Here is a 144,179-nt window from a genome sequence, read left to right as displayed (position 1 = left end):
AGAGAATGCAGCAAGACCCGCCCACAGGATAGTGAACACATCTCGACAGACTTCGTTGTTGGTTCTTCCTGGATTGGGTGTGGAAAAAGTAAGTAGCGCTGTTGGTTTTTATGTCGGCCGTTAGATTGAAATATGATTGCGGATTGTCCGGAAATCTGCATACTCGACGCGCTGATTCATGTAAAAGAAGAATTGTTGTCTTCGGACATTTTGTGGTCATCATGTATGTTTTGGTCAGGCTGTGTGCAATGATACTTCTTTAAACGATACGCGACATGTACATCAGACGCGCCTTTATTTAAAGTGTGCGAATCTGTAGTGATATACTTGATACCATCGGCACTCAAAAGACGGTGGATAATGGGTCGTCAATCTTTTCAAAAGTGCGACCATTGGCCAGTGGCCACGAAGCTACAATGCTACACTGGCCTGACGTCAGTCCTTGTTTGCTAAACAAAAACAACTGTTCTGGTGCAGAGAGAGCGCGGTCACCCCGCCCGGCTAGATGTGGTCCTGCTGACCATACTGCTAGTTTCGTCGTGCTAGCAGGAAGCATTTGCGATGCTGGCTTGGTTTTAGGCACGGGCGAAGCGGGCAGCTGCCCCGGGGCGGCATTACATGGGGGGCGGCACGAAAAAATCATCCCCCCCCCCGTCCCCGTCCCCTCATATGATGAGTGGAAGTAGGCGTGGAGGACTGAATGGCATTGAGCAGGCTGTCAAATTCTCCCCCAATGCAAATGTTAATTCAGGTCTGGTATGCAGCTGAAGAAACATATAAGCCTTTCCGAATTTACCAGGTTGTCTCTTGTAATAGATCTGAATGGATTGTAAAACAACAACAGCATTAATTAGTATTATCGTATTATTTAAGGAAACCTCGAGATGGAGGCAGTTGACTATTCTGAAATCTGCCCAGAAACGTAGATGGAAATACTCTATTGGGCTACTGATGATGACGTCCTTAAGTGGCCTCATAAAATACCAGGGAGTGTTTCCCCTACTCTTGAAAACCGGCTATCGTCTGACAATGATTCACCACTGTGGACAATGGGCAATATATCTCGAGCATTCCGGAGACTTCCAGTAGAACTAAGTCAAAATAAGAATTAGACAACGGCCCCCTTTACAAATAGTATTAGCCTATGTTTACATATATACACCAGTTGGCACTTAACCGTTTTCTCCCCACCAGAAGAGAACAGAATATGAGCTATCCAGGATACCCACCACAGGCCGGGGGCTACCCACCACAGGCCGGGGGCTACCCACCGCAACCAGGAGCCTACCCTCCCCAAGCAGGCGGCTACCCTCCCCAAGCAGGGGGCTACCCTCCGCAGGCAGGGGGCTACCCTCCGCAAGCGGGCGGCTATCCCCCACAGGCAGGCGGCTACCCCCAGCCGGCTGGAGGATCGTACCCTCCTCAAGCGGGCGGCTATCCCCCACAGGCAGGCGGCTTCCCTCCCCAGGCCGGCGGCTACCCCGCACAGGGCGGTGGCTACCCTGCCCAGGCTGGAGGTTTCCCAGGGCAGGCCGGTGGCTACCAACCCCAGGCTGGGGCAGGAGGTTACCCTTCCATGCCCCCAGCAGGTGAGGCGTGGTGTTTAATAAAAGATTTCCTGAAATGTATTTGTGTATTTGATTCTCATCGTGTTGGCTTTGTAGTAATGGCCATTATGGGTGAACATAGTCTTTATGTACTGTATGTTCGTTGACTTTGATGGTGGCCATTTGTTTGAGAAGTGTCACTGATGTCCCTTTTCTAGGTGGAGGTTGGGGTGGCGCACCCGCCGGCTACGGAATGGTATGCAACCTTATGCTCCTTCTCACACCCAGTTCTCCCACCCTTTCTCTCACCCTACACACCTGTTGCCAAGTATAGCCCACTGACGTATGGAAGCGAAAGAGGCTCTGTCATTCTGTCCTCGGGATGTAGCGAGTAGAGTTGGAGAGTTCTGTCTTGTTGGAGTTCTGTTTTATTCATTGATTCTAGGTTTATGTCTTGACACGTTTTTATCTTGTGTTGTTAGGTATTTGGACCGCTTGCTGCATTATGAATTACCCCTTTTGGGTCAGTCTCACAAATCAGACTGTAGATCAATTTCTAAAGTCTGATGGCAGACAAGCTCAAATCAGGGTCAATTTTCATTCAGTTCATATTTGTTTTGACCAATAAGGTTGCTGGATGTGGGGAACTTGTGTGATTAGGGAACACAAACTCAGCGGTAGTAAACTAAAAAAGCTTCTGTTAAGGTTTCAAATCGCTGTGTAGAATGGCCACTGTGGTAATACTCCTTCTGAAAGCTCCACTTGCACAAGGTAGTTTGTCTTTGGTCGAAAAAAAATGTTGTATAAAAAACAGGAAGGCGGTTCAACTTAGCCACTTCCAGCTTCTGGTTTCCTGTCTAGGCCCTGTGCCATCTCCACCCAGAAGCTCTGCTACAAATGCAAAATCAGAATTAATACATTCACATTCAACTACATCTCATTTCACAAGCACCTGCAAAAACATCCTGAATGTACCAATTTGCACTACAAAAAAAACTGGACAACTCTACTGTGCAATACCGTTTACCTAAGCTGCTAGTCTTATTATTTGTTATTTGTATATTTTATCTTTATTTGTTATATATTTTTTACCTTTCTTATATATTTAAAATTTGTTTTTGTGAATCATACCGTCTGGACGGCATTTCAATTTCATTGCACTATGTGCAATGACAATAAAGAGATTCTGATTCAGATTCTGCCTCAGGGTTAGGGTTAGTGTGTTGGGATAATAAAGCTCTCTCTGCTCTGCTCTACTCTACTTCTAGCCAGCCGGGGGCCAGCAGGGATACCCGCAGGGTCCTGCCCCGGGCCAGCCCATGCCAAATTACCCCGGTGCCCCCGGTGGAGGCAACCCCCCCATGCCTGGGTACGGCTCGGCCCCTCCTTCCGGCCCCGTGCCCATTGCTGTAAGTATCCCCATGCTTTATCAATGGGCTGTCATGGATATTATAATAGAAATGATATAATAATAATTTTCAAAGACTGAATTGAAACTCAATATATTTATTTTTTCTACCACACAATATTTGCAAAAAAACAACAACAACTAAACTTTCCCTTACAGTCTTCAATGGTTATTACAGTGATCGTATTGCGTGCGATGTTCCCCTCCTCTTGTGTTGAATGTGTGTCTCATTGCGGTGTTTTGTCTGGAGCAGAAGGGGTTCCGGGGTTCCATTAAAGACTTCCCCGGCGCCGACCCCTTGAGGGACGTCGAAGTCCTTCGCAAAGCCATGAAGGGATTTGGTCAGTTGATGGCAATTCAGTCTTTTATGTTGACTTTGCACTCGAAGCAATACATATTGAAGCAGTTTTGTTTTTTTTTCAACCTTTGTAACCTTTCATTTATATTTAACCAGGAAAGTCATTAAGAAAGGGTTCTTATTTACAATGGTGCCCTGGCAAGTAGCAGAACCTGCTTGTGAGAAAAGGGGCTGAATAATGGGTGCTATAAATGGTGAATACCAAAGCACAGAAAAGGAAGTGTGTTTGCAATCACAGACATGTAAACACAAGTATAAACATAGTAGAAAATGTAATCATATTAAGGCAGGTTAAACGGGAAGGGATGTAAAAAAAAAAAAGATACTCTATTCGTTGGAATCATTTACAACACACCATTCTTGGTAAATGAACAAATGATTTGTCGGAACAAGTGATTACTCCGCTATGTATTAATGTCCTCATTTCAACATTTGAAACAGGCACAGACGAGTCAGCCATTATTGAACTCCTGGGCCATCGCTCCGTGAGGCAGAGAGTTCCCCTGGTGGCCGCCTACAAAACAACCTACGGAAAGGTAGGTTCTCACCAACACACACTTGAGACACAGCGCCCCTTTTTACTTGTGACAAAATCCATATCTATGGTGACTTTGAACCCACTGTTTTGGTGTTGTGCCTCTCCCTGTAGGATTTACTCCGTGACCTGAAGTCTGAGCTCACTGGAAACTTTGAGAACCTGGTGTTAGCCACGCTGATGAAACCCTCGGCCTTCGATGCGGCTGAACTCAGAGAAGCCATTAAGGTTGGAACATTTGACTTTAACATCTTCACCAAACCACACCATGTGACTCATAATAACACAGGGATAAGGAAAATTTAGATCAATGAGAAGCTTTCTCCATGAATAGTGGTAGGTTCAGGAAAGAGCGGAGGGAACACAGAGGGATGGGTTTCCGTCGGCTCAAGTGTAGGCGTGTCCTACTTTGGTCATTTGCCTTCACTTTCCATACAGGGCGCAGGCACGGATGAAGCTTGCCTCATTGAGATCCTGTCCTCCCGCACCAATGCAGAGATTTTGGAAATCAACCAGGTTTACAAAGCCGGTGAGTTTTATTTCTGGGTTTCTATTCAGATTTGAATGGCTTCGAGATTATCGTTTTCGTCATTTGCACTAGAGGTGAAATAGTGTCAGGTGACAGTTTCAGCTGATTTACTCTGATTATACAAATATGATCAACCTTTTAATGAGGGGGCCAATGTGTGGCGCGCAGCGCCACACATTGGCCTATCTATGGGAAACACTGAGATATATCCTAAGAAGAGCCAACATTTCTTTACTTCATATACATTCATTGGAGCTTTTTCTATGGAATGTGATATTGATGCAAGACATGAAAAATAACAATGACCTCGTTTCCACGAACAGCCTTGTGGTTTATGAATGGTATTGTTTATCATGCCTACAGTTTTTTGGTTGAAAAGGGACGATGATCATAGTAATTAACAGCTATGGATTTGCTATAAACCTGTTGGTTCGTAAATCGAGACTCGCATCGCGTTGGGTTGAAGACACAAGCCTGGCGTTTCGTGACCCTATGGGAAATGAGCCGGTTTGATTGCGTTGTGCCCATGCTACGCTTTTTTTCTTGCAGAGTACGGCAAGCCTCTGGAGGACGCCATCAGCAACGATACCTCAGGGCACTTCCGCAGGCTGCTGGTCTCTCTCTGTCAGGTAGCTGCTCGCACTGCACTCTTCCACAGGGCTCTCCTGAAGCACAATTAACGCGCGCTAGAGCCTCGCAGACAATAATATTGATGTGATCAGCTTGAAAGTAACACGCTCATCGTATGCTAAAGATACCGCTGAGCAAATAGTCGTGACGTTAAATTTCCTCTTATTTGTGTTTGAAGACAAGTAAGAAGGAGAAAGGTTAAATATGTTTTTAATGTAGGAATTCAGGTAAACAATGTATATTGTTTGATTCTTTATACTCCTTTGCACGAATGCAACTCTGTCATTGTTTTAGTGTGTAATGTGATTTTTATTTCCTTCTCTCTTTCAGGGAAATCGCGACGAGAGGGAAAATGTGGATGTTGCTCTGGCTAAACAGGATGCTCAGGTAAACGTCCGGCAAACATCAGGACAACAACAGCCATGTTTGGATGATTCAGTTACCACAGTGTGTTACGATGACTTTTAGTTTTAAATGTATATTTGTGTTTGCGTGCGTCTTGCAGAAACTGCATGCGGCCGGAGAGAATAAAGTGGGAACTGATGAGTCTCAGTTCAACGCTATCCTGTGTGCCCGCAGCATTCCTCACCTCAGAACAGGTGTGTGTGTGTGTGTGTGTGTGTGTGTGTGTGTGTGTGTGTGTGTGTGTGTGTGTGTGTGTGTGTGTGTGTGTGTGTGTGTGTGTGTGTGTGTGTGTGTGTGTGTGTGTGTGTGTGTGTGTGTGTGTGTTTTCACGCTTTCGTGTCACATAGTGTCAAAACTCTCCTCCCTCATAAACTTTATTTAGTTACCGTTTTCACATAGTTGCAAAGGAAAGGCTGTACAGTCTAGTCTTTAGTAGATTGCGTGGTTGACTCTCTGGGTTCGAGCCTCAATGTCCACTGTCTATCTGTAGGCTGAGTAAGATACTAAGCCCCTAGCTGCTCCTAACCATTTATATACGTACATACAACCATACTTTAACAAAACAACTCGGCTAGTAGCATCTGCTAAAATGACTAGATGAGCTTGTGCTCAAACTTGTAGTAAATAGTTTCTGAGTTGTGAAGAAGTCACGGTTCATTCGCCCTTTCATGCTGTGGTCTGTGGATGCCTTTGGGCAGCAGCGTGTTGGATTCAGATTAGTAACTGCTGCCTTGTTTTCCTGGCAGTGTTCCACGAGTACCAGCAGATGTGTGGCCGAGACATTGTGAAGAGCATCTGCAGAGAAATGTCCGGGAACGTGGAGTCAGGCATGGTGGCTGTTGGTAAGTGGTTGTTGTTTTTCATTCTCAGCCGTACACAGTCTTTCACAGACTTTGTGTCTTTGTGCAAGTTACGAACAACATTAGATAAATTGGATTATTATGCTTACTTAATACTCTGCACAAGTCATTGTATTTATTTATTGTACAGATAACAATCACAGTTTGAAATTCATACAGTGTAAACAAAATAGAGGATACCACCTAAATGTATTGGTTATCAGGAGATTGTATAGGTGAAATATAGCAGAGGGTCCAGTATGTAGAATATAGTGGCATATAGCATAGTATGAAGAGTTAAATGCCTCAGTCTAAGGAAACAAATCCACGACAATTCTTAATTCCAAGGGATTGCCAATTTGAAAATTTGAAAACTTAATATATTCCATTTCTGCCCATTCCGTTCCGCTACATGCCACTAAATTCTAAACACTGCACCTTTTTAATCAAAATAGTTTTGATCACTAATAAACTGTTTCTTTAATTGTCCAGTGAAATGCATCCGGAACACCCCAGCCTACTTCGCAGAGAGGCTTCATAAGGCCATGAAGGTAAAGCCGTCGTTCATTCCCTTTTTGTGTCTCAAATGTGTGTATTTACGACCAAACCAAACCTGTTGGTTTGTTTGTTATGGTGTCCGAACTTTTTTTTTTTCTTCTCTTGTTTTGTGTGTACACGGACTAGACTGGAAAACGACCTTATGAAAGTTCTTCCACGTGAAATTTGTTTTAAAACTGTTTTTGGATTGTAGTATGACCCCAGTTACAGACGACCTATGCCTTTTGAATGTCGTTTTGAAGCTCATCTTTGAATATCACCTTTTGAAAACCTGGTCCACAACAATAACATGTCTGAACTACAGGGAGCCGGCACCAAGGACCGAACCCTCATCCGCATCATGGTGTCCCGCTCAGACAAGGATATGCTGGACATCAGACAGGAGTACTTGAAGAACTACCAGAAATCCCTGTATACTGACATCTCTGTAAGTCAAAAGTGCATTAACTTGACTTTTATTAATGTGTAATTAACGGTGCTGTAGGTAGGAATTCATTATTTGAGTGTAATGCGTTACAAATGACATAGCCATCTGTCAGCTAATAAGGAGTGAAATCCGCTGTGTGAAGGGATTTTTCGAGTTGACTCTGCTTGCCTCTGTATAAGCCAATTTGGATTTTAGACCACTCTGTGTCAATCACAGGTTCGGGAAATGCAACACTTTTCAATGGCAAAGAAACTTAGGGCTGCTCTGACAACAATTGTCTGACAATTCCCAAACCTACAGCACCTTTCATATTTATTTATGAATGAATGTTGTCAACATTGGTTGTTGTGAAATTGTGTTTTCTATCTCTCTCTCTCTCTCTCTCTCTCTCTCTCTCTCTCTCTCTCTCTCTCTCTCTCTCTCTCTCTCTCTCTCTCTCTCTCTCTCTCTCTCTCTCTCTCTCTCTCTCTCTCTCTCTCTCTCTCTCTCTCTCTCTCTCTCTCTCTCTCAGGGTGATACCTCTGGGGATTACCAGAAGCTACTGCTGAAGTTGTGCGGCGGAAGTGACTAGAAAGGAAAGGCACTTTGCTAATACTAGTGACACTGTAGATGTCCACAGAGTGTCATGGGAAATCATAATTCATACTGATTCCCAATTGCATGCAGCCAATTTATTGTGTCATTAAAACACCACTTTTTATATAGCTGCTTCTTTTATGTTTTTATTTTTCTGAGTGCATTTCCATGTAGAGTAGAGAAATGTTCATTTACATATTACTAGATGTCATACTAACATTTCATTTTGACGTTATGTCTGATTTGTTTCCAGTCTTTTTTTTTGAGCTAACTTGATGTGGGTCATCAATCACAGTATCCACCTAAAAGTAACCAATTGTATGGTTTATCATTTTTATTTTCTGTTTATTTTAATTACTTTAGAACCATTGTATTTAAAAAATGAATTGACACTATGGTATGGTGAACATGAAACATGTATTTTAGTGGTGCGTCCTTTTCTAAAATCCACTATAGAAAATGAAGTAAAAGTCAGCAATCATAATTGTTTTTCAATCATGGTAATCAGGGAAATACTGAAAACAAATCTTGCACTTAAAAAATAACCTGCTTTATCTATAAATCAGACCTCTATGCAAATCAACCCTAACCTGTATAACATTTAATTTTAATGAATGCTTACAATTTTTCTTTCTATTTTCATTATATCAATTTCATGAAGCTATTTACACATGTGGCCTTGCTGTAAAGCTGAACCCGAAGCTTTTTAGAATGGTTTTTAAACCATTCATAGCTGCTTGTAACAGAAAATGTATTATATATTCGTAACATGTTGTCTATCAATCAGTCTATGGGTGTATTCGAATACACCCAAGTGTCATCGTGCCATTGTAATAATTGTTTTAGTCCTGTGATTGCAACGTTGTTTTTTTGACATAGTTGCTGTCTATGTTGTATCGCCAGCAGAGGGCTCTTGGTTCCCATGAGCTAACATGTATTTCACTGTGTAGCCTACTTGTCTGTTAACTACCAGCCACATTTTTGTTTTGTCATTTCAATTAATATACTTACAATATGTTGCCACATTTTTGTTTTGTCATTTTCAATTAATATACTTACAATATGTTGCCAACTATATTTTAGAATCGCCTTACAAATGTTTAGATTATACATAGTTTAATTTTAAATACCATTTTAAAATTATATCTCCCCCGGGGCCATATATACACACGTATTCCAAAGCCACATTTTGCATAAATGAATAAATAAAGACATTATGACACATAAAGACTTTCCGTGTGCACTGGTGGATTGTGTGAGTCTGCATTAAAAAAAAAATCGGCACGATGAATCCATTTCTGGCGAACGAACCAACAATGGGCTATTTGCATTTCAAAGCCGCTTCTCGCTCCGCCACCTTAGCTATATATTATGCATGGTATCATGCTCGGCCTAGAGTAGCTTCAGAGCTCCTCCGGTGCTAACAAAAGGTAGCGAGTGTGAGTTCTCTCTATATCTATATTTCTGTCTCTGCGTCTGGCTCACTAATCCTCCAAGTGGAAAATTTTCAGGTTTCAATAGTAGTTCAGTAGCATGAGCAGTGAAATGAAATGGCGTGCACACAATAGTTATTTCCCCACAACTCCTAGGCTATAAATTGTTTTCCAAAGTAGGAGACACTGGTAACACCCAAAACTCTTTTTTGAGGGTCTTTTGAGGCATTTGGCCCCCAGAGGTGGTGTGGGTTATTTGGTTTGGCTGATCTGGCTGGCAGCACCGTCAGTCACTTGGCTGTTCTGAGTTTCATGTGATATCCATTGTTAGCACTCTGGGTCTCTGATGTATGGACATAGAATGTAGAAGCACAAACACGACCCATGGCTCAAGAACAAAGCAGAATGAATATTTGATGTCTGTGGTTTGTATTTACCCTGCGGTAGCTGCATCTGCTTCCTGTGATACCTTGTGGGGAAATGTGACCATATGGAGAAAAGCACTTTTGATGGGATGATTATAAACACAGGAACTAAGAAACAAAAAAAAAAGATTGGCCTCCGCCCATATTTTGTTAATTGGCTTTTGGGAAATGTCTGTTTGACTCTTGAGACAAAGAGAGGGGGGCTCAGTGTTTGCAGTTGATCATCATAGCCGTCTGTGATGTGTACACAGGAGCAATGCTAATCAATAATATCCCTGTGCGTCATCAGCTGCTCAGATGAGCAGTCAAGGTCACACTGTAATAAGCAGTAGACCTCGCACTCCTGCAATTCTCCTCATCTTATCACGCTTGCTCTCTCTCTCTCTCTCCCCCCTCTTCTCTCATACAATTCTCTTCGTAGTCTCTCTATCTTGCACTCCCTCTCTCTCCCCTCTTCTCCTACAATTCTCTTCATCTCCTGCTCCTCCTCTCCCCATTCCTCTTCTCCCGCTCCTCCTTTCCCTCCATCCTTTTTCTGCCTCTCCTCCTCTCATGCTATCTCCTTCCTCTTCTCTCCTATCTCACTTTTCTCTCCTCACTCCCCTCTCCCATCTCCCCTCCTTTCCCTCCTTCCTTCTCTCCTCCCCCTTTCACCCCCTGTCCTTTCAATCAGGAACAAGTTGGATTCATGCCTCTATGACGTTTTTGTAACCCATCACAAATGTCATTTTAGATGACATTGTGGGGGTTGGTTGTGACCCATCTATCATTTAAACGCAATGATATGCTGAATATGGAAGAAAACACGATGGTTCAACTTCTAGTGTGTTGAATATGGTTTGATTAAATCAAAAACAGACAAAACAAGAGTACATTTCGAAGAAAAATAAAGATACTATTGCTGTTATTAAATGGATATTTCCTCTTATCTATTTACAGTAAACCCAGATTTGACATATAACTTGTCACAACAGACATTGACTTATATATTGTGTCAATAAAGCTGTGCTGTGGTATGTGTGTCTAAGGCGACATTTGGTTGACCAAAGGAACTAATCCTGCTTTAAACTTCATGAGCGCATGCAAATTACAAAACCACGGATTAGATGGAGCAGATATAACAGGATTCTTGGAGCAGATAGTACCACTATCCTAGTCTTCTTACCTCAGCATAGCAATGCATGCACGTGTCCATGGGTATGCTTATGCTGGCATATTCATACATTTGCCTTGTAAAGCTGTCAGAATCTGAGCTTTGCATAATTTCCAACATTCCTGTTATTCTCATGCACAGAGCCACTTATAGACTTTCTGAGTTGAAATACAGTTGAGTTATATCATCAGTTATATTAGAAGGCTGTTCAAAAGTGAGCAATGTATGGACACACTCACTCAATAGCATTTATAGTAGATTCATATTAATAACATCTTAATAACTGGTTTAAGGCCACCTTGCTTTTATTTTGCATCTCAAATCTCTCTTTGCACATTGTTTTAAAAAGTAGCTCTACAAATATTGTTTTTAATTATTATGAATAAAGCTGTTTGACATATCTAAATGGTTCTACATCTCCTGGGTCTATTAAACCCTACCTAGAGGCTAGTCATGTAATGTTTTCTGCTATGGGCCAACCCAGCCAGTTTCGTGTGTGAATCCCATAGTCAGCAGACGTAACGTCATCTTCCTTTGGGATCTGATGGATTAATATATAGAACAGAAGAAAAGCTTACAGTGCAACACTCAGACGTGGAAGAGCTGTGTTAATTTGTTCTTACCGGGTTCATCCGCTACAAGCATTTCCATGTTTAGAAATAATGAAAAATGTATTATTCTAAAGCAATTTATTCAAAAGAAAATGCATTCATTCGAATATCTCGTTAATCCGTTTGAAATATCCTAACCTAAATATAGTCGTAGTCTATGAATTAATAACAACCAATGCATTATTACACGCAAAAAGTAGTCTTACATAATATTGATTTACTAACCTTAAGTTTTAGTAGATAAACCAGGTGCGTTACGATCATCGACCCGCCCCCATTTACCTTACATGGCCATTGCACGCTGATCGGATTGGTCGAAATCTACAGCTGCTGAAATACTATTGGTTGAGAGCTACAGCTGCTAAAATAGTGAGCCATGGCGGAGTTTGTAGGCACACAGAAAAGACTACCAAATAGTTGGTACAGTTTGCAACATGTAGGAAAAACTTAATTCAAAAGGAAGGTCGTTTTCTTTGGGGGAAATGTAAAGAGGACCGCTTTAACGCTGAGCGTCTACGCCAGGAGGACAAACAGTAGGACTAAACAAGCTCACGGAAAATGTATTGCCATTTCTTAGTTCAGCCAGCGTTTGGCAACAAATATGGCTACTTGTGTCTGCTGCACTTCGCGTTGAAAACCATCCCAGCAAGGCTTTACAGCTCGTTCTCACGGACTACCAGCACTCCCGAGTGAACTTTATGCTCGGGAAGAATTTTATCCCGCATTTGTTTCTCAGCGACCAGCTGCTGACGCGAGAGAAGCGGGCTGAAATGGAGTCCAAACACAAGGAGTTGTTGGAGAAATGTTACCAGAACTTAATGGAGTCAATAACCGATGCAGACGCCGTGGTGGATGTTTTGGCACATTCTGGTACTCTCAGCCAATCGGAACGCTACGAATTGGAGCACAACTGTACCTCAAACTCGGAGAAGGTAGACCTTCTCTTGAAGATGCTGATAAGTAAAGAGAGAGACCATTTCCGAGATCTGTGCACGGCTCTGGAGAAGACCCACCCTCACCTGAGTTCTGTCCTCTTTAATGGAACTGGACCTGTCGATCACAGTTCTGGTGAGCAGTCCTTTTGTTATTGATTTAATTGCATGACATATATCATATGCATGACATATTGTATAGCAATTCAATCGGCAACTAATTGCTGCTAAACCAGTTCTATTTTTTGAATTGATTCAGTTTCATTTTTCATCCAACATGCTTTCATTCTCCTCTGATCTTGCCCCATCTTTCCCAACATTGACAATGTGACAACTTGATAAAGAGCTGCACTCCCTTAAGTGTGTGTGTGTGTGTGTGTGTGTGTGTGTGTGTGTGTGTGTGTGTGTGTGTGTGTGTGTGTGTGTGTGTGTGTGTGTGTGTGTGTGTGTGTGTGTGTGTGTGTGTGTGAGAAAGAGAGATCATGTGACTTATTGCCAATTTGCACTCTCCTGTGTTTTCTCCTTTTCACTTGGAGCACAGGCGTGTGTTTTGTGTTAAACATATTTAGGCTAATGGATTAAACGGGGAACTCAATGTGGTGTACGTTTGCTTCGCTTTTAGCTGAACGATGGGGGTGCTACAAATAACCACATTTGTAAACTACAATTTAGGTTGGCACAGTATTACTGTATTGTTTACTAACAGTATGACTAGTCTTTTCAAACGGTTCAGGGCAAAACAAAAGAGAAAAGAACGTTTCGGAGTACTCTGTGTGAAGAGTCTGTCTGAGGGTCTGTTTTCACCGTCATTCTTTTTTCCCAAGCCGGAGTAAGGCAGCGGGGTCAGAGTACATTGTGGCATAACTTTTTGATACCGTTTTTTTTACAAAAGGTTCAAGATAACCTTGAAGAAGACTGAGGAAATGCTGTGTGTGTGTGTGTGTGTGTGTGTGTGTGTGTGTGTGTGTGTGTGTGTGTGTGTGTGTGTGTGTGTGTGTGTGTGTGTGTGTGTGTGTGTGTGTGTGTCAGCCTCCTGGGGGGGGGGGAGATTCTATTTTGGGTTGTTTACTCCACCCCACATTGGCTGTAATTTGGGGGTACTGTTTCTTCTCTGTTCATGAAAGTGGCTCTTCCCATTCCCATACAGTACTTTTGGATGGGTTTGATAACCCTCCCTCTCTTTGTCTTCCCTGCCACGACTCAGAGGTTTGCTTGGCTTCTTGCTTATCCGTGCTCCTCCAATGACACATCCTCATTTCATATTTTTATGACATTCTATCACAATGTCAATAATTGGGCCCCACACAATATAGCCTGTGTGAAGCTGGGTACATTTGCCTAAATACTCCAGCTGTACAATGTGTATACCTCCATTTGATGCGGGCAATACAGTTGAATTGTACAGTTGAACATACACTGAATTGTCCACATAAGGTGGTAGATTACCTTTTGATTCACATGGTATATCCATAAACACATAAGCACTTATACGTATTAACACCAAGAGACCAAACATTATGAAGCAGCAATATGGTGCACTAACTCGTGTAGCGCTAAACAACTACTACACTTACACTCACTTCTTTTGCATTTCAAAAGCCAGATTTACATGGCTAGCTTGTGTTGGCGTCAGCCTCGCCTCAATGCCAAGCAGTCACATCATCATCATCATCCACGCGCTGACAGTGTCCAGCTGTTTTTCCCTGCCTCTTCTTGGATCAGTTATCAATATCTGGCCTTTTTTGTAACATTATCATAAACCATAAAAACTGAAGCATGAATGTTGGTCAATATTTAACTTCATGAACCTAGTTAGTTTCAACCTCACTAAAAGCGGGTTATGAATTGGCAGGATTGTTTTCCCCTCTTTCCACTGAAACGGAAAGCAATGTGAATATATGTATATCTAGGTATGTTCTTCTGTAAGTGCACTGTATGATCTGAGCATGCTTCATATCTGAGCAGGCTTTTATCGCGTTGACGTGATGAGGCACAGTCTACTTGGCGCAGGCCACCGTGGCTTGTGATGCTTCCTCCAGGGCTGAGCTGGTGTTACAACAGGGCATGCACACCAGCGCCGCCGCCGGACCCGACAGACTGGTTCCTCCACTGCTCCCTCTTGGCATTGTAACGAGGGCCTTGTCTTCAAGACAACAGTAGCTTGTTTTGGCCCTTGTGCCTCCACAGCCCTCTGCCTCTGTGTGTCATAAGCAGCTCCTCCCCAGGTGACACCAACCTGGTTCTGTGAAAAGGGGCTAGAGTTGACAGTTGGTAAACTTTCAACTTTCACACGACGGGAGAGCAACACAGCGCTCTTTCTCAGATGTTTGGGTGTTTTGGAATGAGACATCATGGTCTGGGTCGCACATGCACGTATACACACACGCACACAGACACATCCACGTGCACACAGACGCGCACGTGCACAAGGTAAAAAGGTAACAGACACAGCGGAGGCTGATTCATGTCATGTTGAATAACTCGTGTTTGACAGGGGAGAGCCAGTTGAAGACATCAGTCTTCAACCGGATGCCTTTTCGTATGTATTGAAAAATGGATGCCTTTTCGTATGTATTGACCGTAGCCCACAAGCTTGTAAGCTTTTTGTTTATTTTGGAGCGCTGTCGCATACTTCCGAGCAATGGCGAGCTGAGGAGAATACACCAGAAGGGTGTGGGGGTCATGCCTCACTTGTAGTCAGGTCATGCCTGCTTCATGCGCTGCAGATACGCGACTACACCTTTCTGATAACAAAAAACAAAAGCAAGCCCCGTCCTAGATTTTCTTTTCTGAATGAGGGTGGGAGAGAGAGTTGTCGAAGAAATCATCGAATCATCTTTAAACAATCTTACTTTCAGATTAAAATGGACTCCGGCGCTATTACCTCCACACAGCAGTGGCCACCAGTCCTCAGCAGAGTTTGCTTTGGCCGGCCTCAAAGGAAGGCCTAATCAGTCACCTCTGTCTGCGCAGTGACTTTTTAATGTTGGCTTTGGAATTTCCCTTTACCAACTGCCCTTTGCAAGTGAGCACTTTATTTTTTGGGGTGTGATTCATTGCTACAACACTACATGCAGTAAGGTCTTGTACGTCCTACTAATTCAACTCATTAGCAGCCGGTACTTGGTGACCCGGTTGGTTCCACTACAGCCGCAGGCTTGTCTCTTATTTATTATGAGGAGGAGCTGCCAAAGCAGTGTCACTGAGCAGGTGTGACGTCAGCCGCTTGAGGCTCCGCTGTGCTGCTGTTTCTGGCTGCGAGCGAGACAAGAAAAAAAACAACAGTTTCCCCGGCCAAGGCCTGTCTTTCTCTTTCCTCTTGAACGGGTCTCGGAGACCGTCTGCAAAACAAGCTTATCATTTCCGAAGGCGAGAGGAGGTATGTCTGTCACACCGGTTAATTGCCTAGGTTAGAAAAATAGGAAATGCCCTGTTGTCATAGTGTTGCGCCAAAACTCAGGTCTACAAGTCTGGAGTCTGCAGCGTTGCACAGCCTGCTGACTGGCGCTAAAGCGATCAGCAAGCCCCCCCCTACCCCCCCCCCCCCCCTCCCCCATAGTGACATGGGTGAGCTGAGTGTGTGAGAGGGAGAGGGAGAGAGTCGGCCCACCACAGCTCAGCCCCAGGTCCCATGACTTCCAGGAAAGTAGGGAGAGCGGGCCACACCGTGGCGAACCTCTCGGCCCATTGTGACACACGGCGTCTCTCTGCTCAAACAAGACCCATGGGAAACTTAAGCCCGGGCCAGAACAAAGAGTGCTTGATCCATGGGATGCCACGGTTCCTGAGGCACATCACTCTCTCTCTCTCTCTCTCCCCCTCTTTTTTTCTTTTTTCTTTTTTTCCTTCTTTCAGCCCCGCGACGATGGGAAAGGAGTGGAGGGGCAAGCCATTTTAGCTGGGTTCCCTCCAGTTTTAATCAAACACACAGTCGCCCCCTTTTTTTTTTTTTTTTTTGTAGCTTGCTGGAACGCCGCCAGCATGGGATTGATTTAGGAGTGTTGAGATGCTGGTAAATGGGATCGTTTGTCATGGTGCTGTTTTTTTTTTTTGGTAGGTGGCGCGTCAGGACTTATATCAAGGGTGGGAGTTTGTGATTTAACCGGGCGGATCAGCTGGTGTGTGTGTGTGTGTGTGTGTGTGTGTGTGTGTGTGTGTGTGTGTGTGTGTGTGTGTGTGTGTGTGTGTGTGTGTGTGTGTGTGTGTGTGTGTGTGTGTGTGTGTGTGTGTGTGTGTGTGTGGAGCAGCAGCGAAGGTCTTTCGGATGGAAACTGGCGTCTTGTTTAAACTCTTCATCCCGTATTCATACAAGCCTGGGTCCACACCATAAATGAGTTTAAGCGTGGACGCCCTCCCTTTTATTATTTGATCTCATGAAATTCATAGCAACATTTGATGGACCGGAACAAATAAAAAGCACCCCAGAAACGGTTGTTTTCCCCTCCAGATTGTGATACTTGGCACGGTGAGCAGCGATACATGCTTTCCTCATCACTCATATTTTTTGTTATTTCCCCCCCCCCCCCCCCCCGTTTTCGTTTTATCCTTGCTGTAATTCCTGAAAAGTTAATCGTGTATTAGGCGACAAAAGAAAAAGAGGGGGCTTCCAGAAGGGTGGTGGTTGTGGTGTGGAAGCAGGGTGGGGGGGGGGGTGGTGGGACTGTGTGGCGTTGTCAGCGGAGATGAAAAGAAGCACCTCTCGGGCTGCACTGACTCTTCTGGGGGCCCCGGCCCGGCTACGTTTACGCCGCCCTGCCTGCTGATAATTAGCCACACACTGCAGCCAGGGCCCATGGGGCTGTCATCCCTGGGTCGCTGAGGGGGAGGGAGGGAGGGATGGAGGGATGGAGGGGAAAGTCCCACCTTTTATTATTCCCCTGGACCGGCCCTCTTTGACTGCCGGGCTAAATCCTCCCCTGGCGTAACCCTAGCCACTCGCTGCTGCCTTGATGTGCCACTACAATGCCAGAGGTACTCATTGCTCTGTAATTCAGGAGTCGCTTGTTTTGCCGACTTGGTAACTGACTTTGATGTTTTTGTGTTCTCCCCTCTCCCCCATTCCCCCGTCAAAATCCCCCTTCTCCAGGCTCCACCTACAGTGTCTTGTCCACAATGCCGTCGGACTCGGAGAGCAGTAGCTCCCTTAGCAGCCTGGGTAAGTGTCCCTGTCACGGAAACCACCGGTCGCTGTTTATAAGTTAATAAAGTATGTTTATAAGTTAATAAAGCAAGCTCCGTCCACGACGGACATTCCCGTTCGCTCTTATGAAAAGTTATGCTGACGATGCTTTTGCAATGATTAAACTGATTTCTCGCGGAGTGATGATGAAACTTGCGGTAAAATACACTCCCTTTTTGTTTGTTTATCAAAAGTTTCCAGGGCATGCGTCAGGCAATTCTGCATGTCTTTGCAGAAAACATTACGACAGCGTTAAAGAAAAACCAGACACGGTTGCACTACACATAGTGTTTCTAACCAAAGCTAATTTGTGACCGCTATGCACGTACTGACATGTAACTCCTACAAAGCCAAGCCCGGGACAGTCTTGTCTTTTACATGCGATGAGATCCTAAGACAGAAGAAGAGACGCCTCCATGTGATTTAAGCCTTGAGTGAGTAGTGAGGAGGCCGTGCCCCTCCCCACCACCACCCCTTCACCCCCCCCCACCCCCCGAACCCCCCTTGCGCCAGTGACGTGCTGACACCCGCAGGTACGCCCACCGCAGCCTCCTCGCCGCCGCCCAGCCACACGGAGATCCACGGCGGCCACACGCGGGAGAACATGGAGACGGTGCTGTTCCAGCTGAAGCAGGTGACCCGGGATCGGGACGACCTGCGCAAGAGGCTGGCCCTCTCCTCGCCTGGGACCACCTTCGACGACTGCAGGTACCGTACCGGAACTCACCTGTTTGGTTTTTTTTTTTTTTGTTTTTTTTTTTTGCTTGTTTATCTTGGAACTGCCTTGAAAGAAAGAAAAGGAACGGGTCTGGAAAAGTTTTGTGGGAACGCACCGTGACCCCGATTCTACCCGAAATGGGTCGAGGCACTCCTGCTCACTGACGTTTTTAAGAGCAGCTCAAAGAGAAAAGCCTAAGTGGTCGGAGGAAGTGTTCCCCGAGTGTGTTCCACTCTAAAACAAGGAGGGGGGGGTTAAACAGGTTTTCAAAGGTCAATTCTAATGGCTCCCCTCTTCGCCTTTCCCCCTCTCCCAGCTCAGCATGCTTTTAACGCCACTACGCTTCCATCACTCTCCCCTTGTGGCCTCTTGAAATCTTCCATTGTTTTGTTATTCTTAAAAAACACATTGCCCTTGTTTTGTACCCCTCCCACCGTCCCCGGGTCCAGACCCCACTCCAGGTCGGGCCAGGACTACGAGCGACTCAAGATGCAGTGCATGAAGGCCATGGCGGACCTGCAGTCGCTTCAGAACCAGCACAGCTCCACCCTCAAGAGATGCGAGGAGGCCGTGAAGAAGGCAGATTTCTACCAGTGAGTAGAAGAAGGAGATTCTTATTGCCCATTGCACACAAGTACCAACAGCCACCACCACCAGCACTAGGAGCGGTGGGCAGCGGCCAGATCATTTATGGGGGATAAAAGGCTACCGCAGATGCCGCTGCCTTAGCCTTCTGAATTCTTTAGTGCCACACACTGTTGTTTTCGTGTCTGTTGTTGTTGTTGTTGTTGTTGTTGTTGTTGTTGTTGCATCTCACTTGTGTTCAACGGCAGCCCATGGGAGTTTAACCTGATTTCCCAATACTGCCGTGGGAGGAGAAGCCTTTGTGTAGGTCCATCGGTTCATTTTAGTCAAGGGTATTCAAAACAAAAATGTGTTAGTGCTACAATAATTGTTTGTGTTTTGTTTCATCACCAACCAAAACCGATAAAGCAGCCCTTGGCACTGACCTAAGTACAGTCCCAGCTGTCCCTCAAAGCAACACACACGGCACACATTAACAAAATGAGTCTCAGCCTCTTCTGTTAATTTGCACTGCGTCACAGCGTTACTCGTCCTGATGTTTGATACATAGAGCTAGTTTTTCTGTGTAGCTTCTCGAAGAAATCCAAGTCACTGGCCCTGACACTCAAAGAAATGTATACGGAGCTCCGGCTCGACGTGGGTAAATCCGGTTTATTCTTATATTTACATTCTTAGGTTTATTCATTAAGCTGGCATATGAACCGCTGACCAATTCTTGTAAATCAAGTTTGTTCATCATGGGCCTGTTCTTCTCACAGTAGAGTTTCCGCTGTTGGTTCTCACCTGTCAATCAAGTCCTTATTGTAGGCGGGCCGTGACAGTAATCAACGCCAGGTCCCAGCTTTTTCCGTAGTACACGGCAAGGATTAAGAAACAAACAGACAGACACGCACTTGCCCCCCTTGTAAGTCACTGCTCCTGTCCAATCCTGAAGGTGTGGCAGGGGGCTTTGGACGTGATGGCGTGCTCCATAATCATCATTATCTCGCCGACAGCAGGCACGCCACACCACACCCCACGGCATCTGTGCTACTAATGCCGCTGACCTTTGCAGACCTGCGTCGACCTGGTATCGATGCTACTATCACTCAAGAGCAGGCTTTAGCGCGGTTTAGCCACGGCCTCTGCACTCTGCTCCCTCCAGAGGAGCCCACCAAACAGCTGGCCGCCACGCAGACACACAGATGCACAGACGCGAGAGGATTATTACAATGGTTTAAGCCTCTCGCCCCGTCGGTACGTCTCAGGAATTAGAAAAAAGTGTTTATTCGCCGTTTGCCGCCACATCTCTCTCTCTCACTCTCACTCTCACACCCACACTCTCTCTCTCTCTCTACCCTGGTATGCTGTTGGCGCCTTCCCATTCACGTCGAACCACCGTTCTCGGGGAGCTGTGTTAGGTACCCGAATCATGTGCAGCGCCCGTGGGTTGGATCATATTCCGGATCATGCATTTAAACAAACACACTACTCTCTCTCTGCCATCCTCTCGCCCGTCCTCTCGCAGTCATGTGACACCGTTTGTTGGTTGGTGGTTGGTGGTCGCTGTGGGCGATCTGTGACGCCGCCATGCTAACTAATTCTGGATACAACCTACAGGATGAAGTTCCTAGCTTTCCATCTATACAATGCCGTCATCGCTGTTGAAACGTATGGACTTTCCATGCTGCTATCCCTTGGTGAACCAAAATCATGTTGTCCCCCATAAAAAAATATAGCCATGGAAGTATGTCATGCTCTGGACCATGTTAATGATGGAACATTTTATATTTACATAAGTTATAAATCCAATAAATTTGCATTTGATTGTTGATCAGCTTGGTCCCAAGTAACGATACTCAGGACCTATATTGTTTTAAAGAGGTCAAAGTATACCTGACGGGAACTTGGACGCGGAGGGAGGAGATAAATACAGACACAGATACTTTCCCCAGTTTGCCGCATACCCTGTGAATGAAAGTGACCGGCCCATGAACATAAAGTCCCACAAGAGGACTATATCGCGAGCGTACACTGTTTTGGCAAACCCCTCCCAGCATGATTAATAGTCCATACTGACAGAATGCGGCATCCCCATGCAGAATGAAGGCCTTTTTTTTATGCTGAATGAATGTTTTTTTTTTTCATTATGTGCCTCAGCGATGCGGTGCTCGGTTAAACTAGCCACTTGTTGACACCAGGTACGATTATATAACTACATATTCTGGCACCATAAGCCTTCTCACTCAGAGCAGTGCGTACAACATGCATTTCTGCTTCTGTTCAACTCTGCCAGTGTTGGAGCGTTGGAGCGTTGCCCACCCCCACCCCCCTCCCTTTACCCCTGCTTCAGTCGGGTGTCGGCCCCCCTCTGGCTAACTCTTTTGCCTCCCCCCCCCCCCCCCCCCCAAGCACGCTGCATGGACGGCAGGCGAGCGAGCAGGCCCAGCTGAAGGAGGAGACGGAGGCACTGCGGCTGGACAACATGCAGCTGCTGCGGGAGCACAGCCACAGCCAGCAGGCCTGCGAGGAGCTGCGGCGGCTGCGGCAGGACGACCTGCGGGACGTCGCCGACATGAGGACACTGCACCAACAGGTAACGCAGGCCGGCCACTGCGCCATCCACCCCCCCCCCTGTGTGTGTGTGTGTGTGTGTGTGTGTGTGTGTGTGTGTGTGTGTGTGTGTGTGTGTGTGTGTGTGTGTGTGTGTGTGTGTGTGTGTGTGTGTGTGTGTGTGTGTGTGTGTGTGTGTGTGTGTCAACACTGTACAACACTGTATGTCTCCCAGAGGGTCCGACCACGCTGTGTGTGTGAGAGTGGTTTCTCCAGACACACACACACAGTCCGCACTCTCCCCGGAGATGCTCTCAGCCCGCTGCTGGTTGCTGACATTCGAGACAGAAGGGCATTTATTATTTGCCTGGTCCCGCCGTCATTACTTCCGAGAGGGCGGCTCTCCGCCAGACGGATCGGGGTCAGCCGGTCTCCCCTCTCCCACGGATCGGAGCACCCCCTTTTTTTTCCCCCACATTTTTTTTTTTACGAATGCCCTATCCTCGCATCGACCGCCGTCCATCCAACTCCCTACTCGCTACTGTGTAGTGTTCGATGTCCTCCGTATCGTGGGCCGTGCACTGTGTCTTCGTATGCATCAGTGCTCCCAGGCTCCAGGGTGTGTACCGCCGTGAAACACTATTATTAGCTGAACTCGGCCTCTTTAGCAGAACTCTGCGAGTGGCAGAAACAATACACGGGTGATACCCCTGCAAGTTAAATCTTCACTGTGACTGTGATGGGAGAGGACCGGGTTAATGATGATTTTTAACATAAATAACCGCATTTATATAGCAGTTATCAAGGCCCTCCAAAGGGTTTTTCACAGCAAAAGTAGGAGATTGATGCACCTCACCCACTACCAGTGGAGAGGTGAGCAATGAAACCATCCAATGAGTGACCAAGGTTTGATTTAGGTGTTAAAATCCCAGTTGGGAGTCAGGCCAGGGCCAGCATGATTAGCTCCCCTACGTTGACCAGTGCCATGGGCTCATTAGTCGCTTTTGTTTTTTTTTGGAGGTGGAGGGGGAATTAATTTTTAATCCTAGTCCACGGGAGTTTGCTCAACGTATATCCAACCATCGGAGCAGACCTTAATGTTCATGTTGATTGCCAGTTCCAAGGATGCATTTATTGGGGCGGCATGTGGCTCAGTAGGTAGAGCGGGTTGGCTGGTAACAGGAATTTGCTAGTTCGATCCCCGGCTCCTCCTAGCTGTGAGTGTCGCGGGGTGCCTGAGCAAGACGCATAACCCGAACTGCTCCAAAACGCCTTGCATGGTTGACAGCGCCATTGGTGTGTGTGAATGGGTGAATGTTTGGTAATATTCTAAAGTGCTTTGAGTGGCCACTGGTTAGAAAAGCGCTATATAAATGCAGCCCATTTACCAATAATTGATCAATTTAGTATTGTATTAGTTTTACTAAACGCAGCACTGCAAGTGAGTGAACGTGGCGTAACAACGGCCTTGGGGTGATGTCCTCATCAAAGACACTCCGTTTCAATGCGGGAAGTGAAAGGGAGGGCGTTGCCTTGTTTTGATCTTTGCCGGCCACCAAATCCCTATCTAGGTCTAAATGCAGCCCTCGTGAGGCCCCGGCACTCTGGCGTACAGCCGTTCCACCCATTACACTAGCACTCTGTTTCACAGACAGCTGGGTAAACACGTGTTATTTATTTATCAGTTTCTTTTAATGGAGGCCGTAACCAGGGAGCCATGCCGGTTTTGATCCACCGAGGAACAATGCGTCTTTTTGAAAGGAATACTCATAAATATGTAATTCCATGTTCCATTTTATATTATCTCTACTTCAAATCTCTCGAAAAAACAAATTTGTAAAAGAAAAATATCCAAAATATCCAAATCCCACGGTTATAAAGACACTTTCAGACCCAATTCTATCAAAACGACTATGACAATAAACAAACAACTTAAATTAAGCATCCACATTCAACAGTAGACCAGATGACCTCTGGTCTGATGTCCTCAAACGACTGTTTGTTCCACTTCCATCAAACAAAGCTGTGTGTGTGTGCGTGCATGTCCACGGCATACCCCCCCCCCCCCCCCCCCCCCCAGGTGATGCGCGAGGGCTCATCGGACGTCCTCAGCAAGCTGTACGACGCCACGGCGGAGAAGCTGGCGGCGGCGCGGCGCGACTACGAGGCGCTGCGCAAGCGCTACGGCGAGCAGACGGCGAGCCACAACGCCGACCTGGGCCGCCTGGCGCAGGCCGACGAGGAGAACCAGCGGCTGCAGGCGCAGCTGGACGCGCTGCTGCAGCAGAGGGACGCGGCCGTGCACTACCAGCAGCAGTACTCCTCGTCCATGAGGAGGTGGGGTGGCACGCACGCACACATGCATGTCTGCAAAAATCCATGCACGTGTGCATCAGCACAATACGTATGCATGCATGCAAACGCATACACACGCATGCACTGATAAATCCATGCACATGTGCATTGGCACAATACATATGCATGCACACAAAAATCTGTATACACACACACGCCCCGGCGCAATGCACTCATGCATGCATGCATGCAAACGCACACGCACGTACGTATCCAGATTCGCCCTCTAATGGAAAAACAACCGCCGCACTGTCAAGACGCAGCTAGTCAAAGGACAGACGGATGGAGCAACCGAGTAAACGGCAGACGTAAACAAATTCTAATCACTACCGGTCGGGCCCAGACTGAAAAGTTCACTTCATATTAATACAAGGGCTTTAGTGCCAAATTCGAATTGGTCACCTAATCCGAGACAGATGAAGCTTTGTGTCGGGGCAGCTGCCCGTTGGTTTTGAGCGTTGGGGTCCGAGCCCTCATGAGATTAGGAGAAAGTCTGTTCCACTGTTCTCTTTTCTAACAACTCCCCGGTGAAGTGACAAATCTACAATCAAGTCTTGTCAAGTCTTGTCATCTTCATTTATTTCCCTATTTGTCACTTTTGCATTGCCCCAGTCAATGGCAATGCATGTTTATTTAGAAAGCCCATTATTTAAAAATGTATTCAATTTATTCACTACTTGGGTGAAAAAGCTTTCAGAAACCAAACAGGTAAAGGGAAACCTGACAATATAATAGAAAGATGCCCTTTCGGTGCTGTAGTTGTCTGACTTATCTCTGTGTGCCAATATAGCATATTTAAGTCAGATTCCGGTTATTGAAACGCTAACCTTATTGGAATAACGTGAATGTCGTTAGTTGTCCTGAATCAGCAGATTTGAGGGAGAATTGGTAGTAGCCATCTAGTTATTTTTTTACAAAAGAGAGGTGATATAATAATATAATAATATGCAGTTTTTTTGTATGAAATTAAATGTTCATTGAAATTACTTTTTTTTCCGGAGAGTCGTTTTTTGCGGGTGGGCAGTATTTGGAGAGCGCAGCAAGGTGCGAGGAGCAGCATTTTTCATTTTTTCATTTTAATTTTGTTTGCAGTACTGAAGCTAGCTCGAAATCGCAAGCCCTGCATTTTCCTAAGGTTAAATCCCTGTCCCCGCCGTCCCGCCCCCCAGGTACGACACGGTGCAGCAGGAGCTGGCCAGCGCGGCGGCCCAGAACAAGGAGCTGCAGCGGGAGACGGAGCGGCTGCAGGCGGAGACCACGCGCCTCAAGACCCAGCAGCTGAAGGCGGCCAAGGACTGCGACAAGTACAAGGAGGAGCGGGACTCGGTGTTCAGCGAGTACCGGCTCATCATGAGCGAGCGGGACCAGGTGATCAAGGAGGTGGACAAGCTGCAGACGGGCCTGGAGCTGGCGGAGGCGCGGCTGAAGAACACCTCGTCGGAGAGGCGGGTGGCCGGCGACGAGCTGGAGGCGCTCAGACAGGTGAGCAAAGCACTCAAGAGACAGGGTCAGCGAGGCACTCAGACAGGTGAGCGAGGCACGCCCGTAGGCACGTAGGGGTCGGTTTGGAAGTTGGGAATCAGACGCAATGACGTAAATGGACTGCATCTATATCGCGTTTTTTGGTAACCAGTGGCCACCCAAAGCGCACAATATTGCTTTATAACATTCACCCATTCATGCACACATTCACACACCGACGGAAGCGTCAGCCATGCAAGGCGACAGCCAGCTCGTCAGGAGCAGTTGGGGTTAGGTGCCTTGCTCAGGGACACCTCGACACTCAGCTAGGAGGAGCCGGGGATCGAACTAGCAACCTTGCGGTTACCAGCCAACCCGCTCTACCTCCTGCCGCCCACACGACGTGGTTCGTTGAACTGTTTTTCTGTATTCGTGTGATGGAAACCATACATTCAAGAATTATTTTGGGAAAATGTTTCCATGAAGTACTCGGAAATGATTGCTTTTATTGCTGTTAACCTTATTTATATTGTTGCTTTTCCAATGGCGTTCTCCTTGACTGAGCTTTGTCCTGTGTCTTTTGAGAGATTGCTTGTCAATTGGAGATACAAATTGAAGCCTCTAATAAATGTGAAATCTCTCGTGAGATTAAGGTTTTGCTCTTGAGATTACGAAAGAGATTAATGAGGATAGAGGATTACCGACATCCATCGATCTCTACATCTCAATCATAAAGATGTGCAATCATACAGCAATGGATGCTGCTAGTTACCTTCAAGTTTAACAATGCGCAATATTTGCACAATTTGACTTGTTTTTTTCCCACATATAAAGTACATTATTAAATTAGTACATTATATTATAAACTAATGGCAATTTAAACACCAGTTAACAGCCTAACATGAAGGGAGAGATGATGTAAAACAGAACAGCCGCTGAAAGACTGCACACACGACACACACGTCTAATTTTGATCCAAACTCCTGGGGACAAAGAGAGGTTTTCAGGCGGATCTCAACACCACCTTGTCTGCCTCCTTCAACACACTGGCCCCCCCGCAAAACAAAAATTGTTTCCTTCAACACCTCTTCACCCTGGTTCACACCTGAGCTGCATAAACTGAAACAGACTGGCCGCCAACTGTAACGGCTCACCAAGAAAACATCACTTTCATCCACACGGGCGAATACAATCTTTTCCCCTCTGTTTTCCTTTGATGCGTTTCCGGAATATCTCCGTAAAGACGGACTCATTGCGGAAACACATCGAGCTGTAGAAACGCTGTAGTACATATTCAAGGCCCCTGGTTCTCCAAAAAAAAAAGTTGAGTGCATCAAGCCTGCGCGCATCAAGCCCGTATACCTGTATACCTGTATACAAACAGTCGAAGAGGAGAAAGCAGTTGTTTAACCTTTTAGATTGAGCAGAAATACTTTTTAATGTACAGTTAGTAATTAAATTTACCAAGGGGCTGTATTTCAAGCTACAAAAATAATACAAATCAAATAAAAAACAAACCAATTCAACGCAACTCTAACGTCGCCCAGCTGGTGGGCGGGGGCGATGACATCATCCTTGGCGTTTCAGGCGTCCACACGAATCCAAACACGAAAACGCATAGGTCCATTTTTATCTTATCCACCCTGGGACCTGGTTTCAGAAAAGTGTGTTTTTCGGGTACCGAAAACGCCGGATCCGTCAGGACGGTCGGCCCAAACGCACAAGATTTATGCGTTTTCACCAAAAAATCGGTTCTGTATGGACGGGGGGCATCAGAAAAGTGTTTTTCGGGTACCGAAAACGCCAGATCTGTCTGGATGGTCGGCCCAAACACACAAGACTTTTCACCAAAAAATCGGTACCGTTTGGACGGGGCCTCACCGTCCACCATGAAGCGCTATATAAATCTCATTTATTATTAATATTATTATTATTATGGTGGGGTGACATGTTTCCGCTCTTTCCTCCCGGCCGCCGTGGCCGCCGCAGGAGCTGGGCTCGGCACTGGCGGAGCGCGACCGGGCGGTGTGCGAGCGCAACGAGCTGCTGGACAAGTTCTGCCACGAGGCCAAGGGCAAGTCGGAGGCCCGGGAGGAGCTGGGCCAGGCCTGCAAGGAGGCGGAGACGGCGCGGGAGGAGCGCGATGTCGCCCGCAAGGAGCGCACCGAGGCCATCGTGCAGCGAGACCAGCTGCTGCGCGAGTACTACCAGGCCCGACAGGTGAGCACCCCCCCCACCCTGAGTGGGGGGTCCGCCAGCTGGGCTTTTGATTTAATATTTGAGCTGAACTCTTTTATTTTATTACAGAGAGACCCTCCCTAATCCTCTTTCATCCGATCGCATGTGGGAGTGTAATGATGGTAGACCTCTGCCCGGCGTTTGATGCTGTGTTGGTGACGTGGTTAATCTATGGTGGAAGAGGGGGGGGGGTGCGGGTGTCTGGCCAGCCTGCTGCATTATGTGGGGATTTGGATGACTGTTTGTGTGCTGTGATGGGCAGCCCTTCAATCACCTGATGGATGTTGAATGGCTCATGCATTAGGAAATTAGCAGTGATTTGTGGGCGAAGACACACGCACACACGCACACACACACGCACGCACACACACACACACACACACACACACACACCGAGAGAGAGCTGCTTAGGAATTTAATAATATTTTTCCATGTAAGGGGTTAGGGTTAGGTTATACTAGTATTAATGTAATAACTTTTGCCTATGCAAAGTGGTTGCATACACAGTAAGGGGTCACCAAAGGGTTGCATGCAAAGCAAGTAATTTTAGCTCCACTTCAAATGCAGAACTAATAGAAATGTGACCTAATTTACACAACTCAACCTAATCCAGACCATGACTCTCCCGGACCCCACCGCTTAGCCCTGTCGGTCGAGGGAAGTTTGAGTTTGATGTGGAGGTCCTCCAAATTGATTTATAGTGGTTAGCCATGGTGGTGTGAGACGGGACACATCCAGCATCGACTAATTAATCCCAGCCCAAATTAATGTCTGCAAGGGACGGTCACGGTGTTGGATGAGACATGGCCGATTTTGGCCGAGTACGTTGTGATTAAAGGTACTGTAGGTAGGATTTTGGAGTTGTTGGGAGTGCACGCATGAAAAAGAGCAGAGCATGGTTTTAGTACTTAACCACCCAAAAAAACATCCCATCCCTCTCTGCTCCCTCCCTCCCTCCATCTCCGTGGTTCTCTGCCATTGAGAAGAGGTGACCTCACAGACAGTGGGTGACAGGCAAGATGCATTCCTCGAAACCTTCCTCGTCAACTAGAACAGATTTTCTCACAGAGCATTTTACTGACTAAGAGTTGACGGAATGCTATGTCCTTTCTGAGAAATTACACTCAAATAAAAGCTCTCGAATTGAAACCTACAGCTCCTCTTTAAATCAAAACATGAATACCAACTGGGAATAAAATAAGTATTTGAGAGTCTTGATTGGAGCACATTCTATTCTCTTTTATAAAACCGTAATACATATACATGAACACAAAAGCACTGGCATGTCCTGACTCCGCCCCTGTGCGTCCCCTGGCCCCCCTCAGAAACAGGACTCGGTCACCCTGGACATGGAGAGGGCCACCAAGGAGATGGAGGTGCTGAGGAAGCAGCACGAGGCCGTCTCCCAGGAGCTGAAGGAGGCATCGCAGGAGGCGGAGGTGGCCAAGTGCAGGCGGGACTGGGCCTTCCAGGAGCGGGACAAGATGGTGGCGGAGAGGGAGAGCATACGGTGAGCACAGCACGGTACAGCAACGCGGCGGTGTCACTATCTTGTTTCTTTGGTTTCTCGTATAATTGTTTGTATTTTTTTCATTTTTTTTTCAGGATATATGCAAAACCGTGTTCATATTTTGATTAGCATTGACTATTCCACTCACACTTTACTTATACAAATATATATATATATATACTTTGAAGTTTCCTGACTTTAAATCTATTCAAAAGGAACCTTTTAATACAGAGAAAAGACTATTCTTGATTTGATTTGATTGATTTTACATCACTGTATTACAGATATATTGCTCTGCCTTATGATTCTTAATTCATAAGGATACGTGGCCTTCGTGGTATGCATCTGGTGTTTAGCTAACCCCCTTGCCCGTTGTGTTGCGACCCCCCCACCCCCCCACCCCCCCCCCTCCGTGGTCAGCACCCTCTGTGACAACCTGCGGAGGGAGCGGGACCGGGCGGTGAGCGACCTAGCCGACGCCCTGAGGAACCTGGACGACACCAGGAAGCAGAAGAACGACGCCGCGCGTGAACTCAAGGAGCTCAAGTAAGCCGCGCAGCCGCGGACCTGCAGCCCGGCGGCGCGTCCGCTTCTGGAGACGGTTTTGTGCCATCGTGTCGGGGCAGGAGGGTGTAGTGGCTAGTAGGGCTGAACGATTTGGGGAAATACTCTAATTGTGGTTATTTCGACCAATATTGCGATTGCGATGTAATAATAATTATTTGAATTTATATAGCGCTTTTCTAGACACTCAAAGCGCTTTACAGTGAAGGGGGACCTCACTAACCACCACCAATGTGTAGCACCCACTTGGGTGATGCACGGCAGCCAATTGGCGCCAGAACGCTCACCACACACCAGCTTGAGGTGGAGAGTGAGGGAATTTGTTAAATGAAAATGAATGAGCCAATTCTATATATATATATATATATATATATATATATATATATATATATATATATAGGGGGATGATTAGGGGGGCAGATTGAATGAGGCTGGTTGGGCAGTTTTAGCCAGGACACCGGGGGATCCCCTACTCTTTGCGATAAGTGCCCTGGGATCTTTCATGACCTCAGTGAGTCAGGACCTCGGTTTTACGTCTCCTCCAAAGGACGGCACCTTCCACAGCACAGTGTCCCCGTCACTGCACTGGGGCATCGGGAATGATGTTTTTTGGCCAGAGGGAACAGTGCCACCTACAAGCCACCACCCGACACCACTTACAGCACCTGGTATTCCGAGGTGGTGTCCCATCCAAGTACTAACCAGGCCCGACCATGCTTAGCTTCCGAGATCAGACGAGATCGGGCGTGTTCATGGTGGTATGGCTGATCATTCTATAGTCTGACCAACACAACATTGGAAGCAGTCAACATATAAACTGCTCTTTCCTTTAGGCCAGGCCTATGTGTTGAGATGAATTGATGCAAGAATTGATATTATAACACCTTTATTTAACTTTTGAATTGTAAAAGCAAAATAAATATGAATCTTACTGAGCTCCAGTCAGTAACGTAAAAAAAAATCCTAATCCTTTTTATTTTTTTATTATTTTTTTACGATTTGCACATTGCGTTCTATTACATCGTGATGTCGGTTTGAATCCGATTAATCGTTCAGCCCTAGGGGCTAGGGTGCTCCCTGGACTCCCAGCTGAAAGGTCCTGGGATTAATCCCCGATGTCCACCAGTAGGCATCGTCGATCACGATTTCTAGCGGCTCCTTAAGGGCGCTTTCCGATCTAACTATAGTCTGCTAAATGACAACATTGTAAATGCTTGGGCCGTGATGGACGGATGACCTCTCGGCAACCAAATTAAGTTCTGAAAAATCCAGGAGACCCTGGCCGACACGTGTCGGGTCGGTAACGAACGCCACGCTCCCTGCAGGGAGAAGGTGGAGGACCAGCTGGAGAAGGAGGCGCGCTTCCGCCAGCTGATGGCCCACAGCTCGCACGACTCGGCCATCGACACCGACTCCATGGAGTGGGAGACGGAGGTGGTGGAGTTTGAGAAGGACCGGGTACGTTCTGTTGCACTCGCACAGTCTCGAAACCGCTTGAAGGAGTCGGGGATGTACGGTTGCCATGGGCAAAACGAAATTACATACTTTAGTCAACATAGTTGTGTTAGTTTTCTTTCAGATAACATTGTTTCCATAGTGATGTTCAAACTGATTTGCGCATAAGGCTAGTACCATTTGCTGGCATTCAACTAACACGATTACCCTTATTGCAGATTTATTCTGCTGACCAAGGCAACAGGATACCTCCAAACCCTTTATTTGTTTTTGGACTACCGTTAAGGGGGAAAATCACTGCACTTTAGCAAAGTGCAGTGTTCACAAATCTCACAAATCCTGCACTCTACCGCTACATTTGAGCTTTTGGGCATTATTAATGCATTCATTTAGTAACATTTTTATTTTTAATTCTAGGATGACATGGACTTGAAAGCGCTTGGCTTTGACATCGCTGAAGGGGTGAGCGACCCTTACCTACCAGGGGACTGTGGTATATTCGTCAGCAGGGTGGACAAAGGAAGTGTTGCAGAAGGAAGACTGAGGTAATAGCCACCTGGTCCGTCGCCCACCACCGCAAATAATCAATCCTCTCCTTCGACCTGATTGGTGAACGCCCCCCTTTCCCCCCCTGCTCTCCCCAGGGTCAATGATTGGCTGCTGAAGATTAACGACGTGGACCTAGCGAATAAGGACAGGAAGCAAGTGATCAAGGCGGTGCTGGGCGTGGAGGGGGTGATTAATATGGTGGTGCGGCGGAGGCGGTCCCTGGGCGCACGCATCATCACGCCCGTGCAGCTCAGCTTGGTCGGCCACAAAGGTCCATTTTGTGATTCAATTTTTATATACATTCTGTTCTGATTTCGTTTTTATGGTGGAGAAAACAAACAAAATGTTTTTGCTACTCCCAATTTCGATAGTACTGTATGTTTGGATTATTCTGTACATTAGTTGTAGTTGCGTTACTTTGGATGAAATACTTTTTGATAAAATATGAAAATAACTCTTATTCAAGTACAATCCACAATTGTGGCAGTAACTTGGAGGATCCCAAAACGTCCGTGTTAAATAACGAGATCTTCCATGTTGTGAATTAAGTCATAGTACTTTTTGTTCTCTAAGTGTGTGTGTGTGTGTGTGTGTGTGTGTGTGCGTGTGCGTGTGCGCAGACAGCGGTATAGGTCTGGAGAGTGGCGTGTTTGTGGCTGGGATTACCCCCGGCAGCCCCGCGGCCAAGGACAGCTCTCTCACACCCGGGGATAGACTGCTAGCAGTATGTATTGTGTTCTCCTATTCTTGTGACCGTGAAACGTCACTAAACAAGACCCATTTAACACCAGCAGCGCTCGTTGCGCTCTGCTGCCACCTGCTGGCGTGAACGTTCATGTTGCAATCCAGATGTCCCCAGATTGCATTAGTGGTTTTATGGAGATAGTCCACATTAGATACTTTACCACTCATCCATATGTTGTCTGTAACCTCTGACCTAGCAATGGTGTTTGTGATTAGTGAAAGTTTGTGGACGAATACAGTGTTGGGAGTGCAGTGATAGACTAGTGGTCAGGGTATTAAACACACAGTTGAAAGATTCTGGGTTTGTACCTCAGTGTGCACACTGAGGTTTAAATCCAGAGTCTTTCAGTCTACCTGTAGGCATCCCTGAGCAAGATGCCTCAAATGTTTTCCAAAATAATCACTGGAAGTCTCTGTGTCTGATTAAATAGGAGTACCCAATGTATTCTTAAGAATAAGGCCAACTTACGGAAAGGTTACTCAGGTTAAGGTTAAGAAAATGCAGAATGCATTGACTGTTATTATCATACCCAACTGTTCCATTTTCATGCTTTTATTCCAGATAAATGGCATCGCCGTGGATAACAAGTCTCTCTCTGACTGTGAAACTCTGCTGAGGAGCTGTCGTGACTCCCTCAGCATCTCCCTCATGAAGGTGAGCTCCTCCACTCACACGGTAACACACGAAAGGAATGTTTTCCATTTCTGCGTCTTCCCTTGGATTTATATACAACTACAGGCTGAAATATCAAACAAGATTTCGGTTTTTACTTTTGATTTGTTAGTCAACTTTTGCAATGGCATCAAGTAGCAGACCTAAATAGAGTATCTCTATGTGATTAGTGTACAGTATCCGTGAGTTATAAACCACCTTGGTTGGCAGACTCATTTGCATGTCATGTATCTTACCAATCAGCGTCATGCAATCTGCAGTCTTGACAAGAAAAAAACAAAAAAATCTCAAAGGATGAATTGTATGGCTTTTCTTGCAATATATTACCAGTTGGCAAATTGACTGCTGTCACCCAGCACAGATCTATTACTTGTTCCAATGATGGCAAATCAGAATCTAAATAAATTTCAGTTGCTAGGATACCAGTATTTAGGCCTGGCTGCCAGGTGATCTGAGATTCATCACAAGCCACAGCCTCATTAAATGTTAAGGGCATGCGTGAGGGATGTGTATGTATGTTTAATGTGTTTTGGTGAATCATTCTGTGAGGCCTCCCATCCAGGCCGCAGACAGACGTGGGGCAAATAAGATTTAGCGGAGAGACGATGTATAATGCAGACGCCGTGGGATGCAGGTGATGCAAGCCATCTCAGGATAACGGTTCATTCGTACCCAGCAAAAGACCTGTGTTGTCAGGAAAGAGAATCAAACTCCAGGGGAACAAAGTCTGAACCGGATCCCTTTTAATGTGAACTTGATGAAAGGCATTGTTCAGCGCATTGCATTGTGCTATACAGCGTTTGACATGACTTGACACCAACCGTGACGGTAAAGAGCAAAGGCACAAACAAAGGAAAGTTATACAAAGGATTGACTGGTAACGGATAACTTCTCAAAGCATTGCCCAACCTTATTTCCCGGCCCTCGTTCTTTGTCCCTCTCCCACAGTTCCATCCCCACAGCTGCTCCGGCCAGAGCCTGCTGTTCGACTGCGACCGCAGCCCGGGCGGCCGTCCCCAGTCTTGTGAGCTCCACGCCCGCAGCTGCCGTCACTCCAAGCACAACAACTCCACCCAGACGGACATCTACAGCCCCGACTGTCCGGGAGGCGGGCCGGACGGGGCCCGCCGAGACGCCCTGGCCGACGGTTTCCTCAGCAACCCCCCTCCCTATCACCTCAAACCGTTCTCCGGCAGCTCCCTGCACTCCCACCCGCTGGCCCACCGCGGGGGCTCCCCCGCGGCCCCGGAGCCCCACCCAGACTACTGCTGCCGGAGGCCTGAACTCCTCCTCCACCACCACCACCACCACCACCACCAGCACCAACACCCCCGCCGGCCCCCTGCCTTCAGCCCCCCGCCCCCAGAGGACGGCCCCCCGGATCCGGTCTGTGCGGGCAGCGGCGGCGGCGGGGGGCAGCAGCAGAGCCCTCCCCCGACAGAGAAGCCCAGCGGGGGCACCTGGCCCAAGGTGGTGGGCGGCGGGACCTCCGTCTCGGAGTTCGCCCAGCTCTCCATCTTCAAGAGGCCCAAGCAGCGGAAGTCCATCTTCGATGTGGATGCGTTCAAGAGGCCCGAGGCGGCGGCGGCGGCAGCGGCTGCTGCGGTGACGCCCAAGCTGGACTACCTGTCCCTGTCCCAGCAGCCGCACCGCTCCCCGCAGGGCTCCGTGTCGGAGGGCCCGGCCCCGCCCACGCCGCCCGCCCGCAGCGACTCGTTCCGCTTCAAGCGGCGCCACCAGAACAGCTCGGCGTCGGACACGACCATCGCCGCGGCGACGCCGCCCGCCTCCCCGGTCCCGCCGCCGCCGCCGGAGGAGCGCGACGGCCCGCCGGCCGCCGTGCCGCGCCTCTACGGCGCCGACGCTCCCGCGCTGCCGCCGCCGGCGGACGCCAAGCCCGGCTCCCGGAGGGCCGGAGAGCCCAAGGAGGGCCGCAGGCAGAAGACGGAGGAGCAGGAGAGGAGGCGGTACCGGCCCAAGTCGGCGCCGGCTCTGCGACGCAACGTGACCCCCTTGCACATCCCCATCCCCACCCAGGTAATACGCAGGGGACACGCCCCGGATGCACCCAACGGCCGACCGACTTCAGGCCATAACTTCAGTCATCCTCCACCCAGCTAGTCTCTAGATCCGAGATGTTCCGCTAGGTGAATTAGGCCCACAGGCAATACTCAGGGGGGGGCCCTAATGCAGTTATTTACAGCTCTGGCTGCTCTGAATACCGCATGCGTGTTTGTGAACCATGCACGTGTTTTCTCTGTTAATCCGGCCTCTCTCTCTCTCTCTCTCTCTCTCCCTCTCTCCCTCCCTCTGTCTCTCCATGTGTCGGTCTGTCTGTCTGTCTGTCTATATCCAGGTTCAGAGTTTCTCTAACGACGAGCATTCCCCCGAGCCCGTGGACCTGGTGCGTTTCTCCCCCATGCGTTGCCATCGCTACAGCATGCCCTTTGTTCCCCCCGGCTACAGCAACACCATCGCCGCACGTAAGTCAACCCCACCCACCCACCATCCAACCATCCAACCACCCATCCACCCACACACCCAACCACCGGGATCTCCATATCTCTTGTTTTTCCGACCCCCACCAATAACACATCCGACCATCTGCATCATCTCCCTCTGCCAGACCCCCCGCAGAGAGGCCTGGCACCGTGTCCGGCCGTCACCGCCGTGATGAGGAACCCCGTCTACACGGCCTGGAGCCACGAGGTCCAGCCCGGGAACTCCCCTCCACCGCCCGCCCCCGGACCGGGCCCGCCCCACCCCCTCACCAGGTGAGCTACAGCCCCCGTCCCCCCCCCCGCCATCCCCCCCCCAACGTACCACACACATCCACCTGGCTGTTACCTGCTGTCCTCCACTATCGGGTGAAGTACTCTCTCACTTTTAAAGGTGACATATTATATCACCAGGTGTGGTCTGTTTAAATAATGTGCCTCTTCTGACATCACAAGTGGGCGTGTCCACCTAGATGTGTGCTGGATAGATGAGCAACGTTTGCTACAGTCCACTTGGTAGACTGGTCTATCCAGCACACATCTAGGTGGACACGCCCACTTGTGATGTCAGAAGAGGCAGATTTTCAGAATTGCGTGTAATGGCTAATCACACTCAAACCTCGTGGTATAATATGTCACCTTTTAATTAGGCCGATTAATAGGGACGATTTTAATAAAGATGTTCCGCCACCACCAACACAACTCACAAACCGGCAACTTTGGTAGGAATCCTCATAATTTCACAAAGATGTTGCAAATGAGATGCAAACTCGACAGCATTCCCCCGATGTCTTCAGCAGATGGTGGTGTGAGCCAAAGTTCCCCCTCACTATGGTGTGCGTAGCTAATTAGCCCCGCTGGGGGGAATTTATATTCACCCAGCGGCCATCTCGGCTCCATCTTGGTTCTAAACGCTAGCTTGGTGGGTGGAACTCAATGCGGAATTACACATTCAGTTCCACCCACCCAACTAGGGTTTAGAGCCAAGCTGGCCATTATAGTGAATAAAGTCCACAGAGTGACGAAGCCAAGATGGCCGCTATAGGGGATGAAGTCCACTGAGTGACGGAGCCAAGATGGCCGCTATAGCATGTAAAGTTCACTCAGTGATGGAGCCAAGTTGGCCACTATAGCATATGAGTCCACTTAGTTTGGTCGTGTGTTTCCCCCTACCCGGCAGCCCCGCCCCCCAGCACCAGAACCACCACAGCCTGGACCTCAGTCAGAAGCACCGAGGAGGAGGAGGAGGAGACTTCACCGAGAGCGGCCACGGCCAGCCGCCGCCGCGCCCGCAGCACAGCACCAACTCCCTGCCGTCCGGCGCCAGGCTAGGTACCGTACCGCCGTTGAAAGATCCCCCATGCAAAACTCTAGGATGCTGTTTCTTTCTTAAAACCGTCAACACGTGATAAGTGTCCAATACAGTTAGCGAGAAGGTGTTTAGCGCCTTTTAACTTGTTTAACGATGTAAACCACGTATTTAGTCGTTTAGAAACCAAGAAAGCACTGGGCCTTTTTAGAGTTGCTTAAAGTTAAAAGTTAAACTTTGGCTCTGTAGCGATGCCGAACCCATCTCATGTGTTGACCGCTTCATTTTCCCTTCTTGCTACCAAAGGTTCTTTAAGCACCGCCCAGTTCAGGACAGAGCGCATCAAGATCCCCCCCGCCCGCTACCCACGGTCCGTGGGGTCGGACCGAGGTACCGGACCCCTCCCTACACAGTCGTTGTTGTGTTTGTGTCTCTCGTGTCTCTCGCTTGTGTAGTTACACCAGTGCCTTGTTTACTATGTGAGTGTGGGTCCGTGGCTGATCAATTGGGCTTTCGTTGTCTCCAGGCTCTCTGTCTCACTCGGAGTGCAGCAGCCCCACGCCGCCGCTGTCCCCTGTGCGCCTGGACACGGCCTCCTTCGCCAGCAGCCAATCACAGGGCTCCATCGCCGCCCAGGCCAGGATATCAGTCAGCCCCGCCCCCATCGGTGACAGGCGGAAGGATCGGTAGGGGACCTGTCCTACCAGGGATAACTGACACACTCGGTCACTCATTCACCCACTCTCTCTTTTCCCTTAGTTAGTTAGGTGAGTGAGATGGGTTTTTGGTTTCTGTCTCTATCCCAGTGACAAACCATTGCGAGCGGACACACACAGACATGAACACACACACACACACACACACACACACACACACACACACACACACACACACACACACACACACACACACACACACACACACACACACACACACACACACACACACACACACACACGCGCGCAACGCCATCGTTCAATCTCTTCACCACACTGTCTCTCACGGACAAGCAGCACCATATTTCTTCCCACTTGTCTCATCTTTCCTCAGATTAGATCTGTCTCGCAAAACGTCGACCTCCAGACTCCTAAGCCTGCGCTAGCCTCCTTAAGGAGCCTCGGGTCCTATGATTGGTTAGTCGGCTGCCCGTGGGGCAGAGAGAGAGAGGGAGGCACGTCTGGGTTATGGAAGCCGATGCTTGACGGAACGCCCCAAAATATGTCTGAAGGATTGCCTCTTTAGGGGCTGTCTGATCGACCCTGATGATGAATCTCAATGGCTGTGTTTCGTTTGTATTCTGCCACGTACTTTCCTTTCCTGTGCTGGTTTATTCCGAACACTGTTGAATCGTGCATGATTTCATGACTTTCAGTCTAAAAATGTTCTTGGCCCGTGAATGGGCAACTCCTACACATCTAATGTCCTTGGTGGGCGTGGGGGGGGGGGGGAAACACAGCGTCTTCTGATTTTGGATGAATTTCAAATTCTAATCCCTTCCCCGAGGTCTGTAGTTGTTTTTTAAACCAACAGACTTGTGTGCTAAGAATAGAGCAGTGTAATTACTCATTTGTTATCTCGAATTGCAGATCGCTTCGTGATATGAGTCGCCATTGACTCCGAAAAGTAATCTAAGCTCATTGATTATTTAATTGGGTCGCTTAAGTTAAGAATCTGGGCTATTCAAATCAGGAATTATTCATCTCCAAATACCCATTTGTTCCCTCGAATAATGGATTCCCTCAACTGCTATAAACTTTTCCTCGCTCTGGTAACCATGGAAACTCACGGTTGGAATTGTACAGGGACCCAGGCATGGTTCCCTCCTCAGGTCAATCTCAACGACGTTACAAACATGTTTTCCGAGACTCTCTGTCTCTCCGCCTCTGTCTGTGTGTTTGTTTGTGCGTGTGTGTTTGTTTCATGTGTCATGGCTGCATCGCAAAAGCAAAAAAAACTAAAATAAGAAACGTAAAAAAAAAAGCACAAATCTTTATTTTATTTTTTACAATTTTATACAATTGTCTTAGAATATAATGTAACTGTGTATTCAAAGTGGAAAAAGTATTAGATAATGAGGTAAGGGTCGGATAGAGTCGTGCCCATCAAATTATTTCCTGAGACTAGGCCTTAGATCAACATGTCTTTACCCATCTCCCATGTCTCTCTCTCTTTCTCTCCTTCCCTCGGTCTCTCTCAAGGCCTTACCTGGAAGAGCCTCGCAACGTGACGGTACAGAAGGGGGCGGAGCCGCTGGGCATCTCCATCGTGAGTGGTGAGAGCGGGGGCGTGTTTGTCTCCAAGGTGACCGCCGGCAGCATCGCCCACCAGGCCAGACTGGAGTATGGAGATCAACTCCTGGAGGTAAGAGGACAACTCCCGGCTCAGCCGCCCACTGCACGTTCAGCTCTGATATCGTCTCCTTTGTTAAGTGACGATTCAACTGTTAGGTTAAACTCATTAAATGTTCATTATAACGTATAACGTTAATTTATACATCCAATTTACATACATTTTATTTATTCATTATTTATTCAATCATATTTTTTTGTAATTTTTCGTATTAACTTATAATTAAGGTTTTTCGTTTTTCTATGGGTTTTGTATTCATTTATTCCTTTATGATTTATTTAATGCTACCTTTGTTCATTTTTGCATACACTTATTCATTCATTTATGGAATGGTACCTTGATCGTGAAATCTTTATTCAGTTATGTATTTCTACGTGCGTTATTCTTCATTTCAGTTCAATGGGATCAACCTGCGCAACGCCAACGAGCAGCAGGCGCGGCTGGTGATTGGCCAGCAGTGTGACACGGTGACCATCCTGGCCCAGTACAACCCCCACATGGTGCAGCTGGGGAACCACTCCCGCTCCGGGTAACCCCCACTCCACTGTCAATACGTTACAATATCATCAACCCCCCACTGTAATGTCGAAACCAGTGTTTTGCTCAAATGGGGGTCATTTTCAGAAAATGGGGGGGTGGGGGGGGGGGGGAGATACTAATAAAACAAAAACGGTGAACACTAGTGGAATCCAGTATCCCAAACCCACCAGTTTCAATGTGGATCTTGTGTTGCTTTCCTTTGTTCAATCATTGTATATTTCTTCATTGATTCGTTCCCCCCCCACTGATGGGAAAAGCCTCATACCAATACTTTCCTCCCTGAAGTGTGTTGTGGAGGATAAAGCGTTACTGAGCTGAAACCATAACTTCAAAGGGGTACAACACGAGTCAGTCTAAGCAACCGCCTCTCCCCTGTGACCGCCTCTCCCCAGCTCCTGCCTGGGGTCCATCAGCAACCAGGCCACGCCCGACGACAGCAGCGCCGGCAGCCCCGACGACCAGTCGGCCGTGGACACGCTGAGCGAGCAGGAGGAGGAGGGCACCATCACGCCCCCGTCCAAGCAGACCACGCCCGCCACCAGCCCCAACAGCTCCTTCAGGTGGGCCTGCCCGTCTGACCACGCGCTGTGACGGACACGTTGGCCAAGTTTCGGTTTTCACCATGGCAGCATTTTGTTGCGGTTGATTTTTCGGATGTGCTAATTTTTTAGCTGTAACGCTCAAAGCACATTCTCGTGTCGGAACAGATGCGGAAATAAAGTTTCTAGAATTTCCCCGTCTCTCTCTTTAACAACATTATATGAAAAAATATATCTTGGGGTACCCTTAATCTCAAATTATTTATATGCTACAATATTAAGTGCTTTGGGTTATTTCACTTGTCCGACAATTCCACAACGAAACCCTAGCACGTGTGCCAACGTATCTGCCGATAAAACGCATTCTGATTCTGACGGGGGATTCATTTGATTTATCGTCCAAGGCTGCCAGGCTCCGCCTCCCGCCACGCCCCCACCCCCTCTCGGCTGGTCCGGCTCAAGAGGACCCCCCAGGTGGAGCTGGGGGTGCAGATCTGTGGAGGCAACCTCTGCGGCATCTACGTGGAGAGCCTGGACGAGGACAGCCCGGCCAGGGTCCCGGAGGGTCTGCTGCCCGGGGACCTGATAGTGGAGGTAACCTGATGACCACGCGCATGACGCACGGGAGACACGTTCAGCAGGCGATTTAACGATTTAACTGTCCTGTGACGAAGCGGCGATCAGGGCTTTAATCAACCGATGTCAACTGATCGAGGGTTATATGTGATCGGCATGAAAGCCGTCTGTCTTTTAACTAGGCACACGTGTGTCTGTATAAATATATATAATTGTATACATCTGTCGTGTTTATGTCATGTTATCACCAGTTAAATAGAAACGTACGTACCCAGGAGACATGAGAGGAAAAGCGAAGTGGCTGTACAATTCCACTGTCGTCAAATCGATACTCAAAGCACAACAAATACTCAAACGATAATACCGCAGTGTATTTTCTGCAGTAGTAAAGCCTAGATCATATGTAAAGCAAATGCTAGCATTGTGAACAGGCCATGACGGTGTGTGTGTGTGCGGTGTTTTTGCCCCGCAGTTCAACGGCGTCAGCATGAAGAACAAGACGGTGGAAGAGGCGTACCTGGAGCTGCTGAAGCCGGGCGAGACGGTCACGTTCAAAGTGCAGCACCTGGCGGAGGACCTGACCTTAATCAAAGAGTTCCCCGGGGACGGGTTCTTCATACGGTACAATGAAACATTAACGGCAGCACTGAACCAACTCAAGGCCTCTGCCTCGTCCACTCCAGACCCGATTAATAACCTTGTTTAATAACGGCGGCATGTAGCTCAGGAGGTAGAGTGGGTTGGCTGGTAACTGCAAAATTGCTAGTTTGATCCCCGGCTCCTCCTCGAGTGTCAAGGTGTCCCTGAGCGAGGCACCTAACCCTAAACGAGCCGGCTGTCGCCTTGCATGGTTGACGCCGCCGTCGGTGTGTGAATGTGTGCATGAAGTGGGTGAATGTTAGGCATTTGTACATTGTAAAGCGCTTTGGGTGGCCACTGGTTACAAAAAAGGCACTACATAAATTCCATTTACCAGTCCATTTACCGTTTACCATAACCGCCTGTCTTCAGAGCACTTTACGACCGCGTGGCGGACGGGGACCAGGAGCTGAGCTTCAAGAAGGACGACATCCTGTACGTGGAAGACACGCTGCCCAACGGCAACTTCGGCTACTGGATGGCCTGGCAGCTGGACGAGCACGCACGCAAGCTGGAGAAGGGCCAGGTGCCGTCCAAATACATGTGAGTGTTGACGTAGACCGCGTTAAAGTTAAAGGTTCACCAGGACTGACATCGGATCAGGTCATCGAGGACTACAGGGAATGGAGGATGTATGGTGGTGATGGTGAGACACAACAGCAATAACTCAAACGATGGTTGCATTGGGATTTTTGTGTGCAAACTTTTTCTTTAATGGAGGCAAAAACTGTGATACGAAGTGCTTATCAAGGAAAATGAGACAAGAACACAAAGTCAATTTAAAACAAATACAAATCGGTATTACAGAGATATGCTCGAGGGCAGGAACGAAGCAAAGAAGTTTGAAGTTTAAAGGCCGTATCCTAGTAGAAACTAATGTGTAAGTTTACCCAGTTTTTAGTTTCACTTCCCTCAAACCCGTCGCCTCTCCCCCTCCCGACAGGGTGGACCAGGAGTTTTACCGGCGGCACGGCGGCCCCGACACCAAGGACGAGAACGGAGGCAAGAGCCTGTCGGCCGCCGCCCGCCGCTCCTTCTTCCGGCGGCGGCTCAAGCACAAGCGCAGCGGCTCCAAGGACGGCAAGGACCTGGCCGCCCTGGAGGCCTTCAGCACCGACTCCCTGCCCGTCACGGAAGGTCAGGCTCCCCCTGCTGTTGTGTGCAGGGTTAGCATTGGGTGTAGCTCGAATGCTAATGCTAAGCTAAATCAGTTGATGAATTGGACCCTCTGTCCCTGATATTCCTGAGTAAATGTAAATGTTTTTTTTTGTATTTTGACGTGATTTTAACTTTTGTAATAAAAAAGAATGAATTGTTGAACTGGAACACAATTCAACAAGTAATTGTTTTTTATTACAAAAGTTAAAATCGCATCAAAATACTGAAAAACATTTACTCAGAGGGTCCAATTCAGCGGCTGAGGCTAACCAGTTGGGAGATGGGTCAACGAGGGATGTGAGGGATCCAAATAAAACAAAGTAAAGTTACCTCAGGCACACGTGATCACTCACACACACTCACACACTTGGAAAAGAATCGAATCAATCAATTAGTAGATATTTTATGATATGAGGCCTGCAAGGGTAGATGAATAAGGAGTGGTTATATGGTAGAAAAGTTTTTTTTTTTTGCAATTTAGTAATGCAATCTACTAAAATGCAATTTAGCAGATTGATACTTTGATTGATGTTTGAATGTAAGCCAATTATCACTGACGGTGCCGAGGTAAACTTTATAGACACTAGATGAAAGCGAGTTTGTTGTTGAAAGCGAGTTTGTTTTTGGCAACCATTTCATCCCAGCGCTGTGTGTGAGCGAATCGTCAACACTGCGATAAAGTACATGAGGATTAGAACAGATCAAGGTGTGTGTGTGTGTGTGTGTGTGTGAGAGAGACTGATTAATGCTTCTGTACCGATTCTCTAGACGGCGTCTGCTTGGCGTACCAGCGGGTCCAGAAGGTGGAGTGCTCCTCCCCCAGACCGGTGCTGGTTCTGGGGCCCCTGGTGGAGGCCAACAAGGACATGCTGGTGAAGGAGGCCCCTGCTAAGTTCTTCCGTTGTCTCCCTGGTGAGATGATGGGGTCTCGACCACGCCCCGGTCTTCAGTCGACTTAGATACTCAGAGAAAATGTGTCATCCTGCCACAGTATATTTGTTGATAGTATTTTCATTTGATTCATTCTATGTTTTTATTTTTGTGGGATGCATTCATTGATGACACTTCATAAACCTAAACATATTTATGAAGTTTCGCTCCATCCCATCCCTGCAAACCCATACAGTGTATAATATAACAAAAAAATCAGATAAATCAGACACAAAATAAAAGGGGTACTTCACTTTAATAAAAACATCATTAGAAGGAGGTGGCTTTGTGTAAAGAGAGTTGGAGAAGCCCCGCTCTGAGATCTGGGGTTGTGCTTCCAGAGGTGATGAAGGCCTCGCAGCAGGCCATCGAGCGGGGCGTGAAGGACTGCGTGTTCATCGACTACAAGCGCCGGAGCGGCCATTTTGACGTGACCACCGTTGCGTCCATCAAGGAAATCACAGAGAGGGTACGTCCGCACTTTGAGAACACGTTGCATCAACGCTGCCTCAACACACTCTTTTCGTTCGCGCTTCTGTTTGCCGTCGTGTTATTTATAATCATACTTATGTTTTGGTCGTCATTACGCCATGTTAGTTATTGACATTTCGACAAACAGCAAATAACTATCTATAGAAATACAATAGAAGGTGATGATGATCTAAATTAAATATGACCTGCTCCTTGGCCACGTCTCTTCTAAATCAACAGGCTGCATGCTGTTCGTGTATTAGTTAATTATGAGTTGAATCATTTATGAGTCAGGGTACTTGGAGATGCTAGAATCAATATAGAAGTATGGATTTGTTCAGATCGCTGGTGTACTTCAGCACCGGGCTTCATGCATTTATTGAGGGGGTTTCTGCCAGTATTTACATTTATTCATGAGGCTCTCAAATTCGTGATTCAGCCTGGTGAATTGATAATTCAACATCATTATATATTTTTAATAATTTTCAGAAAAACTTTATCATGCAGGTTTCATTATGTAATGATTTTGCACTGATCGTGTATCTGGACGTCGATCCTATCCAAGTTTAGTTCCCTAATGTCTTACATTACACATGTCACTCTTTATAGATCTCGAATTAAACCCTCATATGCAAAAGGAAGAGGCCCTGCAATAAAATAAGAAAAGATTCTCATTGATATGCCAAACATAGTAGTAGGCAGTTGCAAACGGTGCACAAACCAGTAGCCAAGTTTAATATTTCACACAGAACCCCCCCTTTCCCAGCACTTCTCATCAAAAGAGACTCAGGCCCCCGAAGCAAGTCTATCATCTTGCCCATAACCACCTTGCAGCAACGAGCCCCTCTCTGTGCCAAAGTCCCCCCACCCTTGTCCCCGTCGTCATCTCTGGGTTGGATTGCTCTCCATCATTTCCTAAGGACTGTTTGTCGTCTGTTCCAATCTTTTCCGTAGGACTGCCACTGTCTGCTGGACATTGCGCCGCACGCCATCGAACGGCTTCACAGCGTCCACATCTACCCCATCGTCATATTCATCCGCTACAAAAACGCCAAGCAGATCAAGTGAGTAGAACTCCCGTCGCCGTCGGTGACCGCTGCTGCCGTCCACGATCACAGCGGCATAGTAAAACGGACAAACAAATGGAAAAAAGGCAGAACGGGGGAAAAACCACAGCAATTCAACTTTATTTCGCCATGTATACAAGATACTAGGAATTTGACTTGGTCTTCTCCATGCAGGCAACAACATCACAAAATAAAACAAAAACGACAAAACAACAATACATATGACAAGGACAGACAGTACCAATATGAGCAATAAATATGAATGGAGATAGTGCAAAACTGTAATGTAAAAATAAAGTGCAATAAAGTCCATGTGTAGGAAGGAAAAGCAAAGCGTATCGCAGCTGCCGACAACAATGTCATTGTAAACCTAAACCCAAGAAATAAAAACATCACTTGCTAGTGATTTCACTGCTTGTACATGCAAGTCTTTGTATGAGACAAATGCAACTTGAACTGAACGAGTATGTTCTTAGTTTGTGCCTTTCCCTGTAATAATGTCCCCTTATCCTCCATCATCAGTGATGAGTCCATGGACAGGTAGGGATACCCGATCTAGAGATGGATGTATTGCCCCTTGTTCCCACCTTCGGGGGCTCTCTGAGGAGTGGGTTTCCCTCTGTCAAAGCAGGCATTTATCTCACCGTCACCTCCCAGGGTCGCTGCTCGCTGCCTCTCCTTGCTGAAGACAAATTACTGAAATTGGTCTGCTGGCAACTCGATTAGCCGTAGCTGCCCTCGACGGCATCACCTGCGGTGCGTCATCATGTTCCATCAGAAGGATGCCAGTGTGGTAGCTCTGCTAAACCTCCACCTAGCACCATTCATGTTCTCTCTCTCTCTTACACTCAAACACACACGCATTCACGCCCCCCACCCCCCCCCCCCCCCCCCCCCCCCCAATTAGAAAGACCTTTAGAAAGGCACACATGCAGCCATACACGTTCATTAACAGTCACCACACAGGCATAGATTCATGCATTAGGCGAACACTGAATGACTCTCACCGCTGCCAAGCGTGCTGTGACATCATCAGAGTGCCAGCTGCACTACAGAGAGGCGAGAGGTGGCCTTGGGCTTAGCTCTATGGTGTGGGCTTACCAAACAATACTGGCTGTCTTGTCACACACCCACACATGTCCACACGCCTGCACCAACACACACACACACACACACACCCCCCCCCCCCCCCCCCCGCTGTCGGTACAGTAAAGATGTTCATAGAAACAAGTGCCAAGCAACTTCAATTGCTAGGTTACACACACACTCTTGATCACTCACAGACAAACACACAAACAGGTTGGATGCTACTTCTTAACCCCCTGGGACTTAACACATTCAAACCTACTACACTTGCTGCGATGTGTTCAGGTGTGCAGGGAACTGATTCGCTCAGCTACTTCTGTATGCTTGGCATTTAAAAGAGCGCACACACACTTCAAAGAGTTATGCAAATTCTTTAGTGCATTGCCATCATTAAATAAACAGCTGCCAGTAATCAGAATACGATCAATGCAAGCAAATCAATGTCTAATCAGGTGTCGAGGTGGGTTGAGCTCAGACATGCTGCCGTGCGGGGAAAAAAACATTGTCTTTCCAACAAGACTGAAAAAGGAGAACTGTGGATCGCCCGTTTGATAAAGTTCTTAAGCGTCTCTAGAGGGTCTCAACCACTTTGACTCGTGGAACAGCACCTGCACATGCACGTGATACTGTTCCGCACTCGGATGTGTGTTGTCAAAGGCATGTTGAATTGATCATCTTTCCCCCTACCCTTGTCTCCCCAGGGAGCAGAAGGACCCTCAGTATCTGCGGGAGAAGGTCTCCCAGAAGCATTCCAAGGAGCAGTTTGAGAGCGCGCAGAAGATCGAGCAGGACTACAGCCGCTTCTTCACAGGTCCGTGGTGGAGGAAACACACACACACACACACACGTTTTGCACACAAAACGGTAGCTAGGTAGGTGGGGACCCGCACCCAGATACTGTTAAGAACCAACGCGGCGGCCGGATGAATAAGGCCTATTCAGAGTGTGTGGGGTAGGAGGCGTGCTGCTGAATCACAATGGGAGGGATAGTCTGGCGTCGCTGTGTCACCCGGGTAATGAGCAGATAGGCGGTGAGTCAGGCCCGTCTGCAGCACGGCCTGCCGCTCCCTCGATGCTCTTTCAGGGAAGACGCAAACCCAATGACACCGTCAGCCGAGGAGATGAAAGGGCTCCTACACTCGTTCAGCTATATATTTGTTTCATTAAATATTTGTTTATTTCAGTGTGAGACTTTTTGTTATAACCAGGTGTGGACAGGGGAAGCTGCCGAGGGATGGGAGAAAGGGGGGGGGTGAAGAGAAGGAATGAAATGAAGCGTAGAACAAGATTGGAATCAATCGATATCCACCGCAAAGCCGGATCCGCCGCACCCAGTAAATGATTGTTTGTTCCGGTCTGTTTTGTGATGCGTGCTAACGTGCGCTGCAGGTGTGGTCCAGGGGGGCAGCCTGTCCTACATCTGCACCCAGATCCTGACCGTGGTGGAGCAGGAGCAGAGCAAGGTCCTCTGGATCCCAGACGGAGCGCCGTAGCACCGCCTCCTGCTTACCACCACACACACACACACACACACACACACACACACACACACACACACACACACACACACACACACACACACACACACACACACACACACACACACACACACACACACACACACACACACACACAGGCTGAGAGAGACACACACACACACAGAGGCTGAGAGAGACGGAGGCGGGGAAAGAGACACACACACAGACAGACACACACACACACACACACCCCCCAGCGGGGTCGGTACGTCTTTTGGTCACCATGAGCGACAGGTCTCCACACACCCCCGCCCCGTTAGAAGTATGAGGTTTGTAATAGCACTGACGTTACGGACATGATAACCCCCACTACAATAGTGATGTACTACAGGTAGATTTTGTTTACACTAGTGTTTTAATGCGTACTTGAATGATCTTCATCTTTTTCCATGAACATTTGGCACTCCTTAATTCCACGACGACCTGTTTTTTTTGTTTTGTATCTCTGAGGCCGGTGTGCAGCAGCAGACTGTATTTAAATGTCAATCATATCAGTCCATACCTGAAGGTAGAACCTGTGCCGTCTCCTTGTCTTTGATTTAATACCTTTTGTTGATTAATCCAAGCCAATCAAAGGTAGGTTATGTAGTCTATATAACTATATAAATGTAGCTATCTTCGAATAAACGTGTCAATATTGTCCGGTGTTCCAGTTTATAGGGCACATCTGTGGCGATTTTACTTAATTTTCCTCTTTTTGTTTGTGGCACTGCAATATTGTATTGCCATCGGTTCTCAGACGTGTATAGGTTGTGCCAAACCATGTAGGTGTTCTGTACACAATACCTATACTGCAGTTATATTATCAACGCTCGGATATCTAATAAGCAATAATACCACAGGTACGGTAGTCTCACAGTTAGAGGATATCCAGTGTGTGTTACTGATGTTGGCAATTTTGACACATAATGTTGTTGCTGCTTTTTCTGAAGTGAATAATTTAAGAAGGGATATTTTATTTCTGATTCACAGCAGACAAAGTATTTACAATCTCCTCGTTGACGACAAATCATTGTCCGCATTTCATTTAATCGGGTTGGATTAAACGGTCCATTTCAACTTTGCTCTAATTTAATATTTGTATCAAATATTGTAAAAAAATAAATAAATATAATGAATGAAGTCTGTATGTTTATGTTCATCTATCACATTGTTAAATAATCCTTTGCTTTTTGTAGGCCTACGGTAAGATTTAATTGATATATATATATATATATATATATATATATATATATATATATATATATATATATATATATATATATATATATATATGAAAAAGAGCCATCATTGAGTTATTACTCATATTTTGAATAAAGAAATAAGGTCGTTCTAACGTATTTTGTCCAGTTAATCTGCAATTCATACTGATCGTTGAGGATTGTTCGCCTTTCATCAGCAGCGGGCCTGGACAGCTGCACACTCGTAATCAATACACAATCCGTCCACTAGAGGGTGTGAATCGCTACTCTAGATTACACCCTACCACACCAAACACGCACGCCATCTCCTCTCCCCAGCTACGATCAACACATTTCCCCTCTAAATGTGTATAGGCGTATACGCAGATGGTGGCTTCAAAACGTGGTCATAGAATACCCTTTAATATAACGTCATGCTAGAACATCACGAACGATCATGTATATCATAACCTAATTTCGTAAATCCACAATAGCCGAATTACTTCGCATTTGTTCAACAGGTTTGTATATGTAGCGCCAGATGGATCCCATCTTGTTCGACTCCTCCTAGATTGAGTTATCAGGCTACTAATATCCACGTAATCGCCATATAAAGAGATCCCTTCTCTTGTTTCCTCTTTTCCTTATAAAGTATACACTTTGAAGGTTCGAGGAAACACACGCACACACATGCATTTAGAAAAATTACCACATTTAACATTTCAAGTCGGCCAGAAGTCGGCCAAACTGCAATTTGGGGGGGTAAATGTGCAGCTCATGAGGACCAACATGATCTGATGGAGTTGATGGCTCCACCCCCCCCCCCCCCCCCACCCCCACGCTACCTGTAATCTGCGATGCCATCTTCCCAGTAGATGTGACAACAGCCCTCTGGCACACCGAGAAAGCAACAAAAACCCCGCTAAGCATCAAGCAACATCTCTACCACGGAACACGAAGCGTTTGTTGACCATTGAATGAACAGGACTGGAAGAAGTAGCGGACCTTTGTTTTTTTACAAACTGCGCGTTGTTCAACAAGGTGCAACCCAGGAGTGAGTGAGAGCCATCGATTGCCATCAGCGGCGTATGGAAGGAAGGACAACACAATTCTGGGCGATTTTAATCGTTTGACCTGCTGGGATACTAAAAAATACGTCGATTTTTTTTTAAATTTAGCAGGGAAAGGATGAACATGAATGAACGTTCCCGAGATCGCTGTTAACTGTGACAACAGTTAACAGTTCCCCAAGAATGTGATTATTGTGGGGCATGTATATTTATTTATAGGGGCGCGCTTGCTGTTGTCGAGCGCCACACACCATCCATTTCCTTGGTGGTTTTCTAAGGATATTTTAGTGTTTTTTTTAGTACGAAGGCAGATGGAAACGCCAAGAAGTGAAAGGTGGATGACACAATATGGCTGAGCCGCTGGGGCAGGGGGCGCTGGCAGACGCTCCCCAAGCATCTCGATCGTAGTCGTTGTGGTTTGGCGAGAGAACCCCGGACACATAGTTTAATCATTTTACAATGCAATGAAAAACAGATAAAATTCATCCCCGGACTGCTCGATGATCCACATGGCCAAAATGAACGTGATCATACCCTTCTCGGCAGAGGTGATCTGTGACAGCAACAGCCAGCGCATGTGGTGGGCTTTCCTCGCCTCGTCCATGGTCACTTTCTTCGGGGGTCTTTTTATAATTCTTCTGTGGAGAACTCTCAAGTACATGTGGACGGTGTGCTGCCACTGTAACGGCAAAAAGAAGGTAGGCTACGCCATTCAAACCTTTGATTACTCCAAACATGTACGACTTCACACACAGAGGATCAGTTATGTGTTGAGCTATTCTGGTTTGATTTCTGAACAGCACTTTCGGAAGAAACTAAATTTGTCAAGGAACAATCGGCCGCCTTACTTTTACAGGTGGTTCCAGTCAGGGTTTGAAACAGCCTGTGTTTTCTTCAGGATTCAATGCAAGGTTGTGCAAAGTCCCTTACTGAATAATGTATAGGAAGCTTTAGTGATGGTTGTCTTGGCCTCCTCTGAAGTGTTTTTGTCACGCACACCATGCAAACCTGTGATGACACCTGTTGGTAGGTGCCTTATTAAATGAAGCACATGAAGTCGACAAGCTGGAAGTGTGTGAAATGCAAATATTTCTTAGCAACTCGAATGCTTCAATACGCAGACTATTGTAAAGCGAATTTACCTTATATATATTTTTTAGAAAAAACATCTGCATACACCCACTCTATTTTCAGTTGTTGTGGTGGTCACACCACTAACCCTTACTCTCTGATTAGAAGTCCCTATTAAATATCATATGTCTACCTACGTCTAATAAATAGGCCACATATTTATCAATGACTTGAGGCTCACTCACGTATCAACAAGTAGCATACCTGATACCTGGTGTTTAGGTTTAAATACACATTGCTTTCTGCATTAACCTCTTGTTGGAGCTGAATAATTGATGGTTATCTACTTCTGAGTGGCCTGATGGTTTCTTGTAATTGTGGCAAATGTTAAGCTGAAAAATCATCTATTTACTACAATGTGAGTGACTTGTTTGTTTGCCGGTTTCTTCAATACATTTGCATAATAGACTGTTGGCTATTTACCCATGAATGATAAACAATGGAAAGTAAATAGTCAAGTATTGGCTTTGAAAGCCAGTACCATTTGACCTATGGCCCAATATATAATCAAAATCTCCTGTAGAGCACAAGTCCTTATTTCCGTCTCAGACAATTTTTAAAAGGCTACGTGCATATTCCCATGACGTCCTCACTGCTTTATGTTGTACTGTTCGAAACTCTTTAGACATCAAATCTTGTTGGATAGCAACATCAAACGGTGACAAAACTAGAAAAACCTAGCACAGGGAGGAACTTTCCCACAACCAATACTAGCATTATAATTGGTTACAATCATCATACTACACAATATTAACTATTGTATTATATCATTTTTTGTCACACTTGGGGGGGGGGGAACTAACTGTGACACACATCACAGTGACCCACCCATTGCTTCGTGACTCTGCAGTAATGGGCACCATTCACTCTCTGGTGTGTGTGTGTGTGTGTGTGTGCGCATGTGTATCTGGTGTTACTTGCCCCCCCCCCTATATGAAGAACACTGTATGTCTCCCAGACACACACACACACACACACAAACTGTGTGTGTGTCTTTCCCAACCTGTCTCTCTTTGTGTGTGTGTGTGTGTGTGTGTGTGTGTGTGTGTGTGTGTGTGTGTGTGTGTGTGTGTGTGTGTGTGTGTGTGTGTGGTTAGGAGGTGACGGATGTGGCGGTGCTACGTTGTTCAGTCATTTCTCAAAAGTGTCTGGACAGGCACTGTGTGAAGGGGAGACAGTCCATTCCAGCCACTGCGTGACCCTTCAAAACACAGTTCATAGCCTCCTCCTTTTGCGCGCCGGGGCTGCTAAATGACTGTTCTTCACTGTAGTGTTCTCTCCTGTCAAAATGTGTCCTCCTCACACACGTCTCTCCCCCCTCCCGGGGCTAGCCGTAGCACTAACGTAGCTTTCAGGAACTGTTCCATTCAGACCCCCATAGTCTGGACTCTAGGAAGGGAGATATTTCAGGCTTTCCTTTTGTCGATTCTTTAAGAGTATTTGGGTTCGCCCTAGTGTTAGACCTTTTTTATTTTTTTGCGTTTAAGTGTGAATTTAGCCTGAGTTTTTTTCTGTTGAACTTTAGCCGCTCATGGTGCTAGTATAGATTCTACAGGAGCTAATGGAACGAGACACAGTCAGCTCTTACACCTCGGCTCTGAACGTTTTTCGGGGGTGTTCGTCAACAGAGCGGCGAGGAAGGAAGCGTGGAAAAAAAATGGCAGAAACTCTGCTCCATTTAAGGTGTACGCCGGTGACCTTTTCAGAGGAGACGTCTCTGTATTTGGCTCGCTGGAGTTGGCTCCCTGGTAGAATCGCTGTTGGTGTTAGAAAGCAGCAGATCTGTCTGAAGTTGAGGTGTTTCTTTTGGATAGAGGATCAGCCTTGGTCAATGTTGTGATTCACAGTCTTAAAATAAACGGTGAATTAAATTCTGATTCCAGCCTCATACTGCAATCATATGAAATGCGTGTCATCTCATCATATATCCCAATATTAAAATGTTATTGAAATACATTCAACTCTAATATCATTAGTCCTGGCCAAGCCTATTTTCTAGCTCTGTTAATTGCACAGGGTAAACGCTGTAAATCACCCTCCTTTTAATTCCAATTACCTCTGGTGGCAAACGCAGTCGGAGAGAATGAACACCGCTCACTTTGAATCACTGCCGTCTTCTCTCCCTCTCCCCTGGCGCCGCACTCGCCCTATTCTTCCCTTTTTATTGCCAGAAAGCTACCTGACACATGCAGGCACGCACGCACGCACACACACACACACACAGAGACACGCAGACAAGCACTCAGGCACGCACGCACACCTCTGCTCCTCCTGTCAAACCGCTTGCCCCCATAATGTCAGAATAGAGCAAACAGCGCTTTGTATGGTATATACTATTTACATCAGGTTGGGGTTCGTTATTTTCTTTTTTTCTTGTTGTTTTCAGGGCTTTTTGTTTTTGTATGTTTGTGTTGCTAAGCAACTGGCAAGCAAAGTATTTTGTCGTAAGAGGAAGAGGGAAAAATAAATATCTTCCACTTATGCAATCACCGCGATCCACGGAGACGGTGGCAGGTCAGGGATGTGAGTGGTCAACCGCAACTCATCACCCCTAACCTGACCCCCCCCCCCCCCCCCCCCCGCGCGCGCCACCCGGGCCAGCGTGTACAGATCATAAGCCGGCTGAACTTGGAGCCGATTGAGTCCGAGTGACTCATCCACGGGCGCCCTTGACGTTTCCTGTTGCCATTTCTCCCTGGCTCCTCTTTGTTTTTTCATGAGACTGATCGTACCCTTCACCATCCCCTGGGCTTACGTCAGAGACCGGTACCTCTGCTGTCTCTTGACGCTGTGCCTCTCTCTCTCTCTCTGTCTCTCTCTCTGTCTCTCTGTCTGTCTCTCTGTCTCTGTGTGTGTGTGTGTGTGTGTGTGTGTGTGTGTGTGTGTGTGTGTGTGTGTGTGTGTGTGTGTGTGTGTGTAACTGTGTCTATATCTAAATCTTTCCCTCCTTGTCTGTCCTTCTCAGCCAGGCTGCGTCCCTCTCTTTCGGTGTCCCTGTGTTAAAGGACACCCACCCCTCTGCCTCCTACCAGGAGCAGAGCTCCGGAGATGGATCTGCTGCCTGGCGGGGGCTCCATTGCCTTCCACCCAATCTGATAACAAGCAGTAAAATGTCTCCCAGTCGCGGCCTATCCTTTGATGAATAACCGCTGATATCCGTTGGCCAGGGACACAAGCAAATGTTGATTGTGCAAATGATATCACACACACACACACACACACACACACACACACACACACACACACACACACACACACACACACACACACACAATGACCCACAGGCCCCAGATGACAGAGATCTGATGAACGTACGAGTCAGATCTGCGGTGCTTTAAAAGAGATGGATCGTATCCAACAATGTCGTCCCCCCCCCCCCCCCTCCCTCCCCAGTGTCATTGGTCACCGACTTCTGGCCCCTCCAAAGGGTCTGGTGAAATATTATAATGGTGTTTGCTGAAGGGCGCACTGGTGGAGCCTTCCGGAACAATAATCGATGCGCCTCAGCCGGCAGGGAGGTTTTATAGTCATCAAATGTGTCAGGTTTATTAAGGGATGTTGGATGTCTGAATCGCAAGGTTCTCAGGGTTTTTTGGTAGATGTGGAAAGCACTTTTGGTAAGACTGTTATGATTGAGGGACATTTGGGATTTCATATCAGAATGGAAACCTGGAATAGTGTCTTTCTCCTTTATGAGACTCCTTTATCTCTCTCACCCTCTCTCTCTCATACACACAGCTCTCTATCTTACAACTTTCTTCCTCTCAAACACACACACACACACACACACACACACACACACACACACACACACACACACACACACACGCGCATCTCTTGCTTTCATACACCTTCAATGTCTGTCCCGCTCTATTTATTTATTCCTTAAGTGAAAACAACAGCTGCATGGTTTATTACTTTTTATCTGAGAAAGTTCAAGAAGCACAACAACACTAACCATCGCCTGTCGACTTCAGTTTCCATTTAATTTTGTTCACAGCCAGGAACGGTTGAATGCCCAGACAGGCAGACACTTAATACTTTGAAGGATCTCTATTGTATTGGCACACGTCCACCTCACATACAGGCCCAGTATTTCAAACCCCTCCATTTAGTCGTATGATGTCGCCTGTCTATGCCTTCAAATGTCATTGTCAAAAACCCATATACTCTATACGTCTTACACTATATTGAAATGGTTCCATCATCACTGTTGCATAATTTAGCCAGGTTAACAGCTCCTGGCAGTCATTGGACCATCTGGCATCACAACAGGTCTAGGGTTAAAGCAAATGTTAAACATTTGTATTGTGCCAAGAAAGTCCTTGAGGGGGTGTTTGGTGAATCGAGCAAGACAAATAATTCAGATGGATGTGGATTTTTCAGTTTTTCTCTTTTATTTGATCTGAATCAGACCTTAAGTATATATGATCACATTCTAAAGTATGTCGGATCACAGCCTAAAGTATGTTGGATCAGCCTAAAGCCTAAAGTATGTTAGATCACAGCCTAAAGTCTGTCGGATCACAGCCTAAACGTTGGTGATCACTTCCAGGGGATTTAAATTCTGTCCATCTTCTGAATTAATAACCTGCATTAATAACCTCCCTTGTCAGGATAAAGTTTAATTTTAGTGTCCATCTTCAAGGGTCATAAATGTCTTCGCTCCGCTCCTTTTAATCACAGACTGGGGATCATAACTTTCATGTGCTTTAATTTTTCATTTTTACCAATCAGGTCCTTTGTAACATCTTAAAGGTGCAGTGTGTGGGATTTAGTGCCATCTAGCGGTGAGGTTGCAGATTGCGACCAACTGAGTACCGCCCCTCACCTTCCTTCACCCCTCCCTTTCAAATGTTGTGGGAGAATCAAGCATCAAGTAGCAGAGTTGTAAAGTGACCAGGTTCCTTGATCGATTCACGAATGGTATTGAGTTATTTTGCCTGTAAAACTATAGTTCATAGCTTACAAGTAGGCTAGTGATACCAAGATTAAAAACACGTCCTCTCTAGAACCGTTTGTCCGTTCTGGGCTCCTGTAGAAACATGGTGGGCCAACATGGCGGGCTCTGTGGCAGAGGACCCACTCCCTATGTAGATATAAAGGGCTCAATCTAAGGTAACGAAAACACACAAAAAAAACATTTTCATGGGATTATACATTTATTTAAAACACGCCCATGAATGTAATAGTTAATTTCTGCCAAGTCTGTTCTGCTAGATGGCACTCAATTCTACACATTGCATGTTTTAAGATTGTTTACATTTCTCTAAATGAGCATAATGAAGAAAACAGGATAGAGCAAATGTTATCCTAGGTCTTTAATGTCACTCCATTTCACCTTTCTTATCATACAGCGAAAAACATTAATCTTTGTGGATCCATGAATCGATATCCATAATGTTCTTTTAATGGACACTGTGTGGGCGCCAATCCCGTTGTATTGCCAACAAGCAGTTGGAAAAAACGTTATGAAGAGATGATTATGTGTGCCATGGTCTTTTCAAAAATGTACCATCCACCCTATTAATCAAGTGGGCAGAGGAAATTGTTTCTGGTTATTTAATATACTTTGAACCCTAGGTTTGAACTCTGACCTTGGTGAGTACAAGGGGAAGCACAATATACAGGCAATAGATTAGTCGACAGCAGGGGACAGGTTCACCTGTGCTCATGGGTCCTGCCCTCCAAGTCTGCTCTGCTGTGCCTCTATGATCCATGATTAAAAAAAACCTGCGATGTGTATTAATATATGGCTGAATAATTTAGACTTTCTGCAGGAATTGTGTCATGAGCCATGTCCTATTTTGGTTTCCTGTACTTAAGTCTTTGAGAAATTATCACACTGTTCCCAGCCAGGGTGAAAAATGTCTTAAGTTGATCAATGATCACTGGAATTAGGTATTACAGTCAGGCTAACGGGACACCTAAATTTAGAGGTCTTTGCAATTAATCAAAATGCCATTGATGTAATTCTACAATGAGCACAGTAGTGAAAAATAGAAAATGTAGGTTTCACACATAATGAGACAGTTATTACAAGTATTTTTTTACTGCTCTTAAGCTATATATTCACATGCCATAAAACATAAATTATTAAACATGAAAAATCATGAAAACACAGAAATAAAAATGACTTAAGGCAATGATGTTTTGACATTTGATAAAAATGTTCAGGATTAAAATAAATGTGTGTGTGTGTGTGTGTGTGTGTGTGTGTGTGTGTGTGTACACTGCATACAGTATATTGTACATTACATGGAGTGCTGATGAAATCTAGAGTAAAGTATGTAAATGAGGCTAGACTCTTGGTCCTCATGGAGCAGTCATCCAAAGCTTTTGACCTTAAAACCAAACCCTGCATCTCTGCATGAGTAATTGGACCAAAGCATGTCCTATACCAGTGCCTGCCATTAACCTTTGAACTTTAGCATTTCTGGCATAAAAAATTCATAGCGTACGCATATTTCATGGTACATTTTTAGATGTGGTCATTAAATGGCCGGACAGTGTAACAGTGTGAGGCCAATTAGGCATACTTAACGCAGCTGACCTCTGGCCTTGCAGCCAAGGTCAACGCATCATCGCGGTGAAGTAGACTAACTAGCAGTCCGAAAGGCCACAGGACAAGTTAGCTGTGAAGAGCGCATAGGTCGTTCCAAAGGGTAGCGGAACCATTACCGTTTTGATTGATCGTATAACCGGCTGAAGTGATCCATCATTTACTTTCACTTCTCTATAGATATCATGCGCTGCGTTGTTCAACCCTTTAGCTGAGGCATTATTTGCGCCAATGGAATCTTTTCATTTTAATCTATAAGTGGATCTTTCCACTCAAAGCAAATGGGAAGAGCAAGGTAAAGTTTAATCTTGATCTCATAGATTTGCAGCCGTTTCCAGTTTGTGTTCCTTTATTGATGAAGAGTGGGTAATATCCTTCATGCTTACATCTCATGCCGTTACCTTTTATAGTGTACTATGCATGATTAAGCAGTACACAGGGCCATTATATTAACCACATTAAATGCTGGTTAAAGATGATTTGTATCATATTTTAGGAAAGGTGCATCAAATTATTATTTAATCAGTTTTAGGCGACGCCTAGGCAAAATAAATTAACAGTTTTACAGCACAGAAAACAACTGGTAGCTTGTATCTAGAAACAGTCCTGAGAGCTCGGCCCTTTTAATTCTCTTCAAGCTGAAGAGTAAAAGCAATAGTGTGGGAGTGTTGCAATCATGGGTTAAGCATCCTCACCTGGCCCAGTCTCATTGGACTCTGGGGCCGGGTGAGGATGCACACCTGTTGCACATCGAGTAATCAGTGTGCACAAATTAAACCAGCCACACACACACACACACACACACACACACACAGGGAGAGATCTCCTGTAAGGGCAGGGGAGTGCCCTTGTGTCGTGTCATTTTCTGTAACAAATCATCATCATCATCATCATTATCATCATCATAAATTTTCAAAACCACCCTGTGTCCTGCGTTTGAAGGAGCGCAGAAAAGTAACCTAGGTGGTGTGTAGCAAGTGACCTTGTGACAAATACATCATGGACGTATATTGGTATGAAGTTTGTATGTCGGCACATTTTAGCAGCATCAATGGCAGCACTAATTCCTGCCCGTGCTATCCAGTATTGTTTCATAGATTCAGGGGCCAGGGTCAGTGTCTGTGTCCCTCTACTAGCCTGGCATGACCCCTAAAATAATTCAGGATTTAAACACAATTGGATTTATCGAGGCTGGGCAGGGGTTTAGGAACCGTGACGAGGGACTGTGCTTGGGGAGATTGTATGAACGCATACGGATCCCACTTTGCTTTAGACAAAGCCTGCGTGGATTCTGGCAACGCTCTTGTTTAGTTATAGCGGGTGGTTGCGTGCCGTGCATGGTTGCTGAGAGGTGTTCGCCTTATCCGTCTTTTCAGTGACGCTTCCTCCAATGGTTTTACTTGCTAACTGATCTCAGGTCCCTCCTGTTATAGTGACATAGTGCAGCTGTGTGTGTGTAGTCCACTGTAATTGTATTCCTTATTTGACGCAACATAATGTGATGTGGGAGAAAAATATACATATATTAATGGCCTTTACTAGTAGTATCTCATTTTTAAAAGGTCTTTAAAACCTGTTTTAAAGCCGTACTATAAAAACATTCAGAAAATATAGCATGTATGGACATGCTCTAACTGAATATATCCTTGAATATACAATAACCGTTTCACCAAAGATTTTTGATTTTAAAGGCCCTTAGAATTTATATCTAAAGTGATTCATGGATGCAACAAGCTGTCTTCAAGGGACAATGCGAAACACAAGTAGCTTGTATAATGTCATAAAATACTAATTACTTGCCTTTGGCCTTGGTTCCGAAAAGTATTTTCGCCTTCAACTCTCCTTCACAACCCAAGATACTGGGGGGAAGGAAGTGAAGTAGCTGCACAATTATTATTCTGTGCCAGGCAGCGCCTTGTGCTCCATGGCGCTCAACAGTAGAATAATAAGAGTTCGACTAAAGTCCAAGAGTGGCATGCACAGACAGAGATGTCGATGTCGACTGTGACTGGTACTGACTGTCCATCCACTGGTATGGTGGTATGGTGTTATCAAAGCTATGTGATTCCACTAATAGATGACTGAACACATTGTCAGCTGTGCAGTTATTAATTTAAAAAAAAAATGGGACGGCCATGTTGAATGTTGAAATGGGTGTTAGGGAAGCTGGCCCCTCGTTGGTCCCTCGTTGGCCCCCCCTGGGAGGGAGGGGGGGGGGGGGGTGGGGCGGGAAGGAAGGGGCCCTCGTCATTGTTTTAAACCCGGGCTGCTGCTGCTGCTGCTGCTGACACCCGTATCGCTCACCCCTTAAAAGCAGCAGCGTTTGTCGTCGCCTTCGCCTCTTTCCCACCCTTTTCGCTGGGGGGGGGGGGGGGGGGGGGAGTGAGGGTGGTGTGTGTGTGTGTGTGTGTGTGTGTGTGTGTGTGTGTGTGTGTGTGCGTGTGTGCCCGCCTGTCAGCTGCGCCGGGTGGAGAGTTATGGGGCAGTGGGAGCATATGCTGCGTTGTGACATGCCAGGAGTTGTCGTCAAGCCCAGCGACCGGACCGACTCACGGAAGACGCCCGCGAGTGTCGTCTGTGCCACCGACGTCCTTAAAAAAAACCAACAGCACCCTTCTTGTCACCTCGGGTTCCCTAGGAACTAGAAACCAAAGGGCTGAAGGGGGGGAAATAAAAGACAGAGTGTGATGTAGAGGAGGACATTGATGAACACTTTGAAGGAGCGTGGGAAAGTGCTGGTCTGTTCCATTCCCCCTGGACAGGACCGCAGTAACATACTGACATCCTCATCCTCCTATTATTAGCTGATTTGATCAATGAGGGTTTTTTTTTTTTTTTGATGAGACTGAATTATAAAGTTAGGTTATTTCTTGGCTACTCATCAGACGAAGCAGGCAAGCTGAAGACACCGCTTTGGACTCTTGCTTGTAAATGTTATTTGGATTTCATTTGCCGTTATACGGTTATACGGTTTATCAGACGGTCGAATACCAGAGGTATTAGTTGATGACCTGAAAAAGTCAATCGATGAGTCAACAATCAAAGTCATCATATGTGAGAGAGAGAGATAAGATAATGAGATAAGATTATCCTTTATTAGTCCCACAGTGGGGAAATATGCAGAGTTACATCAGCAAAGAGCAAAGACGATAGGGCAAATAAAGAAATGAGAGCGAGGACATGTCAGGTGTGACATGCCATTCGCGTGGGGGTGGAGGCAGAAATGGGGAAATAAGTGTCAGTATTGGGGATTGGGTGTGGGGCTGCACACACAGTGCTCACCTTGGTCGTCTTGATTTGCAAGTTGAGGGCTGGGGGGGGGGGGGGGGGGGGAAGAGGTTATATTCCACTGCATCCCTTGTCCATTTCCTGCTCAATGAATGAGATGGCTCCCAGCAGACCGAGCCGGCAGACCAGCCCACTCAGCAGAGCACCAGAATCTCAACCGGCTGCCATGGCTACACTCGTGCAGTCCTGGACACGCTCTGTCTCCATTGTGCTCCGCGGCTGTCCTCCTGCGCTCCCGCCTTGTCAATCTCACACTCTCCCTTATGATCCCTCTTTGATCTCTCTCTGCCTCATTCTATGCCTTTTATTTATTTGTATCCGTCCCTTGTAGTGTATGTGTGTGCGTATATGAGCGACACTGTACGTCAGTACAGTGCCGACCACGCTGGGGGGGGGTTGTGTGTGTGTGTGTGTGTGTGTGTGTGTGTTTTTAAACGACTGAAGCTATACAAATGGTGGGCTTTAGAGATGGTTAGATGAAGAGGTGACAAATGGTTAGGATTAGGTTGAGCTTGGTGAAGGGATAGTTTACTTTAGTTCTAAAGTTAGAGATGGTTACTTTCTAGGTATTCAATTGGAGAAGCACATTCATGGCTACATTTCTGCTCACTCAGCCCGTACATTTGGTGGAAACTGTATTCTATCAGATCTGTTACCCAGCGATAACTCTGAATATTAAACAGCAAAAAGAAACATGTTATAAAGCTATGAGGTTATGGGGAGGGCACGATAAAGCAAGCGTTGATTTTTTTTTTTGCTCCACATTCGCTACAACTCTACTCTGCTCTGAGGGGCCATCCTCATAAAACGCTGTACTGTACTGGCCTCCTGTGTACGACTCTCAAAGATAATGTGGGATGGGCATGAGTACAACCTGTATCGACTGAACATGCCTGTAGAGTAAGCACATCATATTTGTATTATTTAAGTTGAACATTGGGGTTGGCTGAGCTCAGGAGGTAGAGCGGGTTGACTAGTATTCTTTTTGTACTCACATAAATGGATCCAGAGTAGGCCTGGGCGATATGGCTGAAAGACATATCACGATATAACTTATATATATATAGATATCGATAACTATTGATAATTTTAATGACCTAAAAACACTAGGAATTACCATGCTGGATTTAAACACTTCTGTTTAACACTAAATAGGACCTTCCACTGTTCTTCATTGATAAATAGTCCAATGTCGATACAACAATGAAAAACACTCAAATATTGTAAATAAGTATCATATAAGTATCATTTATTGTTTTACTGCCCAGGCCTAATCCAGAGTACTTGACTACTTGCAACAAAAAAAAATTAATATACATAACATCGTAAATTGAAATGCATTGAAAAATGGAACGTGAAAACGCGTCCTGATTGTTGACTCTGCCGCTCCTCCGCGGCGCTCCTCTCGTCCCGCAGGAAGGCCACCGCGTGACCACCGTCGATGGCGTCAAACGGGGCGACAAGGAGGACCCGGCTGCCAGCGAGGTGGGCTGGATGACCTCGGTCAAGGACTGGGCAGGGGTCATGATCTCCGCGCAGACGCTGACCGGCAGAGTTCTGGTGAGACCTTTGACTTCTCTTTTGATGCGTTTCCAGCCTGATTGATCGGCACTTGCCGTGACTGCTGCGAGTGTTGGTGGCCCGGCCCGGCCTAGCTTACAGCCCTTCTCCCCAGTCGGGCTGTCAGTCATTTTATCACACAGGAGATTGAGAGCGGTAATAGATGATGATGACGAGGATGGTGATGGGGGTGAGACACTTGAGATTCACCCCTGACGGGAGCTGTCTCTGGCTGGTTGCACCCTCTCCCCTTGTTAGTGTGTGTGTGTGTGTGTGTGTGTGTGTGTGTGTGTGTGTGTGTGTGTGTGTGTGTGTGTCTGTATGTGTGTCCACCCCCCCCCCCCACCACCCCCTCCTGGCGATGAGGGCTGTGTAGAAGGCTGGTGCACATATGCAGCATTCTCGTGTGTTTGTTAGTGTGTGTGTGGTGTGTGTGTGTGTGTGTGTGTGTGTGTGTGTGTGTGTGTGCTGGCTGAAGCAGCTTCAGACAGTCTTTCTTCCCAGACAGAGGCGATGCAGAGTTCGTCACAACAGATCCAGGGCACCCAAGTGGAGGAGATTTGGAGAGCGCATTAGAGAGCGTGAGAGATTCAGGGAGGGGGGGGGGGGGGGGGGGGGAGAGAGAGAGAGAGAGAGAGAGAGAGAGAGAGAGAGAGAGAGAGAGAGAGAGAGAGAGAGAGAGAGAGAGACGGCCTGTGGAGGTCTGTGGGTGGTGGGGTGGTGTTGTGTGCCATGGAGATGAAGGATGCAGCCATTAGCTTTTTGGTCCATGAAAAATGGTTGCCATGGCGCAACATCCGACTTTTGACATTATCATATGTGAGCTTTGGTTCCTGTTTTTTTTTTTTTGTGGTTTTTGTGTTGCATTAGAGTTTCAACCACCACATTATATTCGGGTGGTGGGATTAAATCTGGGCCGGAGATTACCGCATCCTGGGTATGTTGCAACCTGTCCTGTCCCACTGGGGGGAGAGGATCAAATATACAGGACACAGTCACTGGCGAGGTGTACACACACACACACACACACACACACACACACACACACAAAGCCTGGGCTACACGTTAACCTCGTGGAGCTTTCCCATAATTTATTTGTGATTTAATTATTTATTGTTGCCTTTTTATGAGAATGTTGATTATTCCTGCTGTAAGTGCCGAGCTAAGCTAGTTCAGGGGCAGGGCGTAATCAAACAAAATGGTTTGACTGGGTGGGCCACGCCAAGACTGGCTGCAGTTCTCTGCTCTGAATAGTGTCCCCTCCCTCTCTCCTCTCACTCCCTCCCCCTCTCTCCCTCTCCCTCCCTCCCTCCCTCTCTCTCCCTCTCTCCCTGTTTTCCCCAACGTAATACACCAGCTCCAGCTGGCTCCCGGTGTGTGAAGTCGGTTTAGCGATCGAAGCGGTTCTCACGCACTAGTTAGTCCAGAGTGTCGGTTACACATTGACGCTCTCTCCAGTCACATCTGATATAAGTTTTAACAAAACAGAGAACACGAGACATTTTTACAGCCGCCGACAAAATGGGAGGAAGGTGACACAGACTTACTCTTGCCTCCCTAAACCTAAGGACGGAGATGGCCCCTTGGGTTGCCAATAGTGAATAAAAGAGTGTTTTATGGTGGGTTGCATGCCAAGGGATTTTGACATCTTTTCTTAATTTTACCTCTCTGCAGATGGTGGTTACTGCCTCCTTCGTCATTTCCAAAGAGCAAATGTGGCAGGGGTCTGAAATAATTTGAGGTGACGAGGTGCATGAAAGTGATCCATGTGAACCATTTATGCACAAAACTTCCCCCCTGAATATATGACCTCCTGTGATGCGTTCCTTCGTTTACAGTGAGTCATCGCCATCTTGGCAATAGAACAAGTTGGTGGTTGTAGTGTAAAGGCATGTGGTCGGTTGGCACATCACACGACAACCCTTGACTGTGTAGGAGACGCAACAGCGCTGTCCACGTGATTTGCTTTTTGCTTGTTTTAGCTTGGAACATGCATGTCATATGGGGTGGTAGTGTGTGTGTGTGTGTGTGTGTGTGTGTGTGTGTGTGTGTGTGTGTGTGTGAGTTTGTCTGTCTTTGTGTGCACACGCATGTACCTGTTCTTCTCTTGTATGTTTTGTGCATGTGTGTGCGTACGCATGTGTCTGTGTGTGTGTTCGTTAGGCCTGGACGATATGGCTGAAAGACATATCACGATATAAATTAATCATATTGGTCAATATCGATAACTGGTGATGCTTTTAATGACCTAAAAAGACTAGGAATTACCGTGCTGGATTTAAACACTTCTGTTTAACACTAAATAGGACCTTGCACTGTTCTTCATTGATAAATACTCCAATGTCGATACAACAATGAAAAACACTGAAATATTGTAAATAAGTATGGAAGCGTGTTTGTAGAACAAACCCAGCTGCTAGATTTGGTGGTCCAGTCTCTTGTCTATGTATATTGAACATGTTTTATATTGATATTGATCAAAAGTCTATCACGATACGATAATTTATTGTTTTATTGCCCAGGCCTAGTGTGTGTGTGTGTGTGTGTGTGTGTGTGTGTGTGTGTGTGTGTGTGTGTGTGTGTGTGTGTGTGTGTGTGTGTGTGTGTGTGTGTGTGTGTGTGTGTGTGTGTGTTTTTGTGTGTGTGTGTGTGTATCTGTGAATATCGTGGCTCAAATACTCTGTCAGTAATGGCTGGGCACACACCACGGTTTAGTGAGCTCTCCTCTGTAACCATGGCGACTACAGCTTACCTAAGCGCAGCAGATGTGTGTAGTCCATGTCAGCTTGTTTAGGGCAGGATACATTAAATCCTGCGTCTGGGCCGTGTGAGAGGAGGGTTTAGTTGTCTATAAGACAATAGCACGGCAAATTAAATGTGTTGTGTGACTCTTTTAAAGAGGATCAGACACTAGACCCAATTCTGGATCCCTGTAATCATTGCATTACTTTATTATCCCTGTAGCTCTTGCTTATTTTCAGAGTAATTTAACAGGAAACCAACTATGAATGTGTATGCTGTTTGCTTTTTATTTGGCATTAATATGGATTGCTGGGATTTATTGAGTCGAGAAATGTATTTTAAGTTTTGGGAAAAGTAATGACAGGGGACATTTTTATCACACGATACAAAAACAAAAAGATATTGTTTGGGTACAGTTTTTCTGTTAATTATCACTGACGTCAGCCTTAATGTTATTATGTTGGATGTAGATTTTGGTTAAAAGCGAAATTAGCATAAATGCTTCCTAAAATAATGATTAGCATTATTGTTTTGTTTTTCAAGGGGAAACCCCCCGAATAGAGTGAGCCAACATCAGCAGAATGTGAGCTCACTGTAAGCTAACACAAACGCAGCTGAAAGCCAACAACATCACAGAACACATGTGCGGAACGGAAGGGAGCGACGCAGGTGCACGGCGACCCGTCAAAAGGTTTCTCACACCAATCTGCGCCAGAGAGTCCCGGGGCCAACACACGTCTCCCGACTTTCCGACAGATTGTTCCGAGATCAAACGTTGCCCTTGGTGCTTCTCATCACCGGGGATGACGCGTCTCTTTGACCTTTCCCCGCTCGCAAAGCGTATCAGTTTGAGATCACCCCCCCCCCCCCACCTTTACCCCCCTTCTCCGTGCAATCAAAGCAGCCTGCGGAAAACACAAAAGCCAAAGGCCTCGTGTTTACTGTCTAATTACTGGTCTGCCTCCGGTCCCTATGTAAAGACAGATTAACCCACTCCTTGCCTCTCACCCCTCTCTCTCCCTCGCTGCAACACCCTGCACACGAGGCATCACACATCTGTCAATCCCGGCTTCATTAGGGTCACTCTTTAAACACAGGGCACTCAGTGCCCACCACTTGGCACGAGACACGCTGAGATCATTTTTTTTTTGCTCCTAACCCGCTCGTGTGTAAACAGGTGCCGTCCCGCGACCATTTGCTGGTGTGTGAAAACAAATGTAGAGGCACTAGACGGCGGAACCAGGTGTACTTGTGTTTAGGCCGGAAGCATTTGAATGCCCGTGTTATTTCTGTGTGATGCATTTCTATTGAGTGGTTGTTGTACCTGTAGTGTGTAATTGTTGTTGACACTGTCAGATGACAGAAAGTGTTGTGAGATTGGTCTTTTGCAAAGGACACCCGGGGGGGGGGGGGGGGGGGAGGGGGAAGGGGAGAGAGAGGGGTCTTTTGTGTGTTGGAGTGGGGGACGGCGAAGGAGGGGGTACCTTAAAGTATACACCCCATGCTGTGTGACATTTAGCCAACCTAGAGTTCCCGAAGGTCCACATCAGTGTGTGTGTGTGTGTGTGTGTGTGTGTGTGTGTGTGTGTGTGCGTGTGCGCTGTTGGCCAGAGAAAGGGTGTTCTATAAATGGGTGCATATGTAACCAACTCACTGCGCTAGATAGCCCACAGCCGCTGGGTCGATTGTGGCAGCATCACCATGAGCACCGATTGATAGATCAGACTCTGTGTCAACTGCACCATCCTCCATACCAAACTCAAGTGTGTGTGTGTGTGTTTTAGCGGTAAAGACGTCACGATACACACGCGTAGCGGCACTCAATACGTACAAGGAACGATGTGACGTTGGCGTGCGTAAGCTTACGGGACAACCAATCAAAAGTGTCTGTCTGTCTAGGGCCTCTGTACGACGGACGGGCAGTGGACAGGTGAGCAAGGCTCTCAGAAGAAAATGTACAGGTGGCTCACGAGGGCATTTTTCATCAAGCAGGGCAAATTCCCCACCGCCTCCTCCGCGGGCTTCAATAAGCGCCGGTGGTGGAGGCACTACAAGGCAAAAGCTCTTTGTCTGATGAAAGAGAGAGAGAGAGAGAGAGAGAGAGAGAGAGAGAGAGAGAGGGAGGGAGGGAGGGAGCGAGAGGAGGCGAGCGAGCGAGCATCGAGAGTGATGTGCCATTCAAACATGACGTGAGCACCGCCGGGCCACTGAGTGCAGATTTATCGCCGTCTATATTTTTCCAAAGGGGTCTCGGGATCGTTATGAAAGAGTCAGCAGTTTGAAGAAAGAAAAAGAACGGAAAGGAAAAAAAAACGATCCCACATTCCTGTGCCTCTCCCCTAGTCCACTCATAAATCCACTCTGTTAATTCCTCCTCCCCTCCAGTCCATGCAGATACACTCACCGCTTGACTCCTGGCTCTGGTTCTTGCCGCAACGGCGATAGCATATGTAATGGATACATACAAATGCCACCAAACAGCCCCTTGCCGTTTTGGCTGAGACAAAAGAGTTGGGGGCGGGTGGGTTGGTTTTATGCCACCTGTGGCCTCCCGTGCCAGCAGGGGGGGTCGGGAAGGGTATGCATGACTTTCACCTCGGGCGCTGGCTGCCGTTCAGCCAATCAGCCGCCGCCGCCACTCAAGTCTCACCACGGAGCCACCAGGCACTCAACGCTATTTCGGGGGGGGGGCGGGCGACGGCAGCTGCCTCGTCTGTTTTGTCAGAGCCACGTCTGACTTCCTGCCTCGTCTGTTTTGTCAGAGCCACGTCTGACTTCAGTCCCCCTTTGTTGCCTTGCCTCAAAGATAGGCTCCATTAGCGCTGATTGGTTCACTCGGAGCTGCGTTCGCCCGCCAGGTTATTTTTAAACGGCTGCAGGTAAACGGCTGTTTGCAGCCGTCACCTCCCTGTCTGAAAACCCACGGCTGCTGAATGAAGACACACACTCGGTGAAGAATGTGTTGTGCCTGTGGATCAACCCTGATCAGTTGACAACGTCAGACACCGTCTGTTCATCATTTGCATCCTAACACTTAATGTACACAGCATCCCAATCCTGGAGGCAAACGGTGTTTGCGGAATGGATTTTTTGGTACGGGTAGTATATTTAAAGAGTGCTAAAATACACCCACTCACACACACACGCCTATCAATGTGGACGTGCACTCATACATGTACGCACGCACACACACACAAACACACACACACACACAAGCACACACACACACACAAGCACACACACACACAAGCACACACACACAAACACATATCAATGTGGACGTGCACTCACACACGCACACACACACACACACACACACACACACACACGCGCGCACAAACACAAGCACACACATACAAGCACAAGCACACACACAAAAACAAACACAGCGCATTCATTTGGAACTAGTTTGCTTGCTACATTCTCAACGCAAACAAGCCGGGTAGCGTGGTTAGCACATCTCCGTGGTGTTGACATCCAGAGTGTCCTGAATATGCTTACAATGGCATTCCTTGATGCCTTCTGAAATAAAACACACCGTTTGTTGCAGGTTGGTGTCATGGCCGAAACACTCAAAGTGAATCTAAGCTACATTGCCAGAGGTACTGTATGGTAGTGGCTATTCCAGTGGCTGTTATAACTACTGCCACAGCATTAGAGATTAGTTTGGATCTTCTTTTGTTTCTCCATCAAGGGTTTTGTCACAGGTGATGATAAAAGGTGATGATAAAAATGATAATAACATGATAACATGATCAAAAAACAGTATGTTGCTCGCTCTCTAGAGCCAGGACCATCCACTTCCGTTTTTTCCACTTCCTATTATAAATTCACACCTTGACTTAAGGGCGAGGCCAAGCAACGTATCAATTATAAATTAGTATAAATCAAACAAAAGGCCATTTGGCTCGTAAGGTGTGGTAGTCTTATTTGTTCCCATACCTTTCCAATGAGTGTCTTGGAACACCTGCAATCACTTCAGACCTTTCATTACATCTTTAAACCCACTCTACAGATTGCCCCCCCCCACCCCCCCAATCTCTCGCCAGGGTGCCCACTCACAGACGTGGCAAATGAGGGAACTTTTGATTTAGCATCTGGCGCACGGTGACGCTTGGGGGCCTGCACCCATTCCCCCCCTTGGCAACCTGGATGTAATTAATCCCGCCAGCCACTTACACGAAATGAACGCCGAGAGAATGATGGGTGTAGCAAATGTTCCAGGACCACCGCCACTTCCGTTTTTTAATTGTCATTTGCACGGTTCTTTAACGGTCTATCGACATCCCACTGTGTAACACAGTGTAGGCTTGTTTGAATACGATAGTTGTCCGGGCTCCCCCCTCCTCCCTGCATCATCAAGAACCCTTTCTCTAGTGTGTGAATTCCCTTTGCATGTCTCCTTTTGGCTCCCTCTCTGAACACCTGTCATCATGCAAAGTTTTCCCAAGGCATGAGCCTCCACCGTCAGAGAACAATCCTTCCTCATCCATTGCTTGGCTGGGGAGAAGGTTCCCTGAGAGCCAGCAGTGGCACGTGGTTTACATTTGTCAAACGTGATGGGAGTTTCAATGTCTATTGTTGTGTTGTCGGCCACGCCGGACCCCTTCTCCTGCTAGGGGGGGTGAACCTGTCTGTAAAGAGAGGCCAGACCGGTGAGTCATCCCATGATTTCCATCACAAACATGCTTCGCCTATCGCAGAAAAAAATGTCCCCCCTGTGCAGCGATTTCATCTTTTACACAACAGGAACAATAGCGGCAGGAGGGATGGGCTTATTGTGATGGATTTGTCAAGGTTTATACCTAGTGGTGCGTGGGAAATGTTTGATGCTACCGGTAAATGAACCCCCCCCCCCCCCCCCCGCCCCCATTTTGTACTGACCCACTGGGATGACTACAACATGGTTCATCTTTGCCGTGCTGGGGGAAGACCTCATTTGTATCCCAATCCCGTTCCCGTCCCTCATCCCCCCCACCTCCACCCACCCCTCTCACCCCACCGGCCCATTCCGCCCCCACCCGCCAACCTAAGCTCTTTATACTTGACTGTGAGAGTAGTTGGAAGCCTTCCATAGTGGCTTAAATCAAGGCTTAGCCAGTATTGGATTTGAGTTTTTCTATACAGCGAGTGTGCGGCTCGAGTGGATTTTTAGCGACCCGTGTCCATCTAACACGACATCAACAAAACCCTTTCCCATTCTGAAATATAGATCAGAATGCCACCCCCCTCCCCAGTGAAGTACACCTTGTCCAGGGTCACAATGAGACACAGTTTGAGGTTACCTTGAATGCCTGGGTTCCCGTTGTTGCTCACCTCAGGTACTTAAACTCCGCCCCGCCCCCCTCCCCTCCTGAGATCAGATCACTTAAAATGTAGCTTGACCCCAGTCAAACAATCCACGCATCGGGTATCCCACAGCCGGTAGTTACAGTGCAACCTACACTCTGTGTTGTGTTTCACTCTGTGAAACATAACCCTCGGTGGGGGGGGGCGGGGTACAGCGTGATTCAAAGGACAGGTTAATTGTCCCAAGTGTTTTAAACTACAGTTCCTATAGTATCCCTATGCATTGCAAGACAGTTTCCTCTTCATTCAAATTGCTGGTTTATCCTTTGTATCTCATATTCACAAAGGCGGATAAAAAGGGAGTGCAAAGCAGCCACCTAATAAAGAAGAAATACACGTCCTTTAAATGAGTTACAACCATCAACTTCAGGTCTTTGTGGGTAATCAGACAGAATCCTTGTGGATTCACTTAGGGAGCGGCAGCTCAAAGTACCCTTGGAAGTGTGGGCCTGTAAAGCCCTTTGAGACTGTAGTGTGACACTGTCTGGTCCTAACCCTCATCCATTTGGATAACCCTCCTTGGTCTCAAGCTAATCCCGGTAAAGTGTTGAGTTGAGAGAACGCTGAACCCGCCTTACAAAATCGACGTTCCACTCGGATATCACTTTATGTCTTTTTATTGACTTTGTTCTTTTTAATTCAGTCCTATGTACGTACCTATGCATGTGATCATTACTCCAAAGCCTGCATTAGAGGGCATAGATGTATGGAAGGGAGGTGAATGTCTGTGTGAAGCAATTAGGAAGGACTACAAAAAATGCAGATCCAGTCACTGATTTGCCAATAATTGAGTAGGTCCTTTAAGCCCTTGAAATAAAGCCTGTGAAACCCTCTGACAGACAACCCGTCCAAAGAGCTCTGTTTCAGAACATTTCATAACTGTATTTTGAATGGTGCCGTTAATCAGTTCTTGGTAGCCCAGTGTAACCCTGTCTGTTCTGTTTATTTTCTATTTTACACTAATGGGATGTTTGATCTAAATTCTACGAAAAGCCACGTCTCATGCGAACCGCCATACGTAATGGTGCAGGAACAGTCCCATCTGTTCTGTTTTTAATGCTTCACCGCCTCAGTTGCACCAGGTCTTTATTTATGTATTAATGGTCCCTCTCAAGGCGCTGTTTTTGACCTGTTGGTTGTGTGACTTGTGAAAAGCGATCACTTAGCTTTCAGTATGACGACATATAAACGCATTCCATCCAATGTTGGAAAGAATGTACCACATTATTGCTATGTATTTTGTATCCCAAGTTTGTTCATTGTGTATACGATTAATAGTATACGTGTATACTATCAATCCAATAGGGGGAGGATCAGAGCAGTGGAGATATGAAATCACATATTACACAATATGTTTGTGTTCCTTGGACGGAAGTGCGAGCTAGGTGGTGCATCCCAGGAGAACGTTATCCTTCAAAAAATCGACTGCACCTCATAACCCGGTGAAGACATGCTCAGGTTACTGTTCAGGAAGTCCGTACGAATCGCAACCTGCTGACAAAAATGAGATCGGAACGAAGCTTTTGCAATACCAAAAATAATTGCGTCAAAAGACGTTGGAAAGGACGTAACGGCCCCCCCTGTGGAGCGGCAGCTTTAAAACATCCTCCAACAAACATCCTCCACCGCCCTTCCAGTTTTCCACTCAGGAGCGTCTCTGTGGTGGCGGTGCGTCACTGTTCTCCCCCCCCTTGACGTCACCCCCTGCCTCCCCACGCCCCAGCCGCACCTCCGCCCGCTTTCTGACAAACCCCCCAGTGAGCACGCTGATAGCAGAGAGTGGCGGTTCTCCTTGTGGCGGGTGGAGGGGGAGGGAGGGGAGGATGGAGAGTGGGGGTGGTGGTGAGGGTGAGGGGGTTGAACGCTTTTAACGAGCCACCAGGACCCATTCCCCGGGGGCTTTTCTTAATTACTGTGAAACAAAAACAAAAACGACAAACTAATGAAAACAATTAAAAAGGGAGTTGGGTTCGCTGGAGTATGCAACCTTTGGTGCATGCAAGTATAATGAAGTGAATATGAATATAGTATAAATAGTTTCATGTCTCCCCTGAATATGAGCTGACCTGCGTCTATGCTGGTAAAAACATTGCATTTCTGTCATGTTTGTTTCCTCCAAATACAACCACTTGGGCCCCAGTCACTTGATGGCAGCTGCACGTAGCCTCTCAGGAAAGTCACAGAAACTAAAAAAAACAACCTAATACACTTAGATTGAGGAGATAAATGAGAAATCCTACGTAGTGATCGACTGATATATCGGCCGATATTTGCGTCTTTTACGTGTATCAGTATTGGCCGATTATTTTATTTTTAAAATATTTTTTCCCGGCATGATTTACAGACAGTTCAATAAATGTTCCTTTTTTAAATTGAGACTTATAACATTTGTTCTCATTATTGTGTCATTTTTATGATGTCAATTGAGGGAGCAAAAGCAGTATCGACTTAGCCTGGAAATCCAGACCCACATCCGAAAGCTGGCCCAACTCGAGGGACGGCACCAAGCATGCATTTGAAAATATCACTGCACGCAATTGGATAACACTACGAGAAATCAGAAGAATACAAGGGGTGACGTATCCAGACCAGCGGAGCTACCCAATAGATAAGACTCTTGCCGCATCCGGTCAGTAAAACAGCAACGCTTTTGGCCCGCCAATATATCAGATACACTGATGTGATTGGTTAATGTTCTGGGGCAGGGGAGTGACTTGCTGAGCGAATTCAAATTGTCCTCTCGCAAGAACTCTGGATTTCCAGGGTAGTATCGGCTCAAGAAAATCGGCATCGGCATATCAGTCATCGGCTAAGGCTGATGAAAAAATATCGGTATCGTATCAGCCCTAAAAAATCCACATCGGTCGATCCCTAATCCTACGACCCTCCAGCGGTTTTAACTCACGTGTGTGTATGTGTTTGTTGACTTTAAAGGGCTGAAAGGGAAAACCCCATGGATGACGCCCTCCTTAGCAGTGGCTATTCTAGGCACACATTGATCACACTGATAAATGTACGCTAGAAGCACAGGCCAACTGTTCTCAGAGCTGATATAATGGCCCTTGATGGATGGTCTTGGATTTTGGCCATGGCGAAATTGAATTAAATTGTCACCAGGGGTGCTGGGTTTTGTTGTTGGTTCGTTCTCTGCTGACATATCCTGGAACACTGAGTGACCTATTAACAGCGGGCTAGTACTGCCGACTTGTAGCGATGGCTAGCTCCCACCATACACAGTGACTCTTTATTAGGCCATTAGAAATACAATTTCACACAACAACAGCAAACACTTGGAAACTCTGGTGTATTCCCAGACTGCTTGTTAGTGTTATCCACCTGCTTCGTCAACCCGCACCAGCATTACAGGTCCCTCATGCTACTGTGCTAGCTGTCAAACTACTGTTGAGAGACTGAGGGTTAAGACGAATACTCTGACTTTGGTCATTGATGTCATGCAGCCATTGTCTGACTTAGTGTGATGGTACCATTCAGACATGACATGGGCACATTGACAATTCACACACAGACAGACAGGCAGGCAGACAGGCTAGTAGGAAGACGGTTATATTGACAAGTAGATCAGAGACGTCATCATGTCAACAGAGTCATTTCCCATCGCCGTGGATAACTAATATGTTATTGTAAATGTTATGTCGTCTAAAGGATGAGCGATCTCTCACTGTCTGGACAGCGCTAGCTTCTTATTTGCGTGCTCTGCCATCTCCATGTACGCCTGCTATTACACTGCACGGCAGATGTCAAAAGCATTACTGATGCGTGACCCTTAGACTCTAGACACGATAGCTCACTTGGCTCTTGGTCTTTGTTGTGGTAGACCTTTAACGTTGGCTACTCTCCATATATGGCAATGGAACCATACACATACACCATAAACTACGGTTATTAACTTGCTGATGGCTAAACTCAACTTCAGAAGGGGTAAAGCAACACTAGAAGCGGCTCTGTTAGAATGACTAATACACTTAGGAAAATATAATACATGTTTTGGAAAGCTTGTGATTAATGCCGACAAGGACAGAAAAGACAATTTGAAAAGCATATAAATTTTCCTATTGAGAATTGGAAGCCTGGAAACATAGGCAGACAGACAGACGGATCACCTGTGGATAGGTATTGCACGCACGCACACACGCGGTTAACACACACACACACACACACACACACACACACACACACACACACACACACACACACACACACGGTTAACACACACAGTGAACACCAGCTTAGGCTTCTCCCAGCGATGCAGCTATACTTTAAGATCTCTCTCCCTGGTTGTGTGTCTGCCCGGCCCCGTAAATCTGGATGAGGGAAAGGAGCCTTTTTCCGAGAAGATTAGATCAGGATTCACCCCAGCTTCAACCAGATTGCCTGTTGTTGTGTCTAACTCTAGTAGGGCATCAGAGAGACAAACACTACAAAATGCTTGTAATCTGATTGTAATCAAAAATTTAGTCTGTAAACTGTCACAGTTTTAGGATTAAAAACTGTGAGACGGGGAGGCCAGGGGTTATCTCTCGGATCCAGCAGTCCTACTATGATACTATGATACAGCAGAACTTCTGCAGCTGGAAAACAAGAAATTAAAAGGGGCGGAGTCTTGTGTCCTGTTTGGTTACGGAGATATTCTACTGAGGAGTAACTAATTTGCGTGAGTGAATAAAGCTTTCAGAAGGGGATATAAATGAGTGAAACCTTTACACGCTCTCTTTTACATCTTACTAGTGCTGGCAGAGTTTGTTTGCTGTTAATTATGAGCTTGGCAAAACATATCAAGCTAAATAAAGTGAAACCAATGGTTCCCAATGATTTGAGGTCTTCTGCTATTAGACTTTAAAATTTTCATCTAAAAGGAGATTTATGAGACTAGGCCTGGGTGAATATAATATAATTCTCTTCAAGTCAACTTTGACAGAAGATAAAAATGGGGGAGATGAAGTGATAAGTCTCTCAAATATAACACCAGGCAAACATTATTATGCTCACAAATATTGACTTTCAGGCGATTAGCAATATATTGTTTACCCTTGGGGCCATATCTTTTCATTCTCATCTTGAGTCTGGGCTTGGACAACAATGCAATCGTCATTTACGGGCTATGGGTGTCTATTCACTGTAACAACAATTCTTTGTAACCAGGAGAAAGAAACATTTTCACTTAAGGAAATAGAATAACCCTGGACTTGTCCTCCTTTCCTGCTTGACAGCCCCCTGTACTCACAATAGCCTTGTTCCTAATTATGTGCGGCAGTAATGTCTCCAACACCTCCTCTTGGACGTGGGCAAGAGTTGCTATATACTGCATATATATATATATACACACACACACACGTTTGGTGTTTACTTTTTTGTGTGTGTGTGTGTGTGTGTGATACGTGCATGTGTGTGGTGTCCGGTAACATCCCCTGCTGTCGGCCCTAATTGCGCCGGACTCTCTCGTTAATGTGTGTTGTAAAAGTCTCCCCCCCCCCCCCCCCCCCCCCGTCGTCCCTCCCTCCATCCCTCCTCCACCGTTAGGGTTCCTGTTCTGCGGCTGATAGAGGCCTTTATGGGTGCAGTTGTAAACATGCGGATCAATCCGTGGTCCCCAACTCAGAGTATTTACAGCCTGAACGCAGCTCGGCCGCACCAGCAGCCTCTCCGCTCCTCCTGTCCTGTGAGTGGATAGATTTACAGCGCCGCCCAAGGATGTGTTTATCAATTCAGCCCCGCCCACATAAATCCCAGTCCGTCGCTCCGCCCTTAAACGGATCGGACACAACGATGCCTCTTTTTTGGACAGTTTCTCGAAATGAACCGACGAGAGAACCCTTTGTAATCACTGAGCACTTCCCTGCACTACTGTTTTAAATATCTTATCTTCCTCTATTATTATTTTTTTGGCAGCATTTGTAATTATGCAGCAGTGATCACACCCAATCCACTCCAACACAATGTGAATGAGACGCCAATACCCCTAAGTGTACCTCGTCTCAATAACGTCACTTTATCATTTTAAATGACAGGGGCTCGAGTCAATTCCAAACCATGTCGAGGCAGACAGCCCGAAGTGTTCAGCCGAAGAATGTCAATGAGTGACATTAGTATGCACCCCTTCCCCCCCCCTAACGAGTGACATTTTGTCCAGAGTGGCAGATGACATCCAGCGTGGCATTTCCTTGTCAGGACACTGGGACAGATGGGTCGGCCCAGTATTTCCCACGGGCCGCCTTGCGGCAGTGCTTATTTTAGCCCGAGCAGAACCCGGAACACGGGATCTGTTGCTCAGCAGTCACCCCCGGAGGTGCAGCGAACGCGCAGGTTTTTAGACGTCTAATGAGCTTCTTCAGTGACCAAAAGTTGGGTCAGTCGTCGTCCACCCCCCCCCCCCCCCCCCCCCCCCCGTTGTTGGATGTGACCTGTCCTAGTGCAACCTCTCTGTCGGAGGCAGTGGAGCCGGTGGCAGATTCAGATCCAGGGCAGCAGCTTTTCCTGTGAACAAAGATGCAGTGAATGGAGCCGATGCACAAATCTCTGGCTTTTCCCCAATGGCCTCTCTGATCCCCTGCCCTCCCGCCCTACCCCTCTCCCTCCTCCTCTCCCCCCCCCCCCACCCCCCCCCCCCCCCACCCAGGAACTACAGGCTTTAAGAAATTTCAGAACATGCTGACCCCTGGCTTTAGCCGGTTGGGTTATAGACGGACCGCTTGGAAGTGATCTGTTTTTGACTACTGTGGTGGCTGATCGGTGTGGCTCAGGGAACACATCTGCCAGGTCGAGCCAAAGTTGGGCAGCATCGTCATCTGTGGCCCAAAAGAAGCCTATTTATAATACAGAAAAGGGCAGTTTTCTTATTTTGTAGAAGATGTATGAGAGGTGAGGTATGTACGATTTATGAGACATTATTTGAGTGTAATTTGATAGAGATGCCAAAGCCATGGGTCAGCTATTACTGAGAATGCTCTGAATGCTATGAGCCAATTTTGATTTTTTTTATTACTTCTCTCCTGGCTTATCCCAGCTCATTTCTGGCATCTCTTCCATGATTGGTTTGGGGAATGCATCTTGCCTGTCAATCACAGGTGCGTGAAATGCATCGCTTCTCGATGGCGGAGTAACACATGGCAGGAGCGAGCGTAATTTTTTTCCATAATCGAGCAGCCCTACTTTCCACCCCTTTTCCGCTCTCTCTCTCTCTCTCTCCCGCTCCCAAACCTCACCTACACCACCGTTTAAATGACACATTTCCATCTGACCTGACAGTCGATGCTGTCTGAGAGCCCCCCCCCCCCCCTTTTCCCAGAGTCAGTCCGTGCGAGTTTCTCAGCCCAACCCGGTCAAGGAGTCCTCTCTCTCTCACTCGACTCGCTTGTATCTCACAATGCTTTCCCCGTCGGTGAGTCAGCCTCTAAGTGGAGGCCTGGAGGGTGCTCCAAGCTCTGAATGGCCCAGCACTGTGGAGCAGTGTTCTCATTGAGACCGTCATTTACCACCATCGGATCCCCCGCCAAGTGAGCTGCCGAGGGGGGGGGGGGAAATCCGGCCTCAAACAGTCATTTCTGTCCGCGGAGAAACCGGGCACATTAGGCGTAATAACACACTTTAGTTAGCGTGACATGATGTGGTGCTGTGTCGACCGAGTAGTACCGTAGTAAACCGCGTGACACGTGCGCGGCGTCTTCCAGCGAGGAGCTCGCACCGGTGGTGAATGTGGTATTCGATGGAGGCGGCTTCGCTTCCAGAGTAAAGTGCTGCTCAGGGTGCTAAGTATTCTTGCCCCTGGAAGGTGTGATGTGGAAGAGTGCGGTGGGAGGGGTGTGGGGGTGTGGGGGGGGGGGGGGGGGGGAGTGGGGGGGGGGGGAGGGCTGCTGGTAATGGGGGCATCGCTGCTAGCAGTACGATGATGTCTTGTGTCTTGCTTGGGAGCAATAGGAATTATAGTAATATTATTGGGTTGATGAAAAACACTATCTTCATTTTTCAGTCTTAAGTTAATGTGGTAAATAATGAGGTGTACAGAGGCCCATTTCCAGCGATCATCACTCCTGTGTTCTAATGGTACATTGTTTAGCTAATTTATGATAAGAAAACCCTTGTGCAATTATGTTAGCACAGCTGAAAACTGTTGCCTAACAGTGAACGAAAAAAAAACAATTAAAGGATTATAGTTGTTTTTGATCGTAACAAAACTCTACCATGGTGGGGCAAAAGAGGTGAATTATTATTATTATTATGACTGCTAACAGTTTTACTATTTGTTCTACCTTTTGCCATCATCCCACTTGTGTGGATGGGAGCAGTGATCTGTAGCTACCAGTGAGCTCCCAGTCCATAGCACTGTAACACAGCTTAGGCTACCAGACAAACAGGGGTGGGGGGCTTAAATCCACGGGCTAAACCCCAGCGCAACGTGCCCCCTAGTGGATAGTAGCCACCCTACCGTCAGATCGAGATACAGATGGGACGCTGTCTGCCTTTTTGTTGTATTTCTACCCTGGCCCGGGATAAAGGCTGGAACATCATTGGCACAACCTCCCCGTCAGAACAAGGGTGATGGTTTACCCCAGCAGCCTTGTTAGCCTTGCAGCCAGTGTTTGATCTGACGTGGGAGAATTAATTTAGCTCTGGATTCCAGCAGCCTTCATCATGTCGCCATTACCTTTCTGCCTTCTTCTTCGTCAAACCCCCCCTGCAATGGCTACAGACATAAAAACACTTCCTGTCCTATTAAAGACGCGGGAGGGGGGGAGGGGGAGAGGGGAGAGAGATAAAAATGCATGGAGGTGTTTTCTCATTACGGAGACGCCAATTGTGAGGTGACAATGCAATTTCACATCATGGAAATGACTGGGCCCTGAGCTTATCCATTATTTACACCCATTTGGCCTCCGTGCGCATGGGGACCCATTGTGAAGCTTCTTAGTCGGCTACGGCCTGAGAGGTCACAGACAACTTCTGAAGTGTGTTATGTTAAACGTGTTCTCTGCGTGGAGACGGCTTTTGTCTCTTCGGATTAACTCTGCAATCCTCACCCCTCCCTCCCCTACCGCCCTCCCTCCCTTTATAATATCATAATGACTTTTAGAATGTGGGTTGCTTTGGCAAAATTCTCATCCTCTGATGTAATGCGTGCCCTTGAGTGTTGATTAAAGTAATAACATCGGTCAATTTGATGAAAATCTAACCTTTGGAATGTCAAGTATTCGTCCGCTGGTTAAAATAACAGTTTATTCAAGTTTAAGAGACTGTTTCCAGGTGAATTAGTCATGTGCATGACACATGCAACGACAGTGGAATTCTTGTCATCTCTTAAAAAAACGTTTTTTATTTATATGATGATGCTCTGTTCTGTTTATATTAATTTAAACGTTTTGTTCACAAAATCTCTCTCAGTACACCCGTTTCAAACACTGTTATCATAATGTTTTTATTATTGTGTAGCTTTATTATTATTATTATTGTGTAGCTGCCTCTGCTAGCATCAGCTGAAGGGGCTGCTCACATGGTACAGGAGTAGATGCTCCTGGTTCCCAGTTCCATCATGGACATGGACTGTTTGTTCCTTCCTGTGGCCGTGTTCCCCCCTGTGTCCGCCACAGGGGGAAACACGGCCACACAGACAAGGAGCGTTATATATTGATTCACTCTCAGTGCTCCGTGTGTGTTTGTCATGGTTTGCCGCTGTCACAGGAAGAGTGCGTCCGCCTGGCAATGCTAGCATGTCTGGAGCCTGTGGTTCTGTGGCGTCTCGGTGGGTTCTTAGAGTGCGGGGCGACGTCTGCAGTGGCAATGTGCCTCTCAGGGAGGGACAAAGTGGGAGCCACACACACACACACACACACACACACACACACACACAGGCGCACACTCATACACACCCATGTATACATGCACATTTTCACTTACACACATTTGCAAACCCACACACATGTACATGAAACTGACAATTTCACAAGCTGCAAAGCAAACGGTATGGTAGTGTGTCTCTCTTGCGTGTGTGTGTGTGTGTGTTTGTATGTGTGTGTGTTTGTGTGTTTTTGCCTGTTATAAAAACACTACAATCTATTTACAATTTACAATTCATGAGGTGAACTACTGCAGAGGGGCTTGTTTAGTTAATGGGCCTGTGTTTATCTGTGTGTGTGTGTGTGTGCGTGTGTAAGTGTGTGTGTGTGTGTGTGTGTGGGCCTCTGGCCGTGCTTGGGTGCGTGTTTGTGCGAGAGAGAGAGAGAATCAAAGACTGACCTATGAATTGAAGAGTACATGCATGCATGCATGTATGTATGTGTGTGTCAATGAATGCATACATGCATATAAAGTCAAACACAATAATTCAATGCATGACGTGCTCATAGCGGTATGGTAAAGGTAGCGTAGAAGTGGGTGTGTGAATGAAACTCAAGCTTTGTGAACCTCTTGAACAGTTTAGTCAGCCTCTTCATCAAACAAACTACTTCTTCTGAATTTAACAACAGCTGCATTCCTTTCTGCTGAGCCTTTAACAAACGTCAAACGTAATGGTAAACAAATAACAGGTTTGTGTGTGGCCCTGGTCAATATGACATGTCGTCCAACACAACGTAAGCCAAAGGCAGAAAGCCATCAACTTTAACCGTTTTTCAACTGCCGGAAATCCTGCACCTGTACCTCTGTGTATTCCTGCCTTTTCATTCATCCATTTTTTTCATTGTTTTTTATTATGTTTCAGGTGGTGCTCGTCTTTGCCCTCAGCATCGGTGCCCTTGTAATATACTTCATCGATTCCTCTGAGTGAGTATTTCATATTTTGCTGTGTGAATTACAATCTCATATCTTATATAAGGATAACTCTCTCTCTCTCCAAGCTGCAGACCACGTCACAGCCGACCTTGTGTCTTGATGCTGCACAGCAGAGTGCGTAATTGAAACAGGATGATATGTCTTTCGACCACGCAGGTGTCTTTCCAAGCATAACGTAAGCTTTGAACTTTGACCCCATGGGATTCTAAGCCCCACCCCGCTCTTCCCCCCCCCTTCACCCAACCCCCACCGCTCCGGTGTCACAGAGCAGGACAGTAGCACATAGTCACTGCTCTCACCCTCCCACCCCAAAACAACAACAAACGCATCGCCTTTGTATGCATTAAACCATTCATAAATAGCGTTTGTGAACTGTGTGCTGTACGATTCTAGCTGGGGGCCGACTCACCCGCTGGTTTCCTCGGGCTACCTCGAGGTGCTAAAACCACACTTATCGTGCTCAGATGGAGCCGCACTAATCTGCGGGGCTTGGAGACAGGAAACAGGAACGGAAGCGACGTTCCAGAACAATCGCCATCGCTCATCAGTCGCCGGGAAGAGAGCCTCCCAGCTTTTGTGAGCTCCCGGCGCTACAGTTTACCAATTCTGTTTACTGTTTCGCGGGACATTCCATTAGTCAGCAGAAGAGCAGCCACCAACACAAACACACGCTTTCATTAGGTCCTCGGCACGGGAAGTCGATATGAAAGAATGCGGGGGGGGGGGAATCGTTTTCTTCTTCTAACGGACAGGGCTGCACGTTGTTCTCTTGGTGGGCCGCGTGGGTTGTCGTCATTTCATTAGACTGCATATGAGGCAGGGGGACTTTGCCGGGCTCTGCTCCGCTCCGCATGGGGAGCGGGGTGGTCTCATGTAATTATGTGGAAAAAAACAGAAGCAGAAGGTAGAGTTACGGGCCCTCGGCAACGCCATCTGTGGCTTCCCCGTCCCCCTCGGCCCAGCCTGCAGTGTCCAATAGTCCTTCTCGGCAGATGAGATGACTGACCTTTGACCCCTTGCCTCGCCCTCCATGCGCATTAGCGATGCCCTCGTGAGCGACACATACGCCGTACCATGAATAATGTGTTGACGTTTTAGCCCGGATTGGCCCGTGGTCACGTGGTGGTGAGAGGGAGGGGGTTTGTCTTTGTTCTAGTTTTTATATTAAAGTCTAACTTCTTTCATCTTTTAAATCCTATCTTTAACACACCTGTCCACCCAGGAACAGCCAGTCTCGTACCGGGGGCCAAAGTACAGGAAGTTAGCGTCCTCCCCCGGGAGCCCCCCCCTCTTGCTAGCGTCGGCCGACTGCCACAGAAGCTGCCCACTCCCTAATTAGCCCTGGGGGGGTTTTTTCCTCCGGCGGGGAGGACTGCTACACCTAGATGCCGCCGCCACCGACAGGAAGTCAACAGGAAATTCTTACATCACTGTGCTAAAAAGAAAATGCTCTTTCTTTTCTGCAGTACGAATAAAACCTCCAGTTTGGATAACTTTTTCTGTTCCGGTTGACACTCGACCTAGAAAGAGTCTGGGAAAGTGATGCATAGCTTCTCCGGCACGCTGTTCATTACTCCATTGTGTCAAATAGTGTTTTTTTATAACTTTCGATGCGCAATGTCCTACATTACAATTATATCCCTGCGATGGGTTTCGCATCTATCTTGTCCGTTATTTAGAGGCAAGTTTTATTTATTAGTGTCACAAAACGATATGTTTTGTGACACTAATAAATAAAACTTCATTTTTAGGATCTTAGGATCTTTTAGGATCTCTGTGCACCTGTCAGCTGTCCTGAATTGTCGTCTCCCATTATAAGGCTTTCCTGCACCCTCCCAGGTGTGTCTTGTGACCCAGCTTGGAATATTGCTGACACCCCTTGTGTAAATGCCAATACGCTCGGTCCCTGTAGAACAAGAGGCTCGCCCTATGGGGACATTAGATTCACTGTGATACCATTATTATATATTGCCGTGGGTATTTCTCTTGAGTCAACCTGCCAATGTCAATCTTGACATTGGCAGCTGACCATCTCCATTTCTCACATTCAATGAGTGTCCTGGTGTGTTTTATTCAGGTTCAGCCTGGGGCTTATTTCAGCCTATAGCCATAGTGTGTGTGTGTGTGTGTGAGGGGTGGGGGGGGGGAGGGGGTTACATCTATGACAGCCGCTGTCCCTTCCTGACCAGGCCCCTCTCTGGAACTCAATTATTCAGCAGAGCAGATTCGGCCCTTTGCGGTCATTACTCTGGCCTGGTCTGCCTGCTATACGACAGCCATTACTGTGGCCTGGGCATCTTTGCAGAGAATTAGGGAGAAGTGCTGGACTATTGTTAGAGGGGAACTGGATTGAACATCGGTCAGTGTGTGTGTGTGTGTGTGTGTGTGTGTGTGTGTGTGTGTGTGTGTGTGTGTGTGTGTGTGTGTGTGTGTGTGTGTGTGTGTGTGTGTGTGTGTGTGTGTGTGTGTGTGTGTGTGTGTGTGCGTGCGTGTGTGTGAGAGAGAGAGAACCTTGACATCACATACATCAGAGCAACCCCAATATAATCCCTGTGGCATTTTAGTATCAACCCATAAAATCCACCTGATGAAAAATACTTTGTCACAGGTACTTAATAAACTGTTGCGTTTCAAATGTGTCCGCCCTCAATCTGAGTGGTATTAAAACGTATTTTGAGTAGTTTTTATGGATCAATAGACACACCATACACACCATACACTAAAGCGGTACAACGTGTAAGCCAGTTTATTGTAGAGGGAGGATGCACCATGCTGCCTATGTGAATCACACAAAACACTAATCAACCGACACACACTGAACATACGCAAGCCACTAACCTACCCCGAGGAATAACTAAACCCCGCCTTCACACCCAAGCCATAACAATTGCATGATCCATGATTAACAGTCGCTGAAATCCATTGTTAACTCGTTCACTGCCCTCATGGTAAACATGGCAGGATTTCATGTCCAATTGTCTATTAAATGGTTAAAGGGCAAAGTCAATACACGCTATGGGGTGAATGGTCTGTTATTTTTGTTTTGTTTTCCCCCTAATTGTTTGCCAATTACAGACGTATAGCTTGTATCTTCACACTGCAGGTTCCACCCCATTCAGAAAGTGCCCTTTTACTAACCCATGTAATGAATGTGTTGCCATTTACCGAGTCCTGACGTGGTGACTTGTTTCTCTTTATTTATGTGAATTCTTATTGCCAGATAACAAGCTTTTGAGGGTGAGACTCCACTACATTGCTAGCATCCGCCATTGCAGCTTGATCACATAGAGCAATGATATGAACCCTGCATGTATTTAACCCTTAAACTACTGCTGCTTCTTGCTTTGCATTTCCATCTAGCCTTTTAACTTCTAATAGCCAACTAAAAAAAAACATTGATCTTGTCTACAGAGGGAAGAAAAGGCAGCCACATTGATGAAAGGAGATGGAAAAGGGCACGCTTGGAAACAATCCGTATTGCGTGGTGGAATAAGGCTTATTCCTGAGACACGTTTGGCAGTTATTTAAGGGTTAACCAAGCATACTCCTCAAGTTATTGCTTGTACGGACAATGAATGCATGTCTCTTTCTCAACAGTGTAACATCCTTTGAGAAAGTGATTCACTATTGCACCTTAAAGAATAATCGATGTTGTGAAAATATTTGGATTGCATCTTCAGGAAAACGAAGAATGCATATGTGTGCCATTTAATAATGTCATAATATATGTGTACGGTAGAGTTATTTCCCAACATCCCCCGCCCTATGTTATTATTGGACCTGATACATGTTTGTCCCTCTCTGCTACTCTGCAGTGCTATCGAGTCCTGCCACTACTTCTACGAGGACTTCACGCTGCAGATTGACATGGCGTTCAACGTGTTCTTCCTGCTCTACTTTGGCCTGCGCGTGAGTACAGCCACGGTGCTCCACAAGCGGCCAGAGAGCTATACATGGGCTGTGGGAGAGTAATCAACGTCCCTTCTCTGTCGAATGCACCCAGTTCATCGCTGCCAACGACAAGCTGTGGTTCTGGCTGGAGGTCAACTCCGTGGTGGACTTCTTCACCGTGCCTCCCGTCTTCGTGTCCGTCTACCTGAACAGGAGTTGGCTAGGTGAGGGGGACGTCTGGAGGGGTGTGTGTGTGTGTGTGTGTCTATGCCGGGCCAGGGCTTCAGGTGTCGTCCTGTGTGTGTGTGTGTGTGTGTGTGTGTGTGTGTGTGTGTGTGTGTGTGTGTGTGTGTGTGTGTGTGTGTGTGTGTGTGTGTGTGTGTGTGTGTGTGTGTGTGTGTGTGTGTGTGCGTGTGTGCGTGCGTGCGTGCAGGTTTTTTTTGAGTAGAGGCTGGAGAGGTCTCAAGCCTTTGGTGCCACCCAGTGGTTTGAGAGTTTCCCTTCAAGAGCTCCTTGTGCTCAATGAAGGAGAAACTGGACTCTCGAGCCGAGACAAAATCGCTCTGACTCTACGGCGTGTAATTAATTTTCACCACTTGTCTGAGAATGGCTGAGGTCTTCATTTCGGGGGTCACGCAATAATCTCTTTACGGACGGGGAACTGCTTGGACGGATGCCCTTTTGCTGCCCAGAGTATTATTACCAATGTTGCGAGACTTTCTTTGGCAGGGAAAGTCATCGCGGCCGACACTCAGTGGGAACTTTCCGTTCCACGCGAGTGCACAAATTGGATAACAGGTGGACGGCGAAGAGGCGACGCAACAGGCTTTATTGTTTTCTCGATAGTTTCAACCGTCTAAACGTCCGGCACTCATGGTCGCTGGGAGATGAGCCTTTCGCCAGGATTGTTGAGGTCAAGGGCTCTATCATTTAAATTGTTCACGCACGTTTCGGTGGGAGCAATTCCCGCGTGATGTGGCTGTCAGCATCAGGCGGCTCGTTATTGTTTGGATGTCCTTCACCCGGTGCATAGATCACACCAGACAATCTATGGAGGTCAACGGCTGGGCTTAAAACAAGGTCACCGCCTTTGTCCGTGGCTCTCTCTGGCACTAGAGAACGTTATTGTTTGCTAAAGGTGTGAATCCCCTCACCAGGAATGCGAGGATTTCATTCTGTATTCCTCACCTCATAATTGGCTCTGAGAGCAACGTTTAGCAGCTTGTTCTTTTGATGAATGCGGTTCACAGCCAACGCTATATGTACCTGCATTTCTATCAAATACAGCATTGTCATATGTTCGGAATTGGTGTACACTGTGTACACTGTGGAAAAATAAACATTTTCCTGTTAAGGTGGTACTGGATGAATATGGATGTGGTACCATGTTATTTGAGTGAAGCTGGCGATGACATCACCCGCCCACAACTTGAAAGCCCCATGAAGCTTGCATGGACACTGCCATCTAGTGGTCGCGGCTGACACTTGCCAGGCCCGAACTGGGCAACAGTGGAGTTCTAGAAGATTGTGGCAGAGGAACCTCAAGCCTCTTCCCACAGGCTTGAGGTTCTTAAGGGCCTTAAGACTGAAATTAGTTTTTCTTCCATCCTTGCATACACATTTTATTGTGTGTGTGTGTGTGTGTGTGTGTGTGTGTGTGTGTGTGTGTGTGTGTGTACATGCATTTATATCTGCACACTTCACAGTAACTGCTTGTTATTGTATGCCCGGGTTCAGTCTTGAGCAAAGAAATTCACTCGTGCACAAAAGCCCATGCACAAATACATGTTTTTCACACTGACGCTCATGCGTCATCAGCAGGCATCCACGTGTACGCATGTGTCCAAACGAGTGTGAAGTACATGCATACAACAAATGTTAAAAGATAGCCCTCTGACTAGGCCGTCAAACACGTTCACTTCAAAACAACAGCCATTGTTTGTTTCTTGACGGTCCGTTCAGATGTACTGTGTCATTGTTTGAGTCTGCATAAAGTGTATTTTTTTGGGGTGGGGGGGGGGGGGGGGTCGGGGGTGTTGGCCATTTATGTTGGAGTCACATTTATCTCCTGCAGTTTGAAGTGAAAGCTTTGCCAGGGGAACATTGAGTGCTTTAGAGCGGCACATTCATACCCATCTAGCTTAGCCATCTGCAGTGGCCACACAGCCGCTTTTAAATCATAGGCTGAAATGTAAACACAGAAAGAGGCTTTCACCATTAATCTGGCCGCCGCAACTCGCCCGGAGAGATCTCCCCTTCGTGGGAATTCAGTGAAGTGATTGTGTGTGTCGTCTCCTAAATGGTTGTTGTAGAAATGATTCAGGCCACACTTTCATCACTTTGTACGAAAACTGCGGTGAAGATGAGTGTGTGATGTATAATTGCAATTATAATTGCAAGAGTAAAATAGTTCTAATATATGCAGTAACATACATATTACGATCGTTTCACCCTGGAATCAGAGCCATCAGAAGAGACTGCATTGCTGCAATGTATTTTCCTCAAGCTTGGCCATTCAATCTGGCACACTCAATTGAAACTGCCACTATAACGGGATCTACTTCAACAAGCAAGATTTCATTCACATGATTCACGAGGGCATGTGAATTGCACACGTTCGCGTTCTCAGATGGTGAGCGAAAGGCTCACCATCAGCGAAGGCTCTGATTCAGAAGGCTCTGATCCATAAGGCTCTGATTCAGAAGCTTATCCGGAAGACACTGGTGTGCCACTTGACCCGTGTGCTGTTCTAAAACCTTCCAAGACCAGAGATCCTGTCAGTGTCGCCAGTCAATGAGCGGCTTGCTTGTCACCATCAGTGTTCGACCGTGGCGCCGCGGTGAGATTACACCCGGCTATCAGTCCATCTGATGTGTACACTAGCTGCCCGGGGCCTCTTGATTTCTCTGGATGAAGGCTAAAGGAGCTTACACTTTAATATCCTGATGGGAAATGGGGTTTTCTCTAAGCCCCCTGTCTCGTGTACCCGGACGTGGCGAGGCGAGGACTCTCCCAGGGCCCGCCTCCAAATGAGATCCCCATGTGATCTTATTTGGTCACTCATTTCCTCTTTTTTTTTTTTTTTTGTTGTTGTTTTGTTGTGGTTGTCGTTGGCCCCTCCCACTCTCTCGGTGTGCCGGTCAAATCAAACCACCCGATATGTGTTTGGTCTCCTCGTCATGTTGTCGTCGAACCACAGCAATGCCCGCCTTTTTTTTTTTTTACATACTTTGTGTCGTGAGTAATCTAACCGGGGGAGGGGGAGGGAGCCGGGGGCGTTGGGGGGAGATGCTCAACAGTGAACCAGTAAACCCGCGCAACCAGTAGCAGGCTAACCTCAGGGCGCTTGGTCATCTCACTGGTGACTGGAGGGGACCGAACGTTGTTCAGCGTCGCTTATCGTTACCGGAGGGGTCGCGTGAGGGCGGTGGAGGCGACCTCAGATTCCCAGTACTTAGAACCATGATCCCCGCCAAGATGATGGTGTACAACCGCCCCGACGCGGCGAGCCGCGCGACCACGGCGGCGGTGAACCAGAGGCGGCGCAAGAAGTCCACGGGGGAGCTCTTCCAGAAGGGGTACCGGGTCAGGTCCGGACACGGACAGGTGGCCGAAAAGGCGGATCAGGACACGGTGTGCTATAACCTGGGCTCGTGCTTCCACCTCGTCTATTACTGGGGTAAGAGAGACCCCAGGGGGGAGCAGCAGGAGGAGGAGGAGGAGGAGGAGGAGGAGGAGGAGGTGGGTGGGACCGCTCCTACCTCACCCCCCCCCCCCCCCCCCCGCCCCCCTCCTCACACCGCCCCACCCACCTTGAGGGTTACCCCCATCCCCAGTGTGTGTGTGTGTGTGTGTGTGTGTGTGTGTGTGTGTGTGTGTGTACGTGTGTGTGTTTCAGACGGAACAGGCTCAAGTTGAAGATTTTGAGGCTTTGCCGTTCACGTCAGTTCTTATGTGGCCAGCTGGCGAAAGCTACTGTAAATTATCACCCAAAAATACGAAATCTCTGCTTGCAGAGAATAAAGCATTGTAACGTGGCTAAAATCTTTCGAGTCACATTTTGTTTATTAAGATTCATAGGGCCGTGTTCACACAGGTAAAGCATAACCCGGTCTCTTGGCAGTTGGAAATTGGCTATTCACGATTGATTTTCCACAATTCATTGTTTGAAAGCCTCCACATTTGATTGTGGGATATCCAGTTGCACTGCTGGCTTGGTCTCGCCTGTTATTTTAAGTTCAAAGTCTCACAAATTCAAAGTTAACTGATGCTGTCGTTTTGTTCACCGTCAATATACGTACACTGTAACGGGGGCTCTTCAGGATTTCATAGGCTGAGCGTCCAAGGAGCGTACGGCAGGTCGGCGATGGCACACGCAGACTACCTCGCGCTGTCGGCTGAGTCATGAAGCGGTGCGAACCGCGTGGTGTTTGGCTCACAGGGCTCTGGTCTCCGGTGAGCACCAGCGTGCGGTTGACTAATCGATGGCCTGTGGAGGCACTTTGTTGTCAGTGGTGATTCTGACTCACATCCCCCCTTCACTCAATTCGGTGGCGCAGGCTTCAACTCCACTCTGTCTCTCTCCCTCTGCAGCTTCTTTTGAAAACACGGGCAAAAAAAGATTGATTTGACGTCACCTCTGTTTACTGAAAGCCCACCCACCTGTCTCTGTTGATAATCCAGGGTCTCATCTTGCTGGCTGTTTTGGGCTTTACTCACCCCCCCCCCCCTCCCCCCCCCCCCACACACACACACACACACACACACACACACACATACAGACACACACCTCGCTAATGAAAACCGTATCAGGTAGATAATGCGAGCGAGATTAAAAGCATATGAGTCACATTTTAATCAAGGTTCTCCAGCCCAGGGCGAGTTGGTGGGCACTATCTCGACCCACGGTGGCTGTGGTATCTCTTTCTCATAAGTTAATAGTCAGAGCTAGTCCACTTCCGCTACATTTATTCTGGGTGGTCGTAGGTCGTCTTTCGTCAGAACTAGCGATCGATTGTTATTTTTGTAACCAAAATGAATCCGTTGAAGATGGTCAAAATGGACGAGGGGCTGACAGGTACGCTTGTGTTGATTGCTGCGCTGGGGGAGTCTGTGGAGGATGTCTAACCCCTGTTGTTGGTTTCACCCCCGGGTAACTCACTCTTGGTCTCTCTTCCCACAGGCTTGAGGTTCTTAAGGGCCTTAAGACTCATACAGTTCTCAGAAATTTTACAGTTTTTGAATATATTGAAAACGAGGTAAGTCCCTTGATGTTCTCTCATTGTCGTGATCTGAGTCTTAAACCGAAATGTGTGTCATGTTTTTGTACTCCGTTTGTTTCATGTTTATTTGAGAGACGTTGCATGTGTACGCTCAGATTTCGCATGCTGTGTGTGGGGGTGTTTTAATTTTTCCACGCATGAGTTATTTATTTATTTTGGGTTTTAGTGAGATATTTTTATTTTTTATGTACGAGTTTAAAAGTTCTCCTTTGAACTTTTTTGAAACAATTTCGTAATACCCCAAAAAGATGTAGTATTATATTATAGTTATGTTTTATGTTAAATATGTTATTGTTCTTCAACTAAGTTATGCATACACACACATTGCCACAGAATAGTCTGCATCCTGCAGAATTGGACACACCATTCTGTCCATTCCTCTGCTGTTCAGAATTAAGGTTTTTTTGCGCAGATGTCAGGGAGAGCTTATAGCTCGACAAAATGTTCACAATAATCTCCTCACTCATTTACTCAGAGGAAGGTAAGAAGAGGGCACACACAACACACACACACACTCCATGAATTTACCGAGGCCACTGAAATCACATCACATCACATTGTGTTATGGTTACATTTTTAATCTCAAAAAAGACATTTGTCCGGCCAGAACATGGTTGTTGTTTTTTACTTGCATAATTCCCTTGAACTAATGCAGAAGTCTAAAATGGGGAAAACATACAGGTCATACAAACAACACACACTTGCGTTGTGTAGCAACAAAAAATCACACCCCGGTGAAACGTGTTCTACAATACGATCATGTATCCACCTTTTGTATTTATAACACTGTGCTGTAACAGTATGTTACTCTCTGAACCCTGCTCTCTGTGATATAATGGTATTCTTGAATATTGAATATTACAGCAGTGTGTTGTAATGCATTTTCCACTAGTAACTCGATAAAGTTGGTGAACCTGTGCTCAATCTTCATAAGCACATGGCTTACAGCAGCCGGATTCATCCATTTGGTAAGTTTGGAGTCACCAGCATGTTCAACAAGCACTATAGGCATGGTACATGTTTGTATTTGGTATAACAAACAACTTTTTATGACATAATTTAAAAAGTTTGTTTATATGTATATCCTACAATGCACTTTAGTGTAATGGTATGGTAGAATTGTTGTAATTGTCCCACATTTGATCTTATTTTATATGTTGGGGTTTTATGGAAATACTCTCAATTTATCTACACAACAACCACGGTCACTCAGTCACTTGCTCATTCACTCTCTCAAGCCGTAAAATTGGTTTCCTCATTGTCTCCATCTCTCTCTCTCACTCACTCACTCACTCACTCACTCACTCACAGTTTGAAGCATCAGTGCATCAGTGCAATATATATCTTACTCACTCACTCACTCACTAAGCCTCTGCCTCTGTCTCCGTCCCTACCTTGACATTGGTTCTCCCAATCACCTGCTGTAAACATCCTGACCTGTGTTCCAGGTGGAAAACTCCGGAGACCCATGGGAGGACTTTCAGAACTCCCAGGCTCTCTCCTACTGGGAGTGTGTCTACCTGCTCATGGTCACCATGTCCACTGTGGGCTATGGAGACGTTTATGCAAAGACCACACTGGGTCGTCTTTTCATGGTCTTCTTCATCCTTGGTGGTTTGGTAAAATAACCTCTCATACTTTATCCCCCGCCAAAAATAATCGGTTAGCTTACAATGATGGAAAAACCCTGCTGTAAGATGCATGGCATTATTTTGTGGGTTTTTTTGTGCTCGCTGTTTGCTTTGGATAAACGCTAGTTATTAGAATTTCGAGTTGTTTTGCATTTTGAAAATTTTATTTAATTCCTCATTCCCTTACTCTTTTTTGTTTTAACAGATGAAACCTATGTAGAATTATTTCAATGTTTGTTTTGAGTTTGCTCATCGTTGTGTCTCGTCCCGCTGTATACAATTTGGTTTAATAAGTGGAAATAACCATGATTTCAGGTGGCATCACTGTCCTCCATTTCTACCCACTTTCCAACAAACACCATGATTTGGGCTTGATTGAGACCAGCTTGATGGAAAAACCGTATAACTAACTCTCTTTATAATACCTTTAGCTATAGAAGAAGCTATAGAAGTTATAACTACACTAGCTAGCGTTGGATACTAGTATAGCTAGCTACAGATGTCTCATATATACCATATACCATATATAATGTAATGTGCAGATGTTATGTCAAACAACATGCCTTTCCACATTTATATTTTGAGGAGCCCTAGCTGGGGTTCTAAGCTCAGGATTCTGGAAGCTTCTGGATACTTCTTTGAGTGTTTCCCAGAATTAGATATAGGGTTCTCCATAACTAAAAGTTAATACACAAAAGAAGATGGCAAAATGGAAATGTAGATGTAAATCTAAGCATAATTAGTGCACCACTGTCACTCAAAGCACACATTATGAATCTATGAAGAACAAAGTTTCAGCTAATCTCTGAATTCCATCAAGCTAGGCCGATCAAATCAACCCATCATGTGTTTTTTGTTGGACGAAACATGGCGCATAAGGCTTTATTTTCTAAGCTTCTTTCACCTTACTTTTTTCTTTCACTGATTGACGTATAGCAACTGTCAGCTGTGTTTTTTTCCCCCTTCTTTTCCTCTTATATTCGTAGATGCTGGCTTGGCAATTATTTTTTCTCGCTTTCCATTCTTACTGTTCATAGTTAGGAATGTAACCAAGATATCATTTCAGGCTACATTCATCAACGTTTCTCTTCAATCCCAACTGAATCATTTTATGGATTACTTTCTTCCGGCTTCTTTTTTTTCCCAACTGTTGCTTCAACTGTCAATCCCCACCTCCCCCACTGACCAATAGATTATACTTTTCACGACTCACTCTTCCAGATGTAACAGATCTTATCTTATCGCCAAAACTAGAGGAGCTTGCTCTCCCTTTTTTTTTTACCTATCCCTTTTTTTTAGTCTCCTCTTCTGTCTTCTATCTTTTTTTCCCTTAGGCCATGTTTGCGAGCTACGTCCCTGAAATCATAGAGTTAATAGGCAACCGCAAGAAATATGGCGGTTCCTATAGTGCGGTTAATGGGAGAAAGTAAGTATTCTGGGAGGCTCTGCTGGCCTTCCGACGCAGTAGAGCCTTTCGCTGCATGCCATTTTCTTTTTTCTTTTTTTTGTGTTCATTGCATGTAGGCCATGTTTGCTCGCTACGTGCCAGAAATTGCCGCTCTCATCCTTAATCGGAAGAAATACGGAGGGAGTTATAACTCGACACGAGGCAGAAAGTAAGTCAAACAAAGTAAAAGCCCCCCCCTCCCCCCCCACTAAACAAAATTTAAAGAAGTAAAAGTTTGAACGGTGTGGTGTTTGTGTGACTTGCGTGTCCCTCTCTTAAAGAGGTGACACACCCTCACAACTGTAACCTGGGATCTTTGGATATCCTCAATTTCATATGTAATATATGTATATATATATATATATATTTATTTTACATTTGTTTTACTAAGAAAAAGTCCCACACAGTGACTGAAGACCTAGGCCATGACTATCTGTATAGCCTGTTGGTATGCTAACGCTTTGGGTGCACTGCTTGGCAGTACACGTCTGCTTTGTAGTCATTTGTATTTGTAGATGATCACGCACCAGATGTATAGTACATGTAGGGTTTTCTCTTTGATCTATAACTGGAAACATTGGCTGTGATGAGAAGTGATAGTAACTGCAGAAATGAATTTTAACAAAATGGTAATACTTATTTCATAAACATGATATTCATTTTCTGATAAGTCTCTGTAAAAATAAACAGTAAAAGTCAAAATGATAATGATTTGGCATTTGCCAACCTTAGGAGTGACAATATGGCTAATAGTAGTAGCATTACAAAATAGTGTCGCCTATATAGTGTCTAAAGTCTACACAGCTTATTTAACAGTGCGCTATCATGAGAAAATCCTACATGAGTGACCAGTGAATGTGTAATGTTCTGTTAAGCTGCTTACGTGACTATTTGTCCTTGCATATTGTGCTTGTGAAATCACATTTTCATCATTATACCATCTCCCGCCATTGAGTTTCACATGGCTTTCACGGCCATCATTCACAAAGACCCAAACTCCACAATACTAGTCATCTTGGATGCAGCTCTGACAAAAATGTCAATTTGTGCCTTTACAATTATTTTGAAGGCCACTGACTTAAGTCATATCAAAACAGTGTATCATCCAAATAATTACTTTGCAGTATTTATGTGGGTAGCCATTGCCTTTGCCAAATATTTACTTACTTTAGAATCCATTAATATACAAATTGCCAGTCGAAGTCACTGGCTTTGCATGAGTCAGTTAGTCTTTATTCTTCAGTGCTATTTATGAACAATCCTTGCAAAGATTCAAGTTTTCATTACCAAACTCTGCATTTAGAATATTCTAGAAACGTCCTTCCCTCAAGCTTACCTGCTGGGCCCATACGCCATCGCTTGCTTCTTCCGTGATTCTGTATCATTGCTTTTGTCTCTCTTTCTTTTAATCAGTTTGAAATTGCTTTTGCTCGCTATGCTTGCGCAAACTGCTACACTCTTGGCCTTTATCTTCAGTCCGAACCACCTCCAACTGCCTCAACAGACCTCAACACACACAACACATGGAGAAAATCTTGTGTTTTATGTATTTTTGCGATAGTTTAGTAAGAGGCTCTGAGTTTTTCCACCGGCCAATCGATTACTCCCTCATAGCCCTCTGCACATTTTTTTACAGCTCGCTTTTTTGTTATATTAGCTTTTTCGATTTTTTTTAACCTTGTGACAAAACTTTGGTTTGAGAAGTTTGTCTCTTTCTTTTGTGTGTGTCTTGTAAATTTGTGATGTGTTATAATATAAACGTTGTGTTTTTTGGAAAGTAGGTGTTTAGCCATTTAAGCTACGATAAAGTTCCAATGGTTGTGATCTATTTCTAGGTCGGTTATTTCCCAAATGGGCAGCTCTTACTCATTAAGTCTGTTGATTCATAGCTTTGTAAAAATGTTAACCACGTTCCTTATCACATCTTTACTTTCTGTCATAACAAAACAAATACTTTAATTACTGTTTTTTATTCTTCCCCTTTCTTTTCCTTATATCTCTTTTCTCATTATATTCCTTGCACTACTGTCACACCATATATTCCCCTGAAAATGCAAATGAAGTTTATTGCCTTGATTTTTTTTTTGCAGAGTACACGCATAGACTTAGGGCCCCATCTTGCACCCAGCGCAATTGACTTTCTACACCGACGCATGTATCGTTGCTAGTTTGCAAAGCTGATTTTCCCCCACAGCAAACAGGCGCCACTACACTTGCGCCTGGAGAGGCGTGTCGGCGAAAAGCAGAGGCGTGTTCCGGCGCAAATTATACTTGGTGCTATTTTACCTATCTAAAATTTGCGCCACTGCAATTTCGCCTTTCCACCGCCAAAATTGGCCGTGACCCGGACTGAGCCGCATTGAGCCGTACTCGTCTCACAAGTACTACTCCGTTGAGGTACTGAGACGCCTGAAAGGGTCCCGGCCAGTTTGAGCTACACACGCTGTCCGTTGATGGTTGACAGAATCACTTCCGTGCGACAGGGGGATAATAACAAACAAACACAGTACCCGTGAGATACGGCCGAAAGATGAGTTTATTGTAGAAAATGTTGCGCAAAAGTTTGCCATCCTTCTTGGATGTCCTACATTGTTGCTTGCTCTTTGTTCATTGTGCACGTTCATCTTTTTCCTTGGATTTATTAGCAGGCTACACTGTGTCGTTTTGCTATGAGTTCACGATGCTTATGTAGCTGCCATGGCTATTGCCGTCCGGCTTAAACCCCACCCTACCATAAGGCTACTAGCGGCGGTGGAAACGTGCGCCGTAACTGAGCTGGGCTATACCGCACCCCCACTACTAGGCTGAGGCGTGCTGGGTCCGAAGCGTACCCGCCGGTGGAAATGCCCCATAAATGCACTTGCGGATAGCGCAGTTGGTGTTGCTATTTTGACGTGCCATGGCAGGTCGGAACTGCAACATAAGCGTACACAAACGTAGGCTATACACAGCACAGACATGCAAACGATAAGCCTGATTTAAATATTATGATGTCAAACATTGTTCATATGTGTAAAACTGCATAGAAATAGCATGTGGATTGTGGAAACATTTTTTCCATAGGGGCTGCATGAATGAACACAGTATAGTAGGCTATGCCATGCGTTAAAATAATAATAACAATAATAAACTCGAGCAAAGTATATTCCAGCCTTCCAAAACAAAATCTCGTTTTAGGGTAAATGGTTGGTTAAATGATTTGGGAAAGAACAGCTGATACAGCAGTAAGTTATACTTTTAAATCAATGCATCTGCAAACACCGTACAGCAAACACATATTTTCTTGACACAGACATTGTATACAAGCCGATAACTTTTAGGATTGATGAGTAGTTGATCGTGAGTAAACATAGTTTTACCGCGAGTGAGTGTTTAAAAGAATGAATGACTGCGGGTGATGCTTGGCACGTGTGTGTGCGCACCCATCTGTTTAAACACATGCAAACTAAACATAAAGCATAATACAGTCCATGGCGATGTAGCATATATAAACGAGGGAACACATGCAAATTATGAACACAAGTCTATAACGATGATGTATACAATACTGGTAACAAACAATGTTTGTTAATGTATTGCCGCATATCATTAAATAGACCCACAGTTCCGGCCACAGGACCGCGTCCGCATATCATACATGTGTTAAGTAGTCTATTTCACAATTTACATGACGACTCAGTGTTTCTGAAGTTGGAGAAGAAAATGCTATTCTATGTGTGAATTAAGCCTATTATTTGGCCATAAACTGAGCCATTTGAAGTTTGAAATTCATGTGGTCATGCATCTGTCTCAGCGGAGACTGCAAACGCGCTGTCAAAATATCAACTTGTCAAGTCAAATGTGCTGGCTCTTAAAGGGGACGGGAGATGTAACTCTCATTGGTTTATTGCACGTTACGCCCAAAACACACATACGGGTTTCAGACCAACCCATTTCAGATTTGCGTCGGGCGCAAGAGTCATTTATCCGCCATCATAATAGCAACATCGCCATAGAACCGCCCACAAAGCTACTTCCGTTTTGTGGAAGAAAAAAAACACTTGCGTTTTAGAACGTCTAAATAGGGCCCTTAACGTTGTACAATTTTTAATGTATCGTTCAGTAAACAGACATATCATCAATTTCATCCAAATGTGCCAGAACAAAACCCCAACACTGCACACTGCAATACTGCGTATTGATTACCGGACCAAAGAAGTAAACATTTGAATTTCAACTGACAATATATGCAATCTATGCGGATCATCACACACACATGTTTCAGCTTGAAAAATGAAATTCAAACCGCAGAAATCAAAGCGGACAAATTGGATTGACAGTCTATATATAAAGACCCTAAGTAGGGCAACACTTACACACTAATAATAATAATCTCTTGTCTGCTCCGGTCTAATCCCACACTCCAAATCCACCGTAGTCTTTGACCTCCACCTGCCACATCCTCTCCCCTACCCTCTCTCTCCATAGCACAGATACAGCATCTAAATCCAGTGCGCTTTGTTCCATCCAAAATGTCTACCATTCAATCGCGGTGTGAATACAGATTGACTGACTCATAGATAAAAAATCGGAAAAAATTCTGCTGCATTAGAGATAGTTTCAGATTCGGATTATATTTTTGTATGACAGTGTTGTGGAGTCCACTCTGAAAATGAATATAATCTGTGTTGTTTTGATTGCATTTTCCAAGCTGCTTTCATCATTGTCCTGCGCCCGGTTTCCTAGGCACATAGTGGTCTGCGGTCACATCACACTGGAGAGTGTGTCCAACTTTCTCAAAGACTTCCTACACAAGGACAGGGATGATGTCAATGTAGAAATTGTTTTTCTTCATAAGTAAGTAGCAACATTCATACTTTTAGCTATTCTCCTTGTATTGCATAACCTTGGACTCGTACATATCATTCGTTTTTCCTTTTTTTCTACCAATGGCATAATCTTGCAAGAATGTACGTCACATCCTTTACAAAAAATCCTCTGGTCTGGTTAAAAGTGGCTGGGTCTAAGAGCTGTGCCTGTGTTGCTCTGTTCCTTCAGTATTTCCCCTAATCTTGAGCTGGAAGCCTTGTTTAAGCGCCACTTCACCCAGGTGGAGTTCTACCAAGGGTCTGTCCTCAACCCCCACGACCTAGCCAGAGTCAAGGTAAACATACACAAACACCACATCCATAGCTCTATGTTCTCACAATTGTGCTGCCACATCGTGTTCTAGCCTCCCTTCTTGGCCAGCTCTCTTTCACGTTTTTTTATTTTGTAATCTTATACGACTAACCTGGTAAAACAAAACGAAATGCATAAAAACAAAAGGGTGGAAATGCAAGTCGGAATCAAAAATGGGGGAAATAAAAACTGGTGATATGTTGTGTAAAACTCAACTGCAGACCGTGTCAAGGCGGTTCTCCTCATCACTGAATACAAAACAGGCACGCCGTGGAGGGGTCCTCCTGGGACTTAAGATTGTATGTGTTGCCATGCATCAGTAACTGATTTGATTCTGTTATTGCCGTTCTCTTTTCAGATTGAGTCGGCGGACGCTTGTTTGATTCTGGCCAATAAATACTGTGCGGACCCCGATGCAGAGGATGCCTCCAATATCATGAGGTAGCACGTGTTGCAATGTTGAGTCAGAGTGTGTGTGTGTGTGTGTGTGCGTGTGCGTGTGTGTGTGTGTGTGCAAATAGATGAGGCAACAAGGCTAATTGTTTTTGGCATATATTACACATGCCGTGATTGTTTACTTCTATTTCCCATCCAAATTATTTGATTACTTGTGGTAATCAGCATTCATTAAGTGAGTGCATACTATTTCAAATCACGTCACTGCAATTCAACCGTTTTATCGCCCTGCTTCAACCTCATCATCAGGGGAGACAAGAAATGGAAAGGGAATGGTCGTCTGGGCTGCATGTCATTTTTATCGCTGTCCTCTCCAGACAGTAAATATTGGGGTCTTGTCACGGGCTTATAGGGAAATCAATGGGCCCGGACATAAACACCACTCCCTAGATTTCAATAGTATGCATAGGGGAGTATGGAGGAACCCAGTCATTTCTGCACCACACAGACATGATCTCACCCCCTTGAAACCACCAGGCTACATGCTCCCTTCAGCCTCGGCCATTGACTGGCTGATCAGCGGCCAATCGATCACTTCTATAGACCGTTGCGTCTGGACCAAGGAGTAGACTAGCATAACATCGAGCTGAGCTTCGGTGGTTCATCGTGGGGAATATAGAAATATGTGATGTGGAAAAAGCTGATTTGTTTTATGTTCCTCATCAGGGTGATATCTATTAAGAACTACCATCCCAAGATCAGGATTATCACCCAGATGTTGCAGTACCACAACAAGGTAGGCGGGGAACTCTACACGATCCCACACTGTATTATTAATCCCTTAAACACTAAACTAGATCACTAACCGCCACTCACAACGTAGAGACGACGAGAACAATAGTCGGGACAGAATATGGGAAACGGAACGCGTGTCACTGTATGATTCAGCTCTACCGCAGCAGAACAAAATTTTTTGGGTACTATTTCGGTCCACAGGCCCACCTGTTGAACATTCCAAGTTGGAACTGGAAGGAAGGGGATGACGCCATCTGCCTGGCGGAGCTGAAGCTCGGCTTCATCGCCCAGAGCTGCCTGGCTCAGGGCCTGTCCACCATGCTGGCCAACCTGTTCTCCATGAGGTCCTTCATCAAGGTGCTGCCCACACACATGCCCGAATTAAATTCTCAACGAGAAGTGTTAATATGTGTATGGTGTGACGGCAAAGCAAGTTTATTTATATAACCTGCTTCAGACACGAGGCAATTAATGAGTACAAGGAAGTAATCATAAATCTTTTCTTTTTTTTTTCGCAAAGTGCACTCTGTCTAACCAGCTAGCTCTAAAAACACAAACAAGCTGTATCAAAACCTAAGATGTACTCACATTCAAGAGATAAATTGAATTAAAGCAGAGAAAGAGACTAAAAGAATAAATATTGTGATAAAAACGTTTTTAAAATGTGTGTAGCTGAAATAGATGTTCTTCTGCTTTTGTGTATCAATGTTTATCTCCCTAGATCGAGGAGGACACTTGGCAGAAATATTACCTGGAGGGTGTTGCCAATGAGATGTATACAGAGTATCTATCCAGTGCCTTTGTGGGCTTATCCTTTCCAGTCATCTGCGAGTAAGTACCTTCAAGTACCCTTCACGCCCCCGTTTTCCAACAGCTAATATGTTTTTCTTCAAAGTTTTTCTTGTGTAACTAGGACCTCTCGATTTATAACAAGAAGGCTTCCTAGACATAACAATCACAAAGGGCATTTAAGACATCACAATTTTAACGATGTCCCCCTCTTTCGCAGACTGTGCTACGTCAAACTCAAGCTGCTGCTCATAGCTATTGAGTACAAGTCTGACCAGAGGGAAAGCAGGTAAGAACAAATATCTACTAATATCTCCATCTATTCATTTAGCAGACCCTTGTATCTAACGTGACTTGGCATGACGATTGTATTCACTATTCTCCATTGTTGTCGTTTTTCGTGTTGTATTACTGATGCTGAAATGTTTACAATTCTACATTAAGACCTCATTTAGAGAGCACATTTGGAGGTCACCTGACTGTGGCTCATCCTGCAATATTCCCCATTCGTTGTCGTCTCTAACCTGTCCTAAACGCCGCGTGGTTCACCCTCCCCACAGCACGCTCATAAACCCTGGTAACCATGTCAAGATGGAGGAGGGGACCCTGGGCTTCTTCATTGCCAGCGATGCCAAAGAAGTGAAGAGGTAGAGTACACATCTGTCTAAAGAGGATGCTTTTGTCTCTGTCTTGGATAGAAATGTAGTGTATCTTTTGGGGTTGTAACTGCTGTTGCATTCAGCTTAACGATTTTGCTATTTGTGAGATAAACAGAGATTTTAAAATCATCTTAAAAGATTCATCTTTCATTTAACTTGCTAAACCAGCAAGTATTTTCCCTCATTTATATATATATTTTTAAAATCTTAGATTATCTTATGGTACTTTTCAACAGGGCGCTGTTTTACTGTAAAGCTTGCCATGATGACATCACAGATCCCAAAAGGATCAAGAAGTGTGGATGCAAGAAATGTAAGTGTTCCCGCCCTCTTCTTGTTCCCACTGCACCGCTCCAGGGCTCCAACTGGAGATTGATTGGCTGTGGTCAATCAGAAACCTGAACCAGTAAACTGTAGCCGTGAAACACTATAACCGAAGCTGCGTTGTCTCCCGTCCAGGATGTTTAGTAAGGATTAATAATTCACCTTTGTAACATCTTGTAACTCTTGTGTTGCCCCGGGAAAGAGATCACTGGGTTTGTTTTGTACACCCTGTCCAATTGTGTACACCCTGTGCACACACAGGTGAACCAAAAGACATCTCACACAGGAGACCTTCAGTTGTGTTGATGTTTTTCCTAATCCTGACTTTTCTTCTGTACTTCCTTCTTCCTTTGGGAACAGTTTCTTGTTTCACAGTGATCACTCTGCTTGTTTGGTGTGTGTGTGTTGGAGAGGGGGGGGGGGGGGGGGGTTGGAGTGAGGGGGCGGGGTTATTATCCATGGCAACAAGCTGCATGACAACATGAGTATCTCATGTTATTGTACCTGACATGTCACTCGTCAGCATGACTTTAACACTTTTTTGTGCAGCTAACCATTTTCAAACGGCGTGATAAGGGAAATGTAATTTTTTTTTTTTCTTTCAACTGAATTGAACTGAATTGAATTGATTGTAATTTCATTTTTCACGGCCGGTGGCCTATCTAACCCTCCCATTTGATTTATTCTCCTCCTGCTGCTTGGAAACTTGCCTCAATGTCTTTAACTTTCACTTTATAGTGATATATTGTGAGTAATATCGTGTGTGTTCATGTCCGGCAATAACCACGCCACCACAGCCTGCTGCCTACAGACTGAACTGTCTGACTGTACATGTTGCATGCACTATGGTCAATGCTTCCCGTTCCTGTCCCCAACCTCTGTCAAGGCCAAACATCTCAACTGACAAGTTTCCAAAAAAGGCACTAAAAAGATTGACAAAATGTTATTTTTTTGGCCATGAAATATCGACAGTTGAATTTAATATTTTTTTAATTTTTGTGTCAAATATGCTGTCTACCTGACCATCGCACTTTTCTTGCTGTCACCAGATCTATTGAAGGATCTCATATGTATGTTTTTATTCCAATCACTCCTATGTTGGTGTCTGACTACACTTTACTACCACCAGATGTCGCCCAAACCATTTAGTACACGAAACCTACAACGTGGCCATTACTTATTCAAACCGATTAAGCCATGAATAATACATTCTCAAACAACCTTGCAACTTGATGTCATATACATCAGAGGGCAGTATATACACACGATTTATTTTAGTGCATATCTTTGTCACTTTATGTGACAGCGAGTTGTAAGACTAACAGCCTTTATGCTTCGAGAACAATGCCCATCAAATCATTTATGAAGCTTTGATTACAATGTAGCTTTATGTATGTCATTGTGACTTTTTTCTGTGACATTTTTATGGCGTTCTATATATGTATGTTATACAGATTTTTTTTCTCAGGCGTCTGTCGTGTTGCTCTATGATTTCACTCACAAAGTGTGACACCACCATTGCATTACGGATACAGCATGGAATTTCAGTTGCCTTGATGAAAATATATTTTAAAGATACATTCCTACAGAGAAGTTGCGTTGATGAATAACAGGCCTCAATGGTGATGCCATTTCTCCCCCTCATTTCTCTCCTTAAAGTTACCCTCCAAATAGCCTTTTCTTATGGTAGTATTTCCCCTTAGAACATTATTTTACTTGAAAAATATTACACTCAAACTTGTAACAAACAAACAAAGTGTACATAGCGATCCACAAATCCATCGAACAAAAGTACACATCACTTTGAACCAACACGTGCACCTGCCAGACAGATACTCCCCTTCTCCTCCACACGTCAACAATATCAGGCCCTCTTCTGCCATTCCCCCAGACCCTTTCCTGTTTCTCCCTCTCCGTCCTCCCTCTCTCCCTCTCCCTCCCCGCCCTTCTCTCTCTCTCTCTCTCTCTCTCTCTCTCCCTCCCGCCCCTTTCAACCAGGTGTGTGCCCAGACGACCCCCTCCCTCCCCCCTGACCTCCTCGACCGACATTAACAGTGCTCTCTCCTCTCCTCTCCTCTCCCCTCCTCTCCATCTCCACCTCTGACCCCTAGCCAAGAGGTCGTCGACCTACCAGAGAATGAAGCTGGCATGTTGTTTTGATTGCGGCAGCGCGGACCGCGACTGCTCTTGCATGCCAGTCTATGTGCATTGTAACACGGACGCGCCTCAACGCGACATTCCACTTTCCGTCGTCTCTGTTAGTGACTGCTCGACCACGTTGCGTGCCTGTAAGTTGTCGACATCGCTCAAAACCGGTGTTGTTGTTGTTGTTGTTATTGTTGTTGTTGTTGTCGTCGTCGTGTTTCCGCACGCGCCAGCGTTGGACTGGCGCGCAGCATGGTGCGACCGTCTGCACGTTCCTTGTGGTGGTGGTTTGTTTTGAGGGGGTCGTACCCCCCCCTGGTTGTGGGGTACTACTCTGGGTCTGCACAACTTGTTTCAGTGTTTTTTTGTTGGTGGGTTGTTGTAGCCGCCGCAGGGTTCGTAGTTAGCCGATGTGGTAACCCATGTGTTGTTTTTTATTTTTTATTTATGGTTTTGTGAAGCATGCTCTTAATGTATGTACATGTCTGTGTTTATTGATGTTTTAGTTTTTTATCATAAACTGTTATATAATGTTATTAAGTAACCCACTCATACTGATGCGTAACACACTGACACCAATCAAACTTTAAGTAGATTGGTTGTCCCTAGAACATAAAAAGACAGATAAAAGGTTGTTTTGGGATTTCGTGGCCATTCAGAAGCCCTTCAGAGAAGACCTCTACCAGTTACCATCACCAGCAATCAGAACCATTGTCATAAAGTTGTTCAGGCACATTCAGGGAAGCCTAAACAGGCGCAGCTGCAAGGACCCACCCTGTCATTGGAGAGCACACCTGCACTTAATTTCCATTGGCCGTGTGACAGCGGTTGCGTAATTGCGATTGTCAACATTTCCCAAAGCGAATGGTTTTCATTTAATGTTTGTGGACATTATGCTGACATTATGCGAAAAAAGGTTGGTAATATGTCTTCATAAGAGTGACCCAAGTGCACTCGGTAGAAAGGGTTAAAGAAGAGTTAGTGTTGAGTGAGTGTTCATAGTAGACAGTATATCAATAAAGTTAATTCAGATTTTATAATAATAATTAGATTATATATGTAATTAAAACAACGTAGGAAACGTAGTATTCCCTTTTACATAAATAACTTATGTTACAGAATGCCATCAATTATTCTAATTTAATAATTCATCTTAATTTCAATATTGGGATAACATTTTAATACAGACATTTCAGAGCACTTTAAAGGTCTTTAGCAGTGCATTGTTTATCCTCACAAATAATTGATGAGGATTAATTGGGCTTTGTATTTAATAAGGTCAAGATTTCCATATGTAGTTCCGTATGGGCTTTTTTCGGAGTGGATTCCTTCTCTTCATCATTCTCCAATGACTCAAAAAGCATGTATAAAAAAAAGTTTCTGAGACTAAAGGCACAAAAACACTGTCTGACGTACCAGCGGCGTGTTAATGCTAAGCCGCTATATAAATCCATGGACACTGTCACTCATGCTTAGCATAACATCTCCAGAGTCCCAAAAAAAACAACAACCAACTAGAATCTCTGTGTCGTGCCGATGCCCTTATGCCCCCGAGACCACCAAGTCTTCCACCCCACCCATGTGTTATTATGGATAGTGGGCTGGGGGGAGGTGCCGTCGCTAGGCTAAGCTAAAGGGGTGGCGCGGGGGGGGGGGGGGGGGGGAAGCGCTGTCAACACGGTGCGTGACCCACGCGCGGAGCGAGGGGGCCTTATGCGGCCTGACGTGAAAATTATGTTTTCATTTCCATTTTTTCGGGAGTGCTACCGGTCGTCAGGGAACTCGCCCTGACAGTTCCTCACCACCGGGCAATCTCGCCCTCCCTCCCTCCCTCCCTCCCTCCCTCCCTCAACTCCCTGGTCCCCTCCCTCCCTCCCTCCCTGGTCCCCTCCCCCAGCCCCTCTGCCTGCTCTCTGGTCGCGGGACAGATGCTAGCCTGCTAGTTGTCGTTGGCTCCGCTGGCGCGGGAGACAGATGCCAGGGCCAGAGCGGGCCCCTGTTGGAACGGTGCTGACGCCGGCACGCCTCGGGGCCCAAGCCCTGACCTTTACTGCGAGCAATCTGGGCCTTTAAAAGAAAAATCTATGAGTCATCGTACGAAAAAGTTCATTTTGGTGATGGGGATGTGAATACAGTGTTTTAATTATTAGTGTAAATAGTGAATAGTTACTATTAAACAGCAGGGTCAATTTCATCCGTATATCATATTCGGTCGTTTTGTAATTCACACAGTATCCCTACCAGTAACAGTCTCCTATGGGAGTCAGTAAAGCAAGTAAAAAAACACAACTTTATTTTTATTGTTTTATTCTGTTTTCGATTGGATTTTGTACGTCCACTGACTTATTTTTCATCAACAAACTCTTTATTTATTTTCAGGGTTCACGCCCACTGACAGCGAATCATATGACAGCAAATCACTTCTTTCTTTCTTTTCTTTTTTTTCCAGCAAATCCATTTTGTTTTTATATCCCTTATCTTTGCCTGTGGCAGTAAAGACCCCTGCCATTTTTGAAGGGCCTTTGGGCAACATCCATGCCACCTTAATGTGTAACCACGTCAACCCCACCTCAGTTGCTATTTACATTTTTCTTATGATTTACTTTCAACCTGTTCTCCCAAATAACCTCTCATTTGTCTTTTGTGTTTTCCCCCCAGCTAAGAATAGCTATAACGGATATATCAAATCAAGTAAGTTTGTTTTTCCCATTTTCATCCTCCCGATCTCATGTGTTTCTCACCCTCTTTTGTGTGTCCCCTCTCACCGTCTCATCCTCCATAATGTCCCCCGTGTTGCTTCTCGCTGCTCTGCTGACATAATGAATCCACCTTGTACGTTACAAAGCCTTTAGTTGTCTTATTGTATACGGTTGAAGTGTTTGTTATAATTGTATGCTTGGCTGGAGAGTACGGCTTTCACCAGTAGGTGGTGCTATTGGGCCTCTGGTTAATATTAGCTGTCGAGTTGCTTTTTTTCCAGCGGTGGCCTGAAAAGCACACACATGATTCAACAGGAAGTAGTCACACTCACATGCCATGAATCAAATAGATAATTAAATCATTTTGAGGCAATTCATCTTTCATTGGATCATGAATCCAAAACCTGCTGCTCAACAGAGATTCCCAGGGTTCCTTTGTGTTATTTATATATTTGATCTTAAACATATCTTAATATTTCCATGAAGTTGGACGGGTGGTCATTCGAAGCCACCAGCTCCAACAGGGTGGTGTGCGGTAGGCAAGAGAATGTGCCACAGCGCGTTGGTCGGCACTCGGGCTGTGCATGTTTGACGTAGGCCAGATGAACACTGAAGCTCAGCAGGACGAGAGGATAATCTGCTAGACAGCTGACTGCAAAAATAATCATCATCTGCTCCGTACTCCGTACTTTAAACCCCCTTTCAAAAATGTCCCCACTTTTTTTTTATGATACTGAAAACTGAATGGCTGTTTGCCTTTCACTCGATAAAACTACTACAACTACTACTTAAATTAATATTAAACAGAGGATGCTAAAGTCATTGCCGTTGGATTAAAATAATACAAAAAGGGAACTGTTTGCAATGTTGAATATTTGCATAGCTATTCCAAGCATAACAGTTGACCTGTAAAATATTTGAATGTAGGTGAATGAGATGCGTTAATGATTGTTTTAATATTGTCACTTCCTTGTTCTTGTTCTAAAGAATTACCCGGACACCTGAAAGCATGTTTATTAATTCATGTTCATTATGAATACCAAAGTAAATGTCAAATCCAACTTTTCATTAGAGGCTACGTGGTGGTTAAGTGGTGTTTAATAAATATGAGGACTTTTAATTATTAAACTATTAGCATTCTTATGCCATAAAGAATTACCACACCCTGCCCACTGAATGCCCTCGCAAAATATGTTAGCCGACAAAAGATATTCCATTAACATCATATAATAATATGTATGCTGACTGGTGGATGCTTTTAACCTAAGCGTCTTACAATAATGAGTGCAAACATTCATAGCATGGGTGGTCCCAGTGGCACTCAAACCCCTCACCCCCTTGCAATGTTATGCCTTGCTCATATACATGGAACCGAACATACAGCAATGGTCCTATTTGAGTCGCTTCCAATCTAATCTGAATCCGATTCAATCAAATCGAATAATATGAAAATAACAAAATGAAATAGTAAAAATACAACTTGTTGTATTCCGATCTAGCAGTTGATCTAGCAGTGCAGGTGAATCCCAATCCAACCAAATATAACCAACAAAACAACAAACAACAAAAACAAATATAAAAACTCAAAAATGGATGCCACCGATTCTGACTCTCCGAAACTCCCTTAAACTCTCCCTTATCTAGCAGTGCAGGACGAGCCTCTAATCAAAAGATCCACCAATACATGCCAGTCCGCTAAACTCAACCCCCTCATCACCTCCCCACCCAACACCAACACCACCACCACCACCACCACCACCACCACCACCACCAGTGCCTCCACCCGTCACCCAGAGGGGGGCAGCCGGGGCGGGGCCGCGTTTGTAGCAGTGACGGCGGGCGGCAGCGTCCCCGTGCTGCTGGTAAACAACCGCAAGGGGAGCCTTGGGCCCCCGGGCGGGGGGGCCCTCCCAGCACCTCAGCCTGAGTCTGGGGGGCTCCAGGGAGAGCTGGGGCGGGGGCCGGGGAGCGGCGTGATGGTGGTGGCGGCAGCGGGGAAGTCTTCGGCGGCGTCAGAGACGGCCAGCAGGCTCCAGAGGGCACGCAGTCTGCCCGTCAAATACAGATACCATCCGCGTCACTCCAATCACGCCACACTCAGTCAGTGTAAGAAGAGCGACATCCACACACACACACACACACACAAACACACACGCGCATGTGAGCGTGCATGCGTGTGTGTGTGTGTGTGTGTGTGTGTGTGTGTGTGTGTGTGTGTGTGTGTGTGCGTGTGCAGTGTGAGGCCTGAGCCCGACAGCACGGCTAACACATGTGCGGTGTGACGGCTGGAGTGGTTGCATGTGTAACATTCCTCACTAATGACCCGGTGTGTGCAGCTGTCAGCTGGGGGACATTAAATATTGAACAGAGAGAGAGAGAGAGAGAGAGAGAGAGAGAGAGAGAGAGAGAGAGAGAGAGAGAGAGAGAGAGAGAGAGAGAGAGAGAGAGAGAGAGAGAGAGAGAGAGAGAGAGAGAGAGAGAGAGAGAGAGGTGAAGGACAATTGTGTGTGCGTGTGTGTGTGTGTGTTGGAGCATCTCCTCCGACTTGACGACATTGGAACCCCCACCCCTACACACACCCACCCACAGCACCATCACCACTAAACACACACTCCCACCCCTACACATACACACACCCCGACCCCAGTGTGCTTGGACCAGTCTTCCATTAGGGTGTCACACGCAGACATGCTTGCCTTGCGGTGCTTGAAGTTGCGTGTTCTCCACCCGTGGATGGAGTCTTTGGAGGAGTATTCATTTGGTATGAATATAAACGGTGTTATGGGAGGAGAATGTCCTGCACCCAACGATATTGATCAAGTTAGTTGTCACTTAGTTGTTTTCAGTTGTGGGTCATAAGCAATCCAGGGAGTTGACCCAAACCACATGCAGTCACTTAAACAAATGGCCATTCTGCTGTAGAAGTTATATTTATGTTTTTCTATCCCAAACCCCTGAAATAAATTCTGTAAACATAGATCTTCAGAAAGGAAGATTCAGTTCAACAATTTTAATAATGCTTGATTATAATTATCATCAGAATACATACAATGATAATAACCATCGCAAATGTCTTAGTGCAGCAACAAACAATAACTTTTTTAGTGCATATTCGGCATGTCGTCCATGGCGATACTATCGCATGTTTTCACCGCCATACACACGCTCTGCTCCACTGCACCACTGCATCTTGTCACCATAATGCCTCACAGAGCATCCTATCCTATCCCTCACACCCTTCCCCTCAATCCCCTCTTCGCTACTAACTACCCCCCGCTGATATCTGCTGTGGTCACACTTTCTCACCACTTTCTCTGTTGTTTTTGTTCATGTTTATGTACGTGTCTTGGCTCCCGTCTTCCACAAACACTCACCGGCGTGCAGTCGAAGAGGAACAGACGCTGTCGCCCAAAAAGAAGCAGCGCAACGGGGGCGTGAGGAGCTCGCCCAACTGCTCCCCGAAGATCATGAGGTGGGTCATGTGACCTATAGCCGCGTGGACACGGCCCTCTTCTCTGGCAAATCATGTGATCAACCCCACCGTCTACAACCGATAATTAATGCGAAGCAATTTTGCACCTGTCTCGATATTCACATTTGTCAGGGAATGCATCACAACGGCTGACCTTGAGTCAGAATCGTGTTTTAGTTAAGAGCATAACTCTGTTCTGCCCGGGCTACTAAAGAGACCTGGCGGTTCCTCTGTTCCGTGTGTACCGTTGCACAAGGACCTGTCGGGTCCTTAAACCGCCCTGGCACTAATGACAACCGCAGCCAATCAGGGCGCGCCTGCAGGATAGAATAGCCCAGGGCTATTCTACTATTGTGGAGGCTTACTCTGCTAGCTGTCCTCAGGCACGCTGGCCTGCGGATGATACGTGGCGTCGGAATCAAAAGTGAATTCAAAATGGTACCTTGCTTTTATCTTGTCCCGGGGAATTACACAGTCGGTTATTGATTTTGACAGGAGAAAGCGGCGGCGTTCGGCATGAACTCATTACGGGAACGCTAATGATACCAGGCATTGTTATTAAGTGTCATGAAGGCGGGGGGGGGGGGGGGGGGGAGCGCTGCAGAGTGAACAACACAATGTGTGTATGGATCTAAGATGTGTACTGGAATTGAACTTCATATTTACACCGTTCGTGGTGGCTACGGGTCATTGGGCATTCATGAACCAAATATACAGCTGTAGCTCAGAGTATTTTGCTATGATGTGTGCCGACATGGTGGTGAAGAGTGTGTGGAAAATAAGGCCCGATACCTCAAGGGAAAGCAACAATCCGAACACTATTATAAGCAGGTGATGTGACGTAGTTGTTATGGCAAGAGACTTGGGCTGATGCTTTTGCCTGTTACACAATATCATGCCAGAAAGATGAATTGCAATAACTAGTGTCAGGAAGATGTGTCTCTGGTTACTGTCTAGCACGATATAATCTTTTCCTCGTACAACATGTTGTCACTTTCGATTTGTGGGGCGATTAGATCCTTCTTTTTATTAGTTCACTTTAAAGCAGGATATTGAATGACTCGATGCAGGTCATTTCCTGGTTCGTTGGTATCAAAAAAATTATTCCAAATTGGAAAATATTAGCCGTCAACTATATCATCAAATTCTCAGAGAAAACAACCATGACACTCATTTAGACATGTATTATGATAATATCTACATGTGCATCTAAATATTATGTTGTGTAGTACAGTCTATTGCAAGTTGTGCTGTATTTCAAGTGCACTGCCCACACAGGAGGGAGATATTCTTTAGCCTAAGGGAAACTTCATTGCTCCAAGCAGAAAGGGAAAAAGAAAAAAACAAACATCTGGGTGTATTCTATATCAAAATGTGTTTTTACAGAACCCTGGGCCTCCAGGCCTTAGTAAATAAGTAATGATCAACAGATTGGCTGTGGGCTTCTGAGAAGCAAGCTCTTGTCAGCCTCTTTGAGGCGGGAGGAGAGCTTTGAATGCTTACATCTCCTGCTGCGCTGTTGGGAGGGTAAATGTTGTGGTTTGAACAGCTGTTTCAGCATGTACAATGTAACCTGTTTAAGTGCAAACTTTACAGTTTAAGCAGTAGTGCTGGAAGTGTAAAGTTGATGGTGTAAACATGTTGAAGTGAGCAGATGCTAGAGTGTAAACTTTACAGTGTAAACAGCATTGTTTTGGGTGTGAACCTTAAGGTGTAAACTGCAGTGCCAAATGAAGGGGAATCCTACAACTATACAGATCCTTTTAAACTATACATATATAATGACCTATATAATGATTTTAATACATTCATTCATTTGTATAGTGCTTAGATAGCAGTCAAAATAGTATCATGAAAGTCATAGTAAAAACAACAACTCTATAAGTTTAAAATCATGAAATAATGGGGCATACAGTGTGACGGTCTACGGAATACTATCCATAGTTACAATTGCAATCACATAAAAACACATGCCATCTACATTATTATTTCCATTCACAGAATCATAATTCTCATATGTTCTTTCTAGGAGTCAAATCCCCTGAATATGCAGCACCCTGTGATCGGTTATTATGGGGCATGTTTAATTAAGCAAGAGTCACAAGGCATTTGCCCGCATGCGACTGCAAGGTGACATAGACGTCACGTCGGGTAGGATATCGTCAGGGCAACCAGCGGCGTGGAACAGTGACAGGCTGTCACGGTTGACAGTTTGTGAAAGATAGCTATCTTGGCAGAGCTCTGCCTCGCTAGTCGTCACCCGCAGCGGACATATTGATGTGACAAGTGGTCCGTTGAGTGAGCGCTATAACGTTTGACGCACAATGAAATATTTAGCTGAAGTGTAAGGAAGCAACAATTATTTTTTTACTTAATAAACCAAAATGAGTTCCCCTCTTATTAGCACTCGGTTAAGAAAGTAAACTGTAAACGGATGTGAAAACCTACGTTGTCAGCTGCTTTGAACTCAAAATATTGCATTTCCAAACTAAATGGCAATTTGTTTTACCTATCTACTAATTGATTGGCCTCATTGTTTAGCAAATGTGTAGTTAATTTGTGGTGAAGTGATGCAGTGTACCTGTCTACAGATATAGCCAGCATGATAGAACTTGGAAGATTGTGGATTTAAGATTTAATGATAACAGGAAATTAACCCAAAATGGGTTAAGAATAAGATTTTCATCTGAAAGAAATTTTAGAAGAAAAGATTTGATATTTAATCAAATAATAGTATTACACCACAATACCTCCACAATTATTCATAATGCTCGTTGGCTACATATCCACATAGTTCATACTTCAAAAGCATCTCCAACCCTGTTTATTAATGAAAACCTTAATCCCCTTGGACAACGTAGCGCCATAGTACGATGGCGCGGTGGAGTCAAACAGTATGCAGCAACAGTGCTTACGTGTTTAAAAAGGGGACAACAGAATGCACGATACCAATTCACAATTTCGAACGACTGTGATGGACCGCGGAGCCTGAAAACGAGCGACGCGGATCAAGGCGAGACATTTACCCTCTCAAACCACTCCCCCGTCCCTGAAAGGACACCACGCTCTCGCCTAAGGGTACACGCCCTACAGCTGAACTTTTTTGGCATGACTCTCTCGCGGAGCCTAAAGGGATGGTAGTCTCAACTGACAACGTCATGCATACTTAACACGTTACTTAAGGTTCTTCATTCTTCTCAAATACCCACATGGATTAAGGAAACGCTCCTCTTACAAAGAAGAAAAGATATGAACTATTTAAGAGTTGGTGCGGGTGGGGGGGGGGGGGGGCACAATGGACTGTATGTTCACAAGAGATTATCTTCAAATCTGTCTGACAAAGTCGATTTGGTGACATGGGGAAATGTAGCCGAGCAGCATAAGGTACACTAGATGGCATGAATGATGGCAGTGATGGCAGTGAGTGCACGTAAGCCTGCATATATGTATCAATTTTTTTTTTTTTCTGTAGATTCTAAGTCAATAACATAGTACATCGTACCATTGATTGAAGTGCATGCACATTATGCACAATGCAACTTTTAATATTTACAACTCTAGGGTTCTGAAGCTGTGACTGGTTTTCGTTCCTTAAAACGACCAGGCAGAAGCTTCGACTGAAGGATAACTCCTCTTTCAGCGACCACAAAACCACACGAAAAACCACAAGTCCCTCTTGTCGAGGGACCACATAAGCGGTCAGTGTTGGATGGGATTACACTCAAAGAAGAAGCCCTTCGCCCCGTGACAAAAAAACAAAAAAAAACAGAGTTGTACTGGTCTGGATGGCGGCCGCTGAAACATTAATGGCCTTTACTTTGAAAAGGCGAACACGATTGGGCAAATGGTTGAAATATTTAAAGTGTGGTATGTTGAAGCTTTTACCGTGCGTCAGAAGCTGTATGCGCTAAAGCGGTCGGAGGGATGGGGGGCATAATTGCTTCTCGGCGCTCACGCCAGTCACAGCGCTGTGTCACCGCCGCCGCCGCCGCCGCCCGTCTCCTTCCGCCCGGGCGCCACCGCTGATGTCACTCCGCCGGATGACAGGACGGTTTTGTTGGCGGGCGCCCAGATTAACTCTGACAGGGAGGAACAAAGAGAAGACTAGGGGGGGGGGGGGGGGGGGGAGAAAAAAGGAAAGAAAAAGGGGGGAGGGTGAGTTTGTTTGTTGTTCCGAGTGCCGAAACATTTCGATGTGGTATTGACGAGCGCGTTCCCCCGGAGGTGGCGGGCGCCTTAGTAATAATCTCACCGAGGACGCCGCTCGTGTGAAGCTACCGTTAGCGTCACTGTGGAGCTAAACACTCACAGTCAAAATGTGCTGTAGCCCGCTGAACCAGACAAGGGGATGGCCACCATATGTGTGGCTCTCACCGTATCAATCCGCCACTCAATTATACCCAGCCCCAGACGGACGTGTGTTTCTTTGGATAAGCGTTTCCGATTGGCTGAGTGAATGATGTTTCTTAGGTCCTGGTCACGTACCGCCGAGCTCTCGCCCATCGCTCCCCATCTCCTCAGCTCATTTGTTCCTTGGTAACAAGATTATCTTTCCCCTTCTCTCTCTCTCTCTTTCTGTCTCTCTCTCTCCCCGTTGCTTCATGTCTTTATCTCTCTCTCCCTTTGTCTGTCACTCTCTCGCTTTGTGTCTTTCTCTCTCTCCCTCCCTTTCTGTCATTCTCTCTCTCCTTCGCTCTCTCTCTCTCTCTCTCTCTGTCCCCCCCCAGGCACGACCCCTTGATCATCCCGGCCGGCGATCAGATCGAGAGCATGGACATGAATGTGAAGAAGTACGACTCCACCGGCATGTTCCACTGGTGCCCGTCCAAAGAAATCGAGAAGGTTCTCCTGGTGGGTGACACTACTTCTCCTCCCACTCTGTCCTACCCCCATCACCCCCACTCTGCTCCCCCCCTCCCCCCCCCCGTGCTCTTGAACAAACACACGTCATTTTGTTGCTGACAGGCTTTATATACACCCCTCCCTCCCCCTCTCCCCTCCCCATCCCGCTCTCTCCCAATGACAGATGCCTTGGGTCTCCAAGCAACCAACAGAGGTTGACAGGGCACTTAAACATGTCGTAATGAGGTGTTTGACATGTCATTTGCTATATGGGGGCCGCCCCCCGCTCATAGAACATTTCTTCCCCACTAATACGTATGTCGCTCTGCAAATCACTGGCGGGGCTCCGTTAATGGACGCGCCTCGGAGTGTCACATGATCAGCGGGGTGGGAGTGCTAGGTGAACGGGAACGGTGGGAAGATGGCACGACGGATATTAAATAAACGTATGGGCCGGTATTTCTATTGTGTTATTACTGTTTTAGTGATTGAGCAGATGGTTGTTCATCCCAAGGGACAAACAGTTGTTCAGGTACGGGGTCAGGCATGTTCTGCAAGGACGCATACAGTACATAGTAGTCTGAGGATAGTGGGGATCAAACCCAGTGCTGTTGGGCTGAGACGAGGACACCCTAGCACCTACACTACCCTGGCCCCTACAGACGATTATTCCCACCAGTTGTTATTTTTTTGTTATATTCCACTTCAGATTCCTTTATAATCCTGGGTGGAACGGTCTCCGTTACAGTGGCTCTGGATGCAGTAAAGACGTTTGTGTGGAAGTAGGAGCAGTAGCAGTTGGAGCAAACTAAAATCTGTTATGCTTAAAAATGGCCCTGAAGGAAGCGGCAGCTCACCGGGTAGAGTGCGTACCGTCAAGGCACAGTCCTGATCGCCGCAGCCACCCGTGTTCGAAACCTGCCCGTTGCCGTCCTTTGCTGCATGTCCTCCCCTCTATCTCCCATATCTTCCCGTCTATCTCACTCTAAATCATAAAGCATAAAAAAATGCAAGAAATGAATCAAAAATGTCCCCCCCTGTAAAGACGCGGAGCGAGGCGGCCATGACGGTCCTGAGCGGCCACGTGGTGGTGTGCATCTTCGGGGACGCCAAGTCGGCGCTGGTGGGCCTGCGCAACCTGGTGATGCCGCTGCGGGCCAGCAACTTCCACTACCACGAGCTGAAGCACATCGTGTTCGTGGGCTCCCTGGAGTACCTGAAGAGGGAGTGGGAGACCCTCCACAACTTCCCCAAGGTCTCCATTCTATCCGTGAGTTCAGCCGTGATCGGCAGGGGGGGGAGAGGGGGGTCTGGAAGACGATGGCAGAACGACGCCTTTCCGTGTTCGCATGTCAGTGTCGATTACGTCGTGACAAGGTTCAGCCTTGGAGCGGATCATCGGAGGGGCGGCAGTAGCTCAGGAGGTAGAGCGGGTTGGCTGGCAACCGCAAAGGTTGCTAGTTCGATCCCCGACTCCTCCTAGCTAGCTGTCGAGTGTCGCGGTGTCCCCGAGCAAGGCACCTAAACCTAAGCTGCTCCGGACGAGCTGGCCGTCGCCTTTCATGGTTGACTGGTCGCCGTCGGTGTGTGAATGTGTGCACGTATGGGTGAATGTCAGGCATAGTGTGAAGCGGATAAAAGGATAAAAGCGCTATACAAATGCAGTCCATTTACCGTCATCGTGGCAGCTGGGCTCATGTGTCCCGTGATGTTGCTACAAAGGTGTAATTGATAAAAGTTTTCCATCGCTCTCCTCATCGCCTTAAAAGGGCACACCACTGAGCCGCGCCGACCTCAGGGCCGTCAACATCAACCTGTGCGACATGTGCGTGATCCTGTCGGCCAATCAGAACAACATCGACGACGCCTCGCTGCAGGACAAGGAGTGCATCCTGGCGTCGCTCAACATCAAGTCCATGCACTTTGACGACAGCATCGGACTCCTGCAGGCCAACTCCCAAGGTGAACGGTCGTGGCCTCGTCGTAGCCCGGTGATTGTGTTGTGTTGTGGCCTGCAGAGGGGGGAGCCTTGGCAGAGGCCCAGGATACCCCCTCCCCGGGCGCTGGCGTGGCTGACCTCTCGGTCTCTGTTTGACGATGAAGTTTAGTGACTCTTTTTTTCCTCAGGGTTGCATAGTTTTAGCTGCCTCTGGTTAGCTTAGCTTTAGCTGCCTCTGGTTAGCGTGGCCTCGACTGTCCGGGGGTTAGCTTATCTTCAGATGCCTCTGGTTAGCGTGGCTTTACCTACTTCGGGTTAGCCTCGCTTTAGCTGCCTCATATTAGCCTAGCTTTAGCTGCTTTGGTTTTGCCTGGTTTTATCTGCCTCAGGTTAGATTGGCTCAAGCTGCCTCGGGATATCCTAGCTTCAGCTGCCTCGGGTTATGCTAGCATTAGCTGCCTTGGGTCAGTTTTTTCCTTATTTTTAAATAATTGATATTGAGTGTGGAAGAAAGTGTGTACAAAAATATTCGTACCCACACTTGCACGTCATTGCATAAATAAACAGAACAAAAACACAAAGATAAATAATATAAATAATATTCTGTAATTTATTAATATTGTATGATAATAGTTGCTGGGAGAAAACAGGGAGAGAAAAAATAAGGCACTCAAGTGATTTGAAATGGCTTTTAATAATTTCCCTTCACTGGCGTTGAATGCAAAGCTTTTAGAAACCTTTGACCTATAGAGCGAGAGAAAAAAAAACACCTGCCAAATTCGCTGTTTGGCTAATACATACATGGCCCAACATTTGCCTGAGTCAGCACTAAGTAGTGGTTGTCAAAACAGGGCCCATGTATAATGCATACGGTGTCACCCAGTTAATGTGCTTACTTGTCAGTCTGGGGAAGCCACGCGACGTCAAGTCATTTGGAATTCCATCTCGTGTCACTTAGGTTTCTACTCGGCTGATCCATACCATGCACCTTTTTATTCACGTAAAGAGGCCGGTGCCACTCTCGCACATGCAATCTGAAGGAGTACAAAATGAGTTTGTATGTCGCATCTATTATGCATTAGACTAATATCGGGGGGGGGGGTCTCTCTTTTTCTCGTCCTGCAGAATTTAGACCCGTCTCATCTCCATGCGTAACACTTTGCTTTACAAACCGCCGCGCGTTGACTTTGGTATCGGCCGGTTATGTCCGCCCGACTGATTCACTGGAAAGTGGCGTCAAGCAATACAGCCCGTTTTATATTGGTTTTAGATGATGTCTCTGAATTCTGAATTGCATTCCCGCTCTGTTCAGGTTTCACACCACCAGGGATGGACAGATCTTCAGCGGAGAACAGCCCCGTCCACGGAATAGTCCGGCAGATCTCCATCTCCACCGGAGCCAACATACCAATCATAACAGAACTAGGTATTTATGTTGTTACGTGCTTTTCTGTTTTGGTTCATAGACAAGAAAAAAAACATCTTGTATTGTTAACTCTGTCACTTGTAAACTGTAGAAAGACTTGTCACACCGTTTGCTTTAGATGTGTGTTTAGTGTCTGTATAGTGGAGAGATCAGACAAAACATGTTTCCATGTCTTTTTGTAACAATAATTACAGCCTGTCATTTCTCGATTAACTGGACTAACGATTTTAGCTCCTCCTGCTTCCTAGTGGTTTTTTTTGTATTGAGTTTGCTTTGGTCGTGTTGATGTGCTTCTTCAGTAACTTCCGTTTCCGCCCTCCCTCCCCCCTCCCCCCTCCCCGTCAACGTATGGTCTAGCGCCGTTAGCAAAACCGGGCAAAGTAGTGCCTGTGGTTGCATTCAGTCAGGATAAAAGCAGTGGGACCAACATACAAATGATAACAGAGCTGGGTAAGGCCTGCGTTTCTGTCGCCGCAGTGTTGTTACTGCCGCTGCCTCCATATCGCCTTCACTTCCTGTTCTCTTTCTTCTTCCTGCCGTGGCTCCCCCCCCCCTGCAGTCCATTTCCATGGCAACGCATTCTGCCATGATATTGCCCACCATTGTCTACTTTGATTCTTCATCTCAAGTTCTCTATTTTTCTATCTCTAGGGCTTGTACATCGCAACGTCACCTCGCAATGACCGCCGCCATTTTGGAAGCATTGGAATGTTAATTATGTTGGTAGTAACGTTTTTTATATTGATTAGTCATTAATCATAGTTAGTCATCAAATAAGTTGTCATGATGGGGAGCCATTGTTGCGTTTGACACTGCCACATTGTCACAGTGTATTTACGTTGATTTAGGATTCTACAGCACTGCAACCGCCACCAAAGAATCCCATGATGCATTCTGATGTACAAGCCCTTTTTTTTTCAACTTTGTATGAGAATCACAAGGCACTCTGATCCCTCTGAAGTCCTACTGGTTTGCTTTTTTTTGCGTCAGTTATGTCAGATCGCATTCTCTGACCATCGCCCTGTTTTATCTCAGCTCTGTCACTACGGGCATGGCATTCATACTCGCACACTGGCGCACCACCCCTCATAAGACGTAGCACCCCTCAAACATCTCCTTTTCAACTCGCTTGCGTGCATTTTATGCCATCTTCAAAGGAAAAACAAGCTCCATGCCCCTCATCCACTTTCATGCGTTTTGACACCCGAGAGTAAGTCAATGGAGGTTGTGCTTTGGATGTACGAGACCAAAAACATGGATCAGTGTTGGCATATTGGTGCCGACTGATCCCTGGAGGAGTCCTAGCTATTGCATCATGGCCTGGGGGTTGCACCGTATGCATGGTGTCACGAGGACACACGCAAACGGCCCTGTATCTGGAGCATGGCAGAGAGTGAATACCGACTCACAGCTAAAACGTCAACACGTTTCAGTTGTTGGTGAAAAGAACACAAATTTGGCCAGATCTGTGATGGTATGAAAAAAAAAAAAAGGATTTGCGTATCATAACAATTGATTTCTGGTCCCGTCGCTGCCGAAAAAAGGCTTCACGCAGCCTCTTCTTCAGCACGTCTCCCGCGTGTGTTTTCACCCGTTTCCCTGTGAATTGAGTTTGAATCTGCTGAAGTACGCGCACCGCATGCTGCGTTCCTGTTACGCTGCTGTTTTCAAAATGCAAAGCATGCAAAAACACATCCCGTAATGCACGTGATGTACTACGTTAGATTACATTTGATTCGCTTTTAATGACGTTGCACAGAGTCTAATCTAATAAGATACGTCCGTATAGGTAGAGATATACGCACATAATCGAATATATACACGAGAAACACACATTATACTGTATATACTGTATGCGTATGTAAGACTCTCTTTCTGAATCTCTTAACAGTGAACGACTCCAACGTTCAGTTCCTGGACCAGGACGATGACGACGACCCAGACACGGAGCTGTACCTCACCCAGCCCTTCGCCTGCGGGACGGCCTTTGCTGTGAGCGTCCTGGACTCCCTGATGAGTGCTGTAAGTCTTGATGAAAAATCCTCATGATAGTTATAATAATAAATGTTGTTCAGATAGCACTTTGCTAGACACTTAACATGTAAAGGACAAAAAACAGGAGTAAAAGAAAAGCTGAATATTAACACATGGTCACTTTAAAACATTTAAAAACACCCAGATAAAGGGTAGGAATTATGCTTGTCTACATGCCCAGCAGACAAAGTGGATAATTATTGCGTGGTTGACACCGTCGCTCATGACTGTGACCTAATTCATTCATTGTGAAGTGCCTTGAGTGGCCACGGAGGTTAGGCTAGATGCATGCAATCCATCATTTCTCATATTACAAGATGTAGTGTGCACACCTGTCACTAATTTTGATGAATGTAATGTCTTGCGTCAAGCAAGACATTACATCTCTCATTAGGGGGCCTCGTCCTTTGACCCTGCCATTAGGAAAGTTAACATTGGGTTGTCGGGTTTAAAACAAGACCTGTAGCAGGCACCGATGCCGTTCTGCTTGAGTGAGGGTTAGAAACGCTGCTCGGCTAGCTTTTTTTGGTTAGTTTCTTTTGTCGTCGGCGGCTCCCATCATAGACGGTGGCGTCGGTGGATTGAGATGTCACCATGCACGTACACACGCACACACAGAGTGCTATGAAAAGAAAGAAATGTGACAAAGTTGCATTTTCAGTACACCAGAGTCTTCTTTTACTTACTCTATTTTGACTTCTTGTACACTTCTTGTACTTACCTTAGCACCAACACGATCCTCCGTAGAGGTTGAGATGAGGCTGCTGGGAGGAAAAGGGAAAGTGGGGGCCTCATTTCATCCATGGGTTATTATTAATGGAGCCATAAGCAGTAAGTGGCTGTTTATCATTGCACCAAGCGAGATAACTACGGCCTGTTCACACACGGCATTTGTTCAGGGGGTCGTTTTGATGTCCAAGAGGAGCTCAGACAGCGTGAATGTGTGTCAGGGCTCTCTTTATGTCTCCCTCTCGGTCAGCCTCTCTCTTGTCTCTCTGTCCGTCTACCTCCCTCTCCCCTTTCATTCTGTGATGGGGCTGAGAGTAACCCGCAGTAATTGGATTCCGCTGTCTTTTCACTCGGCACGCAGGCCAATGTGACGCGACAGAGCCGGCCTCCAGATAGCACCGCTCTGACCGGCTTGGCAATTTAAAGAAGTGACTCCAGTCTGTGACTCCAGCCAGTGATTTTTTTTTCTTACGGATCCGTTAAGCATCACTCTCTCTCTCTCTCTCCCTCTCTTGCTCTCTTGCTCTCTCTCCCTCTCCCACGCCACATCCCGTGCTACCTCCCTCTACCTCCCAGACATACTTCAACGATAACATCCTGACGCTGATCCGCACGCTGGTGACGGGCGGAGCCACGCCGGAGCTGGAGGGCCTGCTGGCGGAGGAGAACGCGCTGCGGGGGGGTTACAGCACGCCGCAGACCCTCGCCAACAGGGACAGGTGTCGGGTGGCGCAGCTGGCTTTGTACGACGGACCCTTCGCCGACCTGGGGGTGAGTAGTGCGAGGGCGGTCCTTGCTGGACATCTGGGGCAGGGGGGGGCTGTGTGTAAGGGGGGTGGGGGGGGGAGGGTCGGCGGGGGTGGTACAGACACAAATAAGCGAAGGAAAACACTCTTCTGTGTGTTTGCTGACATTGAGGAGGAGGTGGGCGGGAGGGAGACAGCATGGCTGTTATCCAGTATTTTTTCTATATTTGTCGGAACTGATGCATTTTAAAGGCTCTGGTTGAAATGCAATCTCAAAATGGCAGAGATGTATTAATTGCCGCTCACTGAAAACTTCTCTGCGTTGCCAATTCTCACGTGTATAGTTATTTTTAACGACATATCTAGTCAGGGTACAAGTGCAGACAAAAGTGTGTACTCACAAATTGGCCGAAATAACAAGTACAGACAATAACACAAACTTAAAAGCAAGGGGGTCTGAGAAAACATCTGCTCACGGTGGTGATCACCATACCGCCAGAGGTGGACTGGATCGGAGGGGTATTGAGATAGTGTCACGATAACGGGGACGAGCAAACCAATGAGGAGCTGGGGATGTGGATCTCCTCAACAATGGGCGTAGACGTGGGCGTGACAGTTATGTAACTATCAAGTGACATAAGTAAGATATGAGTGAAGCATATCTTTCAGCTTGGTTTGACGTGGGGTTGGATGTTGGGTTGTCATCTAAACCAATTCCTTTTGGGGAAAGTAGAAAGTAAACTTGGCTGAAGAATGTGGACCCTATTTTCCATACTAACATAGAATAATACTAAATACTAATACCAACACACATTATTGTCTATAAACAAATGTTTTCTGTCATTATTACATGTTAAAGATGGTTTATTTCCGTTATTTCAGGATGGAGGATGTTATGGTGATCTTTTCTGTAAGGCGCTGAAAACCTACAACATGCTGTGCTTTGGCATCTATCGGCTACGAGATGCTCATCTAAACCCGCAGAACCAATGTACCAAACGGTAAGAAAAACGATTAAAAATGTGTTTCATCCACCTAAATCTCCCAGCTATAGTCACCAAAAATGACAAAATGACCACAGGGATCTTCAATATCTCATCCTGATTGGTGCTTTGCTTTCTTTCTCCCCGCCCACCAGATACGTTATAACCAATCCGCCGTACGCGTTTGAGCTGGTGCAGTCGGACCTGATATTCTGCCTGATGCAGTTTGACCACAACGCGGGCCAGTCCCGGACCAGCCTGGCCCACTCCACCCACTCGTCCTCCCACACCTCCCACACCTCCAGCAAGAAGAGCTCCTCCCTCCACTCGGCCCAGCTGACCAACCGGACCAACCGCTCCAAACCCCGCGAGCCGCGGGACAAACAGAAGTAAGTTACCGCCCCTCCCACGCCCCGCCCCTTTTTAAAGATGGCCGACGTATTTTGGTCTTGCCTTTTTGGATTTGGGTTTGTTTGTTATTGTAGATGTCAATTTCTTTAGGTGTGCGTGTGTATATCTCTGTAAAAGATGTTCCTAAAAAATAGATTTCAGTTGTTTGTGCTTTTGAAAATGATACTACATCCGATATCTACTGTATCAGGTACCTAATACAGAAGACTACTAGCATTCATTGGGATTGACATTAGAAAACTTTAAACAATAATATTAATTCTTATCAATTTTAATGGACATTACTTTATGATTTGAAGATGAATGCTACATTTATAAGGCTTCTAATATATTTTCCAGTAAAAACTCAAATATAAATCAGAAAATGTTTTCAACATTTTGTCAGCTGCTGAACGACTGTCCTAACATGTATATGGTTAGTAATCTGTTCTAAACATTTAAAACTCACATTCATTGATTCCTTACTTTTATATATTTTTTATAAAAAATATAATTGATCTAACATTTGGCATGCTAGCTGCATGCTAGCTACATTAACAATCTCCAGGGAACAGGCATAGAGAAAATGCCTAACCCTATCCCGATTAACTTACTAACATCTGAATCTTTCATGAGCCCTATCTAACCATTTTATTGTGGTGGTCATTCACACTCCACTTTTTAAACCCTTCCATCCATATCTATATGTTCCAATATTTATTATGTACCCTTAAGTCGTTCCCAAAACGTTGTCAAACATCATTAACACTTGACTATCCTGCCCAAACGTTTAATTACTAATTAGCATATTTTGTTTGAAATCCCCATCATTCTATCCCTAACCTGATGCAACTTTGAGTAGGTAAATAGCTTACGTGTACTGCATGGGTCCTGATCATCAACCATGGTGTATTTGTGCTTAGTACATTGCTTTAGGCTTTAGGGCTGGGGGTTAGGGTTTCATGTTAGGGTTTGGTTTAAGGGCTTGTTTTTGGTTTTGTTTAGGTTCTGATTTCATATATATAGGTTTGGGTTCACAGGACAAATACTTAAACGTGTCTCTTGTCTTCCCTGATGTTATATTCTACAATATTAGGTGCAATTGTCAACTGACAATAAATATATTTTTTTATAAAAAAAAAACTTAACTCTGAGAGCAAGCTACTACGGGCACACCGACAGAACGAGACAGGGCGAGAATTTGATATGAAATTGTCCGAGGTGGCAGACCTGTCAAAAAAAGACTGACAATTAACTAGTTTTTTGACAAAAAATACTAAGAACCTATGCCCATGAAGATAGCTTTGAATTTGAGAAGATCATCCTGCTCATGTGTTTCCTGTTTGGCTCCTTCCTCAGGAAGGACGTGGTTTACAGATGAGCCAGAGAAGACTCACCCGAGGAGTGTGCACGTGAAGCCTGTTCTGTCCATCAACCAAGTCAACCAATCCAAACCTACGAGCAGCCTAATCCCGCCCATCCGAGAAATAGAAGACGATAGCTAAAACGTTGCATCCCTTTATTGCTTGGATACCGCCACGGACCCCGCCTCCTCCCCCCCCACCCCCCGGACGTTGCCCATGTTAGGTGTTGAAAAAACAGCAAAAACAAAACACAAACTAAATATTTTCTTGCAGACAAACATCGATCCGATTGTTGCTAATGTTGTCAAGTAGCACACACTAAAAACGAGCAACGTTTAAAAGGTCTAGCCCCTGTGGTTGTAATAAACGGTAATAAGAGAACATGACAATAGGTGAAATTATATATTGAAGACAATCACATTGAAAAGTCACAACCATGCGCTCCATTTGTTATTCCAAACTCTGCCTTGGATGCTGCGGGCTAATTCCGAAGTTTTTCCACTTTGAAAAATGGTAGGGTCTCGTGAGAATCCCAGCGCGAGGAGACCAACCGCTGGTCACCAGAAGTGATAGTTTACGTTAATAGCTCGAGCTTTGCAAACATAAATGTTGCCTTTTTAGCTGTTAATAAACAACTACTTAACATATTTTACTCAGTGTTGCAGAGCTATTCTGTAAAGTTTGTTAAAATGTGTATTTCATATCTAACTGCAAGCCCACCATGACGGTATTGTTTGGTTACGGTAACTTGGAGCTGCTTGACATTTGTAACTGTTGGGATGGCCAATATCCTTGACCAAATATAGGAACACGGCCTCTGGCCTTATCTGTATTTGTTTGTTTCGTTTTTTCCTAAAGCTGCCTTTTCATTTATGTTTTCACATCTTGTTTTTGGCTAAAATGTCCAAAGCATCAAGCGTTTGGGCTATATTGGCTAATTCCTACAAAGCCTTTGGATATTTGCAAAGGTTTTCACTTCAATTATCATCAATACCTTTTCAATAAACCAAATATGATAGAGCTGTTTTAAAGGAGATAAGATTCAAACATGTTTGATTTGCTTATAGTGGAGTAATCGACGGTGGTTGTGGAAATCAATCTAGACATTATGGACAACCATGCAAATTCATTTAACATAGTCACCCGTTCAGTGAATGAGTTAGTGATACAATATCAAAGCCACGTATCGCATGAAGTGGGCATTGACGAGTCCTCCTTTGGCTATAAGCACTGCCTGACATTGAATAACGTTCACATATGCACTAACTGAAAATCCACAAATGTCCTACTCAGAGATTGAAAGGCTTTTTCTGTAGACGCTCCAAAAACAGCTCAATCATAAGCCACAATTTTGGCTATTTCTCACGTTTGCCTCTTTTACTTCATATCAGTGGAAATAAAATGACAGTTGACAGTTTTGTTAAAGAGGCCAGTCACAATTCATCATCGGGTGTCTTTTTTTTTACCAAACAACTTGCAACGTGCTACAAACTTGATATTTATGTTAAGGCTTTCAAGCATATGAGAACAGAATGTTTCGCCAAGAGCAATTTTTAATCAAACTGCTTAGCCAAGGTACCATCATTATTCAGGAAGCTTAGCCAAGAATAGGCATTAATCATGGCTTTCTTCCATTCCATTCTGTTGACACTACAGTCAATTTACAGTCACTTAACCAGGCCCAGGAGCTTGGGCCTGAGAGGAAAGCAACATGCACCTAACCTCAAAAAAGACATTCATTCACAGGCGTTGGCTAGTTTAGCATGAGTTGGGTTGAAGGAAGGAAGGAGTGAGGAAGAGAGGAAGAAAGGAACTAACGGACATGATGGTCGGTGATGTTCCCGGCAGTGCCGAAGCCAAAGGAGGGCTCCAGGAGAGACCTACTGTTGCGAAAAGAGGCTTGTAGGTAATAAAGCTTCACGTACATAACGCCACGACTGCTCTTTACTTTCCGTCTCGACGGCGGCTAGCCAAGGTCAACTTTCAAACTGTGCTCATGAAATTATTTTCATTTGTAAAAAAAAAAAAAAAAAGTCCAGCTGATTTGGATTCCCTGCAGCTGTGTTCAAATGAGTCTTAACGCTACTACGTCAAACCTATGGTCGTTCACAACGGAAGAGCTCACAATGGCGATTCTGGTCTGATAATATGTGTATCTGCTCTAAAGAAGTCTATATAAAGCTTTATGTAAACAAATTATTTTCAGTGTATACTTGCTTGACAGATAGCATCTGTGGGAGTGAGGGGCATTTCACATTGCCGTCTAGTTTTGCATTCTTTTTTATTTTTAGCACATTGACTTGTGGACACAATGAGAGTGCTAAGCAAATACTTCTGACTATGTCATACTACCCAATAATAATGATTATAGTATATTGTCTTGTACAAAATAGGTTTGTAAATAACTTGTACATGATTTCATTTTGTATTTTCACAAATTAAAAAATTATGTATCGTGTTTTGTGTCCTGTATTTAAAGGAGAAAAAGGAGGTATGTATCTATACCGGAGACCGAAGGTATAGAGAAATGATGAAAAATGAGAAAATTAGAAAAATGAGAATAAAAAAATCAAGAAAAGGAGGTATAGAAAAATGGAGAGAATAAAAAAATTGAAAAAATGAGTTAGAGCGAATAAACAATTGAGGAAAAGGAAGGTATAGAAAAATGATGGCGAGAATAAAAAGTTGAGAAAAAGGAAGTATAGAAAAACACTAAATATAGGACTAATCTGTCGTATTGTACAGCACGCGGTGTGTCTAGCAGGCAGCATCAGCAGCAGCTGTGTCCCCTGTTTACCAGGGAAAGGCCTGAGGCTGCTGGTGTAGAGATGACTAGAGCTGCAGTGGTGTGTTGACTTTAATACCTTCAGCTGCACAAGCACGCACACACACACACACACACACACACATGCGCACGCACGTGGGTGACAAAAGTCTCCAGATAGACTTTTGTCTGTCTACCTGAAGTAGACTGGCAAAATGGATATTTCAGATTGTCTATGTTGTCAGTCAGACAAAGCCAGCAAATTGGTTGCACCTTGTGCAACCAATGTGACCATTAAGCCTACTAGAATTTACTGTTGACATTTCATACACTAAATGATCAATTGATCAAATAATAAAATCCATAGATTACAAATCGCAGATTAAATGTTAAAAGTTCACACATTAGTTTACCATCCTACATTCAGTAGAGAGAGAGAGAACGAGAGAGAGAGAGCATAGAGAGAGAGCAGAGAGAGAGAGAGAGAGAGGGGGGGGGGAGAGAGAGGGAGCGAGCACAGAGAGAGAGAGAGAGCATAGAGAGAGAGAGAGAGAGAGAGCAGGCTAAATATAAAGCCACATCCTCATCTTCTGTTGACACCGGGCGCTTTGCGACTCGCTAGACAAATCATGTGACACGGGAGCCGCACACTCGCCGCTGCTGCGCCCCTCTGGATAGCACAGCTGATGGAAACACTCGCCACACTCTCACCTTGTAGGGGAGTGGGCAGCAGCCCATCATGCGTCTTATTAACGATTTTACACGCCATGCCTCGACGGGAGGCCGCCAGCATGCCAATAATATTTACTGTCTGACGCCCTCGCTACTCACACTTCACACACCCCGGGGGGGGGGAGGCATTGATCCCCTGCCTTGCCCTCTCCGTATTAAAACACACACACACACACACACACACACACACACACACACAGTGACAACATGTAGCAGCGATCACAAAGCATTTCACTCAATAGTAACTCTTCTTTACTGTCTGTCCAGTTGATAGGAACATGGTTGTGGAGTGTGTGTGTGTGTGTGTGTGTGTGTGTGTGTGTGTGTGTGTGTGTGTGTGTGGTCGTTGTGAATGCCAATGGTTAACACCATCACATTATCATGATATGCAGAAAGGTTGTCTGCTCTATGCGTTGTGTTGTTTTTTTGTACTATTTTAAGGACCACATAACAAAACCTGCCTTCCACACACACACACACACACACACACACACACACACACACACACACACACACACACACACACACACACACACACACACACACACACACAAAGACGAAAGGAAAAGACAGCAAAGTTGAAGCAGTGTCTGTCACCAATCAGTGACGAGGGGGGAGGCTGTGGACCGTGTGTGTATGTGTGGGCTTCTTCACAACAACAACACCACCACCAACATCCCCCCCCCCCCACCCCGTTTCCTTCCCTTTCCTATCCTAATCGTTTCCATGACAATGCACCCTTCCAAGTGCATCAATGGCAGCCTGGATAAACACTGGTCTTTTTTTTTCGATCAAAACAAGGAGTGAGACTGGGAGGGGGGGGGTAGGGGGGGGGGGGGTCATTACGGCAGCTTGTCAAATCAATGTTGAGAGTGTCCCTGCTGATTAAGACGTCTCCCCTCAGCCCTGACACAGTGTCAATACTGGCTGGCCTGTGGCAGCGCACTCCCATGATTGGACAGAAACGCCTATCAGTCAGACAGCTGAGCTGGACTAATGATTCCCTGTGCTGCCTATTAGAAGGACATGACAATTTAATCCTGTGGGCCAGGCGAGGGGAAAAGTGACCTTGGCGCTTTGTATTGAGGCTGAGTTAAATTGACAGCAGCAGATAAATCTTTACCTTGGGCTATTAACAGAATTAAAGAGCAACAACAAAGACGATGCCTTGTCTCCTTCTGTTTTGTATCTTTTATGTTTGTATCTTTTATACGTATATACACTGATATTGGTCTACTTTCATTTCACTTATCTCTGTTTCGCTGTTAACGCGGTAGCTGGGAGCCTACTTGTGCGTACGGCTACCACTGTATGTAAACTGTCTCTCTAAATACAACGTTATATATTGTGTGTAGCGAAGATGCTGTGTGAAGTTCTGGGCGTTCAGATGTTCCGAGTCATCCCGGCACAGCCCCGGGGCAAGGTATATTGCCTTGGACATCTCTCTTAAGGCAACGAGAGCAGGGGCTACATGCTTGGAGAGCGGCCATGTGTTTACACAGATGTTTGATGCTTTTTAAAACACAGATTGTCTGTGCCAGGGTGCCCTGCCATCTTGAGTGCCAAGGGCCGCATGCATATTGCATTAGTTTACCCTTTGATACAAGGAGCAGAGCCAGGGCAGCGGGGCTACAGAGATGTGTGCTGCGGTTTTGAACAAACAAAGACGAGCCGCGTCTGAATGTTCAATATCTATTCACTATTATCTTTCTGTTTATTTTCGTTTATTTTTGGGCTTATCTTTGAACAGTCTGTGACCTGAAAACATTTTAACATGTAATAATACAAATTGATAAAAAATAAATCATGATAATAATATTAAACATGGTGAGAATGCTAACTTAAATCAAACTCAAAATTCAAAATCATATTGACATAACTATAAACCTGTGAGAACCACTTTATACAAGTCCTCACCTTCCTATGTACGTTTCTGAAGCCAACAATGGCAGCAGCAAGTGTCACACACAATGACAATTACTGGGGCTGACATTTGAAATGAACAAACCACTCTCTATTTCACCACTCAACACTGTCTCCAGGTTCTGAGGGAAGATCTGGTGTTCCCAGTGGGCAATCTGCCTGAAAGGCATGATCGCTACACAATCTGCTCTGTTCTCTGTAAAGGTCAATTCTTATCATCCCCCCATACATGCATAAATGAAAGCTCCTCGCTGTTTCAATATTCCAGGTCCAAAATTCCCATGAACAGAAAATAAATAAATATTATTGATTTTGCTGAAGATGCTAAAGGTTACATTTTAAGGTGTAACCTGCTAATCACTCAAACCACATATGAATAATTCTCGATTCATCGACATTTTGAGATTATGTGCTGTATTATTCATTATTTCAACATATTATTTTACTTGAAAAAAATGAATAACAAAAAATACATTTAGCTTTTTGAAGAAGCTAAAGGTATTGTAAATAGAAAATAATATATATATGAATAAACACAAATTGTCAGGCGTCCCTACATGATGTTGCCAGCTGCAGCTCTAACGCTAATCATCTCGAACAACACTAACACTAACACTTAATAATTCCGGATTCATCAACACCGTGAGATTTAGTGCTGCGATTCCCGACGTTCGTTATTTCAACATGTTAGCACTTCACTTCTGAGCTCCGGAATTAGCCGCTAACTGCCCGCAGATGGCCGTACTGTGGCCGGAGCCCGTCAACCACCGAGTTGTAAACATGATTTATAATTTGCCAGTTATTATTTACCGTGATTCATGTTTCTTGTCAGTTGCACATCGGAGGTTAATAGAAATGCCAGCATGCCTGCTGATTTACTTAGTGAAATGTTCATCCCAAGGTTCGGCTTGAGGAGATTGGAGTCTGGGAGGGTTACAGGAATCATGCATTATGTAGAGGAAGGCGCTGTGACCTTCAGCCCTGGCAGAGCGCCGCTCTATATATTACAGCGCTGGCTTGACCCCTCGCCAAGGCCACAAAGACCACTTGATATATTTAACCACTATCGCCATTAAACTACTCACGTCCTTTATGAGCTGAAGCAATTTTTATACAGCCGGTAACATGAGAGCAATATACTTTTGATTAAAAGTGGTTTTACGCGCTCCCTGTGATTTTTTATTTTCTAGTTTTATTCGTTTTTTACCGTGGGGCCGATGTTTCAGCAAAATTGAATTCATAAGTCAAACGCAAACTAAATCGACAAATACGCACACAGTGTTGATGTTGTGAATTTTCCGACTAATATTACCCTGTGTGTGCTCGGAATACATGCATAAGAAATGGAGTGTGAAGTCGAGACGTGCTGGATTGTATATACATTAAGTTGTCAAAAAAAAGGGCTTCTTCAGAGTGCCAGGTGAATTTTTTTGACGTAATAGCTTTTTGAATTATGTGTGGCTTTAATTGCCACATTATCGACTGGAGCTTTCAGCTCTTTTGGCCGTGCAGTCCATCCTGCCTCTCAAGGAGCACTGGCAGCCCGACCTGAAGTAGACTGACAAGCTAATTATAGCATCCTCCCTCTCCTGTGATAAATGTCACTAATCTCAAACTGGCCTACCAGAAATAAGAGTCCTTCCTTAGTCCGCTCCAACCAAAACCACGTCTCCCGCCAGTGTCTTGAAAGTGAGACGAATAATTCATCGTCCTCTCTCCATTTCCTCCTGAATTAAGTTATCTCACAAAAACCCTCTGGGTCATAAATCACCAAAATAAAAGCCCCAGCCCCAGACGGACACACACACATACACACACACACACACACACACACACACACACACACACACACAGAGCCAAATATCTCTAATTTACTTGCCACTGTTCATTACATTTCTTGGGTGAACAAGAGGGCCAAGAAAAACATGCCGTCTTCGACGGTATGGGATAATATTCAAGTTTAAGGGTTTGTTGTTATTTCCTATCACACGACACCTTGGGCAGTTCTATGTGGATTCCAGGGGGTCGAGTATAACAATCTTAAAAACACACATTTTCCCAGAATGGTGCCAAAAAGTATATCCTTATTGTTAACATTACTGTTATCATTGTTATTATTATTATTATTATTATTATTAATAATAATATTGTCTGTATTTCTCCCAGCATGACTCCCCCGGTCTCCTAATGACGGAGTTTACATATCCCTGTTTCACCTAGGCCCCATCCTGACAGCAACGCGAGCTGACAGCTACCAAACTTGGTATGTCCCAAAGCCATCTTTACTGGCAGGGTGCGCCTGTCAACTCCGCCCACATCAGCGCCACTGTCTCAATGCTCGTGTGACACATGTCAGAAACTTTTAAATGTCTGCTCTTTTTCGGCACACCGCCTCTGCAGCCCAACTAGGGGAAGAGAAGCACACAGAGCACAACACAACACAACAGGAACAGGAACAGCCACACCGCCATTTTGGCTGTGTTACAGTGTATCTTGATGGACTGTGCTGCGTTTTGACCGTACTTGGGTTGTTACACTGTACGGTGAAGCACTGAGCAGTGTGTTGACCGTACTTGGGTTGTTGCACTGTACGGTGAAGCACTGAGCAGTGTGTTGACCGTACTTTGGTTGTTACACTGTACGGTGAAGCACTGAGCAGTGTGTTGACCGTACTTGGGTTGTTACACTGTATGGTGAAGTACTGTGCTTTGTGTTGACCGTACTTGGGTTCCTACAGTGTATGGTGCTGGACTGTGCCGTGTGTTGGCCGTACTTGGGTTGTTACAGTGGTGTCGGAAGCGGGCGTGTGCTGTGTAACGTGTAACGTGTCATGTAACCTCACAGGGTTCAGAGAGGTTTATGGATCGATGGTCGTTGTTGTTTATTTTTGACACATAAACAAAGAAACCCTTGTGTGACTATATATATATATATATATATATATATATATATAAATCATTGACCTAATCCCTCGCCAGCTAAATCACTCTACCGCCTCAAAAGAGCGCAAGAAAGAGAGCGAGAGAGAGAAATACACAGGCGTGCACTGTAATAATTTTGACAAAGCCCCCCCCCAAAAAAACAAAAAAGGAAAGAGCAAAAAGGCCCGGCTGGTAATTGCACATGCCTAGTGCAGCCAGCCAACGGATGTGAACTCCGACCCCCCTTTGATCAGCAGTTTTGGCAAGGCAATCCATCATGATGCTCTTACTGTCAGCGGAGGTGCCTGGCTGCAGCTGTGTGTCACTGGCTAAGGGGCGGGTTGGAGCGGAGGGGTGGTGCGGGGCTGTTGGCCCGGGTGGGTGTGGGTGGAGGAGGCGGGGGAGGAGCAGGCGGGATGGGTGGGGTCTGCTTAAAGGCAATCATGTCAACCTCCACACGACTGCTCACACTCCCCCCCAGATTGAAGGAGGACCTGACAGGAGCCAGCAGAGGAGGAGGAGGAGGAGGAGGAGGAGGAGGAGGAGGAGGAGGAGGACACTGGAGGGCCACAGTGTGTCTGATTGCTCCCGTACCAAAAAGATGATGGCTGGTTTCCTGATCCGCCAGGCGGCCAACGAGTGGGATATTCAAGCCAAGTAACCTTAACAAATATCGGGGAGTTGTTGACGCGCGAATGCGTGCGATGCTGGTGGTCTGGTTAAACTGGTTTCAAGACCGAAAAAATAGAGAGATATACGACAATATGTACACATACAAGAGTATGGACACATGCTTGTGTGTATTCCAATGGACAGAAAAACAAATCAACGTAAACGCCAGTGATCGGTGCTCCTAGGCTGGGTTATGTAAAATAGAAATAGGAATCTGTGCCGGCTTCAGATCTCAAACATTTAGCCCCAGGACGCTGTCTAGACAGCCAGATTAAGGACCCTTAAAGAGGTCACTGACTAAAGAGGAGATACGGTGGCATCATTACTGGGAAAATGTGTGGACCGTAAATGGAAAATAGAAGACATTTAATTATCTTTTGGCTACTTTACAGATTAATTGAAGAGCGAGAGTCGACCATAGAAAAGACACAACAAAACGCAGCAGGAATCAAAACGCATCGACACGCTAATGAATAGCGTGTGTGGGTGAAAGTACAATTTTGCCATCGGTAGTGGGGGGTGGGGGGGGGCAACGTAAACCCTATTACCGCGTTGAACGCACACTAGCTTTGCTTTCAGTGTGTGTTCAGGCGATGTCCAGACGCCTCCGTCGGCTGTGAAATCAACCTGTCGGATCGCGGCGGGGCGAGGGAGAGCGGGCCCTCCCTCACCGGGTAAACGAGGCAAGAGATGAGGGCTATTACAGCCTTCTTTCTTACCTCTGCCCGCTCACCCGTGATGATAGCAGGCATCCCAATCACTTTTTTTTTTAACTCTCTTTTTCTTTTTTTAAAGGAGTCACAGTGTGTGTTAAAGGTGGTGGAGGGGGGCGGGGCTATGAAAAACATGGCCGACTTCCAGACAAAGAGGGGGGGGGGGGGGGTTCGGGTTCCCCGTTGACGGGCGGGCAGACTCGCAGCTAGCAGCGGAGTGCAGTAACATGATGTGAGAGGGCGCTCGCTGTCAGCCCGAGAAGAAGGGAGACCACATGGTACCATAAGTGACAGAAAGCAGAGAGGAGGACAGAGATACTGGTGCCATATATATTAGTGGGCCGGCATATTCAACCCCCCCCCCCCCCCCCCCCCCCCCCACCCCCCCCCCACCCCCCAAAAAAGAAAAAATCCTCTCGGTGTGAGTCTAAGTAAAGGTGACACCTCCCACACTCACACACACACACATTACCACCATCATCCCCCGCCCCCCCCACCCAACCTGCGTTCATCTGTGAGGTGTCTGTCTCTAGACTCTGGTCCCTGATTTTCAGAAGGTTATCAGAAGGCCCGTTCTGTCAAAAAAAAGAAACAGAGAAAAAGAAAAAATATATATATTTTTTTTTTCTACGACCCCGCGGACACCCTCAGTCAATCTGCATTTGCTCGCCGCGACAGGAAGTGTGCTCATTTTCTCCGGGACGCGAGCTACTTGAGGTGATCCGAACACTGAAGTGTGAGGAACTGTCACACCGCATGTTCGTCTGCAAGCGGGTCCACGCACACAGCGCCGCGCGAGAGACTGGGGTGGACGCTGGCTGGAGGGGGCGGGAGGAGAGAGATGGGGGGGGGGGGGGAAGAGGGAGGGTGATCTTTCACTTCTGATTGGCTGTGAGGGCCACTGGGGGGACCCTATACAGAGGGTGAGAGGGATGTATTGCATGCTGCTGGCCCGGCAGGGAAGAGGTCAAAACAATGGTAAAACGCTCCTCTCCAAACCCCGGTTGAGAGTTTACAAAATAATTCACTTCTTCTGAGCTTTTTTTGTTTTTTAACACAAATTTAACACAAAAACAATTTTTTTTTTTAACACAAATAACAAATGCCGCCCAAATTTAGAGGAATAACACAGAAGGATTTCATAAGTAAGGGGCCACTTTGTGCAGGTTTTTGTTTGAGTTGCGTCTTTTTTCTTTCTGTTACTGTTGTGGATGCCATGCTGCAGGCCAGCCCATTGGCAGAGATGCTCCCCAGTGTGTGCACTACAGACCAATCACAGTTCATCTGACCATCTCCACCAGGACCCTATAGCGGATAGGCAGAGAGAGAGAGAGAGAGAGAGAGAGAGAGAGACAGACAGGAGAGAGAGAGAGGGAGAGAGAGGGGAAGAGAGAGATAAGGCAAAACAGAGAGCTGGAGAGTGGAAAGGGAGAGGGAGGGACAGGTAAACAGAAAGAGGGCGAGATGAGAGAGAGCGGACAGGGAGGTAAAGAAAACAAAACAAAAAAAATCCCCCCAGCCTGTCCGGGAGGCGGAGGGGACCGCTGCTATGTGCTCGGGGTAAAGATGGCGGCTGCGGCGTGACGGGTGATGAAGTGCAGCTCAGCGTAAATACACTCCGGGGCTCCCCGCACAGCTGGCTGCCCAGGTCACCGTCGGGAGAGAGATGGAGCACAGGAAGGAGAGATGGGGAGGGGAGGGTGGGAGAGGGGGGGAGGAGGGAGGAAGACAGATGAGGGAGGCTGGTTCCCCGCCCGCACGCATCATCATCGGTCTGGGGTGGAACGGCAGATCACGGCCAAACACGGGCGGAGGAGGATCAGTCGGGCCCGGTAGAAAGCAGCCGCGTGTGTGTGTGTGTGTGTGTGTGTGTGTGTGTGTGTGTGTGTGTGTGTGTGTGTGTGTGTGTGTGCGTGCGTGTGCGCGTGTGCGTGTGTGTGTGGCGTCGGTTCTGTCTGGCAAAAAAACATTGCCAGACAGTGTCCAATCAGAAGATGCTTTTCCTTTTTCCTTATTTTTTTTTTTACACTCGCTTCACTTTCATGTGACGCCATCTGGTGAATTGAAAGCAGGAGTGAACAGGGATTCATTTTCTCCTCGAGGAGACGTGAATAGAACTCATATTAGAATCAGCCACAGGCCCAAGAGGCCAGGAAGCCGGTCTGACGACACGTACTTGGGGGGGGGGGGGGGGTCACAGTCGGCGTCCTCACCCTCAATAGAAAAAATCTGGATCAGGTTACACACGGCTGTGGTGCTCTGTGACACCTCATGTCATCATAACCCGTCACACGAGGCCTCCTACCGGACGACGTACGGTACGCAAACGAACGAAGACACCCGCGTTTCGTTCGTTCGTTCGATGACGAAACACGCACCAGCACCAACGCCAACGCCTCCCTCTCACCCGAGGACAATGACAACGCAGAGGCGATCGGAAGGTGATCGACAAGGAGCCAAACGCCGCAGAGCTACGAGCTAAAAAAAGGAAAAAGGGGGCCCCCGGAGATCTGTCAGAGAGACGAACCCTGTGGCGCGCTTAACGAATACATTATGCATACAATCAGCTTTAAGCCTTTCAAGAGCCATCAATATGTCAGCGGATGACATCGCCAAAGGATGTAACTCTTGGTATCAAGGTTATCTATCAACGGGGGTTGAGAGGGAGGGAGGGAGGGGGAGGGCGGGAGGGCGGGGGGGGTGCACTCCTTCGCCGCCATGTTTCCTCTGATTGTGTGGAGCCGGACAATCGATTTGGCTCATAATGGTAAAAAAACAAAAAAAAAGACTAAATCAATTAGCGATGCAATTAAAACTTTTGTTATCCTCGGCGACTGGCTGGAGAAATACCCTTCAGCTCCTCATCGGTTTGAACCACGTTACTCACCACAGTTCCTCTGAGAGGGTTCAGTCACAATGCATGTTCAAATGGCGATTGTAATTATGTTTCAGTAATGATATGTACACATGAGTGTGTGATTGAAGATAATAACTTTTATCACACTTTTATATGATTTAAGTTATTCATAGATCTCATTGCTGGAGAATTGGCAAGATCAGTATGTTTCAATGTTGTACATTCATTATGTTACCAGTAGTAGTGTTAAAGTATCTATGATCACAGGTAATAATAGTAAATAGTGCCAGGGCACAGATTCCACCCAAAACACCCTAAAAAGCAATATAAATGATCGAGAAGATCTGTAAGAAACGTCTTACAGAGAGAGCTACTAAGGGAGTAAGCACTTCCGTTCAGAACAGTCAGAGGTGCTTTTGTGGAGATACCTCCTGCACTGTTCACCTTCTTTTAATATGATGAGCTGCGATAACAAAGCATTTGGAGTACCCCAACGCTGAACGCGACGTGATTTAGAATCATTTATGAGGTCACACATTACAATTCTTGACCAAACACGAGATAAGGAATCAATGAAAACGAGCCAATAGAGGGAAAAAACGAATGAATGATGACGGACAAAACAAATCCCAAATCAGTCACCCCGGTCGTTAATTCTGCTCAACAACCACTTCATCTCAATGAGGAATCGCTGCGGATCCACCGCCGAAAAAACTGCTGCATGGATATTTTTCCCTCTCGCAGTGATATAGCATGACTGCGCTTGTCACTTTGATTTAAAGGGAGCCTGCTGTTCCTCTTGTGTTTATTTTGACCAAACAAGTGCTGTGCTCACATGCTTTCAACTTCAGCGTTATTGATTAAAGTTTTAAATGGCTGCCATATTACCAGGGGATTTATTCGGGAGATTAATTTGAGTCAATGTTCATCTGTAATTCATTAGCCATTTAGACAGCACAGCCACACGGGCCTTGGTCTTAAGAGAGATGGCCATTTTTCATCCCAGGGAAGCTTGGCGAGCCTGTCTGGGAAAAAAAAAAGAAAAACAAGCTTGATTCTACTAATAAATATAATACACTGACTTAGGCTACTTAGTGGAATAGATCTATAAGGGCCGTAAAGGCATTTACATTAAATTACATGGGATGGAATACAGGGCTGTGTCGCCATTTGTAATATTCAGAGTAGAAATACATGTTGTAGAGTTCAACCCTTTGATCCACTACAATATCTACTGTGTGTACATGTTGTACTGCTAAGATATGGGAATGTTTAACGAATAACATACAAATAACAAACAAACGCAAGTTACGAGAGTAAATTCAAATCAACCATTTTGTGTATGTATTTTCCTTAACCTACAAGTTTCGCTGCGAGAGACTGGGCGGATGTGGATATTAGCTGGCATGATACAAAGACGAGCTCCATCCTGGGGCTTTGGGTCAGCAGTCAATTAAATTATCACACTCAATTGAATGACTTAAAAATCCGGCTTTTGAATAATGCTTGTCAGACGCCATGTATCCTCCGCAATGCTCACTGGAGAAGGGTGAGGCAATGGGATTAGGGCTTGATCCTCCGGCTAGGACTGTGCCCAGTCTGGAATGACTATCCCCCCTTATCTGCAGGCACCAGAGCTGCACTATGTTATGTACAGACTTTTACCAGATAGAATGGGTGTCATTGAAATTAATTTAATCTTCCTTAAATTAGCTCCAGACTAGGATCTCTCGCAGTCAGAATTTATGTCCCCCGCAAGAAAAAAAAAATCAATTTCCTCACCCATGTGTGATATGCCTTTATCGGTTGATGTATTCTCTGGTCCCTCCATGAGAGGGATGAGACATGACACATAATGAGAGCCGTCATGACACAAGAAGGGGCGAAGGGGTCGGGAGGGGGGGTTGTCTGGTGGATGACGGCCATCTTGTGACCACTGATCGCCTACATATATTTATTGGGGGTGCTAAGACTATTGTACAACCCTCTTCAAAAGACAGATAAACTGCTATGATTTAGAATCAGACTCTCATCAATGTGTGATGGTTCCAATTAATTTGGTAATCATGAGGCCCTTTTACGGTGTATCCGTGTGTGATGCGTGTGTCTTCAAATGAGGCCTGTCCAATGAATCGGGGAGTAACCATGGCATCAAGATGAACCTTCCCTCCGAACACAACCCTGTTGTAAATCAATTAACCGATAAAACTTTGTTGAGTAGCAGCGATTGGAGGGGGGTCATCGTAATATTTATTGTTAAACTGTGATGGGAAAAGAGTGAATAATCATAATAATATTACATAGGGTTATGGCGCTATTTTCATTAGCTTGTAGCATTAGACAGGAAGCTAGCTTACAGGAACAACAGCCCAGAGCTCCGACCAACCATCGTATCGAATTCCTCAGCTCCTCCTTCTCGTAGTTTCTACATCAAAAACGGAATCTGCATTTTTTTGTAACCGCTCTCCCTTACACCAGAAACACCCTTCATGCCCATATCCTTCATCTGGATGTGGTGAAGGATCAAGGATGTGGTGATGCCTACCACCACCACCACCACCACCACCACCGCCACCATCGCCTGGTCCCTTTGATTACTTTCATCTTCTCCGGTCTTCCTGACGCTTGATAAGCCCCTACCTGAGGGGGTCCCACAGTGTCGTCCCCCCCACCCCCCCCCCCCCCCCCCCGTCTCCAAACCTCTTGATGCGATGTGGCACGCTGTGGAGAGACGGAAAACATGGGAGGAACCGGGGACCAGGGTGGGCGGGAGGGAGGGTGGGAGCTAGGCTATAGGAGGAGGTCTATCGAAATAAAAGAACAAGGGATCAAAATAACTGTGGCTGGCTACGCCGACTGACTGACTGTGGAGTGACGGAGGGAGGGGGGCGGGGGGTGTGTGGTGGGGGGGGCCCATCAACACAGATAAGCGTTAGCCTGGGCGCGCGGCGGTGTGTCAGGGCGAGACAAGTGTCATATCACTCAGACCGCCGCCTCACTGGAGCACATCAATCAGCGGGGCGGTAACGCGCGGCAACGGGCCCTCGTGATAGGCCTCACCTCTGGCTACCTCATTATGGTGCGTCAGTGTTAGTGAAACCCGTCCTTGTCAATGCTGCCGTCCGCCCCTCTCCCCCCCCCGCCCCCCCCCCCCTCAAATCAACACTTCCCCCTCTTCCCCGTCTCTTTTGTGGGTTTTTTTTGTACCAGTTTGTGTCCATGCTGTGAAAGGGGATGGGGGTGCCAGGTGGTGGTGGTGGTGGTGGTGGTGGTGGTGGTGATGGTATGCGGCTGTGTTCTTACAGCCGTCACCGTGACTACGTCCGTGCCTGTGTGGTGTGCCATGCCGCCGCCTCTGGACTTGCTATACACGTCCATCTCCATCTCCACCGCCCCCCCCACCCCCCCCCCAACCGCCCAAAAAGTAGGCAAGGCCTTCTCTTCTGCATGGCCGCACACATCGCCAGCCACGAGCTGTGGGCGCACCCCGGCTTATGACCACTCATGAGAGAGACTAGCTTTCCTTCCTGGACAATATAGGGACAATTCCTTCCTGGACAATAAAGGTTGCAATTTCTGCACCACATGTCGCAAAACACTGACTTTGCTGACAAACGGACTGAAAAAAATCGGAGGAAAAAAAACCCCCAAAACGAACATTGAAAGATATTAATTTGAGACCCTTGATAAAACACCAAGAGCTTTTCGTAATAAATCACATGTATTTATTGTGTGTGTGTGTGTGTGTGTAGACACACACATTCACAGTATATACAGTACAGATGGTGAAGATGCCTTCTTGGGAGTTTCCTTGAGCGAAGGATTAAAAAAAGGGTTTATTAGCACTTAGCTACTCCGCTGAAAGTCTCTCCGTAGGCCAGCATCGCACATCCACACTGCTGCCCAGCTGTGTATACAACCCTGACAGGCAGAATAATAACCGTGATACATCAGTGCATCTGAGGAGCCCAATCGCCTGAATCTACCAACCCCACCCCCACCCCACCCCATCTTCCACCCAGTATGGACACTCCAGCCCCCACCCCACCGACACCACCACCACCTCCTCCTCCTCCTCCTCCTCCCACACTCCCATTACTTTATTGACATGCAATCTAAAGAGGGAGGAGGGAAAAGAGGGAGAATGATTGCACGTGTAAGGTCACTTGGTTATGAAGACATATTATCATATTATCTGCATGAGGGTTGCGGGGCTGCCGGCCTGACAGAGCTAATTATAATAGGACATGATACAGGGCTCAGAGCGCATTATGTGCTTGGCTGCATGACAAAGTTGCAGCTGAGAGAGACAGGAAGAGGAGGGGAAAGGGGGGGGGGGGGTGGAGGCGAGAGAGAGAGTTTGAGGGGAGCTGTGTGTGTGTGTGTGTGTGTGTGTGTGTGTGTGTGTGTGTGTGTGTGGAGGGGGGGGAAAGAGATGTTATGAAACTCAATGGAAAACTAAGCAGACAAAAAAGCAGCGCGGTATGAAGAATGAACCAGCTGACAATAATTTACGGATACGTACGCTGAACTAATCCAAGCCAAGGCCCTTTTTTTATTTATGTCCTATGTGGCAATGGGTGTGTGTGTGTGTGTGTGTGAGTGTGTGTGTCGAAATATGACATGTGGACGAAATACGACGTGGAGCAGTTTCAACAGTGTTTGGTAATCGACGCCAGTGCTCACATAGGAGTGCCGGTGCTAGTGTTGCTTATCGTCGGTTAGTGAACGTTTGGCGTCGGTTAGTGTTAGGCTGGCGAGAGGTTAGAGTCGGTAAGCGAACGCAGTAGTGTTCAAGTAGTCGTGTGAGTATTTGTAGACGTCAGGTGACGTCAGGTGACCGTCCACATGTCATATTTCATCAGCGAAACAACATAAGCCAGTAACATGCTGCCTTATGGCCCCACTCCATCCACACACACACACACACACACACACACACACACACACACACACACACACACACACACACACACACACACACACACACACACACACACACACACACCAAGGTTTTATCAACAACAGGCGACTCTTCCTATAGACCTTATTCTATAAACGTCACCGCGTTCGCGGCAGCCATATTGTTGACATAGTTGACATTCCTAACATATGCGACACACGCAACCTTGTCAGCGCTACTTTCCCCGCACCTTTTTTTCCACAATGGTTTGTTATGTTATCTACGGCTGTTCAAACAATAGCAATAACAATTCAGCACTTAGTTTTTATGCCATATCAGCAGTGAGAAAACGGGAAGGGAAAGAAACTGAGGATTTGAGCCAGCGAAGGAGAGATTTATGGCTGGCTAGAATTAATAGGCAAGACTTTCAGCCGACTACTCATAGCAAAGTCTGTTCCCAACATTTCACCACAGGTAACGTTAGAGTTAGATCGGTCTAACTCACATAGCCTCACATAGTCTATACATTATTTTATCATAGGGAGTAAGTTGTAACGTTACGATGGATGGTTTCCATCAGACAGTGAAGATCACTTTACCGGCATAAGAGAGGTGCGTCTTGAAATTCCCGCTGCTGCCTAGCGTTAATGTGTGCAGTAGCCTAGTTGTCAGCTCAGCTTCTGTATGAAGGTGGCTGTAGGTCTTGAATTGGAAGGTAGCCTAAAAGGTATTGGTAAGGTAGATGATAGGTAATGCATTTATTACATAAACATTATTTACGCTGCTTGTGAACTCCGGGGCTGTATATGCAGACACTGTATTTACAAGGTAATTACATAAACCCATGTACATGACGTCCGGTAACAATGACGGGTCCTTGCTTAAAGTGTCAGAATCCAGTTGCCGATTAAACTCAGTTTGTCTTGATAACGTACAAACGAAGCCATATTATTGATAACTCAGAACGACAGCTCACTTCACTCAGTTCAGACAACTCACTCTCAATCAGTGTCATGTCAACAAAATGGCCGCGGCGACGTAAAAAGGGGCGTGCGAATAACCTCTAATGACCTGCGGTTATTGTGTTGTCTCTTAACAATAGAAGAAGAGATATTTGAGAAAATAATTACCAGAAAAGAATCATTATTGCCATTCAGGATGATGATGAATCTTGCCTGGGCAAACACACACACACACACACTCAAACACACACACACACACAAGCATGCACACACACACATAAGCTCCTACGCACATCACACACACACACACGTACGTACACACACACACACGCACACACACACACACACACGCACACACGCTCCTACACACACACACACACACACACACACACACTCCCACACAGGCACACCGTCAGGGACACAGAACATCTGTTCCCTCGGTCTTGGTGGCGGTTCCTCCGTTTAGTCACACAGCCCACATTAGCCCAGCATCAGTCATCGACAACGCTCGGGAGGAGGGTCGCGGTGGAACGCTGCACGGAGCATCATTTGTGAGCAGACCCAGAGTTCAACGGTTAGCATTGGATTAATAACGGCGGGCAGAAGGGGCAGTCTTTTTTCGCTTCACCCACCCCCCCTCCGACTCATTTGCAGTGATTCATGGCCTCGGGAGTCTATTAAGTTAATATGCATGCGCTCCTTCCCATGAAAATTACTATTTTTACAACTAGTCTCATGTTCCTTTGCGCCGCCCGCATCTTAAGAAGATCATCATCGCACTCGGGGCATGGGTGGAAGTGGGCCGGGAGGAGAAATAGCCGCGGTCAGTGCAATGATCAGAGTTTAATGTTAATGGGACGGAGTTCAATAGGGTGCTATCGTGTAAGTAGTCTTAAGTCCCATCTGCAAGGATAATGCGGAAAGGAATCATAGGCGGTTATCTCTCGGAGACACAGAATATGTTGATTAATGGGTTTTCTGTTAGTTTGAAAACAAATGAAACTATTGTACCAAAGGGTCAACATCACAGTGTTTATAAGGATGTAATTGTGATGTTGACCCTTTGGTAATAGTTTGAATTTGTTTTCAAACTAACATTAGAGCTGATCATTGTATGCTGGTGCGACGGCCATATAAACATCCTTATTTTAAAAACTGAAAATTTGCCTGAAATACGTATCGTAAAGTAAAGTTCAATGGGAGTCTTCTGCTAAGTTGATATCAAGAATAAGCTGAATTTTTTTATTTTACTCTTTTTTTATTGGGTTGCAACATGCAAGATCACAGGTTGGATGCTT

General features: G+C 46.1%; 3 protein-coding genes and 1 non-coding gene across 4 annotated transcripts; 3 read left to right on the top strand and 1 right to left on the bottom strand.

Moving 5' to 3' along the window:
• Nucleotides 1-13: 13 nt before the first annotated feature.
• LOC311367164 (annexin A4-like) lies at nt 14-9,043 on the top strand. The gene is made up of 15 exons (XM_084486005.1): nt 14-88; nt 1,195-1,589; nt 1,766-1,803; nt 2,816-2,956; nt 3,209-3,296; nt 3,755-3,849; nt 3,963-4,076; nt 4,287-4,377; nt 4,927-5,006; nt 5,338-5,394; nt 5,513-5,606; nt 6,159-6,254; nt 6,744-6,802; nt 7,114-7,236; nt 7,748-9,043. The coding sequence occupies exons 2-15, from the start codon at nt 1,208-1,210 to the stop codon at nt 7,805-7,807; spliced, it is 1,518 nt and encodes a 505-aa protein (XP_084342131.1). The 5' UTR covers nt 14-88; nt 1,195-1,207; the 3' UTR covers nt 7,808-9,043.
• A 2,778-nt stretch (nt 9,044-11,821) lies between these two features.
• Nucleotides 11,822-48,732, top strand: LOC311367109 (disks large homolog 5-like). Its single transcript, XM_084485937.1, has 33 exons — nt 11,822-12,502; nt 17,453-17,521; nt 18,094-18,253; nt 18,713-18,856; nt 21,240-21,423; nt 23,461-23,717; nt 24,905-25,217; nt 27,186-27,416; nt 28,760-28,944; nt 29,365-29,490; nt 30,834-30,966; nt 31,381-31,508; nt 31,608-31,783; nt 32,133-32,236; nt 32,819-32,911; nt 33,878-34,966; nt 35,286-35,412; nt 35,556-35,703; nt 36,608-36,759; nt 37,043-37,126; nt 37,263-37,422; nt 38,935-39,097; nt 39,481-39,614; nt 40,018-40,185; nt 40,569-40,758; nt 41,213-41,361; nt 41,752-41,922; nt 42,323-42,516; nt 43,306-43,449; nt 43,809-43,936; nt 44,893-45,002; nt 46,793-46,902; nt 47,481-48,732. Exons 1-33 carry the CDS (start codon nt 12,133-12,135, stop codon nt 47,582-47,584), a joined length of 6,198 nt encoding a protein of 2,065 aa, XP_084342063.1. The 5' UTR covers nt 11,822-12,132; the 3' UTR covers nt 47,585-48,732.
• On the bottom strand, nt 30,162-30,280 carry LOC311367222 (5S ribosomal RNA). Its single transcript, XR_014639692.1, has one exon. It is a non-coding gene; the product is annotated as a 5S ribosomal RNA (ribosomal RNA).
• Nucleotides 48,733-50,365: 1,633 nt separating the features above from the next.
• Nucleotides 50,366-124,552, top strand: LOC311366769 (calcium-activated potassium channel subunit alpha-1-like; the record flags this gene model as incomplete). Its single annotated transcript, XM_084485555.1, has 31 exons — nt 50,366-50,578; nt 62,278-62,421; nt 81,221-81,282; nt 85,107-85,200; nt 85,295-85,406; nt 90,365-90,440; nt 91,357-91,432; nt 91,913-92,083; nt 93,430-93,521; nt 98,268-98,378; nt 98,580-98,685; nt 99,061-99,143; nt 99,825-99,894; nt 100,095-100,250; nt 100,615-100,724; nt 100,903-100,971; nt 101,243-101,329; nt 101,578-101,654; nt 103,777-103,953; nt 106,469-106,501; nt 109,894-109,981; nt 114,709-114,832; nt 115,869-116,093; nt 116,593-116,785; nt 118,075-118,188; nt 118,546-118,638; nt 120,080-120,210; nt 121,528-121,722; nt 122,580-122,698; nt 122,836-123,069; nt 124,430-124,552. Coding segments are annotated over 31 exons (3,657 nt in total), but the record flags the coding sequence as incomplete, so codon positions are not given.
• Between the last annotated feature and the right edge of the window lie 19,627 nt (nt 124,553-144,179).

This window comes from Micromesistius poutassou (genome assembly GCF_964030765.1).
Source record: "Micromesistius poutassou genome assembly, chromosome: 21".
NCBI lineage: Eukaryota > Metazoa > Chordata > Actinopteri > Gadiformes > Gadidae > Micromesistius > Micromesistius poutassou.
The sequence above is the reverse complement of the archived record's forward strand: the minus strand, read 5'-3'. Positions and strand labels throughout refer to the sequence as shown.

Coding starts and splice junctions, on each gene's coding strand:
- LOC311367164 (XM_084486005.1), top strand. CDS start 1,208: ATGAGCTATCCAGGATACCCACCACAGGCCGGGGGCTACCCACCACAG. Junction 2,957..3,208: donor CCGGCCCCGTGCCCATTGCT/GTAAGTATCCCC, acceptor TGTCTGGAGCAG/AAGGGGTTCCGGGGTTCCAT. Junction 4,077..4,286: donor AACTCAGAGAAGCCATTAAG/GTTGGAACATTT, acceptor CTTTCCATACAG/GGCGCAGGCACGGATGAAGC.
- LOC311367109 (XM_084485937.1), top strand. CDS start 12,133: ATGCTCGGGAAGAATTTTATCCCGCATTTGTTTCTCAGCGACCAGCTG. Junction 28,945..29,364: donor GCGGAGAGGGAGAGCATACG/GTGAGCACAGCA, acceptor CTCCGTGGTCAG/CACCCTCTGTGACAACCTGC. Junction 31,784..32,132: donor CAGCTTGGTCGGCCACAAAG/GTCCATTTTGTG, acceptor GCGTGTGCGCAG/ACAGCGGTATAGGTCTGGAG.